Source organism: Nipponia nippon, unplaced genomic scaffold (assembly GCF_047370975.1).
Source record: "Nipponia nippon isolate SJK-2023a ecotype South Korea unplaced genomic scaffold, ASM4737097v1 scaffold_10, whole genome shotgun sequence".
NCBI lineage: Eukaryota > Metazoa > Chordata > Aves > Pelecaniformes > Threskiornithidae > Nipponia > Nipponia nippon.
Window position 1 is genome coordinate 26398289 of NW_028262291.1, and position 142951 is coordinate 26541239.

At 44.4% G+C, this 142951-nt stretch overlaps 4 protein-coding genes across 8 annotated transcripts; 3 read left to right on the forward strand and 1 right to left on the reverse strand.

Annotated features, from left to right (window-relative positions):
* Nucleotides 1–1975: 1975 nt before the first annotated feature.
* On the forward strand, nt 1976–49203 carry PRDM11 (PR/SET domain 11). 4 transcript variants are annotated; one of them, XM_087746036.1, is made up of 8 exons: nt 1976–2148; nt 19899–20017; nt 20592–20695; nt 21614–21876; nt 22867–22934; nt 38974–39161; nt 42270–42920; nt 43751–49203. In XM_087746036.1, the coding sequence occupies exons 2-8, from the start codon at nt 19902–19904 to the stop codon at nt 45913–45915; spliced, it is 3555 nt and encodes a 1184-aa protein (XP_087602162.1). In that variant the 5' UTR covers nt 1976–2148; nt 19899–19901; the 3' UTR covers nt 45916–49203. The 4 variants fall into 4 exon arrangements, with proteins under 4 accessions (XP_087602162.1, XP_087602161.1, XP_087602164.1 ...); XM_087746035.1 differs by lacking the exon at nt 1976–2148 and adding an exon at nt 2440–2652; XM_087746038.1 differs by lacking the exons at nt 1976–2148; nt 42270–42920 and adding an exon at nt 2440–2652.
* On the forward strand, nt 24899–35072 carry LOC148057132 (uncharacterized). The gene is made up of 2 exons (XM_087746039.1): nt 24899–30083; nt 31849–35072. Exons 1-2 carry the CDS (start codon nt 29657–29659, stop codon nt 32433–32435), a joined length of 1014 nt encoding a protein of 337 aa, XP_087602165.1. The 5' UTR covers nt 24899–29656; the 3' UTR covers nt 32436–35072.
* An 8453-nt stretch (nt 49204–57656) lies between the features above and the next one.
* On the reverse strand, nt 57657–77965 carry SYT13 (synaptotagmin 13). Of its 2 annotated transcripts, none has more exons than XM_009473831.2 (6): nt 77480–77965; nt 72168–72390; nt 70123–70257; nt 68196–68509; nt 63903–64032; nt 57657–63632 (listed from the first exon to the last, which is right to left on the reverse strand). In XM_009473831.2, the coding sequence occupies exons 1-6, from the start codon at nt 77660–77662 to the stop codon at nt 63328–63330; spliced, it is 1290 nt and encodes a 429-aa protein (XP_009472106.1). In that variant the 5' UTR covers nt 77663–77965; the 3' UTR covers nt 57657–63327. The 2 variants fall into 2 exon arrangements, with proteins under 2 accessions (XP_009472106.1, XP_087602166.1); XM_087746040.1 differs by having other exon boundaries at nt 70123–70263.
* A 19129-nt stretch (nt 77966–97094) lies between these two features.
* Nucleotides 97095–107993, forward strand: LOC104020398 (astacin-like metalloendopeptidase). The gene is made up of 13 exons (XM_009473829.2): nt 97095–97163; nt 97395–97419; nt 99742–99758; nt 100483–100507; nt 101473–101544; nt 102563–102697; nt 103332–103449; nt 104230–104408; nt 104535–104619; nt 105019–105146; nt 106185–106300; nt 106739–106964; nt 107959–107993. Exons 1-13 carry the CDS (start codon nt 97095–97097, stop codon nt 107991–107993), a joined length of 1230 nt encoding a protein of 409 aa, XP_009472104.1.
* The last annotated feature ends 34958 nt before the right edge of the window (nt 107994–142951 follow it).

Below are 142951 nucleotides of genomic sequence, written 5' to 3' on the forward strand. Positions count from 1 at the left end.
TTTGTAAAGTTTTTCCTGAGAGCTTGGCAGACAGAAGGGAATTGCTGTGGGTGATGGAGTGGGGGCTGAATGCAAGGAAAAAGTGCTGAAGCACTCATTAAAAAAAATTAATCCTATGTCTTAATAAGTGAGGGGGCAGTTTGCTGAGGAAGGGGGAGCCTTTGCAAGCCCCAAAGGCAAGATTTTTGCAGAGAGAGTACAAGTTTGCACTGTGTTCCTTCTGTAATTAGTTTCTAAATAGAAAAGATGCAAAATCTTCTTCATGGGGATTTTATTGCCTGGCTATTAAATGTATAGAGACAACAGGCACACATAAAGACAAGGCAACTCCCTCCCAATAAATTAGCATGCCTGTGTTTGCAAGGAGACATAATAGCTGTTATTTATATTGTACTTACATATTTAATTTTCTTTATAAATAAAAGCTTTATGCCTCCCTTTGAGCCTGCTCTTACAGCCTTAGACTACAACAGCTACAACAAAACTATTACTCCAAATTAGCATGGCATTCGGCGTGCATTTGTATTACTTCCATGATTTTTATTGGTTTTCTTAATTATTATTTTTTCTTTCGGTTCATTCATCAATCATATTTACAAGCCCATTGTCGTTCTTGCCGCCAGTTTAGTGTTCTCACACATTTCGGCACACAGACAGAAACTGCAAACTAGGGCAGCTCTATGAGATCTCCAATATTTCTGGGGAGTCTGAAGGTGCTGACAGCTTATGGTATGTCTTTCCCAGGCAAGTGCAAGTGCCTCAAAGTCCATCTATCTGCAATTACTGGAGGGGCTAAAATTACACAGCACGCTCACCCTCTGAGTAGGCATCTTCTCCCCTGAGGTTAGAAGTGGGGAGCAAAAAGCATACCACAGCTGGAGAGCTGACGAATGATACCCATTTGAACTTCCAAATAATCAACTGTGCCACGCTGGCTGCCTTTGCAAAGCAAGCTTGTTTTGAACCCGAGTTGATTACCTTCCTCGTTGTTTTGCCAGACAAATTATCTTTTGCTGACTTAAGTGATCCATCAAGACTTGATCCCGAAGTCCTGCCACCCTCCCAGCTCTCAGTGATGGCAGTGGAAGCGGCTCAAGGATGGCAGAAGTGGGCCTCTGTTTTGCTTGGGCTACATCCTTGTTTACTTAGTGCCCTCACTGATTTTTCTCCGCTCCACACCATCCTTTTATAGTAGGCACCTCAGGGTGGAGGATACTCGGAAAGCATTTTATTTCTTGGGGCTGCAGAAAAGGGTGTTTCTCGGGGCTGCGGAAAAAGGGAAGTAGTTCCAAGTATCCAAGCATGCACATTGTCACCACAGCCCTGTTTGCATACAAGCCCATTGTCAACCAAAGGAACTGGAAAATTATGGCTATTTATCCATCCCTCTCTTTACCCCCCCGCTGTGCCTCTTTTGGCAAAGCAGCTAAACAGTTTGCATTGTTTCAAATTTAATGCTTGCAGATGGTTTTATTTAGAATTTGTTTTATTGGTGAGACATGCTTCCTCTGTTTATTAAATTATGCCTACTTTTTGTCATCCGTCATGTTGCCTGTAATTTCTGCACGGAGCTCGAGGGTAGGGTTTGTTGTTGTTGCTGCTGCTGCTGCGGGGTGGGTTGCTTTTTGGGGGGGTAATTTGAAATACGATCGAGCCCTGCGCGCCGGGGAAACACCGTGTCTTCGCATCCACTTCTCGCTCGCAGAAGGGCATGAGGCTCCAACCGGGCGACAAGCGGCGCGCACCGGCGGGGTCCTGCCGCTGGGAGAGGGGCCGGCCCCGCCGCCGCTCAGACCCTTCCCCGGCCGGTGGAGGGGCCCCGGGGCACGGCCCCGGGCCGGGGGCAGGTCTCTCCGCCGTCCCCCCGCGGCGGGCGGCCCCGACGGCGCGGGCGGGCGGCTCGGTCCCGCTCCGCGGGGCGCCGCGGCGGCTGCCGGGCGGCGGCAGGTGGTGGCCGCGGCAGCGCCGGTGGGGGGGAGCCCAGCGGCTCCGCCGGGCCGGGCCCCCTGGGCCGACGGCTCCCCCCGCGCCCTGCCCGCGGGCCGCCCGGGCGGTTTTTGTCCTTAAGAGCCCCCCCGAGCCCCTGCCCGGCCGCGGGCGCAGATCGCCGCCGGCTCGGCGCGGAACTCGCAGGCTCCGGAGCAGGAGGTGGGAACCGGGGGCGGTTTGGGCTTGCTCGGCTTTTTCTGTTTTTTTCCTTCCCCCCCCCCCCCGCTTTGTGCGGCTTTTTGGGTTTGTTTTGTATGTTTTTTCCCCTCCTCGCCTTCCACCCCGGGTATTGGGAGGGAAGGCGGGAGCGCCGCGGCCCCGGGAGAGCCCTGGCGGGCCGGGCCGGGCCGGGCCGGGCGGGCCGGCGGCGCCTCCCCCCGGTTCGGGGGGTCCCCGGGCTCGGCCCCCGAACGCCCCTCTCTTCCGTTCTCCATGTCATTTCCTGTGCTAATAAGATGGTGGTCACGGCCGGGAGGGAGGGAGCCGCCGCCGCCGCCTCCGCCGAGCCCGGCCCGGCCCCGGGACCCGTCCTCGCCTGGGACTAGCCGGCGGGGCCGGCGGGGAGGGAGGGCGCAGCCAGCTGGGCTCTCCCCCCCCCTCCCCTCCCCGGGCGGAGCGGGCCCCCCGACGCCGAGGCGGGCCCCCCGCGCCCGCAGCGCCGAGGTGAGTCAGCCCCGCTGGTAGCCAAGGTGGCCACGAAAATGGCTGCGGAGCGCGGGGGCGGGGGGGGGGGGGAGAACCCGGCCCAGCCCGGACGGGGGCGGGGGGGATCCGGCTGAGGGGTGCCCGGCTGAGGGGTGCCCGCAGCGGGCGGGGCAGCGACCCGCAGGCACAGGTAGCGCCCCCCCCCCCCCCCAGCGGCGTTCCCTTACGGGGCGGGCGGCGCTGGACCCGGCCCGTCCCCGCCGCTCCCCGCCGCGCCGCTCCCGCCCTTCCCCTCGTCGTCCCCGTCGTCCCCCCCCTCCCCGCTCCCTCCCTCCTCTCCCCGCGGCCGTTAGCGGGGCCGGCGAGTGACGCGGCCGGCGGCCAATCGGCGGCGGGGGCGGGCGGGCGCGCGCCACATTGGAACGCGGGGGCGGGGCGGCGCGGGGCGCTCCCCGGGGGCGGCGGGAGCCGGCGGGACGCGGTGCTGCAGCCGGGCGCTTGTTCGGCCGGGGTGGGCGACTTCACCGCGGGGTTGCCGCCGCCACGGGCTTCGCCGCGACCCGCTCCGCCGCTGCAGCGGCGGAGCGGGTCGCGGCGAAGCCCGTGGCGGCGGCAACCCCGCGGTAGCTGCACCCCGCTTGCAGGCATCGTGCCCGCAACACCTCCCGGGGCCATTGCAGAGGGCAGCGGAAGAATTGCCCTCGCACCCCTTAGCCAGGATACTTTGTTGACTGGCGTGGCAAAACTTCACCAAATGCATATCTTCTGGCCTTTTTCCCTCTATTATTATTTTTTCTGTTAAGTTATTAAATCTTTGCGGCTTCTTTGCAAACGCTCCAGAAGAACATAACATATATACATTTCATTATAACCAAATTCCTTTATCCTTTGGCGTATTCCAGAGGGAAAAGGAAGATGCCTCCAGTGTCCCATTGCAGATCCCTGGGGAAAAAAAAAAAAAAAAGCTGGCCCATGGGCAAAACCGTTGGCTCGCTGTTGCTTCCTCTCTTTCCAGTGATTAATGCTTCTCCTTAACGGGAGGAGAACTGGCAGAACCAGCTTAAAAAAAAAAATACCGACCTGACCGTAAGAAAAGGTTGTTTTCCGGCACTGCAGGTGTGCGCGGTATTTTGTTGAGCAGCGAAGGAGCCCTAGCCCCAAATATCCAGCAGCCCCCTGGATCCACTCCTGCCAGCGAGGTTTGACTCCCAGTGAGACCGGCAGGGCACGAGCATGCTGCTTGGGTTGGGCTTCGTGTCCCCTAAATTTCCGTTTGTGCGATCACCGAGATTAAAAGCAATGCAAGTGGAAAGGGAAATGACTCTTTCAACTTTCTAATGTATTGTGTATAAACCCCACAATAGACGCGCATCCCCGATGAGGATGGTGCATTTTTGTTTTCAAGTGCAAGCTGCAATCGGAAATGAAAGTATTTGGATGATGTGTATTTCCTTCTTGCAAAGGGTGCTTTGACCAAAGGTGCTCTTGCTCCAAAAATAGTAGCTTACCCCAGGGCTGAGCGACATAGGGCTCTTGAATCACATGCAGCTTGCGAAGAGTTCAAGCATCAGGGCTGTTGGTGTGGCCGGTGGAAAGACTGTGGTAACGAAGCAAAGGCCTGTTAGCTGGAACTGCTCACCGGGGAGGATTTGAGGTAGCAGCGGGAGACGCTGAAGGTTGCCCTGGCTCTTGGCTGGATGCTGAGTTGACCGGAGTGGAGTAGCAGGACCGGGGAAGCTGCTGTTCCCTCCTGCCTGGGGGTCATGTCAAAAGCTGCTGCTCCTTCTGGCTGTCCGTGGGGCGTGAGGGAGGTCCTGCGCTCCCGCCTCGGTGCCGGCTTTGGTGCAGAGCTTGCTGGTTTTGGGAGAGCAGCGTGTTGCTCCTCCAGCATCTTTGTGGACCATGCATGAAGTACAATGCTTTCTGGGCCAGTTTATGGGGGATTCTCTCATTGTGAGCCTTTCTGGTCGCTGGTAGCAATTACTTATGCTTTTTTGACAGGCTAAGGGGGAGGATTATTGTGAGGGTCATATCTGGTTTTAAATAATAAGGACAAAAGCAAGGACTTGTCTGAAATCTTATTTCTGACATACTAAGGCAAGGTCGGTCTTACTGGGATGGGGTGGGGGCCTGTTGTTTGCTTGTAGGGCTTGCCGGAAAGTAATGGACCTGCTCAAAATGGGTAGGAGGGGGGTAAGGTTGTGTCCATGAACACTGCAAGAGGAGCCTGAAGCAGGAGGGCTGCTCCGCTGCAGCAGGCTGGTGTTGTGATCTGGGGACTGCAAGCATTGCAGTGAGTGGAAGTTGCCACCCTGAGCCAGGAATCGGAGTAAAGTATGTATACTGAAGAGAACAGTGACAAGCCCAGGCAAGAGAGGTCTTTGGTCTTTTTATAAAGAGTACCATGTATGCTTTATCCTTCTGTTTTTTTTTTTTTTTTTAATAGTCTTTTTTCGTTTTGTAACTTCTGTCTCGTGCTGGTTAATTCACAAGCAAAGCTTGTGGTTTTTGCAGTTTTTTTCCCCCCATGTCCGTTTATGTAAGAGAAGCATGTGCTTTTACCTATTTATTTAAAGTTGCTATTAGCAGGGCTTCTCTCTTGCTATAAGTCCTACTACCCATTTCCAAAACTCTTAAAATACTGCCTTGACCATCACAAAAAGCCTAAGATTCATAACATTTCAGAGTAGCATATTTAACATTGTTATTGCCAATCCAGTGTTGTTGGCATGTATGTGAAGATTTGCATGGAGAAACTAAACATGGTCTGAAAGACAAAACGCTTTGTTTTGTTTTGTTTGACGATCAAAGAATAATACCGTAGATTAACTGGGGGACCTCCAGAAGGAAGAAACGAGCTGCCAACACTTGCTCTGAAGATATGAGGCTGGGTAGCTGTAAGAAGTGATGACTCTTGTTCACACTGGCGTGAGCTCAGGTGGCAACTTTTGATGCCTACTTTGTGTTGGGAATGCGTAGCTGAGGCCTATGAACAACCAGTTTTCCTGAGAAAGCCAAAACAGCAAACACTGCTTTTTTTCTTCCTCAGTTTGGATTGCAGCTTTTTGACATTTTAAGAATCTGGAGTCAGTTGGACGTGCATCTGGGTAGGCTTCACACGTCTTCTTGTGTCAGCGTTGAGTTCTCTCATCTGGGCTCTCACCTGAGCACAGGTCCTTTGCCCCCCAGGGCTGAGAGCTGCTTGAGGCACAGGCAGCGCCTCAGTGACAGCGAAGGGGGGTGGGCACGTGCAACGTCCGCTGGCATCGAGCAAGTAGCAGAATTCCTCCCAGCCTGCCGCTGAGCAGCCCTGCCGTGGGGTGCTAGCTTTCCTGCTCCGTGTCTCGCCCCTTGTTGTCATGCTTGTGGTGTATTTCATTGCACGCGCTTCTGTACAGCACTCCTGCCTGAAGCTCTGTCGTACAGGGTGAGGTTTCTTGGACCAGAGCTCCTGTGCAGCTGCAGACAGTTTTAGTGCCTCCTCTTGCACTGACCTCTCTACAGTAGTGGAGTAAAAAGGGCTTTAATTTCACAGGCTCTTCTGTTCTCCCTGTGACCTCTTCTCTGCTGCTGGAGGTGTTTTTAAACAAAGCCTCTAGAGCAATGGTCCTCCTAAAGCTGCATAGTGAAATGTTGCTTTTCAGGAATCCCTGCTAGTTAAACTTGCCCATGCAAGCAGATTCCAGTAGCAAGTCCAGCCTCCTAAAGAAAAAGCAGAGAGGACAAGGTGAGAGACAGGTTTGTGTTGCCCTGCGTGGCATCTTCAGAAAGAAGGTGAGGGAAAAGTGCTTCAGAAAGGAAGGAAGTTTGCAGGTAAAAGAGGCCAAGCAAAGAGCGATGGAAAACACAGAGCAGTCCTGTGGCTTCTTTGGAAGGTGGGAGCAGCGAAGGTGGATGGAGAAGAAACCTGGCGAGGAGGGCAACACAGGCATCCCATGTTAGAGAAGTTTTTCTTTAAAACGCCCGTCGTGTGATAGGCACTACATTGCTAATAGAAAAGACGGGGAGGATTGAGAGCAAGGAGGGAAAAAAAGCAGAGGTGAAGGGTGTAAATTTTGACTTGGCATCTAGAATCACGTTTACAGTGTAGGTTTTTAGGGGTCTAGTCACTGTCCTCACCATGTAGGCTTTGGACTTCTGCCAGAGTCAGTGAAGGTGGTACTAGCACTGGCGTTTTTCCTCCTTCCATCCCAAACTCTGCACATAATTGCAAGAACCTATGTTTCTGCTGAGAGACAGTCAAGTAATTAAAAATACTGACACTTAAAGCTTTGCTATTGTGCTTCCTGGTCATTGGTCTGTTTGTGAGAGCAGGGTAGCTTGCATCCTTGATAGCTGTTCTTCAAAGGCCTCCTCTCTCTGGAAGGCAGGGAGGCAGCACTCCAGCGTTTCAGACTCAGAACAGTTTCTCTGCAGTCAGAAGGTAAAGACATTATACATATAATTTAAGGTTTAAGCTGCAGAAACTGGCAGCCTCCAGAGAGAGATCAGTAATGCGTACTGCAGAAGACCGTTTCAGTGCAGTCCCTCGGTCACGGACAGCCACCAATAAGGGGCCCATCAGAAGGGTATCGTAAGCTAAGTCGTCCAATTTGAGCACGCTCTGATAAATGGCTTCGTTTCTCTGTCCCCTTTTTTTCTCTCCTCCTTAGGCTTTGGCTTTTCAGCGAGGCTAGTTTTACTTTGACTGTAGTGACTTGTCCCGGAGGAGGGAGTGCTGTTCCAAAATAAGTGTCAGCGTCGAGCCCTGCTGGGGCCGGCAGTCCCGGCGGCTCAGCCTGTGCTGCTGTCAGCTGGGGGCTGGGTTTTGCCGGTGGAAGCTTGACCGTGGGTACTGGGGGTGATGCATAAGGACAGAGTGGTGAAAGTGCATGGGAGGTGACATGGGGGATTATCTCCTGTGGCAGCTTTAGAATTGCTTTAATTAGCTACCCCTGAGAGCCAGCAGTGCTCCCGCCTTGCACAGCGCCATGCAGCAGGGAGCCGATGCACTGAGCATCCTTTGCCAGTCCCCAAGCCAGGTCATCCCGGTGCGCTGGGGAGCGCTGGCTCCAGGTTCCTGAGTGCGGATCAGGGCGCTGTGGGCATTCAGCTCCCGTGGCTCCCCACCAACACCCTTTCAGAGTGTTGAAGGCCGGTAATTGGAGCTGGTGTTGGTCAGGGACATCAGCTGTTTCCAGGCTGATAACCGATGTGAAATATTGTCCAGCACATTCCTTTTCAGTACAATGAACCTTTATTTTGAAAATGTATCATATAAACTGTATCATAATATGCTGAATGGAATTAAATGTGGTCCTTCAACTGCAGACTCAAACAGCTGAGCAGACTAAGTGTACATAGCATCTTCCTTGAAAGACATTGTAAGTTTGGCTGGGATGACCTTCCCACTCCTAGCATGTTCCTCTTTACACTTTTCATTTGGATAAACGTTGACTTCCTCATGTCTGTGTATATCGGGGGATTTTGCTGTTGTTGGTTTTTTTAATTTCTTTTGTTCTGAGGCTGCTGGAGTACTTTGTGTGGTCTGCTGCTTTCTTTAAATTGGAGACCTTTTGCTTGGAAAGGCTAACGCAACTGTTAAATACGCCACAGTTTGCAGAGTCCAGTCCTTTTATCCCTTTGGAGGAAATTAATGAAAACACTTGGAAAGTGACTGAAGGAAAAATCAATACTGATGACACATCAACATACTTTTGTGAACAATAAAATACATTCTAGAGCTGTCATGTGTACACACCTAGGCGTGTGGATTATCTTTTTTGAGCTCAAATGAGATCAATCAGCTTTTGAAGAACAGAAGCTTTTTAATTACTGAATTTCTCTTCCCTTTGTGATTGGAAAGAGAATTTTCTTGTGTGTGGTATGTGTGTAAGTTGCTTTATTCCTTGAGAAATTTTTCCTAAGTCATGTAGCGAGGGACCACTGGATGGGTGCAGCAGTACCTGACCCTCAGTGCAGAATCCCACCGGCTAACGCTGCATTGCTGTTGCAAAGGCAGTACCTCCAGAAAGACGGATCCACTTACTGTGTCTCCTGGACGTGTTGAGAGCTAGCACCAACTAAATCAAATGCTAACATATCCTCTTTAGGTCTGATGAACTTAACTGTTGGTTGGTTGGGTGGTTTTTTTTACCTAGGCCTTGTTTTGTAGTCAGGTGTTGAAATGTTGCTTTTGAATTCTCTTGGGGTAGTCGGTGTACTTTTGTAGTCCCTCAGTGACTTGCATACATGAAGTCACTGTGACATGCTCCTTCTTTTTTTTGGACTGGAATTGAAGGAGTTCTTGGGTTATTTCCATGCTTCTGCTAATCAGCATTTTTAAAATGTCCATGGTGTAGAGGACCAGGTATTTCTATGCAACCCAATACCTTGATGTAGAAGATTCACTTGAGGAGCAGAGGATTAAAGGAATGGACCAGAAGTGCTTGGCCTCTGCTGGAAATTTTTTTGTAGTTAGTTGCATTAGGATATACAGGGTCTGAACATCCCTCTCTCTGTATGGAAGGGAATGTGCAGATCAAATGGTGGCGGTGGTGAATTCAGCACACGGATATCTGATTTCTTGGCAGATCTGTCACTGGGAGTATCTGGACTGCTGCCTACCCCAAGGAAAAGGGGGTCGGTGTGACCCATGCTCAGCCAGTACTCATCCAGGCGGTGTAACATGAGCCCCTAACCTGTAGACAGATTTACCAGCCCTGAATAATGTCTGTTGTACTGTGAGATCTTATCTCCCTAATGGCCTGCAAGAGGGTACAAATGAGGAGAAATAAATATGGCTCTTGCTTTTGCTTCCTCTGCATTTTGGGGAACAGTTGATTTGTTTTCATTCTGCCTGGTGTTCATTAGTGCTTTTAAAGGACTGAGCTACTTTGGTAGGATTTTAGGAACAAATGAAAATATGATTTGCTCCTACCTTCTCATTTCCCGCCCCCCAAATATTCTTTCCCTTTTTGCTGAACAAGTTAAAAGAAAGGAGCCACTTGCCATGTCCTGAAGCCCAAGTTAGAGTCAAACCACTGTAACAAACCCAGAGGAACTGTCACGTAACATCCTTCAACAGAAATGAACAGGCACGAACTGGACAAATGGTACAAAAGCAGGATTTTGTCTTTATTTTATGCCTGTACCCATAGGTTCCGATAGAATGGGGATCCCCCTGCGGCTGAGACTGCCTGCCTAGAGGTATTGGTGCTGCAGAGGCTTTGCAATGTGATGGTTGATTACTGAAACTTTTGAGTTGGGTGGTGGGAAGGGGCATTGCTCAATAACTAAGTGCCTACCTGAAGTCCAGAGGTCTCTAGGAGGGGTGGGGGTTTCTCATTTGACTTTGGGGTAAAGAGGTTTGGGTTGCAATTTGTAAGTAATACCATCTGTTCAAGAAACTTGCTGTCATGTGGCCGTATCAAGGGTGAAACTGTGTTTTGTGGTTCATGCTTTTTACGTGACAGAATTTAAGGGCAGTCTTACAAAAATCACCAGTGTGTATAAAGGCAGACCAGCGCTCAGTTGTCACTGTTGAGTGCATTGTTGGCTTTGTGCAGGAAAAGGGAGCTCTGGTGAAATGCGCTGAGCTTTCTGACTCGGTGGGGCAGTTTGAATTTCATGCATAGCTTGGCCATGGCTTACAGATGTGTGTGCAAGCCTGTCCGTCCTGTCAGTCCATCCCTTCTAACACCACTAAACATTCACCAGTGGAAGAAAAAGACAGAGTGCTGCAGGTAATTTTTTTTTTTTTTTTTTTAAAGAAAAAAGCTGGAACTTCTAGAAAAGTGTTGAGTGAAAGGCCGTCTTGTTAAAAGATGGATGTGCTCTCCAGAGGGGCTAATTTAGACACTAAGGAAATATATGTGGAGCTGATTGCTGGCCGGGTGCCAGTCACTGAAGGGCACCGGAGGCTGAAATGCCAGGCAGCGCTGGTAGTGCTGGCACTTCAGCCCATGACGGTTGGGTTGCATGAATTATCTCTCTGCCTTCCAGCTAATTTTATCCTGTTGATTTTTCATGAATCATTTCCCATCTCTGTGGGTTAGAAATTAAAGTGGAAGTTTGCTAGCCAGAATAGCCACATCTGCTATTTAGAAAGTAGTGTCTGGGGTTTGCTTCCTGCCCACCCCCACGCCTTCCCTTCCCTTTCCCTTTTTACCTCCGTCGATGTTCAAATACGTGAATCACTGGTGTCGCTCACCCACAGAAATTCTTAGGCTGGCCAGCCTGTGCAATGCAGGGGTCCTCTGGATTCACACGAGCTCGCGGTGGGCGGCTGGGCAACGCTGGCGGCGGGCAGCAGGTGGGTGCTGAGTGCTATGTGGCAGGGTCCCAGGGGCACGGTGAGGCTGGCAGGACCTGGCCAGGGTGTCTTGAATTTTCTGCGCGTGCCTTATAAAATGTTAAAGGCACTCCAGTAACTTTTCCCTTTCCTGGCACAGCAGAAGAGCAGGAGCACCTCGGTGGCCTAGCCTGCTGCATGCCTACCAAGCGATTCCTCACTCCAGCCTTTTTGTCTGTCCACGGATGGGAGTAGAAGGTCATGTAGGCGGTAAATTCGCATCTCTGCTTTCTATGAAAGCATCTGTGTGATGAAAAACTTAACTTTTCCAGACCCAAACATAACTTCCCTTTGTTGAGTTGTGTGCTCTTGATTGCCATCGAGGCTGCCATCTGGGCCAGCAGCAAGGAAAGGATAAGTTGATTATCCAAAAGTTGAGCCCTGTATGTGGGGATCCAGGGGCTTGCACATGAGTTGCATAGCATGGGTCCTGTGGGTAAGCAAAGCTTTGCTGGCAGCTGCGCTTAGGAAAAAACACGTTCCCTTGAAACAAAATGAGCACTAGATAAATGAGAGGAGGTCTCTAGCTTGCCGATGTTCATTTTTAATCAGTCTTGGCGGATCACAGCAAATCCAGGAGGCTGGAAGAGTGATTGCGTTGGGGTGGTTCTGAAAATGGCCAGGTGGATGTCCCCAGAAATTACAGGTTGTGTAGCATGACACCAATCCCGAGTAAATATAAAGTAATTCATGCGTGAAACTTGATGTTATGGAAAGTGTCTTGTACTTCTCGGACAGGTCTGATTTTGTTCTTTGAGAAGCTTACCATTGGTTTCAAGAAAGATCTGTAGATGTGATATACTTAGGTATATAAGGCAGTTAACTCAGTTCAGGAGAACCCAATTAATATCTAATACCAAAGAATATCAATAGAATACGAGTGGCTTAGGAAGTGAAGGTCATGATTGATAGGGAGTCAACATCCAATAAATAAACTGAAGTGGCAGTATAAACAGTAAGGACAATGAAGGATACTCTAAGCTAAAGGACAGTATTAGCACACTAATAAATCAACCGTTTGTGGATTAACTTTAAGATGAACGTAGAAAATGGTTTTTCAGCGTCAAAAGATCAAGGCTCCTGGCATTGCCACCTTAGACGAGGGGAGCTATAATCCAGCTATTTTAAGCTAGAGCTTGATCATTTTACAGAAGAGTCTCTGCAACATGATATGTGGAGACTACATTTTCAAAGAAGTAGACGCGATGACCCTTCCCTTCAAATGAGGGGAAAGGAGAAGCCAATTCTGCCTGACACTCAGTGATGCGGAAGAAAGCATGACTCACCACTGGTGAAATGTGTAAATGAAACAAATTTGGTGAATTATAGCTATTGATAGGGGCAGGATGGAGTAATGCAGTTTGTTTGGTAAATGGACCCATTGAAACAAAATCACTTTCATGCAGACAAGTGGAGAGTTATGAACCTGGAAAGGCATGTCCTGAACGTGATCTGCAACGGGGGCGGGGGGCTGTGTCCCGAGCAGTCCCGTGTAAAAACGTGGGGGTTGGAATGGGCAGGCGGCTCCAGGGAGCTTTCTGTGCCAGGTCCTCGCTGGAAAAGACAACTGTGATTTTGGACACACAAACGAGGAGGTAATAGATCAGGGTGATGAGGTAGTTTTATGTCTGTAACCCTTATGTTTACTTCGGAGTCAGTCTTGTGTCAGCATGGCTTTCTGGTGCCAGCATCTTAAAATAATGTAGAGAAAATTGGAAGAGTTACACAGAATGATGAAAACTGTTGGAAAGCTGAGAAGATACTGCATGGATACATACCCAGGGCTCTGCTATGTATGTGTATTTATTCAGTGCTTATCACTATTGCTATCCAAACACCTTTCGGTAGTGCCTTAAGGAACAAGGCTTACATCTCCCACTTGGTTGTACTCTTACTTTGTCCCTGGGGAGAAAAATATTGGTGGAATAGCATCTTGTTTTAGTACTGGGGTTTTGTGCCTGTTTGTTTTAACTTTATAAATGTAAGTATATATTTATGTTGAAGAAGCCAAAGGCAAAGAAGTGCAACTGGCAGTCCTGACCAAAGATGGTGAGGTTTGTTACAGCCATTAACCTGGGAAGCAATTCTTTCCATTTGCTCAAAGCAGCATCCCAACGTGCTGGGTATTTCAGCCTTTCCCACCGGGTTGCAGGGCCCTTTGAAAGAACTGCTAACTGCTGCTGCACTGGAGCAGCTAACTCCAGGCTGCACTGGAGCTTTACATTGTCAGCATCCCGCTGTGTTGAGTCCTTACTCAACACTTAATGTAGAGAAATTGCACCCAATAATAGCCAATTTGCAGAGGCTTGTGCTGATCCATGACACCAGCTTCCTACTCTGAGATCAGCAAAGGGCAAATGCTCCCAGCTGACCATAATACGGAATTTTGTCTCCAATCCTGTAAAGTCAGCAGCATTTTCCACCTTCTCTAGAAGCCACCATAAGACAAACTTAAGACTAGCTCAAGGATTATTTCAGAGGTTCTTTTCCTTCTTCCCCCTCTGAAATGCATCGGTCATAAAGTAGATCATGGCAGGTTTTGATGACATGTTTTGCCAATGAACCACATAAGAGTGACAGTGTGAAAGTATCTCACATCCACTTGAAATGACAGGAGGAATTCCAGGTTGGCAAATGGGAATTTCCCTGTCCCCAGCCTGTCTGCAGTCGGGATGGCACTGAGAACTTGGTGTCGTGGCACCCCAATACTGTTTGTCGTGTCAGTTGCTGGTCTTGAGCAAGTCGTTGAAGCCACTGGGAACTCTCAGCCCTCCCTGCTGTAAAACAGGTTTAAGTCTCGTGGTTTTGAAGCTTGCTCTCCAAGCTTCTTCAGAAAGCTGCAGCAAAACTGGTGGTGCTTCCAGGTATCTTTCTTGTAGTCCTGACCTTCTTCAGTGTTTTGAGAATTCAAAACTCAAATAAAATGTTTCATACTTCTCTTCTGGTGAATTTATGGCTACTGGCTGTAGTGGAGTAATTGGCAATGATTTAAACAAGTTCTAGTTGCAGCCCATGCTGCTCAAATCCTACATGGTCTATGCCCTATAATTTTCACTGATTAAGTTCGAACTTGTGACTGCCCCAGCTTGTCTCAAGCTGCGCAGGCTGCATTCAGCCCTGCTCTGTGGCTGTCGGGGAAGAGCCCTGGCCTTGCATCGAGATGGGAGGCAGGTCATCAAGTCTTGCTCTGCCACCAGCCTTCACCATGCTGGCATGCTACTGTGCTGCACCGCCGGGTGGAGGACAGCTTCGCCTACACGAACGTCTTACTTCAGGGGGGGAAAGTCAAGCCAGTGCTGTGGCAACTGTCAAGGCAAAAGCCATTTTCCCACTGGAGCATGGGGTTAGTGTCTGTCTGTGAACAGTGGTCCTCCTCTGAGCAAACTGGTTTTCCCTCTTATTTCGTGGGATCTCTCGGTGTTTGCATTGGCTGCGAGCATGAGCTGTGTAGCCAGCTGGTACTTCATAAAGTGGCCTGAAATGGTTGGCATGGCCGAGGACCTTGGTAAGGGAATTCACCTCGGGGAAAACAGTCAGCCTGGGTCTTTCGTGGCTGTTTAGGGGGGAGCTCGGAGCCTTGAATGCTGTGCTTTATTCCCCCTACTCGGCTCGTCAGTAGCTGACTGTTCTGGATTACTATTTCTGGTAATAATATGCAACTGTAGAAAAAGCATATGAATTCAAGTCCATCTTTCACCATGGGTCTGCACTTCAAAACTAAAATGGGGTACAAGCTACGCAAGATCTTTCTTAAAAGAAGAGGGGATGACCTCCAGAAGGCTGGCAGTGAGCAACTGAGTGAAGGAGCTGTGTGCTGAGGAGGGGATGGATTCCTATATGGCTGTTTCACATGCAAGAATGTCCCAATCTGGGAAACGTGCCAGTAAAATGTAAAATTAAAGCTCTGTTTTGGAGGCTGATCCACGCAGATAAGAGTCTGTGGCTGTTAACTACTAACTACAAGAGGGGGAGTGATAAAGGTGGCATACTTGAGGACAGGAATTCACAGGTTCGTTCATGCTTAACCCCATTTAGATGTTTTATTCCTGCATTAGAGATTAACAGCTCAGATGTTCTTGTGTTTTCTACTTCCCTGATTGTGAGCAACATGGTAAAGTCACTGGAGATCTTAACATGTGTCATGCAGAAACATGACAGATCCTTGCCTACTTTCGGGATATGTTATGTGGCACTGTGAACCCGGAGATGCCTCTTGGGATTTGTAGCAGTCACGCTGGTGTCCTGGGCCTGCTGAGGGGCATCGTGCCTCATACCACAACTGCCTTTGCTGTACAAAGGACTTGATGTTGTGTGCAGACAGCACCTGGATCTTCACAGCATCCATCTCACCTAGGGATTGTCCTCTCTGACATGCTGCTAGGACTTTGCAGTAGGCTGTGTGCAGACTGACATGGGGAAGACTGACTGTCCTGATGGCCAGAGGGACATGCACATGAGAGGCTGAGTACCCCCTGGGAATACCTTCAGCAGTAACCAAGGAGCCTGCTCTGCTTATGCTTACATGGTGCTTCTCCACATCATCTGAAATCTTCAGAGGATCTTCGTATTTAGGTGTTAGAACAAAGACAACTAGAAAAATTGCCAAAAAAAAGCCCTAATGAAGTGGAGGGAGCGAAAGGTGCTGAGTATGAACTAGACTCTTGTAGTTGTGGAAAACTAAAGGAGGAGGAGAAAGGGCAAGAAAGAGAAACTAATGGGCAATGAAATTAGGAAAAATTAAAAGCAGCTTTAAATACATCAGAAGCTAGAAGAGTCTTAAAAGCACAGTCACCTACTGATGCCTGGAACTGGAGAAATGTCGAATGTTTCTTTCTTGTAGCTGGCGGAAAAGCTAGATAATGGTACCAGTTACAGCAGCAGCGTAATGCGCTCTGTTGTAGCAGTAGCTTGGGAGGTGACCAAACAGCAGCTACTACAGCAGTGCATTTTTAAGTTTGCTGTTCTGGCTAACTTGCATCCAGGAATTTTAAAAGGGCTGGCTGAGCAACGTTCTCTGGGCCATAAATGCTAATTATTTGAAAATATCAAGTCTAACCTGGGCAAACTAGAATACTAGGCTACCTGCAGTCTGATGTTGGCTTCCAGTAAAATAACGTAATAGCTGATAGGGATTGGATTGGTCATGATTTAAGGGGGTGTTAATTGTAATAACCAGTCTGTACAGATTTTTTTGAAATAGGTCTTTTCTAATGTGGCATGATTTCCTGATGTTGCTGTAATTTTGCCTAATAAAGGTAAAAGTGTTAGTATGTCTTGCATGCTTAATGCACTGTAGTTGTGCCACAGGTCATCGACATAAGCAGCGAGAACGATTCAATGTGTCACGCACTGTTGGAGCGGGTCCAGAGGAGGGCCACAAAAATGATCAGAGGGCTGGAACACCTCTCCTATGAAGAAAGGCTGAGAGAGTTGGGGCTGTTCAGCCTGGAGAAGAGAAGACTCTGGGAGACCTTACTGCAGCCTTTTAGTACTTCAAGGGGGCTTATAAGAAAGATGGGGACAGACTTTCTAGTACGGCCTGTTGTGATAGGACAAGGGGTAGTGGTTTTGAACTGAAAGAGGGTAGATTCAGACTAGATATAAGGAAGAAATTTTGTTATGATGAGGGTGGCGAAACACTGGAACAGGTTGCCCGGAGAGGTGGTAGATGCCCCATCCCTGGAAATGTTCAAGGTCAGGTTGAATGGGGCTCTGAGCAACCTGATCTAGTTGAAGATGTCCCTGCTTATTGCAGGGGGCTTGGACTAGATGATATTTAAAGGTCCCTTCCAACCCAAACTATTCTGTGAATCTATGAATAAACAAAAACCTGACTAAATGAAAGAAAGGTCACAGTGTGACAGCAAAAGGAGAGCCATTGCTGATAGTGTGTTTCTAGTAGTGTCAGCTGGGAATTGTTTTTGGTTTTTTTTTGCTTGATCCTAATCAAAAGGTGTGTGTTGGTCTCTTCTCCCAAGTAACAAAGAGATAGGACGAGAGAAAACAGCCTCAAGTTGTACCAGGGGAAGTTTAGGTTGGATATTAGGAAAAATTTCTTCACTGAAAGGGTTATCAAGCATTGGAAGAGGCTGCCCAGAGAAGTGGTTGAGTCACCATCCCTGGAGGTATTTAAAAGACGGGTTAGGGACATGGTTTAGTGGTGGATTTGGCAGTGTTAGATTTACGGTTGGACTCTATGATCTTAAACATCTTTTGCAGCCTAAATGATTCTATAATTCTAAGTTTGTTGGTGTTCTGGAAGAAAACACAAAGTTAATTTGCATTATGTTTGTGGGCAACAAAAAGTCTGGGAGAGTCGCAAGTAATGAAAAGAGACAAGTTAGTGGTGGAGTTGTGCTCGCATGTATGCTGGGCGAGACAGCAAGGAGTTGTGTGAATGTCTTAAAAGCGGGCATCTAGTCGCAGAGCAGGTAGGAGAGCAGGCAGGGGGTGCACGGTGGCCTGGGGGCTGTTGCAGGAGCTATGGCTCTTAAGGCAGCACAGCGGTTCACCAAACGCAAAACCCCAGTTGGGCACAGTGGCTAGAAATTAAATGCGGTACTTGGACGGAAACATGGAAATCCTGAGCAGGGGCAGGGAGGGCGTTATCTCGGTGCAAGGTACTGCTCCCATCAGCGCAGGAGTGCTGCAGCCGGTGCTGCGCAGGAATGTTGCTGATAAGTTGGAAGGAGTTCAGGGAGGACCATGAGAGGGAAGGGCTGCAAAATGTGCCATACAGTAAAATGAGGAGCTCTGTGTGTAAAATAAACACTGGATTTCTTCTTTTTTTTTTTTTTTTTTTTCCTGTTGGAGGTACGCTGTAGTTTAACCAGGAGTTTACTGAAGGAAGTGCAGTGGCCTGCCTTGCGCGGGAGGTCAGACTGCGCCGTCACAGGTTCTCTCTCGCTCCGTAATGGAGGAGTCTCCATGAGGGAAGAGTGGGAAAGGAAAAGCCATTGTCTCTTCAGAGACAGATGTCTGCATCTCTTCCTACTGAAGCCTTGGGGGTTGTGGGTGTTAAAACTCCAGGTGCCTGTACGCCAGGCTTCCCAAACAAGCGGGTTTTCTGACCGAGAGCATCTGCCCCACAGCCAGCATCCGCCTCTCCTGCGCCAGCGCAGGCCCCACAGCTCTGGGGCAGCACCCGTCTCTTCTTGTTTTTTAATATTTCCCCCCCTGCCCCAGCTGCTGCTTTTTCCCTCCTGAGCTGCTTTACTGCAGACTTCAGGAAAGACCTTTCCTTCTCCTCTGGGAAGGGCAGGTAGCCTGGGCCTCCAGCACCAGCCGGTGCATGGGGAGAGCTTCCCTTTCACTCTGGAGAGCGCAGACCAGGGGCTCAGCCTGCCAAAATAATGAGCCCCTCCTAGCCCTTAATATCGCTTTCCTTCTGACTGGCTGTGGTAATTTTGAAAGAAAATGTGTCTTGTTTTGGGCGTCTTGTAAAGGCTTAATAGTGCGTGTGTTTGCATGTATCTAGTTGGACTTACGCTGAGGCTTTGCTTTCAGAGCACTATATGAATATTAACTAGTGCTTCCTTGATACAGGCTTGATAAAAGTCTTTCAGGCTGCACATTGGCATAAGAGAAGCTGGGCTGGAAAAATTAATCATTTGTCCCCTGACACAAAGAGGAGCCACAGAGGCTGGGAATAGCATTCCTTCTTGCTGTAAACAGGGCACAAATGCAGACCAGACTTACATGGTGCTCAGTCCTGCGCAAGCACATGTGAAATAAGAAAATTCCTGTCTTCAGGGGTTTGTGACCTCAGAACATGAATTTCGGGATGCCCAGAGCTGAGTCGCAATGGGGATGGGCTCTTCCATCAGCTCCCCTGACAGAAGGGGTCTGCTCAGCTGCTGAGGCCCCTCCGTCGGGCACTGCGAGTATGCAGCGTAACAGAGTGTGCCATCGGGCAGCGGACATGGGAAGTGGGATCACAGGTGACTTTTTGGGGAGCATCTGTGAAGTCTGTCCGATCTGCCTGAGAGCAGCCAGTTTGTGTGCCTTGGAGGAAGTCTCTTAAGACAAATGCAATGAAGAGATGAGCGGCGCTCTGCTTTATTCCTTGTCTCAAGCTGGAATGCTCTGAAGCTTAGTGGCCCTTCCAAAAATCTTAATATTAATTAAATTCAGTTCCAAATTATCATCACTTGCCTTATCAGTATTTTCTCTTCGGCACCGTCCCATGGTGGGGGGAGGAGGGAAGTGTTAGCGTTTTAGAGCTTGCTGTCCTTAGACATCATTAAGTGGTTCCTGGCTCTTGTGTTGAGCTGAGGGAGAAGCATTTTCACTATAGTGGCTTGCGTGCCAGAAGGGTGGTGGTAGGTCAGCTCTAGTCATCGCAAGGGACAGGAAGATGGAGAGCATGAGTTGTGCAATTTTGGTGGAGTCCTGCAGGGCACTGTAGGCACTTACCTGTTTGTCAGAGGTGTCAGGAGCACACGGAAAGTTGCGTCTGCTGGGGTGTAGTACACCACGCTCTGTTCCCAGGTAGAGACTGGCATATGTTATGTTTGTAGATGGATCCTGGTTCATGCCACGACCTGCGTTCCTTTTTCTTGTGATTCTGTCCCGAAAGACCTACTCTGAAGTAATGGTGCTCCGTGTTCCTATAACACATCCCACCCATCCGTGTTAAATTCCATGCGCAACATTTTTAATGGGTGCTGTGGAGCATACTTCAGATTCCCCGTGCCTCAGGTTTCTCCGTGGTATCTCACGCTCTTCACCTGACCTGCGACTGAACTGTTCTTTCCTCCCTGGCGCGGGAAGGGGTTTCCACCTACCTGTGCGCGTAGGTGCCCCGGCGCACGATGGTGGCTCTTGGTGCCGGGAGGGAGCCTGCTCTGCTGGCTGCATCGTGGCCTGGGGGAGGAAGGCTGTGATTTCCTGGCTGCTCATTCTTCTGCTCCCTCCCTTCATTTTTTTTCAGAACATGAGTGAAAACTTGAAGGACTGTTTGATCCAGACCCAGGCTTCCTTAGGGGAGATGGTGACAATAAAAACAGAGGCCTGCTCTCCACGCCGGGACCAGGAGTATGGACGGCCTTGGTATGTGGCTGAGCTTCGGTCCGATGTACTCTAACCCCCTTCTCTCCACTTCCCCCCACAGCTTAAAGTGGTTTTGAGGGATACACTTGAACCTCTCAAAGTTATTAAAACCCTCCCTTGCAAGGTCCGCCTTGCAGTGTATGACGGGGTGGTCACCTACTCATCTGCTAGGCACATGTCTGCTACACGTGCTAGTTCACATCAGGCCTTGCGGCACTGGCATGCATTGAGGGTTGTGCCTTGCTTTTGAGCAGCGCATTTCCCGGGCTGTAGCAGAGCTGCGCTGCCTCTCTGCTGGTGGGAGTCCCGTCTGCCACTCTTCTGCCCGGTGTGGGATGTGCCAGGTGTGTGCCGTGCATGGAGGTGCTCTAGCTGAAGCCACTACCTGCTGTAGGCTTTAGCCTTAAGCCATCTCAGGTACCAGCTTTTGGCAGGTTGGATGGCAGGTTGAACCATTTCTCTGCTGCAGTGGGGACTAAGAGAGTTGTTCAGACTCTGTTGCCTCTGCTCCTCTCTGTGTGCAGTCCCAACATCTTGGTAGGTTAATGTTGTCTGTCTGTTGTTCCCTCCCCAGCTCTGGAAGGCCTGACCCGCAGTCCATGGAGGTGGAGCCCAAGAAACTGAAAGGGAAACGGGACTTGATCATGACCAAGAGCTTTCAGCAAGTGGATTTCTGGTGTAAGTGTCTTGTGAGTGACGGAAAAGCAATGCCGCCGCTTGTATAGACTTCGGTCTTTCCTAGTCAGCACCCTGCTGGTTTGGGGCGGGAAGCAGGGAAGAAAAAAGCCAGGGACAAAATTGCGTGCTCTCCTGCAAAGCCCAACACATTTGATAGGGAAGCTGTTGCACAAAAGCAGCTTGTCTGTCATGGGGCTATGCAGTGGTAGGGAGATGGATGGAAGGCATGCTGGAAACATGAACATGCATATGGGAAAACCACAAGAGTCAAAGGCTTGAATTCAGAAACTGCGAAGGGAGTATTGCGCGGACGACAACTCTTTCCCTTCCCTAATATTCTGGGAAAGAAAACTGGTGCCAGTTATGTTGGCATACCTACAAAATATCAAATTGTAGTCCTGAGTCCCTGTCTGGCCACAGGGCAAGTGCCTGGCCATGCTATCTCTCTCCCAAGTACAGAATTAAAGCTGTATGACGAGGGTATTTATTTTCAGGGATATTTGTTTTAGTTTCTCTCTGGTGTGTGGGGAATCAAACCTTTGGCTAGAGGACAGCTCTGCTAACTGGTGATGTGCAAGGAGCCCCCAACCTCTGTCTCTACAAATGGTGACAGGGCCTTTCCCTGTGCATATAGCTGTCCGTGGCAAATCTGTAGGGCACCAGGGCTCACACAAGCACAGGCGTTGGTCAGGCAGGTGTGGGTTGGGGCAGAGCCCTTGTTGAGAGATGTGTGGCGAAACAAGTGCACAGCTGGTGAAGCATCTGCGTGTGAAGCTTTGGGGAAGGGGCTGGGCCGGGCGGGGAGAGGATGGGGAGCTGGGGCATGCTGTCCTGAGTGCTGTGCGTCCTATGAGCTGCATGAGCCTGTACAGGCATCAAATCTGCCCAACCTAACCCCTGCTCCCCTCGCACCCGCAGTCTGTGAGTCCTGCCAGGAGTACTTCGTGGATGAGTGCCCGAACCACGGCCCCCCAGTGTTTGTGTCTGACACCCCAGTGCCCGTTGGCATCCCTGACCGGGCAGCGCTGACCATCCCACCTGGAATGGAGGTGGTGAAAGAGCCCAACGGGGAGAACGACGTGCGCTGTATGAACGAGGTGATCCCCAAAGGTCACATCTTCGGGCCGTATGAGGGGCAGATCTCTAGCCAGGACAAGTCTGCAGGATTCTTCTCGTGGCTGGTGAGTGATGTGTCTCCCCAATGAAGTGATGTCCCAGCTGTGCAGCTCAGAGCTGGGGGACTCGCAGGCCTGTGGAGCCAGACCTTAGCCATCTTCCCCCTTCTCTGAAGATCTTCTGCTGACCCACACGGGCAGTAGGCAAACGTTGACCTGCCATAATTATTAGCAGCTTAAGGGTATAGATATGTGAAAGGGGACCAGGTGCCATGGCACCCGAATTCAGTTCACAGCTGTAGGAAGCAGAGCTTGCTTCTCCTCTCCCCCTTGCCATGTTCTTCCATCCCCACTCAACCTTGAGGGCTCCTCCAGTACCTTTCTCTGCTCTGGTCATCATTTTGAGGACAGAGCAATGATTGTCTCTAGAGATTGCAGAACTCTCTCCTGGGCCTGCAGCACTCCCTCCCAGCCCACTTGAGCAGAGCAGGTGGCCCAAGAGGCCAGGAAGGAGGAGATCCAGCCCATCAGGAACTGATGTACATGCGGACTCCAGTACCAAACCCCATATTTTTTTACCGTAGTACTACAGGCCTTGGTTAGCCTATGAGAGAGAGATGTCACTAGATCGACGGATATTATTATGAGAATTGAGATGTGGGACTTGAGTTATAGGTGGGGAAAAAAATTGAAAGCTGCTGATATGAAATGCTGCTCATGCTTTTCTGTCTGTAAAATAAATGTGTGTTTCAGCCCTGTCCTGAAAGGGAAGTTAATCTTTTATATCTCAGGACTGTTAACAATTTTGTCAACTGCATCCATAGTTCCGTGTTACGAATATTTGTACATAGGAAAAATGCCTCTTAGTCAGTTCAGAGTAGCCTCCACACACATATCCAGGGCAGCAGCCTGTAGTACTAGGAGAGCTGAGATTCATGGCGTAGAGTTTCGTGTCCTGACTTAAGGCTGGAACTGAAGCAGTGATTTGAAAGTCATAGATTTTCTCCCATCTGGACCAGCTAGTTGACATGCTGTGTCTGTTCTCTTGTTCCGCAGATCGTTGATAAGAACAACCGCTACAAATCTATCGATGGGACAGATGAAACCAAAGCAAACTGGATGAGGTGAGTCCAGTTCTCTTCTGCCTTCCCTTGTGGGGCCCTGTCTTCCAGAGAGAGGCCATCAAACACTCCTTGTTATTTTCTGTGACAGAAAAGCAAACCAAAATGCCACAACACCTTCTGTAAAGGGTGTGCTTGTGCTCTTTCAGTATTTATTATTATGAGAATCCTTTGGAGTCAGATTCAATGAAAGGGACTAAAACAAGGATGTGTGTATGGAGGATGGCTATTTTCTGGAATGAGGACAAATGATAAAGATGATCCTATTTATCCACTCTTAGAAATGCTGACAGGTCTCACTCCTTTTTTTTTTTTTTTTTTTTTTTTTACTTCAAATATTTGCAAAATGCTTTGCATTATCCCCAAGGTAACATTCTGTTTGGGGTTTTTTTGTCCTTTCCCGTTTGACGGATATTGAAAGAGGTACTTTTTGTTTTTTCTTTCTGGGCTTCATTTGAAACAGTTGTTTGTGGTGGCTGTCATTGGTAGTGTCAGCTTTTACTGTGTTAGGAGAAACATGGAGTGAGTTGCTGCAGCTCTGAATGCAGAAACCACGCATGTGCTTGCGCTCCCTCTGCCGGCCCCGGATCTCAACAGAGCAGAACCCAAATACCAGTCAGTACTGAACCAGGAGTGGAGCTGGCTCTGGTTTGTTAACTGCAGCAGTAAGGGAACATGTTTAACCATGACACAGTGCTTCAGGTATTGGCATATATCAGCAAAACGTAGGTCACTCTTGCAGCCTCCTGTGGCAGAGGCAAAGCACTGAAGTGCCTCGTGAGTTTGGTGAATCACCAGAACAGGACATCTCTGCATACTGTGGCCCATCCCATGTTAGGACCAATCCTGCTTTCAAGGGTGAATTTTGGACACGGTTGTTGTCAAGAAGGCATTTCATACAAGAGTAAAGCAGCATGGGAATTAACTAGTTCGTTGGCCTGGATGCCCAGGATTTTCAGTTGTTACTCACTAAGGGAAGAGAGAGTGTGAAGTACAGGTAGATGCAAGACTGACCTAGCTGGTCAAAGCTGGTTGCACCACTTTTGCGCCATTTGAGTCTTCACATGGATAGCAGCTGTTCTGACATGCTCGTAAAGTTCAGCAAAGGGTCTAATTTTTCTGTAAGAGTTTCAGCTGTTACACTTGTTCACTACTGGTTGAGAGAAAATGCTAGAGCTGGGCTGAGGCTGGAGTTGTCACTCCAAAAACAAGCAGTGGTACAGTGGACAGAGAGGTAGGGGTACATGTATCTTGAAGTAAAGACTGCAAAGTTCAAAAATCAGAGTGAGATTTTTCTGCTTAGATCTGGATCTTTATGTGATCTGGATGACAGTGAAACTGCAGAAAAACACAGTTTTGGAAAGCAAAAAATCCTATGATGAACTCTTCTTCCTAGTGCCATGAGCGTAAGCTTGACGTCTGGATTTAAATGGGCACTACCCATGGTCCCAGCACCAAAGAACAGAATGTTCTTGCCTAAACTTGTATTTGCAGTGGTTAAGTATCAAGACGAGTATGGTCTGGGCCATTCTGTACAGCCATGAAGGGCGAGGAGGTTACAAGTTTGTGGAAAGGTGATGTTTGCAACTCTTCTGGGGAAGGACGTATCAAAGGACCTGTGCAGGCTATACCAGTCTTACTGATCTTTCTGGTTTTACTCTTGAAAATTGCTTCTAATAGCAGTATTATGTAGAGTCTGACTGACAGTTTAAGTGGAGATAGTAGTCCTCAAAAAGCCTTGGTTTTGTTTGTTAGCAGCTTTCAAACAGAGGTGCACTTCGACATTGGACACACATCCTGTGCTAGGACATTACCTGTCATGGAGATTACCCACAGAAACCGTACTTCCAGGACGCTGTAGACAGCGCTCTTTTTGTTTTTCAGATGGTGCTCTTTGCCATCACTCACAGATGGAGTGCTTTGCAAAGCAGATCTACTCACCCTCTGGGTAGGTGGGTATGGCACGGGGAGGGCAGCTTGGGCTGACTCCTCTCTCTTCTTGTAGATCTGGCTATTGTTTTTGTTGTTTGACTACCACATCTGAGTCCATTTTCGTGTTCCCACTGAGGACTGTGTACACTGCAGCACTTGCTGGTTTAATTTCAAGTGGCTGTTTACCCAGGGCAGTGGATGACAGGGAGGAGTGAGTACGAAGAGTAGCAGATGGCATGGCAATGGTAACATCCCCTTGCTCTTTCCCTCTTCAGTCAGTCAGTCGAGACAAACTCCTGATGCTGGGAGCATGTGCTCCTAAGCTGGCCGCTGGCACATCATCTCTGTCCAGTGTAAAGCACGGTTGTTTCCAGTACTTTATGAAACTCCATGGCTTTGACCTGCAGGGTTGTGTGCAAACCTCTTCCTCTGCTTTTATTTTTTGGGGGCTCAGGGTGATCGATTACCATAGATTGCAACAAACCTCAAGCAAAATTGGTGCTTTCTCAGACACAAACCATAAACTGCTGCTGATGGGAGTTCTTGGGGCTTCTGAAGGATTGCACAGAACCAGCTGTTGTTCCTGGTTACTTCTGAGGAAATTGTCTTATTCCGTTGTTGGGGACCTTTAAGAAAAATGGATCTGACCAAAAAATGAAAATAATTCAGAAAGTCCAGGAAACATCTCTCTATAGGTATACCATTTGGCCCAGACTGAGATGCAGGATAGGAAGCACCAGCAAACTGGTGGTGCCTAACCGAATTGTTGAAGGGCTTCATGTGTGGGGTTTCCAGGCTAGTTTTGGCATTTATAGTCTGTATCCCTTCTTACATGTGAGTACCCGAGTTCTCAGGCTTTTGGCACAGTTCAAATTCATCCTTTCCCTCAGCCCATGTGAAAAGGCTGGTGCAAGACTTCCTCACTTCGTTCTCCTTTCCCTTCCTCTCTCCCCCCTTTCCCCTCCAATCACAGTAACAAAGAAGTCAGGGGGAGCAAGGCTGTTCTGTGTGTCTTTGTGTGTCTCCTTATAATGGAGATGTCCACGATTTGATCTTCATACAATGATAGAGCTTGGAAGGGAGCTCTGGTCAGGCACTCCAATGGCCTCCTCAAAGCAGATCTTTTAAGTACTGAGCTGCTGTTTTGACTTTACAGGACCTTTTAAAAATAAAAATTTTTAAAAATTCAGGGTTACCATGGCTGCCCGTGTGTTTAGGGGGAGGAAAAGCCACCAGCCTATGCACAAGTCATTTTGTTGAACTTCACAAACTGGTCTCTGTTACCTTGTAGCAAGTGGAGCAAAAGTTTTTATGCATTACAGACTGAAATTTATGCAGAGCAAAGGGATCCTAAAGTCCTGCAGGACTGTGATACCTGTAAAAAAAAATTTCCCCAGGGCTCTGAAGTGGTTGCTTCTTAGAGGCCCAGAAAAGTGGAGTCAGCTGATGTATTTGTGGGGTGATCATTAAGTGCCCACTGTTCACATAGTTTACAATGTCACATTTTGAGAAATAGCTGTACAGTCTTGCACTTTCAAATTGACCTGGGCTGAGGTGTGAATTTGCAGACCCACAGCTGGGGCTCCTCTGGAGCTTGCTAAAACCCACACAGCATCCCCAGAGAGGTACTTCCAAATATCAGTGACTGCTCCTAGAGGCATCCTGCATGCTGGAGGAAATGCGTGAGGGGAAGAAGACCTCTCTGACAGTAATACTGTCTGCATTTTTATAAGGAGGAAGTTAATGGGCCTGCTGGGAACCTAACATTAATTGAATTCGTGATTAAAACTGGCCAGAACTCATTACTCTTTGCATGGTGAGTTTGCTGTTGGAATACTTAAGTTATCTTAAATAGTTTTGACCCAAGTCATGCTGGAGCAAATGAGGGGAAACCCTGAAATCTGAATATCCAGGTCTACCACAGGTTGTCCTAAGTGCACTTGATGGGATACCCTGTCTGGGAAAAGCAAAAAGGGCTCCAGTTCCCCATTGGTGCAGCTTTGCTAGTGACAGGAGCCATGGGTTCAGCAGAGAAGAAGGGGCACAGGTTTTCTGACACTGCCAGCAGCTCCAAGCAGCTCCAGAGAGACTTGTGTTTTGCAAGCTCACCTCTACCCAGGGGCACTTTGCAAAATACTGTTACTGCTTTTCACCAGAGCAGCTTAGCAGTGGAGGTTTGTTTCTACCACGTGGAGGCACTGATGATACTGTTGCAGTCGTGGGTACCTGTGAAGAATATACATGAAGCCCAGTTTTGCTGAATGTGATAAAAATCAAACCATAAATGTTCCCTTGCTCAGTGTTCCACGTAGCCTTTTCCTTCTTTCCAGTGTTCAGCTGGGAGAGCTCCTTTTTCCTTTTGAGTTTGGTTTGGGTTTTTTTTTTCCCCCTCTTGATGTCAGTGTAGCAAGTGTTTTGCTGGCTCTCCATCATTTCATTACCATCTTCCCTAACGCTCCTTCTATCCCTCCATAAATGTAGCTCCACCAAAAGAGTATCTCAAGGATGCATTTACATTTGTCCCAGTGAAATGCATCTGTGCACTTAGCTCCCAGCTCTCCCTGTATGTGGCCTGGATTTGAGCAGCATTTCCTGCTGGCTTTCCAGCTTTAACCAAGGTTAACAGCTTCTGACACTTACCCCAATGGAGGGCAGCAGTGTCAGTGAGATTCATTAAACAGCACTGTAACAGCACTAAGGAGACCTAGAATGACATCTGACAAGGGTCACTCTGCCTTTCTGTAGGTTTTTCTTAGCCTGCAGCCCACAAGCACCTTTCACATGAGAGCACCCCAAACCACCTCTCTTCTGCTGGGCCACAGCAGCGCAGAAAGGCACCCACCTCTGAGGAGGTGCCAGCAGGGCAATCACAAACATGGGGCAAGTGGGAAAAATGCTGAGGCCTTTGCTTATACTGACTTTTCAGAAAGTATTTTGGGGTGGCTAAAGTCTGCCTGCGAGAGACAAAGCATTCAGCCAAGATTTTAGGATTAAATGTAGTTTTTTGAAAAAGGAGGGTCTGAGCTATCCCAGCCAGTTTATCCCCCTAACATTGCAAAGATACTAACAGTAGGTACTAAATTAAATTAAACCAAAGATGCTATCTAATAGTAATACTAGCTATTACTATTAGATAACATCTTTGGTTTCATTAAATTTGGGACCGTAAGCAGAAAGAAAACTAACACATGGGGAAGCCAGTAGATTTTCCCTCCCATGGTGTCACTTCAGAGTTACAGTTGTTAGGTGTCCTAACCATTAAGATGTTTTATTTCTTGTATGTTACATCTTAGTATCCTTTTCAAACATTAATTTTCTAGGCTTGTAGTGACAGATTTTTGGGGTGGTTTACGTTAACACTGAAGTCTTCTACCTCAGATGAGCGTTGTGCTCTCCACTGTAACTCCATGCTGATGTAGATTTCTATCCGAGAACTTCCTTTAAAAATATGAAGAACTGTATGACGAGCACCAAAAAGGTTGCCCTTTTGCAGAAAAGTTCCCGACATCCCTGCTTTTAATTGTTTGAAGATGTGTAAAAGCAGTCTTCTGTAATGTGTAGCACTAGAATAACCATTTTGGCATTTTACTTCACTCGCTATAATTCAAATCAAGGCATACACTACGTTTTCCCAGCAGTTCTGCTCCTCCATAGCTTCTAGTCTCATCCGTGCTGTTCTGTGTGCTTATACACAGGTGTCCATTGCCCAGGCTGCGGATTATTCCCCTGTCTGCAATCCCACCTTGTTTATGTGCAGAACTGCATGTTCACACAGTTTGTTTTCTCCTTCCCTATTGAATAGATCTGCTGCCTTCTTCCCCCCGCCCCCCCAAAGCCCGATTTAGGACTAATGTTTTGTTTATTTTTGAAGTTTCCTTTGACTGTGGCTGGAAAAATTAACACATACACACACACACACCTCTTTGGACAAAACTGCTCATTCTCAGGATGGCTGCCTCTTCTCAATGGGCTGAGGCTATGAGTTTTTCATTTGAAGCACCAGAAACTGGGAGCAGGCTCCTGTCAGTGGCAGGGACAGCAAAGCCTAGCCAGGAAAAGCAAGTGGGTGGCCTCATTCCTTTTGAGAACAATAGAAAACAGCAACTATTTCTGGGTGAAACAAGAGCTTGCTGTGAAGCAGACAAACACTGGATGTGCAGTACAACCAGTGCTGAAGAAGAGACTTTTCCTTAGGAAAAGTGAGTTGCAGAAATTGCCTGTGAGTCTAATCAAAATCTCCCTCCCGTGAAAAAAGCCCAATCTGGTGTAGCCCCTGTATGACATCCTGCAAGTTTTAACAGAAAGGGTGGTGTAAAAGTTTCCATTGCATGTTGTGCCAGACAGAACAATAAGATATGTTTCAGGCCTCTAAATTTCCTCAAGAACCCGTTTTTGAGCAATGTCACCTTAGAAGCTAGTTCATCAATGTGATTGTGAGTTCTCACACTTTTTTCTGTGCACAAACTGCGGCAAGTGATGCGAGGCTGTACTGAAATTCTCATACGTAAGTCAGGGCATCAGACGAAGTGTAAAATTTCGTTTCAACTGTAAAGCTGAGAAGGCTCCTTCACGCTAGTGTTGCTTGGTGGTTTTTTTCTTAAGCTTGAAAATTGCCTCTTAAAAACAAAGCGGCTGCCTTTTCCTGGTGCGATTGAGGAAAACTGAGAGGTTGTTGCGGGTGGGGGGAGCTGGATCCCACCGAACTCCTCTGCCCCAGTGCCACACTGGCCAAGTGGTTGGATGCAGGGGGATGCTTTGCGCTGATTTCCTTTTACCCAATTGTGCTTTGTGGGATGTTCAACCCAAGGAACATGGCTGAACGAAAGAGGAAGCCCAAGTTTTCCAAGGAAGAACTGGACATTCTGGTCACTGAGGTGACCCGAAATGAAGCCATGCTGTTTGGGAGGGAGACAATGCGTCTATCCCATGCTGACAGGGACAAGATCTGGGAAGGCATAGCCAGGCAGATCACATCAGTCAGCCAGGTCCCCAGGTCTGTAAAAGACATTAAACACAGATGGGACGACATGAAGAGAAGGACCAAGGACAAACTGGCATTCATGCAGAGGTCCCTCTCCAGCCCCGGCAGCACGGGGCGGCCCTCGGCCATCGTCCTGACCGCCCACGAGAGAGCCATCGAGTCGACGCTTCATTCGTCACGCCAGATGCACGGCTTCCGGAGAGCGGATCTGGACGTGGTTGACAGCCCGTCAACAAGCTGTAAGTATCACTGCCTTAACACCTCTTTGTCTTATGCTTGCATATCTCAGTTTGACACCAGAAGAGCATTGTGTGTTTTGTTAGATGCTGGGTTGCCTGTCAAGCCAGGTCCTACTGCCGTGTTTGGTTCCAAGACAGCCTACTCTGGTGATCATGGGGTGTTGAGATGGATTGAGGGAAAGCTGTTTCTAAGTTGAGATCATCATCTTTATCTGTTTATCTAGTCCTTTTCCATACTGTCTTCTAAGGGTAGACATTGTTCAGATTCCACTTTCTTAATGGGTCATAAGTCTGAACTAATCCTACAAGTGAGGGAACGTCTGTAGTTGAAGTGCAACTACCTCCAGTCTGTGAAAAAGTGTTTGTAAAGGATTAGTTCTTCATCTTGCATGCACCCCAATAAAAGAGCAATGCTGTCAAGCTGAGAACCATGTGCCAGTCACTAATGGATCACTACGTGGTAACCATCTTCCAAGAGGGCTGTTGAGGGGGCTCTGTGATCACTAGTATTTATGCTCTGAGGCCAGGCCACTAATGGTTTCTCACTAGTGGTCTGAAGGCTCAGTATAAGTGCTGTGAAAAAGGTAGATGATAACAACTCCCTTCTTCACTGTTTCTTAAGAAGCTACTGGACCTGCTTTCTAAGTTAATCTTCTTACACCACAACTCTCAGACAACTTCCAGTGCTGAACCACATGCTGCTTTTTGCAGGTTCTTTCCCCAGTTGCGTATATACAGTTTTCTTGTGTGGAGGTGCAACTTCTTGGTCTCTGAGCTTTTAGGGATACAAAGGAGAGAAAGAGGGGATAACATCTTGGGAAGTGAGCCAACTAACGTTTCATGGGTGGCACTGTCCTACCACATTAGGTCTTATCTCTTATCTGAAGTAATGTTGTTAGTGGGAAAGCAAGGACAAAAATCTGCAAGAACTGACAAAGTGGGACTTGATCACTCTTTGCATCTATCTTGGAAGCCAGCTGCGCTATTACAGAGGTAAAATGAATACAGCTCATGCAAGGAGATAGTAGGCAGTTGCAACAAGTGAAGTATCGTCTCTTTGTACACTTGATGTGCCTGTACCTGTGAACTGGCATATCACTAGATATTTATCAGACTAATGAGAACTTTCCCATGGTGTTTTGCTTTGGTTTTGCATCAAGTATACTTGCCTGATTAATATAAGGTCCTGCTGCTGCTACGCCTGACTGTCTGGTTCTCTTAGTGATGCCAAGCCACGCAGTGGCCTTGCAGTACAGACTTTGTGAGCAGCAAATACTATGTCTATGCTTTTCTCAGTGCTGAGGATGTAAGAAACGACATGGGAGCAGGGTTTTGGCACGAGGAACCAAATGTGTCAGGGTGTTCTGAGACTGGACCAAAGGCCAGGAGCCTTTGTCCCTCCAAAACACTGGAGTATTCTAGCTAGTTATGGTTTTGGGGAAGGCAGTCATTGCTACTTTCTGAAATGGATTGATCTTCTAGTAATGAACAATGCTGTATACAGGATACCATAGCAGCTTGGATTCCTCCTTGGTTGACTGGGTTCTCCTGCTCTTCAGGCGTCTTATGGCTAGGCTTGTCACCCAGATGCTAATGTTGCAGCACGTGCATGTTGAGTTATGCATCAGGAGCTACAGGCTTGTCTCAACTGGCAGACTGGGGGGAGGGGAAACCCTTTTTCCATGTGCTTTGAGATACCATGAAACAGAAGTCAGAGTTGTGAGGGATTTCACATTAATAATTCATGCCTCCTCTTCTGTTTAAGCTGATGAAGACGAAGAGATGCCAGGCACTTCTCGGGAACACCGCTTCTCATCGCTGCAGAGGGCCAGTGCAGGAGTCAGCCAGCTCTCCGGGCCCTCCTTCCTCCACACTTCTTCCTCATCAGAGCACTCAGAAGCTACCAGCCAAAGGCAGGAACTGCACCGTCCATCCCCGCGCACCACCTCGTCCTGCAGACCCCCACACCCCCGCACAAGGAGCCCGCCCCTCTCCAGCTTCGATCGCCAGCTTCTCCATTCCCACATGCAGCAAACAGACCTGTTCAGGCAGTTCTGCCAGGAGCTGGTGGCTATTCACAGAGACATGGCAGACAGCATGCATGTCATCAGTCAGAGGATGGCTGACCTCACCAGCCAGGTTGGCCAGATGTGCCAGACCCTGTCGGAAATCCGTGACGGGGTCCAGGCTTTCCATAGGATACAGGATCCTAGTGTCATGCAGGGGTCTCTTCTGCAAGCAGCTTGCTCAAAACAGCCCCCTGAGCCCAGTGCAGAGTCTAACCAAAACCCCCCAAAACAGACTCCTTCTGCACGGACTACCAGGTCACGAAAGAGAAAACACCATTTTTAGTCTGCTTCATATAAAGTAAAGAAGGGTGCCCCTTCCTGAACTGCTGCATGCTCACGTGGCCTCTCCATGTGTATCAGTACTCTGTGGGGAAGGTCAACAGCCACCCTAACCCATCCACCCCTGTGCTAGCTAACAGAGCAGTATAAATTGTGGGAGCTGAATAGTAGGGCTGACCCTCTGCAATGGCAAAGGGGAATCTCAAATCTTACAGAGCCTGGGATGTAGGACATCTTTCTGTTCATGGAGATTAGGAGTTTTCACTGGCTTCCCCGTGCTTTGCACGCTCTATAAGCTAAGAAATGTAATAGGAATCATTATCTTGATCTTTTCTTGTGCCTGTGAAACGTTATTTACTGAGACAGCATACTACAGATCTCCCTTTGCAATCAGCCCACAAATTTACCCTACTACTGCCTTCCCATCATCTTCCTGCAAATTAGTATATGCACTGTGCAGAGATACATCCTTATGGCTCTAAAGACTCTTATTGCTCATTATTTTTATCTTGCATTCAGCAATAATGGGCAATCCAGGGCTTACTGTGACTTACACACAGGTTTGGGGAGAGGGGTGTAAAAGCAGAGCTTATGCAGGGAAGGGAAAAAGGCACAATGCTGAGGACAAGAGGAAAGGTCTGAGCACTGTGTGGTTTTAGACTGCTGAGAAGGGCTGCTATGGCACGTGCCTGGATCCTGCAGTACCACATGCACTTATATCAAAGAGTGTAATCTTTGTCTGCTCCAGTCTGAAACCCCTATCTACCCTTTACAATTGCAGTTAAAATACAATTATTTCATAATGTGACAACATTTAAAGAGAATTGTATCGTATTATTTTCTTGCATGTTATAATCTTCAGTTTTGAACCACCTCACCCTCTTCAAAATGTGAGAGACTGCACAGAAATAAGGAAAGATACAGGGCCTGCTTCTGACCTCAGGAACAGTTTGGTTTTGTATCACTGTAATTCTGTCCATTTCAGTACAGTTACTTTGCACTTACTCAGTGTTCTTTAGGGTGGGATCTGTACTCTGTTCTCCTGTCGTGAAGAGTTTACAATCTAAATTCGCATCTGTATAGGTTAAAATCTTAGACATGTTGGTTTTGTACTTCTTTCTTTCCCCGTACAGACACAAGAAAGAACTGTGTTATAACATTTAAATTGCTTCAGTGCTGCATGAGGTTTCCATGTACAACCCTGATTCTGAAACTAGGCTTTAATAATGTCACCCCAGGTGGTGATAACATATATGCGGCAGCTATTTTACAACATGTCTGTCTTCTGCTTGATTTGCACATCTGTACCTACCATTCTGCTCCCATCTCTGGAAAAATATGGACCATTATCATGTCATGCTTCAGCAGGGAAAAGGGCCAAGGTGGTACCCACGCACAGTTAGCATGCTGCTGCTCTCTGGGCTGTCCTGTTGTATGTGGAGGTGGGTTGCAGGAAACTATTCAAGTTAATATGAATCCCCATCATCATGCCATGTCTGGGCTACAGACCTGGCCGAAAAGTTGTATAAACTTCAGTGGGAATTGAACATAGACAGCGAAGTATGGCAGAAGGATGGCTTGTTTTATGTGATCTTGAAGGATCTTTCTTAATCTGTCTGGTCTGTTCTTTGAAAGTATAGTGCACTAGCTTCTCTTCTGGAAAGCTCACTGTATGTCTGGTGTGTCAGGCATTCCTGACATGCCGTTCCTTTCTTCTTTTTCATTGTTCTGTAATTCTAATTTAAGTAATTTATTTTTAGTGGTGCTGTAAAAGGCCCTTGCTCAAGGAAGTAGAGGTCTGGCAAGGAGAAAAACCTCCTTTCCGAGGAATGACTGATGCTGGTTTCATGCAGAAAATGTTCCTCATAGTGCTGGTGCCAGACCAGGGCAGTACTCGCTCACCTGCCTCCGAGAATGTCGTTTTACTTCTGTGGTGACATTTATATTCTGCAAAAGTCGCAGTCTCTCTTCAGTTGAAGGGAAGATTGGGAAATCTGGTGGAAATGGATCTAATTTATGAATCACAGAGAACTGAAAAAATGGTGACATGTTTTAAAGGCTTTCTGAGTCAATACAGTGCTGCTGCTATATATTAGAAGTAGTATTTTATTTTTTTATGATATTTGGTCCCTGCTGATGTTCTCCCATGGGTATACTGATAGGATTAGCTCCTCTGATGTTGTCCAGGGGGATCCCTTCCGGGAACCCTTAGGTCTGCAGAGGAGACTCTCGCAGGTGCTGGGGGCACTGGGGGGAGTTGGCATCATTGCTGCCACCAGTTTGCCCACACAGACGCATTTAGAGAGAACCCTGTTGTCCTGGTGCAGGACACGTAGCCTTCAATGCAAACCCCCTCTGGTCAGGAGAAAGGACCTTGTGCTATAAACTGTGTGATGTCTCCCCCAGTTTCCTCTGTGGACTATTACAGATTGGCCCAGATCTGGGGACGTATCTCCTGCCCTGTGTAGACCCCTCGGTGGAGTGGCTTTTCTGTACTGGCTCGCAAAGGATACTTCCTCCTGCACCCATCATGTTAACTGGCTGTTGAAGTAAGTGCCCATGTCAAAGCAAACTGCTGTGCTCAACCCTAGTATCTCCATGTCTTGTACATGCTGAAAAAATTCTCTCTTTAAAAGTATTTTTGTTAAGAATGCAATAAATATATAACACTTTTAACACAGCTCTTGTTGAGTCATTTGTTTCTCTCCTACAATTTTTGCCTGAACTGGTAACAAGCCTGTCACAGGTGCTGGGTCTCCAGAAGGCACAGAGCTGAGGCAGGGTTTGCGGGTATGGCACCCCGTGGCGTCTCCCTGGGCTGCTGGCAGCTCTCTTGCATGGGATCTCCTGCCTTGGCTCTGCTCTAGGTTGATTTGGGAAAGGCCAGTGGTTTTTTCCGTGCAGTGCTCTGCCCTGGCAGGGCATCAGTGGAGCACGCCCCGGGGCCAGCCGGAGGGTGAGCAGCAGAGGGGCCAGCAGGCAGGGGAGAGGCATGAGGCAAATCCGGGGCGGGGGAGGCAGGAGGCAGAAGCCTGAGCCTCCCTCCAGCTGCAGGGCTCTCCTTCCTCCTCACTGTCTCTCCTGGTTGCTCCGTTCCCCACCTAGGGAGGAATGGTCCCAGCTGCCAAAAAATACCTTGATGTTTTTCTGGGCATGCTCACTGGGCCATCCCAAAACTTGGCAATTTGGTGTCCTGAGTGGGCTGTGGCTTAGAAAAAAGGGAGACGAGGATATTTTTTTGCTGCTAGCTAGAAATGCTGTGGGAAAAGTGGCCCTGCGGAGCAAGGAGCTGTGCCTCAGACAGCCACGGGATTGATCCAAGCCCCAATAGTTGCAAATGGGTCATAAGTGGTCTCCATTGGTGCAATGGCTGGTCCTGAGTAGCCTGGGCAGAATCTGTGGTGTTCTTGAGCCTGGCTTGTCCCAGGGACTGAGCAGGACGTGAAATGACCTATTTGCAGCTGCTGGCAATGCTTGTCGGCAGGAACAGGAGCAGCTCTGGGTGGCTGGGTCTGCCCCAACAGCAGTCCCAACCCTGCTCTTCCTCTGGGGATTGTGGTCCCTTGGGAAACCTGCTATGCAAGTGGGGCTGTGCCCGTCGGCGCACAGTACTTGTGTCAGCCTAGCCATGCATGTCCTGGGCATCTAAACCAAGGTAGCCGCCTTGCCTCGATTCAGCTTGAGAGTTTGGCATCAGGAGGGGGGCTGGCTGCTTTCCAGCCTTCACAGGTTGCTCAGGACGTGAGTGCTTCAGCCTCGGGAAGATGTGTCAGTGAAGGCAGACTGGTACAGTCTCTCCTCTCCTCCACAGGCAGTTTGTGCCCCTGTCTCGCCAAGCAGGCTGCTGTTCTGTGGAGTGGCTTACTTTGTCCTTGGGAAAGCACCTGCCCCTAACCTGTGGTGTGCAGCGGCATGAGGTGTCTTAGACCGACAGGTGGAATTTGGGTTTTATGCAGTCCTTTGTAACCTGTGTCATTTGTGCCCCTCGGGTAGCTGGAGCCGGGGCTGGGCAGTGCTGGTTCAAAAGCGGTTCATTTATGTGGATGATCTCATCCCCATTTACGTTACCCTCAGGGAAGTGTCACAGATGTAAAGCTTCCTCTCAGAGCATAAACCAGTTACTAGCTGCCAGCAGCTGTGAAGAAGCGTGTTTGTGACTGGATTATTCCACAACTGTCTGTTAAGGGCTTTCTTCATACCTCCTGGTGAAATCGGCAGCGCCGGTCGCTGCAGGACGCTGGGTGGGAGCAGGCGGCTGGGCGGCATGCTGCAGGGCTGCAGCAGTACTGCAGCTCACGCCTTCCAGCCTGCGCTCTCCTCCCAGCTCCCCACCACGCCGGGAAGCGGACGGAGCTGCAGGACGCAGGCAGAAGAGCTGAAGGACACTCTCAGGCAGAAACTTGTAGGGGTTTGCAGGCAGGAGGAAAGCGAACAGGAAAAGCATGCTTATGCTTAATAAAATGCTTCGTAATAAAAGTGAGCCCTGGTGGGAATAGTTAACCAGGCTCTTCCCTTTCCATGCGAAGTTGTGTTCTAGAGAATTTTCTAAATCTCGCTGTCAAATGCAGTTTGCTGGGAATGCACTGGACCGTCCTGCCACTGCCCCGTGAATTCCTCAGTGCCACTGGCTGTGGGGATGTGAGTCCTGTATGTTGTATTAAGGAGCTGTGAGTGACTTGGAGGTGATAAATCTCTGCAGTTAACTGGGCTCCTTTGCAGGGGCAGCCTGATCTTGTCATTGCTCCAGCTGATGTTTGGGCAGTGGGATGCAGAGTAGCCGCAGGGGCTCTCCGTAGCTGGTGCTATGAAGCATCCTGTCATTTTGCTTGGACTCTAGTATCTCCTGTGCTGCAAGGCATCAGACTGACCACAGCAGATTGCTTTATCTCAAGGGTTGTGTATCTCATGGCTGTCTGAATGCCTGATACACCTTTTGTGGAGTGATTGCTAACACCCAGAAGTGACAGTCTGGCAGCAACAGTGTGCCGTTGCAGGACCTCCTTCCCACCATGCTGGTCCAGGCCTCTGTTCCTTCTCAAATACACAAACTGGAGGTTTAAAATGTTCCGCTAATTTTGGCAGTGCCAGAGCCTGCTGTTTAAACAATTACTGAAGATTGCAGAGCATCCTGGGTAGCACACATTAGGAAAGATACAGCTGATTGCAGGCACATGCACAGTTGCTTAACATTAAAACCAGAATTGCTGGAGCCTTGGGCAGTCTGAGACACTGCAGACTTGTTTTCTGTGTTTTGCGGGAAGTTTCACCAAGTTTGTGACATTATGTATGTGGGTTGGTGTGATGGCATGCAGGTGGGCTTATGTCTTTATCTGTGCATGCACATGGCCAGAGAAGGGGAGAGCGTTCAAGGAAAAAATGATGGATTTCTTAAGCTGTGAGCTATAATGGAACGTTTGGGCAGCAGATGTCAGAGGAGCCATATGCTGCTTGCCTTCGTTAATGTTACTGTGGCAGGGAGTGCTGAATAATAGAGACAAATGGCATAAGAGAAGAAAAAGCTTTTAGCTGTGAACTGTTCAGATCTGCTCTCGGGTCTGTATGTACCATGACAGGGCCTCCTCCTGGTCCTGAGTGGGTGTTACGAGCTCATGTTGGTGGTAGCTGGAACCGGTATTACCAAGCCTTTTCTGTGTCCTCTAGCAAGAGCACAGGGAGTGTGAGAGCAAATAATACAATCCTAGCTATAGATCTCTGTCTTACCAAGTTGCACAGAGGGCCAGTTGTTTGGAGTGTGAACTAATACATTTCTGTTGAGCTGAAATTTAGCTGTTTTAAATCAGGAAAATAAACCCCATGCCCAGAAGGCGATCTTTCTGTCATCGCTGCCAGGAGATCCTCACAACATGGTGCTGGGCTTTCCTGAGACTTGCAGGGCTGTTTTTATTTTTATGTCACAACCTGCTGAACGCCCAAGTGCAAAACCTTCCAGTACTGGCATGTCCTTGGTTTCCATTTAGACAACCGGCGAATACCCCCATGCACATTAGATGTCCCTGTTTCTGCCCTGGGTATCTGAATTCTGCTTGTCCAAGGGGAGAGAAGCAAGGAAATCTGTTTCTGCTGAAAAGGAAGATGGTGGTTTTGGGAAAGAGACAGGCAGAGGGACCCTGCCATATTCCGGATGCTCCTGAGAACAAAGGAGGAGGCTCTGGGATGTGAAGTGATGGTGGGGAATCCAGAAGTCCTTGTTTCCATCACTAGGCAAAGAAATTTCTGCCCATGAGAGTCTGTGTCACCATTACTGGCAGAGATACTCCTTCAGATTGGATGTACATTGCTGTCATCCCTTCCACAGCAGAAATGGACGCACTGGCTTAGTATTCCCTGGGTGGCCATGCTCGTTGTCCTGTTTCTCTGGCAATTTGCACACCATTACTTATAACTCCATGCTTTCCAGTCTGGCTGTGTTGATGGCTCTCTCTGAAGGTCATTCTGGCTTCATCATGGTTGTCATTCTGCTGTGAGGGGGGGCACAGGAGAAAAGTTTGTGCTTCATGCCTGCCTTGTCACCTCACCCTCAGGTACGTGATCATCTCCCGGGAGGAGAGGGAGCAGAACTTGATGGCCTTCCAGCACAGTGAGAGGATTTACTTCCGTGCCTGCCGTGACATCCGCCCTGGGGAGAAGCTGCGGGTCTGGTACAGCGAGGATTACATGAAGCGGTTGCATAATATGTCCCAGGAGACCATCAACAGAAATCTCACAAGTGGTGAGTCCCCTGCCTTTCCACCCTCTCCCCCAGTCCCCTTGGGCTGCCACGCTTGTTGGACTGAGCACAGTGGGTGAAGTAGGTGATGCACAGGCTGTGCGAGGAGAGCTGCATTTCTAGGAGCAGAGCACCTCTGGGTGAGAGCCCTGCATGGCATGGATGGACGGGTGTACAAGAAGAATAATATAACCACTGTCGTGGAGATCATGAAAGAAAGATTTGTGCTGTGTCGTGTTGTGTCATGTGTCGTGTTGTGTCGTGTCGTGTGTGTGCTGCAAGGGCCTGATGCAAAGCCCAGGGATCACAGAACTCCTCTGTCACAAGACTCTCTGGCCTGAAGATTGCCAAGCTGGTGCTCCCACAGACAAACATTAGGTTTTTCTTCTGAACATGCTGCTTTCTCTGGCTCCTGTGTGCAGCCTGTTTGAGGGAGCTCTGGCTGGTTTTGTGTGCATATGAAAGAGAGATTTCCTTGGTGTGTTTGTATGTCCATTTTCCTCGCTTAATTTATCTCCTCTTTCTTCAGAAAGATAATTTGGGATCAGCGCGACATCAGCTAGAGACTCCTTAGTCTCACAACCTTAGAGTGCATGTACAACATATAGGAGGCTTTGTATTTGTCAGACTGATTCTTCCCTGGATAAAAATTGTTATCTTATCTTAAGAGTAGCCATGCTGGAACAAACCCAGCAGTCCTTTAGGTCAGTGTAGTGTCAGCAATACAGGAAGCTTTAGAGGAAGGCAAAAATTCTTACTGCATCTGTTCATCTATACAATGCTGAGACCTGAAGTTAATTAAGGGCATTTCTTTCCAAGCCTGGCCACAGAATGGCAGGGCCTCAGAGGGGCAGCCACACTAAATATAACTTTCTAATTAAGATTCCCGTGTATATTATTACACAGCTGCTGTTGCTGCCTTGACTTGGTAAAAGGTGTCTCCTCTTTAATCATGGGGTGGACAAGATGTCCTAAAAAAGCTGGTTATCCTCCATCACCTTGGAGTTATTATGCACTTGGAGTGTTACTCTTGGTGGCTGTACTTGGGCAATTGTCACTTCTGAATTAACATTGGTGTGAATGTGCTTTTTTATGTTAATAAACATCACTGAATGATTAGGTACAGGCTGCAGTGATTTTGCTGCATCCCATGCACACATTAGTTGTCCAGATGGCTTAGTACTTTCTGAAAATATGGCAAGAGAAAGACTATGCCCTTGGAGCAGCTGCTCTGGAGGGGCATCAAGGCTACGAACGACTGCCCTGCCATACAGACATGCCTTTAGTCATGGTTTGTCACGGTGTCATGGTTTGTGTGAGCTGAAATGGTGACTCACAGCCTGCTCTGTGCTACGGATGTGGTGAAGATCTGCCTCTGGGTTCCTCAGGACCTGCCAGAGCCTACCACACACTCAGGTAGAAACCCATGTGGCTGCAGAGACCGCTCTAGAAACCCCCTGGCGTCTCAGTGAGTTCCTCCTGCGCCAAGCTGGGCTCAGCCTGCGTTCGCAAAAGGAGCAGAGTCGCTGTTAAAACGGAGCATCACTTGGGCCATTGCTAGACTTGCGAGACATCACAGCCTCAGCTGGGAGGGCACTGGGAGGCGGTCAGGGAGCAGCACCAAAATCTGTTGAGTCACTTTCTATTTAAAAGGTTTCAAATCCCCTGCAGACGAGCCTGTCAAGTGAAGTGGCACGCTTTATTAACTCACAGAAAAATAACATGGTTCCCAGGTTTTGTTTCTGTTGGTAGTTTCTGACCCGCCTCATCAATGGAGTTGAGACCAATATTATGAGGGATCGTCTTGTGATTTCTAGCTTTTTGATAGGGCTGAACCACTTGGTTGGTTGGGGGAAAAAATCACCGAAAAGAAGAAGAAACCATTCTCTAAATCCCTACCTCTGCCAGTAGTCGTTATAGTCCGTAACAGGGGAAATACTAAGACAGAGACTCAAAGCTTTGCCCGTAGAAACTCTTGTCAATGTGTTGAAAATGAGATCTGTTGTTACGGATTCACTCAAGAAGTGGCTGGGTTTGCCAGCCAGCATCAAAACCCAGTGCAAAATCCCTGCCATTCGGGCCAGCCCTTTTTACGGTGCCTTACTCTAACTGTTTCGAGTCTTGCATCTTTTCTGCATTCTTAGCATTGCTCTCCTTAGAGAGGGAATGGTAGCTTTTGCTCCGTAACTCTTATGAAAGCATGAATACACTTTAAAAGCAAACAAAACCAAAAATCAGCATAAAGCAGCGTCTTGTTTGGGAAGCCATCAATGCTTGAAGTTATTTACAAGATAGAAGAATGATGGAAATTGAGCCAAACCTATCGTCTTTTGAATTTCCAGGTAAGGAAATCTGGCTATTCCCTTTATTTTAAGCAATTAATAATTTGTATGAGGTTGCTTTTATTATTGTTTTTTTTTTTAATCACTGAATGGCCACACTCTTAGACTCCACCGGGACAAGCTAGATGTCCCATCCTTGGAGGGCATTCACCCGTTGTAGCTCAGTTGACAATGAGTACCTTGGGGTTTAAGAGTGCAAGTTATTTTTACTTGGAGCAGCCTCCAAACTGAACGAGATTAAAGGGGCTTGCAAACTTTGTGCCGTGTTGTGCACAGACGCTGGGGTTGTCATGAAACGGTCCGAATCTCTCGCTGCACTGCTGTACACTTGATACCTTTTACCAAGTCAAAACAGGCACAGGTCTTCCAGCCAGCCAAAATGGCGCTTGGGCTCTGGGCGTTAGGTTCCACTGCGATCAGTCATTCACCTCGTAGTCATTCACCTCGTAGTCCTCTTCCAGCGCAGGTTGGTTATACCTTCAGGTTAAACAAGCTGCCTGTAGTTTCTCTTCTCTTTAAAGTGTGTGGGTCCTACTCTGCTGTGGCTACCCAGGACTGTCTCTGTTTTTGCAGATGTGCCCATTAGCAGGGCTCCTCCTCTCGCGAGCCTCGGTTTCCACTGAGTTGTGTCAGTTCCCTGGTTTGTAACGCAACGTGCAGACCTGCAGGGATTCAGCCTGCCTTTTTGTTCTTTTTTCGTTTGAGTTTTAGATTGAGGGATGTTGCTCGGTTCCCGGTGATAATCCCCACCCCTCATTTTCCTTTCCAGGAGACAAGAAGTTGCAGAGAGAGAAGTCAGAAAAGAATGTGGAAAATCAAGAGGACATGAGGGGGCCACTCCAGCTCACCACCTTAAAGCAAGGGAAGAGCCCCTACAAGCGCAGCTGTGACGAGGGGGAATCCCATCCGCAAACAAAGAAAAAAAAGATTGACCTCATCTTCAAAGATGTCCTGGAGGCTTCCTTGGAGTCTGCCAAATTTGAAGAGAACCAGTTAACAACAAGTACGCCACTTTCCATCAGAAAAGGATCTAAATACCAGGCTGAAGACATCTTCGAGAGGTGTAGCAGTGCCATGCAGCACGGCTCCCTGAACCTCAGCAGAAACCGGAGCGAGGGGGAATGGAAGGTCCCCCATAGTTCCTCTTTCAGCTCAGCCAAAGAGGTGGGCATCCTTGAAGATGAGGAAGAAGAGCCCCTGTCACTCAAAGCAGACAGCCCAACCGAGCTGTCACTGGCCTCTGCACAAGGGAACTCCCATGAAATCCCTACCACCTCCTTCTGCCCCAACTGCATCCGGCTGAAGAAGAAGATCCGGGAGCTGCAGGCCGAGTTAGACATGCTGAGATCTGGGAAGTTACCTGAGCCACCTGTGCTACCACCCCAGGTACCCGAGCTCCAAGAGTTCTCAGACCCCACAGGTAAGCCTTGCCGAGTAACAGCGTTCTCCAAACCCTGCCTAAGGAGAGCATTGAGATGCCTGTGTGCTATGTACCCATCTAAAGCGTTTTGCTCTGAGTATTCAGGTGAACACGTAGTTCCATGGAAGGTTTGTTGTCAGGTTTTGTGACCGGGTGGGCCAGGAGCTGACACAGCTGTGGGCACAGTGGAAAACACTGTCTGGGAAAGACTCTGTATGACAACTTGCTCTATTTGTTGCCTTTGTAATCGATAATGCACTGCCAATAAAAAAGACATTCCATTGCAGACAGTTTGTTTGCTGTATTTTTGATGCATTCTCTTTCAGCGGAAGCCTCTCCGCAGTGCCTCACATGCTACCAGGAAAGTCTGAATGACTCTGTGGTAACACTGAAATGTGTGCTCTTTGTGTATGAAATGATGTCCCACTGTGTCCCTTGTTGGAAAGCCCACTCTTTCCTCCACTGCCTTAACACAACCATGTGTCCCTTTCTGAAGATACATTTCATTTTCTGCAGGAACGTGCTGTCGAGCAGCCTTCACCAAAGGGAATATTTGGGTCACACCATGTATTGTGCAAGTGGCCAGGATGTAGTGTCCTTTCTTGCTGTCCATTGTGGCATGTTGGAGACAAAGTTCATATGCAAAAACATTGATTTATTTTCCCTTCAAAGCCATGATTCAATTTCTACCCATAGTGCATTGTAGGCAGGAGAGGGCAGGTTGTCGCCAGCTCTTCAGGCAATGCTGTACTGTCACCAGTAGGATGCTTCTCTAGCTCAGCAACTTTGTAAATGCCGTATTTTTTTCCCTTTTTTTTTTTTTCTTGCAGCTTCAGAAAGCATCATCTCTGTTCCCACCATCATGGAGGACGATGACCAAGAGGTGGATTCTGCTGATGAATCGGTTTCCAATGACATGATTGCTGCTACAGATGAGCCTTCCAAGATGTCTTCTGCGACGGGCCGGAGGATACGGCGGTTCAAGCAAGAGTGGCTTAAAAAGTTTTGGTTTCTGCGGTACTCCCCAACATTGAATGAAATGTGGTGCCACGTCTGTAGGCAGTACACAGTGCAATCCTCTCGGACTTCAGCCTTCATCATTGGCTCAAAGCAGTTCAAGATACATACAATAAAGCTTCACAGCCAGAGCAACCTCCACAAGAAGTGCCTGCAGCTTTACAAGCTCAGGATGCACCCAGAGAAGACAGAAGAGATGTGCCGAAATATGACCCTGCTCTTCAATACAGCCTACCACTTGGCCCTAGAGGGCAGGCCCTACTACGACTTTCGGCCTCTGGCAGAACTACTGAGAAAGTGTGAACTCAAGGTGGTGGATCAATACATGAATGAGGGAGACTGCCAAATCTTAATCCACCATATTGCCCGGGCTCTTCGAGAGGACCTGGTTGAACGTATCCGACAGTCTCCTTTCCTCAGCATCATTCTGGATGGGCAGAGCGATGACTTGCTTGCAGACACGGTTGCAGTTTATGTACAGTACACAAGCAGTGATGGACCTCCAGCAACCGAATTCCTCTCTCTTCAGGAACTGGGCTTCTCTACAACAGACAGTTACCTCCAAGCATTAGACAGGGCTTTTTCCAGCCTGGGAATACGATTGCAGGATGAGAAGCCAACTATTGGCTTGGGAGTCGATGGTGCTAACATTACCGCCAGCCTGAGAGCCAACTTGTTCATGACAATCAGAAAGACCTTGCCCTGGCTTCTCTGCCTGCCCTTTATGGTGCACAGGCCCCACTTGGAAATTTTGGATGCAATCAGTGGGAAGGAACTACCGTGCCTGGAGGAGCTAGAAAACAATTTGAAACAACTGCTCAGTTTCTATCGTTACTCTCCCCGACTCATGTGTGAGTTGCGGGTCACTGCTGCCACTCTATGTGAGGAGACCGAGTTCTTGGGGGACATTCGAGCAGTGAAGTGGATCATTGGAGAGCAGAATGTGCTCAACGCTCTAATCAAGGATTACCTTGAGGTTGTGGCCCATCTCAAAGATGTCAGCGGCCAGACCCAAAGGGCGGACGCTTCTGCCATTGCCTTGGCCCTCCTGCAGTTCCTGATGGACTACCAGTCGATTAAACTCATCTACTTCCTGCTGGACGTGATTGCTGTCCTTTCACGACTCGCCTATGTCTTCCAAGGGGAGTACCTTCTTGTGTCGCAGGTGGACGATAAAATAGAGGAGGCCATCCAGGAGATCAGCCGGCTAGCAGACTCACCTGGGGAGTACTTGCAAGAATTTGAAGAAAACTTCCGTGAAAGCTTTAATGGCATTGCTGTGAAAAACCTACGGGTGGCTGAAGCCAAATTCCAGTCGATCAGAGAAAAGATCTGCCAGAAGACCCAGGTGATCCTAGCCCAAAGGTTTGATTCCCGTAGCCGGACATTTGTGAAGGCCTGCCAGGTATTTGACCTTGCAGCTTGGCCCAGAAGCACTGATGAGCTCATGAGCTATGGGAAGGAGGATATGGTACAAATATTTGAACACCTGGAGACGGTCCCATCGTTTTCCAGAGAGGTGTGCAGAGAGGGGATGGACACCCGAGGGAGTCTGCTGATGGAGTGGCGAGAACTCAAGGTGGATTATTATACCAAAAACGGTTTTAAAGACTTGCTCAGTCACATTTGTAAATACAAACAGAGATTCCCCCTCCTAAATAAAATAGTTCAGATCCTCAAAGTCCTTCCCACCTCATCGGCCTGCTGTGAGAAGGGGCGCACTGCCCTGCAGAGAGTGCGCAAAAACAACCGCTCTCGGCTCACGCTGGAGCAGCTCAGTGATCTTTTGACGATTGCCGTTAATGGGCCGCCCATTGCCAACTTTGATTGCAAAAGGGCACTAGATAGCTGGTTCGAGGAGAAGTCGGGCAATAGTTACGCACTGTCAGCCGAAATGCTGAGCAGGATGTCGTCTCTTGATCAGAAGCCAATGTTGCAGAGCATGGACCATGGCTCTGAGTTTTACCCTGATATTTAGAAAGGAATGCCTCAGATCAGAAAGCTGTTGAATAATTTTTTTAATCTATACTCTAAACTTTGATATATTATATAAAATATATATATATTATATATATTAAGGAAAAACCCACACTGAAAATTTAAAAGTTAAGACGATGTGCGTCTGATAGAAGCTAAGCAGAATTTTAAAGGAAGATTGAGACAATGTTTAGACATTTAATGGTGTCTCCAACCATGGCAGCTGCAGTGTAGGTGGCAACATTTCATTCTTTAGAAGCATGTGCTGGGGCCATACTCTACATGTTCAAACCTAATGATCTATAAGCTAGACGACGGGTCTTTGTCAGCCTCATCCTCCCGGCGGTTTCCTTTGTATGTGTGTTGTCGGTTTATTGGGTTGTTTTTTGTGTTGTTCTGTTTTGGAGTTGGTTGTTTGTTTTTTTCCCCCACAGTTTTAATCTCTGCCTCTCTTTCCGTTGTTCAGTCCAGTTATTGAGCCATTTGAGCCTTTTCTTGATGACCGTCAGATTTCTGATTTCCGACAGAGCATCCTGTGCGTTTATGTTGCCCCTGGCTCTCCAGCTCCGCCCAGTTCTCTTCGCTCGAGTGGGAGCTTTCTTCACTCACAGAGATTACTGGCAGGAGGGAAAGTCTGGGGGCGTGATTTTGGGGTTTTCTTCTGATTTAGAAACAAATGCCTCCACTAAACTGTGATGCCCCTTTCTCAGTTCTCCCTACTTTTGGGCTGTAGAGTAATACTTGGCTTTCAGCTCCTTTTATGATAACCGTAGTACCAGTCTATCATACATATATTATAACATGATGTCATGTGCAGACTATAAAATAGCAAAATAGAGAAGGCAGGGGGAAATTTTTGCATTTATATTTTTATATTGTAGGAGATAAATATATATATATATACAACTATTCATTCAAAACCAGGGCTGCTGTGGAAGCTAGACAGCCAATGAGTCAAGAGCCATCTCTGGGCGGAGATTCAAAGGCTTAAAAAATTATATTCTAATTTACATTATTTATACTATGTCTTTATAATCCTAGATTGTTATGGGTTTTTTGTTTTGTTTTGTTTTGTTTTGTTTGGAATGACTGAAAGAAAAACCTGCTGCGGTTTGGTGGCAGGAGCTATCAATGCAAGATTATCTTGGATTATATTCATGTGATGATGTCCTACAAAGGTTCACGTATTCTCTTGTGACCAAGGTAACATGTTCCACAGCACAGCAGACTTATGACAGCAGGAAGAAGGGATGCTCTGCTTCTTTCTGCGAAATATTTCTTCCTTTCTTGAAGGGATGCGGAGTCCAGCTGAAATGTGAATAGGGGACTTGCACCTTCCATCACAAAGAGATTGTTCTGTGGGCTTGGGGTTCTTCTTTGTTTTATTCTTTTGAAGTAAATAATGAGCTCCAGGCATTCACACAATATCACTTCAGGTTAGAAAAGGAAAAAAAAAAAAAAAAAAAAGAAACCACAAATAAAAAAGGTGCAAAAACTCCACAGATGCTAGTGCCTTGCCCTGCTGATGTGGCATGGACAGCACCAACCTGACCAGACCATCGTGGGAGTGAGAACCTGTTGTCCAGAAGGTGTCCGAGCCAACATGTTCTCACTTCCCAGAGGGATGAGCTTTGTGCCAAGCTGTGTTGTTTGGAAACATGATGGTGGTATCAGCAACACTGAACCTTTCCTTTCTCCTGTTACACCCCTGCCCTTGGTCTTGGTGCTAAGATATCTCTAGAACCGTTGCTGCTAGTTGATAGCTTTTCATTTATATAAATATATATATATATAATATTATTTTATTTTTTAAACTTTTTTGTTTGTTTTCAATGGAGATGTAGCATGTTTGGAACCGATCTCTCTCAGAGTCACTTTCACTGCCAGGGTTCACGCACTGTCTTCCCCGGGAAAACACGCACTTCTACCTAGGTCTCGCTCACCTCCCGCTAATCCCTTTGCCCTCAGCAGAACTACGCAGCCAGCGCTGGGCAGAGGTGTGCAGCCAAGCCGCTACGTACTGGCGCAGCTTTCAGACCCCACAGGAACAGCTAGACTGGTGTTGGTCAGGGTTTTGGAAGTGTTTCCCCTCTGTCCCTATGGGACTGAGGAGGGACTGAGCCCGCCCGAAGCACTAGCGGTGGCCAATCCTTGTGTCCTGACTCTGCCCCCTTCACTGTAGAACGGGGCTCTTTGGCCAGACGGTCTGAGGGGAGTAGAGCGGACCCCGCGAATGTAGCGGCGAGGGCTGGGCAGGCGGCGTACCCTCCGTAGCACTTACTCCCTGTCCCCTCCTGCCTTACCTCAGATGGCACATGCAGCCCGCGGGCTGGCTTGGGCAGGAGGGGGCATCTGTGCCGGGCGCTTCTCCCTGCGGTCCTCACAGAAACAGCGTGAACTAGGTCAGGGCATTGTGCCGTCGCAGAGCAGGGGCATCGATATGCAATGCCTAGCAAGCAAAAAAATGGCTTTGTTTGCATTTTTTCCCGTCTTTCCCAATAAATGATGTGATCGAGTTGATCCATTTACCTAGAGGAGTAAAAATTAAACTGGAAACCCTCCGTCAGCTGTGCAGACTTGGGCAGTCGTTTGCCTGACCGTAAAACAGGGATCTCTCCACACGAGGTGTTTGTAGCCCTCCAGGCCTGGCAAGTCAGCTCTGCTCAAGGCGCTGCCATGAAGCTCACAGAGCTGCTCCCTGCCGGGGAGATGGCAGGCTCCCTCCTTAGTTAAAATTTGAGGAGATGTAAAGAGAAAAAAAAGATAAAAAAGACAGAAGAATTTCTGCTGTGTTAGTCTCTGACCTGGAGATGGGCAAGGTGAACGTAGATGTTGGGAGACAAGAAGTGAATTGACACACCGAAAGGGAATGGGCAGCTGGGGGAGAGTATTCCTTGTCAAGCGTGCATGCGGCAGCAGAAGGAAAAGTAACAAACGTATTTGATGCAAGCTGCTGTGGCTGTCAGAGAGGCGGTAAAGACTGTTTCCCTTCTCCCCTTTTTTTTCATTTTCTCTTTCCTTTGCTCAACTCCATAGCTCTTTTTGGGGGGAAAAAAAATCACCTGCCTTTCTGTTTGCAGCAGTGAAAGCTCCTCGGCACATGGCTCGCCATGTCACAGAGGCCCATCAAAGTGCCTGGCCTACGTGGAGGGAAGGGACACTTGCAGGCAGTCTCCAGACACCTTTGCAGACAGGAGCGCTCCCCCAGGGCTTGTGCTGAGCCACCTGAGAGGCCTGTTTACAACTCCTGCTCTAAGCCTCTTTACTTTTGCCACTGGGGAGAAAATGATGCCTTGCCTTCTCGGCGAGGTAAGAGCTGCCAGAGGCTTGTTCAGAAATGATTCCTCTAATTTGTCACTCCTTTCCTTTGGTTCCTTTGCAAATCCCGCTCTCCTCAGTGACATCTTTCACTGGCTGCTCTTATTCCTAATGGCAGAGCAAAACATGCAGTGAGTGATGTTTTTTTCTCCAGGCAGTCAGCTGGCAAAGGGAAAGCACTTCTTTCTTTTGCAAATACCTTTGCGTGCACCTGTGAGCAGTGTCAGTAGGAAGCATGATTCCCTGCCATGGGATGTTGCGGATACCCGCGATGAGAAAGGTCAGAGACCCCTTGCATTGGTGATGGGGGGAAACGAGTGCTTGGCGGATCAGCCGGCCCGGCCCAGCCCAGCTCCCCCAACACAAACAATTCCCCATTGCCCCCACATAAGAAAATAAACCCAGCCTTTGTCCTAGACAAATGCAGGTGCTTTGCAAGCTTTCCCTCTAGGTTTACCTGCCTATCTCAGATCTGTAGCTGTTACTCCCATGGATAGTCTGTGGATGGAAACGTGACTGCCGGCATGAGCAAGATAGGGAGGAGGGAAGAATACCAATGCAAAGTGCCCTGGCTTCCCAGTGCCCCGCCTGCCCAGCCTTTCCCGGGAGAAGGTGCGTTTCTAGGCCCTGTTTGCAAACCCCAGGGCCTGGCTGGGTGGCAGCAAGGCAGCGGCAGGCATGGGGAGGGCTCGGCGTGGCACAGAGGGAGGCTTCCTTGGCTCGGAGTTCGCCATGCATCGGGCTTAATCGATGCCTTTCCTGCTGCACTGAGTGAGTGAGAGGAGGTTGTTTTGAACGTGTTGCTCACAGCATCTTGAACTGCTTTGGCTGCAAAGAGAGAAGGGTTTAGTTTTTCTCAAGTGAGCTCTTTATTCTCTCCTTCTCCCCGCGTCTTAGCTATAGCATCTGACTGTGAATAATGCACACTTCTCCAGACTCTCGGGTTTGTATTTCTAGCCTGCGGGCTTTTTGGTTGCCAGTTTCCCCTCCCCACTTTTTGCTCAGGCTCCTTGCCTCTTTTACCCTGCTGTGAAGCAGAAATCCGTGAAGCACATGCAGACATGTCCTTCTGCAGGGCTCGCCAGTGGCTGCAGGGGTCTGGGCCCTCCAGCCACGAGACTGAACTCAGCAGGGATAATCCTCACAAGAGACCAAAGCTCTTCCCATACCAGCAAAAGCACTCGGGAGCCACGGGGGGCTTGTGAGGGGATGCGGTGGGCAGGGTCCTGGTGTGTCATCTGCCTTGGGTCTCAAGCTGACCGCAGCGATGTCCCCCGTGCTGGTTGCGCTTTTGCTGATACTACTCCTCAGATGTGATTCAGGCTCGGTCCATCTCTTTCTCACAGCACAAACTCAACCAGGTGGCCCATGGGGTCTTCGGAGTCCCCTTTCTTTCTTATCTCATGAGGATTGCTGTTTGTTTGACCAGTGGGTAAGACAACCTAGACAGCCGGCTTGCAAATAAGCAGCAACAGCCTCTGCTTTTGCAGATTCCCCTCTCAGCCCTGTCGAAAGAGGTCTTAAAAGCAGAGAAATGGTACGTTGCTCCCCCAGCCATTGTATTCAATGCAGTAATGCCTATGCAATTCCTGTCTCCCTTGGAGACACGTATGATGTGTGTGCATGTAAGCTAGTGTATGTATACAGTACATATGCGTATGGTCTATATATTGTATATACGCACATCCCAGTACATATACACACAGTACAAAAGATTAAAATCACATGCTTATATATCTATAAATAAAATCCTATATATTTATATATTTCTATGTTTTCGATAGATATAAAGATATAATACAGAGATGATAGACTCAACCACCCTTGTGTAAGGCTGGCCCTGTGTTCTGGCACAAGGCATGTAACACTGAAGACTTTGGGATAGTTTTAGCTATACACTGAGGCCTACATTTACGTGTATAGCACTCTATGGAGAGGGGCTTTGCTGTGGTTAGGGCAAGGGGTTTCCTTGCTGGCGTGTTAACCAAGTGCTAAATAAGGTTTGTGTAATAGGGGAATGTCTTGGTGGGGAAAAACGCTCGAGTGTCCTTGTCTTCTCCCGAGTAAGCCTCTGGCTGAGGTCCTCTGTGTTCACACTTGGACAGATACATATCCCACCCTCATATGCACTTTTCTCTCTCTGCATGGATGCGGTTAGCAACTGCAGGTACCGGTGCCATGAAAACATGGCTTTTTGCTGTTCTGCCCGGCGTTCCTTGGCAGTTGCCGGCATGCTGCCAGGGAGACCCTGCACCGGCAGGCGCTCGCGCAGCCCCCAGCAAGAGCGTGGGTTTGCTCGCGGGCATCAGTCAGCGACACAGCCATGGTGCTGGGATAAAGGCAGCAAGAGAGCAAAGGCTTTACTGAATGGAGGGAGGGTCACTGCCACACGGTCGGAGGTGGCAGGGATGGCATATGGAGCTGGAGCAGCACGAATGAGAAGGGACCACAAATTTGGAGTGATAAGGATGGGAGCGTGCAAGCCCCATTGGGGAGGCACGTGCAGCTCTGTCGGGTCAGGCTGGCTGCTGCTCTGCTGCAGGAGCCGCTTTGCTTCCTCAGGTCTTGCAGCCACTCTTTAGCTGGTGAGCAGCCTGCCTGACCGGGGGCTCGGGTGGTTTTTCTGGAGGAAAGGGAATGATGTGATTGCGTGGAAGATGTGGTTGGTGGCGCATGTGTGCCTTTGGGCCCCAACACATGGCATGCTGACCTTGCCAGACTGAAGCACCGAAGGGTGCAACCCTCTTACCCTGCCTGTGCAAAAGACACCTATTTTCGCGTGACAGGCATTTCTGTGCCGGAACTGGGGGTGGATCCGGGCAATGGATCAGCCTTCCCTAAGTGTCTGCCGATGCCTGCAGGATGGACAGCTACTTCATCCCTCCATTCCTCCCTTCACACAGCCACTCGTAGGACACTGACCCCGCTGCAGGGTGAAGCCCTTGGCTGGCACCTGGGAGGACCTGAGAGGCACCTCTGGCCGGGCTGGCAGTGGGTGGTGGGTCACCATGCTGCTTCCCCACGAGGGTCGAAGGGGAGGAATGGAGGTTTGGCTTTGCAGCTCCATGCCAGGCCTGGCAACCACTGCACTCCTCGCCGTTTCTTTTAATTGTTGGCTTTGGTTGGGAGGAGGGTGAGTTGTAATTCCGACGTCCGAATGACTCGTTACACTGGTATTGCATGAGCAGATGCTGTGCAAGCTTCCCCCAAGCCCTGTCACACACCTCAGTGCCCTCTCCCAGGCCTCTCTCCTCCACACAACTGGTAATCCACCTCAGCCGCAACCTGCCGTCGGCGGCTCCCCACTCCGCTGCAGCCCCTCGGCCGCGCAGCGCCGGCGGGGAGCTCCCCGGCACATGTTTCTCACAAACCTCAGAGACGGTTTCCTCGCTCCCAGCCCCCTCCTTCGGATGCCACTGACACTCGCGTAGGCTCAGCCCGTGTCCTCGCCGCCCGCCCACCCGTGCCGGTGGTGCTGCCGCCCGGCGAGGGGCTCCCATGCACTGCACCTCATGTCAAATAAGCTCGCTGGGCTACGTGGGGGAACCATGTCTCATATGCTGTAATGTCCGGAATGCTATAGGAGGGCTACAGAGTTTTCTGCCAGTCATGGCATCCTCATAGACTCACCCGACTGTTGGCAAAAATGCATTTCTACTTCCAGAAAACAAGAGGTTTTGTCTCAAACCTTTCCACGTTCACATCCAAGCACAGCCCTGCTGAACTGTTTCAAGCGATCTCTCACCCACCCACCCACCACACACACACACATAAAATGAGAGAAAAATATCTAGACGTCTATTACTACATATGTATTAATATGTTAATATCACTCTTTTGGAGAACATTAAAATGTTATTACTTTACAGACTATGCTTTATAGTACCTGTGTGAAAGGACCTAGGACACTGGATACGAATAGAGCTATGTTGATATATCATAGTATGTACACGAGAACCTTCCTTTTGTCATATTATCCTTGTAATGTAAAATGATTGTTAATAAAAAAACATTTAAATTTACCAAGTTGGGGTTGCTAATTCTTTACATCGTTCTTGGAGGTTAATGTCCTTTTCCCAGAGCAAGGGCATCAAGCTGATGCGCTCCCTCTTCCCCAGCCCATGACTGTAAGGAGCGGGTCCAGTGCTAATTTATCCGGAAGGGTCAGTTTCAGCCCCCTGAGGTGCTGGTAGCTCTCCCTCCTGGGTGACTCGCTCCCTCATGTGCTGGGTGTAACTGCAGCCTCTCAATGTCCTCACCTCAGTGCGCAGGTCCGGCATGATCTGTGATGGAGCTGCATCATTTCAGCATGGGCTGGGTTATACCGGTGCTGTGCCAAGGCTGCAGCGGCGCCGAGCAGGAGCTGCCGCCTCCCAGCAGCCCGCAGCTGCCCTGGGTCAGCACTGGCGCAGGAATGTCGGCACGTGCTGCGGTCGGGTAGGGGTGTGGAGTGGGTGCCCTTGCAGCCTCTGCGCTCCCTTTCGAGTTGGGTACAGCGGCGGTATCATTGGCTTCGCTGCAGTGAGCTGTGCTTGTAACGCACGTTGACAAAACCTTGCATGTGTGCCTGGTTTGGTTTGAAGGATGGAGAGTCTTTTCCTGAGCTCTACGTGCTCCAAAGCCAGGGGAAGCTGGACTTTTTCTACCCTTAAACGAAAGGGCTGGTTTAACTTTGGATTCTTCTTCTTTGACATGAAAGTTTTGGTTGAGGCTGGGTCCACAGTGGATTAACTAAAGGCGCAACTTTTAAAACAGTTCAATGAAATAAGAGTAATTATTTTGTACGCGGAGATTCTTACATCTGCTAAATCAGCGTGGGTGAGAGAGCCAACCTCTGAAACAGGTACAAGTGTCCATGGATTAGCACTGGGCTGTGAGATGTGTTTTCTGACCATACAGCTTTCAAATGTGCAAACATTGCCTCCTTGGGCTCAGCCTCGCTGCTGCTGGAGATACACCCCACAGCAAAGGCGCAGCAGGGACTACGGGCCGTCCCTCCTTCACTGCAGTTCAGCTTTGCACAGCAGTGCAAGCAGGTCGGATGTTGCAAAGGTTTAGGCCAACCCTGCTATAGGGTGCCAGCCGCAGCTAGAGAGAAACACAGGCAGAATAAAGCCCCTTCCAGCTCACACAGTTGCTAGCTCGGATGTAAATGTGTCTGTGTGTCAGTGGGGGGAACCAGAAAACACAGGATGAAGCTGTGCAGCCGACTGTATGGATGTTATATGTGGCACTGCATACTGCAAATGTTGATGCTGATAGTATTGCTGAGCTTCGGTATGTATAGGTGAAAGCTCTCATAAACAGGGCTGGCTTTGTAATTTAACCGGGTCTGAAGGGATCTCAGTTGTCCAATTGATCCTGGGTATGGATACCTGTGAATGGATACCACCAGATAAGCCGGTGTTACATGAAGTAGGCAAGTAGTTTAGCCCTCTAGCAAATGTTTAATGCAATGGATGCATATGGTGTAAAAAGGTTTTTGCCCCCTCTTTGAGGCTTCACTGTCATATGGATGCTCATAGCCTTGGACTTTAACCTGATGCCCAGCTGTGTCCCACTGGTGGCTGTTCTGGTTGCAGGGTGGCAGTGCTATGCAGCTTGCTGGTCCTCCTGAAGGAAAGGAAATTTTGGTGGAAATTCTGGCCTTGAGGGAGGTTTGGGCTTAGAGGGCTCTGGGTCTGGGGAAGGCGTGCATGCAGACGGGTCAGTCCCCGTGGGCTGTGCAGAAGCTTTGGTTTCAGAGCGAATGCCCCACAATTCTAACCAGGGAGAGTAGCCACCAGGGCTGGAAGTGAGAGGCAGTTTCCAGACTCAGAAGTGAAAATAGCCCAAAATTAGTGATCCAATAGAAAAGGTTGCTTTTAGTTACTTCTTTGAAGTCATCGAGCAGTCCAAGTGTTACAAACAATTTGCCATTTTCTGGCAGCTTTCACTGTAGTGATTTAAAATCGCTTATTTTTGAGCAGTAAGCAAGCCCAGCAAAATCCTGGTGGTTGTCAGGGCCTAGCTCCAACTTAGTGGGCTCCGGGTTTGTTGGGCACCCTGGCAGCCAGCAGTGGAAACCTCATCTCTGGAGTTTTGCCTTTGCTAGTCGATTAGCAGCACACAAAGCAGGACAATGCTTCACTTTCAGCAGCTCAACCATGTGTAAAGAGTAAGAGTGGCATGTGAAATGCATTGCTGATTAGTAATTAATTTTCTAGAAGTGGTTTTGTGCTGTGGACACTTGACCACTGCCGTTGGCAGCAATCAGCCTCCTTGCTGATAACTTCAAACCAAGGACTTAAAAGCAAGATCCCTTCAAGCAAAATGCATGATCTGAGCCGGTGTCAGGAAGGGAAGCTTGCACAAATTTATCTGATCTAGGGCTAAGGGTGCCCTTCATTTTTAGGACCACTGATTCTCATGTCGATATGAGTGAAAAGGAAATTGAAAAATTCCTCCGTGATGGTTGTCTTAGCATTAAAGCCTGGTGTGCTTTTCCCTAGCTCTGCTGGTGTCCTGGACATGCTCTACAGAGGTGGCTGTTGTTTGCAGCTGGCACTTAAAACCTGATTTAGCAAAAAAACCCAATGTGTTGTTTCTTCCTGGAGACAGGAGGACTGTGGTGCCTGCGATGCTGAGGGCTTGCAGGCATAACCAGAGAAGGTGTGTAGTGCTTCCTGGTGGCTGTCTTCCCTGCCTGCCTCTCCTGAGGCAGGAGGGAAAACGTGGGCAGCTGAGCACATCAGTGGGTTTAAGCGGGTGCCCCGCCAGGGTGTTTAAATTGGGGGGCCGGGACAGGCGTCAGGGTGGTGCCGGGTGCGGCCCTGCGGTGGCATGGAGAAGTAGGCACAGGGGACCAGAAGCTGCTTCTTGCACAGCTGTTGACAGACGAATGGAGCCACAGCTCATTTACAAGGGGCTCTAAAAATATCTGAAGGATAATCAAAGGCTCCTGCAGAACAGCGTATGTGCTAACTAGACTTTTCAGCTCTCTGAAGTCCCCCGTTTGAAGTTGTTTTGATCCAAGGGGAAAAATAAGTGTGCTGTCTGCGCTGCTGTCAGCCACCCTATTTCTGGGGAGACTGGTGGTGCCTCCAGAGGCACGCAGTGGTGGGAGAGCAGGATGGAGCTGCTGGGGCCGGGATGGGGAGCCATGTGTGGCGTGGGGATGGGTTTGCAGAGCTGCACTCCGAGCTGCTGCCGCACCCCATGATGCTTGGGAGACCTGTCCTGGAAAACTGGGTAGCTGGTAGGTTTCAAGTCTGAGCTGTCTTCTCAGGGGCATCTTGGAGCCCCTTCCTTGCTGGGTTTATTCCACGTTCAGCGGTCACTAAGAGTTCAGGGAAGCGGAGGAACCAGCTGCAAATCTCCAGGGGTAGCACTGGTAATGGGTGCAACACAGCTGCGGGATTAGGTGCCACTCTCTCCTGGCAGACAGAGGATTACGGGCCAGTCCCATCTTAATTTTTAAATACCGTGGGGGTAAAAAAAGCTTCTAATAAATCCGAAGTGACAATGAACAGCAGGGTTAAGAGAAGAATGGTTCTGTGGTGGCTATTGCTGCTGTTCAATACGCTGGGCTGGGAATTACTGAGTAACCCCATGCTAATCCCCGAGGCGGGAAGGATTATCCCTGGCAAATGCACCACCGGTGTTCAACTCCCTGTGCGGCAAAAATACAGCTCCTTTCCCTCCACCTCTGCGCAAATGCTTCAGTAGCATCAGCCTCACTGTGCAGCTGACAGGTTGGTTGCAACCCCCTTTGCGAAGCCAGCAGCAGCCTGGGGCTCCGGCAGGCTCACTTTGTTGTTTCTCCTTGTGCTTTAACACTGACTGTGATGGGTGAGAGTGCTCCCAAACTGTCAATGCGGTAAATACTTCCCACCCCTGCCCCAAAAATCTGTTTTCTTTTACTTTTATGTGCAGTTTTTGATCTCTGTGTCTTGTTAGGAGCCAGCTAATACCAGTGATGGTATTAGGTCAGCTAAGTAGGTATTCTTCCTTACAGATGCACAGTTTACAGAGTATCATCAGCACCGCCTTGAAAGTACTGAGGCTGGCAAAAAGGCTGAATCCAAATTCACTTCTTAGTTTTGTTTTGGAGATGGAGCCAGTATCTGGGAGGAACCTGATTCCCAAATCCTATTCCCTAACCTCCTCGCAGCTGCAGGAAAGCCTTTACAGCTTTGTTTAGCTGTCACCTTGCTGAAAAAGCCAATAGATTTCCTATGCTTGGCCAGGATAGGACTCCATTGCTGACTGCTCCCTTTCTCATCGTACACCCATCCCTTGATGACACCCTTCAGAGGACCTTCTGTTGACTCACCCCAGTACTTTGTACCCCTGACATGAGCTGCAAGCAGAGGGGACTTACACTAGAGTAAACAACGCAGACACACTGTTGATACAGTTTGGAATTATTTACTTGTGGTGATTTACATGTTGTGCTGTAACATTAGACACAATGGCTGAGCCTCATGCTCTGTTTTTGTGCTTTGGACTGTGCGAACAATATAAAGTCTTGACAAACAATATCTGGCTCTGTACGATAAACACACTGGGACACTAAAGGACCAAGTAAGCAGAAAAGCCTTCTCATGCTGGAAGGCCACGAAGAACTATTTCACTTTGCTACTGTTCTTGCGCAATTTGATCACTACCAACAGAAGAAACAATATAAAGTGTCAAGTATTAGTATTTACTCATCATGCTTATCTTTCAGCAAATGAACCAAACACATTTTGAGACTTAGTTAAATTCTGAAACACATAAAAAATGCTGTCAAAGCTCTGCCCTTCAATTCAATCAAACTTCAAACTGACCTTCAAAAGAGTGCAAGAAGCGTGGTCCAAGCTACCTTAGCTCCCAGCTCTTACTAAACGTCATCATGCTCAGCTCATCTTAGACATCAGGAAAATTTGGGCAAACCTGGGGCTTTATTTCTAGAACCCAAATTACAACCTCCTGCATTCTGGGGAAAAAAAAAAAAAAAAGGCTGTCTTTGGACACTACTGCCAGATAATACTGATGAGAGATGTCAGCAAAATGCAAAGTAGTTTTATTCAAGATGTTGAAAGCACAGTAATGCCTAGGAGAATAGTTGAGCCTAAAAGTTTTCCCAGCCCTGTTGAAGGGAATTTTCCATTAATTTCTGATGTATTACCTCTTTGCAAAGCAAACATTGTTCCTGTCACCATGGAAGGATATTTGGGACAAGAAGTGAGGGGAAAACTGCACTGGAAAAGTGTTACCCTTACAGGAGACCAGCTGCAACCACTCCGCCTTACAACTGGGGAAGGGGGCTGAGGGTAGTAATGAGTCTAAAACATCCCAGAGATGTTTTAGTGACTGTCAATGATCTGTGTTTTTTAATCTCTTCTACTGTAGCACAAATTGCCTAAAATTGAATGGGATAATTTCTCTGGGAAAATCTAACTCTGACGGCAGGTCAAGGCAAAGCAACATATGGCTACAATCTATATTTTAACCAAGCAACTCCTTAATGTGGTCACAAGTTATTATTTCCTCTGGCCTTTCAGTCCCTTCCTCTGAACAGAGGCCACGGCAGGAGATCACCTCTCCCACGCGATGCTGGATGCAATATGGGAGCTGCATTTCTCATCGTTTTACAGTAGTCGTGTTGTTTGGTTTCTGTCGCTGGACGAGGGACTGTGAATCCCTGTTCTTAAACTCCCAGCTCTCTGGCCCTTTGTGAAAAGGATTGTTCATTCCGACCAGGTAGACTGCTCCCCCCCCTTTTTTTCCTTCCTCCCTACAGTCTCTTTGCTTCCAGCTTCTTCATGATAATGGGTTATAGAAGGAAAAATAATCAGTGCAACCACTGAATAGCCACTGGGGAATCTAATGGCTATTTTTGATCACACATGTAGCTTAAGAACATTAATTGCCATAACTGTTTTTTTGCTTCTTGTCTTATGATGCGGTTTATAAGAAGCACCTTTTAATTTAAGATATGTTTGTGGTGCTCGCTGATGGTCCTGTATTTACTTCAGCTTCAGGAGCTGAAAACCGTGGGACTGCCTGGCTCTGTTCCCTGGCCATGTTGCACTTAAGTGCTTCTTTTACAGCTCATGTTGCTGAAGCCGCTTGATATGATGGCACTGAGCATTTCCAAATACTTTGCTTTTATATTCACGACGTTGTTGTCTACCACAACTCCCCGCAGTTTGTCTGCTTTAGCACCTCGGGCCCTTGGGGTGCTGGGGCTCAGGGACATACAAGCATTGCTAAACAGGTGATACAGGAGGTTCAGAGGGATAAGGACAGGGCCCTGGGCAGGAGCTGGAATGCGATGACAAACAGCTCCTATTAACAGAGTTCAAAAGGGCCCGGGCTGAGCGTCCCTGCCCCTCCGGTACCACACGTACGCAGCATTCCTCCTGCTCAGGCCAGCCAGCACCCTTAACTGCGCTTGCTTTCAGCCCCAGTACAGCAAATGGCTGCCTCGTTAAAAAAACACCTGGCAGTCTTTGTTCAGGCTGTGCTGAACGTGAGAAACATTCTTTCCAGGCTAAAATGCCAGACAACAAAAATGATCCAGCCGGGAAAGATGCGCGCATTCTCACTCTTCCTCTCTTTCCCATTTAAATCCCATTGTAGCAAAGGGGGGAACAACACCCTACTTGAACACTGATGGCATCGCTCTGCTCCTAAGACAGATTTGTGGTTAAGTAGTGTGTATACACATATTTTTCTGCTGTAAAAGAGGACATTATTTTGTCACAGCAAAATCAGATTGGAAGGGGCTATTCCTTTAGATGCTATAGGATTGCTATCTAATTACAGGGTGTGCCAAAATCACCAGGGGCAGAGGCAGATAATGCTGTTTACAATCAGTCACCAAGATCTTATAAAAGACTCATTAAAATAAGCAGGAGGCAGAACTAGAGAAATCTCTTGGCAGAAAAGCAAATATTTGGCCCTTCAGGCTTTCTGGTGCCAGCCAAATAGCATCATACCATGAAGTTATGCTTCTTATCATTACCCTAAAAAGAAGTAAGAATCACAGCACTGCCAGGAACCTATATGTAGAATAGGCCAACATCACAATGAATTTTACACTTAAATGGAAATAATGATTCCAAATCTATAGGAATATCTACAGGCAAATCATGAACACAGAAACTATTAAGAATTCACTATCAACTATAACCCTGTGTCTATTTTATTCACAGTATCCTACAGCTTTTTGTTAATAAACAAAAACCCATAGAGCAAAACAAGAAGTCAGTTTTCTTTTTGTTTAAATCCCCTCTAGCCAGTGGAGCAATATCAGAGATTAAAGCATTGGGTATAAGATTCATTGGCATACTTTGCTTTTCTCTTTGTTTGTTTGTTTGGTCAAAACTGTTTTTATCACTCTCTTCAAAATGATCCTGTAACTCCTGGCTGCACCACCTAGAAAGCGAATAGCAGTGTCAAGATAACAGAGTTATCAGTGTGCATCAACCTTGTTGGTCTCTTCACAGCATCACAGCATCGCTGAGGATGGAAAGGACCTCTGGAGATCATCTTGTCCAAACCCATCCCTGCTAAAAGCAGGGTAACCTAGATCAGGTTGTTCAGTGCTGTCTCCCATCGGATTTTGAGTGGCTGCAAGGATGGAGACTCTCAACGACCTCTCTTGGCAACTCATTCCAGTGTTTGACCATCCTCACAGTAAAAAAGGGTTTTTTTATTTGGTTTTTTTTTCATGTGTTCAAATGGAATTTCCTGTATTGCAATTTGTGCCCTTTCCTCTTGTCCTGTCACTGGACACCACTGAGAAGAGTCTGGCTCCATCTTCTTTTCTCCTCTCCCAGATCAGGTATTTATATATATCGATAAGTTCCCCCTGACCCTTCTCTTGACCAGGCTGAACAGTCCCAGCTGTCTCAGCCTCTCCTCCTACAGAAGATGCTCCAGTCCCTTAGTCATCTTCATGGCAATTTGCTGCACTCTCTCCAGGAAGTCGATATCTTTCTTGCACTGGGGAGCCCTGAACTAGACATGACACTCCAGATGTGCCCTCACCAGTGCTGAGTAGAGAGGAAGGATCACACTCCTTGACCTGCTGGCAGTGCTTTTCCTAATGCAGCCCAAGACATTGTTGGCCTTCTTTGCTGCAAGAGCACATTGGTGGCTCATGGTCAACTAGGTGCCCACCAGGACACCCAGGTCCGTTTCTGGAAAGCTGCTTTCCAGATGGTCAGCCCCCAGCCCTGCAATGGTGCATGGGGATGTTCCTCCCCAGGTACAGGACTTTGCACTGCTTCTTGTTGAACTTCAGGATGTTCCTGTCAGCCCATTTCTCCAGCCTCTCCACATCCCTCTGAGCAGCAGCACAACCGCCTGGTGTATCAACCACTACTCCCAGTTTTGTATCATCTGCAAACTTGCTGGGGCCACGCTCTGCTCCATTGTCCAGGTCATTTATGAAAACATTAAAAAATGTCAGTGCCACTACCAGCCCCAGTCGCCACTAGTGACTGGCCTCCAGGAGAGCTTCATTCCCCTGTTCATAGCCTTCTGTGCCTGGCGCTTCAGCCAGTTTTCAGATACTGCTTCTGGTGGTTTCCCTTTGCCAACAGGATGACAGCCTTCACTTGACAGTCTGCTAGACTTGTTTGGCTAAGTCATCAAAATGGGATGGATACTAGATAAAGCCTGGCTCAATATTTTGAATTAAACAGAGGATCAAGCTGACCCTGCAAAAATGAAGTTCTCTTGAGTTTTTCAGTGCTGCAAACTATATGGTTTTGTTTTTAGATTTTTGGATGCCTTGTCCCCATGCAAGTCCCTTAAAGCTGTGTCTACTACTTGAAATAAAGCGGTAGGACAAGCAGTGTGCTTATGGGGGCATAATATCATCGCTGCCAATGCCAGACTTTCAGTCCATCTAGACACAAAAAAAGGATAGTAAACAATAACATTTAAGCCACGTCGAATCTTGAAAGTGCACACAAAAACCCAAGCCCTGGAGGGTCTGTCTGGTCAGTGAATTCCTTCTGTCTGGAAGTGATGAAATACATGGCAGTTCTTAAGGGTTGTCTTCGAGTAACACTGGTATGAGGATTTGAGTATGATAGTTAACTGTCAAGCAAAAACCATCAATCAACTGCTAAGGTATGAAATGATCCCACTTCTTTTGTCTAGTCTTAGATGTTGCCTGGAATATAATTAGAGTATTTGAAACTTTCTAGCTCAGAAAAACCCAAACAGAAAAGATGGCAGTAAGCAGAAAGATTTGGTCCAAGTTTTTGGAGGTAACATCAACAATAACTTTTTGTCCATGTTTCAGGTCTTCCTGGGTGACACATGTAGAAAGATAGAAAATACAGGTATTCTGCTGCAGGATCCTGAAACATTCATATTTTCAGTAGTTTTCATGAATCCTAAATACAAGGTATCAAACACTCCAGGAAACAAAAGTGAAGGAAGGTATTTGACTTCTTGTTTGGCAGTGTTTGCTTCAAAGGCTACACAGGATGATAGCGCTGACTGTCTCACTCTCTCTTCTTCCTCTGTTCTCTCTCTTAGTTTTGTGTCTTTTTCTAGGTATCCATCTACTGCACATTGGCTTCACTCTCTCTTTCATACTGATACTTTGGGTCTGCAGTGAAAGTTAGTGTTGTGATCTTCATTTCTCACAGTCTTGTAAAGTATTATGAAAAATAGTGATTGGTAAAACATCTGCCACGTGTTTGTGATTATGGAGCCAGCGCTCACCAAGCGCCTTGGGTTGACAGTGCTAGGTGCCAAGGAGTGGCTTACATTTCCATGATACCTTTGGTCCCCTCTGCTCCTCTGCAGAAACAGGGACCTCACAGAAATGACAACAGACAGGCTAATAAAATTAATTCAAATCATCCAGGCAGCCAAATCCCTTGTTTGAGAGAACCACTTGATTAGCTGAGAGATTGGCCTTTAAATACATTTTCCAGACAGTTTCCTGGGCTAGGAAGAGGCAGGAAAATCAGAGAAGGTGGTGTAAGAAGAATGCTGTGCTGACCAACTTTGTGGAGGAGAAGGTGGAAGGTGAAATGCAGCTTATTCCCCCAGGCTCAGAGGCCTGGTGGAAATCTGTTTGGCAGTAATCATGATGAGCCTACATGTGGAGCTGGTGCCACATGGCTATCTGTCTCCTGGGGTTCCTCAGCATTTCTTCCCAGTGGTTCCTCTCCGTGCCTGTGACGTGCAAGCCCAGGCTGCACTTGCCGAGCACGTGGCTCTGCCCAGCACCATCCTGGCTCAGCATTTCCAGCTCCACACTGGAGGCACGCAGGAGCTCATGAGGCACCTCAAACATGATCATCTCATTCCACACAGGGTTGATCTTGTGTTTTGCACGTTTGGTCTGCTTCTTCTTCAGCTTCAAGGACTGATGCCTCAGTGTCACCTTGACAGAAACATCTGTATCGGAAGTGGAGACACCATATTAATGAGCATGCAACAAAAGGAATGCAAGAGAATTTTAACTGGTAACATCAGACTGAGAGAGGGAACATAAGAAACATTGATCTTGGTGGGGTTGGTTTTCACTTTTTAGAAATTATTCAAATCTCTTTGGCTTTCTAAGCCAAATATCTATTTTTTTCTGCCAAACACCACCCTTCCCACTTTCTTTCTAGATTTACATAATGGCAGAAACAACAGTCTCTGTTTTCTTGCTACTCTACTCACCATTGCCAAGTAGATCTTTCAGCTGCTTGGAATGGAGATTTTTAGCCTTAATAATCACCACCAGCAGGCGGTTAGCTGCTGGCAGGTAGCTGATAGAGAGCAGAACCTCCCCATGGCCTGTCGATGGCTCCTGGAAACGGAGACATAGGAAGGGTTAATTTTTTATACGATCTTGGCCATAACATTAGGAAAACTAAATGGTACAAGGTGATGGGTGGAAGGTCGTGGACCGACCAAGTTACCTCCCTGTCTTTGTACAGGAGATCTTTCTAGTTACACTGGATGAGAGTAAACCTGGCAAAGATGTCTGCTCCTCCACTTATAAGGCCCTCATCATGTGAATTACTGATTTCTTTCTTTGCTGGAAAGTAAATGCTTCCTAACACCTACTTTTAGTGGAATATTTAGTCAGAAGAAGAGGATTTGGGGCTGAACTACATGCAGGTATTCAGATACTCCTTTTTTGAGAGATTATCTAGCTGCCCTTTGTTTATGCCCGCTACTTCCATTACTGCTTTTCATAATTCACTCTTCATTTCAGCTGCTCTTTTTGTGAGGAGGCTCTGACCAGACGTGGACCCCGGTCCACACTGCCTAGCAGGAGTGTAGGGCTCCCTGGGAAAGAGTAGGTGACATCTGGGTCTGTGCCACACAGCCAGACCCTGGAGCTGGAGTTGAACCTTCTCTGACACCCTTACTTGGTATGGGAAAAACCCAGCCAACCTGAAATCCTCCATGAGCTCAGCACAGTACTTTACTTTTCCTTCCCAGCCTGTCTTCCCTCAGGCCTGTGAGCAGGTCTCCCTGCAGTCCCTGCAGGATTTCCTCCAGGGAAAACGCTCTGAACCATCAGGCATTCACTTCAGAGGGCCACACTTTTTTTTTCTTTTCTTTTCTTATTCCTTTCTTCCCATTAGTGGTTGGCCTCTTAGCCTCCTGACCTTTCTCCCCTTCCTTCCCACTTGCCCTGGACAAGCACCCCCGGAGGGGGAAGCAGAGGGACATAACCACACCGCCCATGGCTCTCCCTGGGAGAGCAGTGCCGTTTCCTCCTCGGGAGCTGGCGAGGAAGAAGAGAAAGCCCACACCAGTTTGTGCAGAGCTGCCAGCCTGCGACGAGGGGCAAAAGGGGAGCAGTTATTCTCTCAGTGAGTAGGAGCTTGTGACAGAAATCTGGTTTAGTGTGAGGTTAATGACCCAGAAGAGTCCCAGAAAGCCAATGTCAATTCAATAGACTCCCTTTGGACTCTTTAGCATGATTTACACGCTTTAGGACAGACAGCCCTTCTCCAGGCCATTTCTGTGCTCTGCACTCTCACTTCTAAGTGAGCCATAAATATTTCAAATTAAGTTTTCACCCAGTTACTCGCAACAGGCAAGGACAGGCCCCTGTATGCTCCACATGAGCTGATTGACTCTCCAGAAAACATGGCTGTCATCGCTGTCTGGTTTGAATGACTTATTTGTCGTGCACAAATCAGGTGGGAGGCCATTAGCAAGGAAGCCTGAAATTCAATCCCAAATCAGCCTAAGTAAATCTTTTTTTCATGCATTCAGGTAGCAACGAAGGGCTCATATGCATCGCACTTATAAATCCTGTCCTAAATGTAAGTGGATCTTAAAAAATCCCACACGTAAAAACAAACAGAGGCAGATTCAAATGGCTGTATGTTCACTACAAAAGAAGAGGTGTTTGTACATGGAGAGACAAATACAAATACCACCTCAATACAAAACCACTGTTTAGGCAAGTCACAAGCTGCTTTTGTTTATTTATCCCCTCTACATCTCACCAGATCCCACTCTATAGCTCTTGGCTAGAATTTGGTTCCTGTAGCTCCAGGCACAGAGAGATACAGTGGAGATTGGGGGGGGGGTAAGGGGTGGCAGGGCTCTGTAAATGTGCACACACACACGCACGCACGCACACAGCAACACACACATTGTACACACATGTCACATCTTGTGCTTATGGCTTTCTAGCTCCTAATATTCTGATCAAGCTTTTGACCAGCCTGTATCCACATGAAACCAAAACCTACAATGGTTGGTGTCTGTTGGAGTTTTGCGTGAAGAAACCAAGCCAGAGGTACTTTTCCTTCCCCCTCCTTCTGGGTTTTGTTTTTTTTTTTTCTTTTTCCTATTAAATCCATAACCTGCACTTTGTGCTGCAACCTTGCAAATTCACACAACCACCCGAGCTTCAGTCTTCCTTTCTGTGCAATAAGGATAAGAAGCATCAGGGGGTCATCAATGAATTATGTGTGCAGGGCACCATGAAATGACAAAAGGGAAGGTGCTATGCAAGGAGCCACTATCATCGCTGTCATTAGCAAAGCACTGGGAGGGAAGGAAGACAAGATAAGGATATCAGTCTGCAATATCTACGCTTTGCATTGCTCACAGCAGTCCATGAATTCCTGAATGCTAATTACATTACCTGGTTAATTACTTTACTAATTACATTACCTGGTAACTGTAAGCTCCCCTCTGAGCTCCTTCCCTTGTGTGTGGGAGAATTACTGGGAAGGTAGGAATGAAATTTCTGCAGCTCATGGTTTTCAAGGAAATACCAGGCTTTAAACAAAGCCCAGTAACTTTGTTCCTGGATGGATGCTGTCAAAAATAGCTCCTCTTTTTTGATCAGCTCTTCCTCACTCCCTCCCGCTCTGGTTCTTGATGAATGATTCAGGATCTGTATATAAGCTATCTGTGCACTGGCTGGTTTTCTCAGGTCCCAGATGACGCAAATTCAGCTTTCACTGCACATCCTCAGCTCAAACTGGGGCACTGTTCAGCAGTACTGTTAGTGTTAACCTTGTGCTGTCAGCCTGGAGAAGAAATGAATGCTGCCCTGTTTCTATGCATAGTTGTGAAGCTGGACCAAGGCAGAGTACCCAGTATGTCAGGACTCCATCAGGCGTACCTGAGTGACAACTGACCATTGCTGTGAACAGGCTGTTCCTTGGGTATTGCTTACAAAGCAGAAATTACAGTAGATTGGGGGGTGGGGGGCTTCATCTGTCTCAGGTTAGGAATTTAAAGCATAATATTGGAATAATTTCTTTTGGACATCTCTTTTTACAGCAGCAGACTGGGAACTCATTTCCATTTACAGCTATTAGGCAAATATTTTGCCTTGTGCTTGAAGTTTATTAAACTAATTCAGACCACTCATTTGTTTCTGTTGCCTCTCTCTCTGCCAGAGGTTTTTTAGAATGGCCAGCCCTATGAGCGTTCAAGTGGCGACCAGATAAATTAGCATTATTGGAAATCAGAAATGCTAACTCTGTACTCTGTGTCAGTGGCCAACTCAGTGGAGAGCCCTCACCCCTGATGGTGACAGGCAATAATTTATTTCAGCATGCTTAGTGACAATGCTGGTGGTGTTTTGCATTGCTCACCCCGTACCATACCAGAGTACAATACGCACCTGTTTGTAGTGACATACTAGTAGCAACAACAGCAGCACCCTGCTGCCGTGTTGTTAAGTGTATTGCTGCTGCTAGAAAAATAACCTAGTTCATGGCAGAGAAAAGACTCCTGAGGAAATGTGCAAGAAGTTAGTGCACATGAAGCATCCCCTGTACCTCCTTCGAATACTGTTGGAATCCTTCCCTCCATTTTCCCTGTCTGCACAGCTGGGAAGGTGTGGATAAGGAAGGAAAAGGAGGTTTTGATGTTAAGAAAACCAACATGATGCAATGGTGATATTTTGACATGTCCCAGAATGAATAGCACTGCTGGATTGATCCCAGTAAGGATAAGTCGTCTTCAGTCAAACATTTCATTCCCAACAATGTATTTCACTGCTAGCTTGAAGCTCCCTGGGGTGCCACCGTATGCCCTACCTGCACCCAGCTCTGCAGAGTCCCTCTGTCCTGCTCTGTAGGCACTCTGGTATTTCAGCTCTTGCCACCATGGTCCCACATCGCTAATTCACAGAAACTCATGTAACTTTTTCTAGACATAGGCTTTGAATTACTGATATCAGTGTCAGACTGTCATGTAATTGGGGGAGGAGGAGAGGGAGTTCTGACACATCTTAACTGACAGGAGCCGTAGATGGAAGAGCTGGGTTGATGGGTCTTTGATTGCTTTCTGAAATGGTTAGCTACAGACCAACACAGAGCAGTGCTGAGTGACCTCTGCAGTCACACACCACCCCTCTAAACCTGGCTCCAAACAAATAAAGCCACCCACTGACATGCAGCCGTCTTGGAAGAGGGATTCTCTTGTCCGAACAATTAATCATTAGAGTTTCTGGACTACTGACACAGACCGAGTCCATACCTTCTCTGGGGTCTTTAGCCTTTCCCACTGGGCCATCCCAAAGGACTCCTCCACGTTAGCAAGGCTGAGTTTGAGTTCCCCCACAATGCTGTGTCTGGAGAACTTGTCGCAGTTTCTTAGGGTGAGAGTCAGTGTCCCCTCTGGCATCTCCTCCTCCATTAATGGGAATCGCAGGACCTCCTCCCAGAGGGTGTGAAGCACCTTCTTCTTCAGCTCTGTCTGGGCCTCAGCAATACCAGACTTGCTCACCAGTGTGCCCAATATGTAGCAATGGCAGCCAGTGTCTTGGTCCCCACTCATTCTGCCATGCATAGCTGGAAAAGAAAGATTGATTGTAAGAACCTCTCACAAAAGACAGCCCTGAAATATCTGTGGCTAAATTGCTTATTTCACGAGAGCCATAAAACAGCTGCATAGACATTGACCCCTGTTCCTGCTTGCACGGGGCAGACTAAGCTTGAACTTGGTGTTTTCCTCATGCTGCACAATGTCCTTGTCCTTCTGCCACTGCAGAAGGATTCTGTTAGTGTTTGGGAGAGCAACAGCTGAGTTCAAGGAAACATTCTCTGTTGAGAGATGCAGAGCAGTGATGAGATGAGAAACAGCGTGGCACAGGGATGGGCAGCTCTCATTTACTTTTACCTTGGCACACAAAGAAAGCTTCTTACAAAGGCTTTAAAAGCAAGATGGTCAGTCACAGATATCAGAGATGGGACAAACCTTCCTCTTGGTGCACATCCACTCCTGCAGGCCAGTGTGGGATACGTCTAAGGGTTATTACATTCTGTTTGTCCAACCTCTGGTAAATGACTTTCAGAAGCCATCTCACAGCCCCAAAGATATGTGGCAATAGACATTCATACCTAATTTTATACCCCTTTTATGTTGAAAAGCCTAGAGTGAGAATGGCATTTCACATTCCTCTTCAGTTGCATCAACAGAATTGTGCTGCCTTCTCTGTAGCAAGAGGAGCATGCCTTCCTCCAAGGGGTCATGAAACAGTATGGCTTTGTGGGCAAAACTGAAGTCCTTGCTGCAGCCAGTTCAAGGACAGCTGTTCCTGAGCTTCCAGGTCCCATGGTTCACAGGGGTCTCCTGGTTTCTCAGGGGAGCGGAGTTGGGAAGCAGAGCCGGATCCTGCCCGAGTGGCAGTGGGGCACCCAGGGAGGAGCACACATGCAGGACAGCCAGGGTGGCAGCCCACAGGCATGGGTGTCCACCCTGGAGGGAAGCTGTGGGCTTGCTGCTGGCAGGTGACCCACAGCAGCAGCTGCCATTTAGCACCCTTTCGATTCTCGCTTCAGAGGGTGTGATTTGATTAGGTTTCCACAGAGATCTGCACTGTGCATGAATTATTCAGTCAGTTTATTTTACTTTCCCAGAGGAACTGATGATGCTTCAGCCCTGAGTGGAGAAACTGTTATAGTTGTCAGTTCCTACTTCAGAGAGTGACACAAAGCCTGGCTGCTTGGCCAGGCATAGCCAGAGGGACCTTCCTCAGTGGTCTACAAGTTAAGTCTGGTATCTCCAGCTCAGCCTTTGACTTGACTTGAGGAAGAGGCAGTAGGGAGTGGGTCAAGTTGAAGAATTAAAGTTATAGAGAGAAAGGAGATAGCAACCCCCTCCCCCCTGCCCCCAAAGGAAAAAAATAAAAAGAAGAAGTTGCTTTGTACCATGTCTGGGACTGGGTCCTGACTTCTGCTTCTGAGCTGTGCAAACAATTGTTCCCAAGCCATACCCTGCACACTCTCCTCAAGCAGTGACATTGCCAGGTATTTCTATTCTGCAAGCCCAGAATCAGCGAAACATCCAGTGGTCCTGGGGACACATGCTGTTTTTAAGGCTGGAGGGCAAGTCTATATAAAAGCAACATGTGTCTTGTACCCTCCAGATGGAGAATCACCAGTGGAAGATCTCTGCCCCTTACCTTCCAGAAGGGCCACACGCAGCTCGGCTTTCTGTTGATCATACGCAAGTGAGTAGCGCAGCTCAGGGGCCTGGTTACAGCTGGCTGCCCTCTCAGGGTTCAAGTGCTCTGTGACACACATGTCCTTTACTACACCTGGAACTGAAATAACCCCTTTAGCAAGCAGGTCTTCACCTTCCAAGGAGAACAAACCCACCCTGTCTTGACTTGACTTTTCTAAATGTCTTTCTATTCCTGCACCTTGTATGCAGGAATATCATTTATGTTCCATCACCATATTTCCTTTTTTTGCTCTGTTTTCTCACTCTTCCAGCTCTTTCTACAGCACTTGGACAAGCCTACTCTCTACCACCTTGTGCTCTAAGATGGTTCACACACTTGCTCTTTCACCTTGTGCCTAGGCCAAGGTGTCTAAACTACACTCATTACTTGTTATATTGTTTTAAATTGTTTTTAACTCGCATTGGTGGATTAAATCTTATGTTCTTTGGAATGAAAACTTGAGTCTGCTTTTGAGCTGCCATGCAACTCTGCATTAGTTCAGACCTCTCTAAATATTTTTTAATTTTAACAATACAGTCTTTGTCATGCAGAAGATATCTGTTTCCATAGCGCTTGACCAAGTTGAAGACAATGAGCTTGGGAAGCTGTGAGGCAGTTTCTCCACGTGTGATTTTGAAGCTGAGTACATATTTCATATTGAAATAAAGCAAGTTGCAAGACTAAAAGGGAAGCCGCAGCTTTTTGTCATCAAAAGCTGTTATCTGCAAGGTCAGTTCTGATTCACATAGAGAACAATAGTGGGACCAGCACATTTCCTCCTAAAAATCTCAGCCACAGTCCTGACTAGTTCAATGTGGCACCAAAAGGAGAACGCAACAATTCTTGCTTTATTTCAGCAATACTTGAGCTATGAAATCAGGCACGGCAGGAAGCAAACTTGCTTGTGCCATTAGCAGTGCAGAGAGGCTCTTACACCAACACGATTATGTAAAGCTTTAGCCTACATGCAGCCATCATCCTTTAGCCTCTCCACCCTATAATCTTCTCCCTGACACCTAAGGATGTGGCTCAGACAGTCTCTTCCTCCAATGCAGCTGCTTCTCATGGTACTTTCTTTTCCATACTCACAAGTCTCAGGGTGGAGGGGTGAATGTAGCAATCGTCCTCCCAGAAGGATAAAAACATAATCTCAAGTAATTTTTAAAAACTAAAAAGAGTTCTCTTAAAAAAAATCATGACAGATGGCACTGTGTCTCTGGCAAATCTTCAGGAAGGTTCTATTAATGTGATAACCATAAGAGTCAATTATCCTGTTAAAAGACAGCTGTGAAGGTAAAAATCAGTATGGAAGCAACCCAGACATAGTGCCAGATGTATATAATTAGCATTGCATTTTCTCTCAGGCTCCAGGAATCTTATGTTCCAACCTTTGGCATGTTACCCTTTGGGCTGGCTGGAAAACAAGAATTCTGTTTGGCAAAAATGTCTGAGGTGTCAGCCTTTGGTTTCGCTGCATATTACAACAAGCCAAGACCATCTCACCAAACCGGTGGAAAAAAAACAGCAGACAAAAAGTAGAAGCTTGAACCCATGCTGCCGATGTCCCTGACAAAGACAGTTGCTGGACAGCTGGCATTTGTCCTGGAGGAGATACTCTGCCTACTTTTGGCCAGATATTTCGCCCATACTGTAGCAACTGCTCTCAGTAAATCTACACTAAATACATGTTTTTCTACAAAATGTTTGCTTTGAGTGAGCCAAATTCTTCAACAGAAAAAGATGTTTAGTTAAAAAAAAAATTACAACCAGACAAAACTACAGCTTTGTTATCTGAATGTCCTGATGAACTCCGTGACTACTTTCTATTAAACACATTAATTGAAGACAGAACTCACCTACAATGCTCATGATAAGAGAGCAAAAAGTGCCCTATGTCTTCATTTTCATGTTTACTTCTCTCACTACTATCACCTTATGCTCAAAAGTATTACAGATCTACACCCAGAAAAGCAATTGTTAGTCTGAAGACCAAATGCTCCTACCGTTTTGAGGGAGAACAAACAACTCTTCATTGACTTGTATCTTCATCCTGTTCTCATCCAAACCAGCACGCTTTCCAGTAGCTGGTTCTTCTGTTGTCTTCAGTGAGTACTGCGTGTAGTTAACAATTTCAGGTGAAGTTACTACTGGTTTGGGGCCATAAATGTTGGGAAACTTCAGGAGTGCTCGAGGCTGGACTGGCTCTGCAGTTTTCTTAACGTTGAACTGAAAATTAAAACCTTGTTTATTACGTTGCACTAATTAGACTAATTCTTCTGATTCTCTCAATGTGAGAGAATGACCTGAGACAAAGGGATAAAAGACAGTGCCTCTGGTCATTCTTACCGTCATTGTTTCTTATGTTATAGAAACCACTGCCTGTATGTCCAGAGATTTTCTTGCCAAGGCCGATACCCTTCTACTTGTTGCATGTCTTTTCAAATTTACTCCTTTACAGATGTTTGGTTGCAACAAGAAAAAGATATGTTCTTACTGTTTGATTATTCCTCTGTTCCTGTACCAGTTAATCCTTCTTTCATAAGACTGTTTTCTCTTAGCACAGAAATCAACCATGAAGTTCATTTTGCTATGATTGAGGTATGGTATTTTTTACCCTGATGTTTGAAGTCAAATCCAAGATCAAGAGGCTATAGCCACCCACAGATTTCAGACCTTTTTACGTGAGTATGTAGTAAGCATTAGAAAGGCAAAGGCATGGATCATACCATCACTTGGAGCAAGTATGACCATGGTGTAGTAAGACAAAGGAGAACTGGTTGAACAAATGAGCCCTGCAATGGCATACCAAGAGTAGTTGATTCAGTGGTCGTCTCAGCCTCTTGGACTATCTCTTGGCTCTGTGGACCAGAGCTCTACCTGACCCTCAGACACACATTTCCTCTTTATTATACTGAGATTGAAATTTGGATTTATGTCCGAGTTTGTTCTTAGCATTTCAATTCCCTGCTGAATCATGAACATGGAATGAGCAGAAGAACCTGAAAGATGGTGTAATGCTCAGGCAGCCCAAGCAAAGGTTGTCACAAAGACCATACTGTTCTCCCAAAACAATGAAAAATATTTTCTTTTCCTTATGTCCCAAGAAAGAATCCTGTCTGCTCACAAATGAAATCATTCCTGATTCATTTATATTTGGATTCATCAACAGGAAAGAACAAAAGCTGACTAGCAAATGACCCTGACCCTTGCAACAGATTTTATTAATGTTTCCAAAACACGAAAGACAAAAAGCAGAAGTAAAACTGCCATTTTGGTTGGATATTTCGCAGTGGGATTCTCTCCAACCCCACTGCCTGCCAACTTACTCTTTGTTAAGTTTACATTGAGGGTGAGCCAGAAAATGGTCATAATTGTAATTAAAGTTTTTCATTAGTCTCATCGTTTCCTATTAATAATGAATGTAGATGATGCCCTGAAGCACTTGGCTGTGTTGGGACTTTGTGGTCCCAGTTTACATGTCCTGAGGGAGCATACCTATTCCTCAAGAAATAATGCTGAAGAAAGAGAGCAGTCTTGGACTTTAGCTCTTTAGTCATACTCTGCTTATGGAAATCATAGCACTATGGTTACGTACACTTGGCAGTGGTAAAGACTAATTAGGTCAGCAACTCCCATCTTCTCAAGGCAGCCAGTGCATCAGTGTTTAGGAAGTCCACTATGTAACACAGCATTTTGTCTTGTCTAATTTTAAGGGCCCTGAAAGAGAAGCGGGTTGAGAAAGAAAGACGTCACCATGTGCAGTCCCCACCTAGCATTCAGCTGATTTTAGGTATTATGTAAGTCATACGGTGCTGGTCTGTAAGTGAGATCCCACTTTTAGAGATGTGAGCCTCATCAGTCCTAAAATACATAGGAAATTTGAAGTTACTCATCCAAACCTTAAATGCAATTTTCCATTCTTCTAAAATTAAAGCAGACCAACCAAGCAAAATATGTTAAGAATCACTAGACAACAGCTTGAAAAACTAGGTCGCTTTTGTTCTGCAAAGGTATTAATTCTAACACGCATACAGTGCCTGCCATGGTGGTCAGTTCTTTCTCTCTTGAAGCCGCTGTATAAGGCTGCTGTCGTACCAGTCGCTGACCATCACACCAGAGCAGTATGCCTGCATTGCTGTGTGCTGCTAGCACATGAAGCACTTTGGGATCCTTTGGGATGAAAAACACCCTACGAATGTGAGGTATTGTTAGCACAGTCTTTTCTTCCACTTGCTAAAAGCTAGACATTTAGTCAGGAAATCCATCAGCACACAGCAACTAAGAGCTCCACTGGGTCTAAATATTCCTCTTGTCTGTCTGCTCTGCAGAATTAGAGATGAGAGACATATGCAAGCACAGTGGGACTAGCCCACCCCCTCTTCCAACTGCATCTGCCTCTGTTTATTATTTTTGCTGCCAGCTCTGTTCCCAAGTGCTGTCTGCTAATCTAGTTACATAGCAGTGCCCTATGGAAGTTTCCTTTGCAGATCAGCAGCAGTATCTTAAATAAAGAGATGAGCAGAAGAGTTCAGATAGTTTTGCATGAAATGCATGAAAGCAAAGGAACCAAAAGTAGCAAGGAGGCTGCAACTGACCCTTCTGGGTCCCTGCCCAGTGTCACTTAATGCACCAGATTGTTGCCATTGCTGGATGTGTTTAGGAGTCTTCATTCTGCACGCTTTGTTGAGACTGCAAATCTACAGCAGTTTTTAATTGTTCTGTAGATGTATCTTTGTGTTCAAACTCTTCATCCTCACGTATGCAGGGCATGTCTATGGGGAGACTCTGTCTATAGCAAATACAAGCATCACTGTCATGGGAGACATCCCAAGTGAATAAAATGCAGTCTTGCTTCATCTTTCTTTTGTCATCTCTGTTTATCAGAGTCAGTGGCCCTGACAGGCTTCAATAATTAAGTATGCCAAGCACTGACTAGGACATACAGTGTACTAATGTAGTTGGAAAAAAGTCCTGACAGGACAATTTATAAACGTAGACACAGATGATAAAACTTCACAAGCTCAGAACTCAGTTTGAGATTCATTCCTTCAAGGTATATAGACTGCTTCTGAATCAGTGACAGCATAGGAGAATGCATGTTCCTGACAAGAAAACTATTTTAATTGGAAAGAATTGTTAAACATACGGAATATGCAAACTAAGAACATTTTGCACTTTCTGTGACAGAATGTTCATTCGGCTGCTATAATTTGGCCAGATTTCTCAAAAAAAAACCCCAAAATAGTAACATTGGAAATAATACTTCTAATTAGAAAGTCTACAATGCTAAAAGAATACAGTCACTCAGGTAATAGTGATACACTGGGGGCAGGTTGAATAATTTGATCCCCTGTTGGTCAAATACCAGATTAATTTATGGCAAAACTTGATGAATGTGGAAATATTGTGAGGACCATAACCTAATAGCTGCTGGGTATTGGAGGCTTAATTGGACTTCATGGTGACTTAGTGCTTATTTCAGTCATGCAAGCAGGATGACACCCCGGAGGACAAGCTCCAGGATGGATTAACACTTTCCCAAGATGTTTCCCAAAAGGCTGTATAAAAGAAAAATGTCCAGTCCAAGGATGGAGTCAAAGTAAAGATTTGAGATTTTCTGGGCTAGAAGATTACAACAACAAAAAATCTCTTGTAGAAAGAGACTGATGGTAAAGTTATCTGTGGGTAGTGTTGTTCCAGACAACAGCTAAAAAAATACTATGCAAAGTGATATGACTGTCAAAGTTACACATTTCTCATTCATTTTAACAGTAAACTTGGAAAATCTCAGCATTATTGTACATCCTTATATACAGGAGTTGGCAAATCCCCTGTATGGATTAAAAAAGACAAGAAAGGAGCCTGGAAAGGACATGACAAAACTATCAAACAGAATAGCAAGTGAAATTCATGATAGGAGAATACAAACAGGTCCTAGGAGATATTCACTGTGCTCATGGATGAATGCTCAGAATTAGCAGCAATCTCTTGAGAAGTCCTAAGCTCAGTGCAGATGTTCATCTGTGGTCAGTGGAGCCATCCTCCCACCCCCCCCCAGCAACCAGAAGCTCTGGTAATGAGATTCTGTGTATCTGCACCAGATCTTACAATACAATTAGTAGATTTGGTCAGCTTTTCTCAGAACAAACTGCAACAGGAGCATGAGGATGCCAGGGCTCTTTCTACTAAGAGCCTAAGAGTGGTAGCCAGAGACTGAATATGTAATTACAAACATTACAGAGAAGTTCAATTAGGACTCCTGTTACACTCTTTAAGAATACAAAAATAATGGGCAGCTCAGAGAATTAAAAGACAAAAAAACCCTGCTATACAATGGATCACTAGCCTTTGGAATTAGCTGCTATGGCATAACATTTGGTTGAATGGCTAGATGAAAGTGAAAAGGACATAGGCATGTACAAACATCAAGAGCAACAGCCAACAGGTAATACTTTCAGAGAATGACCAGTGCTGTAGCTCATGCTGAAGACCATAGTCAACCAAGGAAATCAGTCAAACATTTCCCTCTGAAGGAGCGCTTTCCATTAATAAGTATATTAGAAGGGTCCTATAATTCCCCTTGCTCTCTCTTGCACTGAGCTCATGATTAAATCAGGGGTTTTGGATTCTAACAAGAAAGACCACACAGGGATGCCTGACATTTTCCGTACTCCACATTGCTCTTATAGTAAGTGAAAAAGCAATTCGAGTGTGATGAGGTTGTCCAGTCATCACACTCTAAATTCTCACTTGCATTTTATTATCATTTTAATGCCTTGTTTTAACTTCACACATAATTAATCCCGTCAGTTAGAGGGGCAGAGGGAGGAGGAGGGATGGTTTTCACAGGAAATCAGCTGCTGACAGGGAACTATCCTGCAGGAACTGTAAGATATCATGAACAGAGTTAGAGAAATAGCTGCTATAGGAGATCCCAGCAGGAGTCATCTCCTCTTTACAATGCTGCATGCCACCTGGTAGAACCCAGTCTTCTCTCCTCAGGAAATTATTTCCCTTGTGATCTACCTTGAGAGCTAAGCAGCATTTCCACTCCTACTCCCTTATTTTTGCCATTAGCAGCTTTCTCTTTGGCACTGTGGCAGCTGTCTCCTGCTCCCGTAATTCTGTGGGTCATCCAGCCCATCTCTGTTTTTCCCTCACTCCTACTCCCATTAACATGTTGTTACATCCTGAACACAGTAAGCAGATAAATAGGCAGCATAAATCACATGCTGCGTAGCCTAACAGAGAACTTGCATTCCCACCCTCTGCATTTAAAGAAAAATCACAGAGTAAATTAGAGACTGTGTCTTACTTGCTGGACTGGCTGAAGCACACTGGGCTTAGTATTTTCCGTGTCCTCCTCTTGGTCCTTTTCTGAGAGTCCTTTCCCAGGTTGCTTGCATTTGCAGAGGCAGGTGAGACCGCAGAGGGCAAGGATGCTAGTTGCAGTCCCTAAGGTAGCCCCCAGGGCTATAACTGGGGCAGATAAAACCATTGTCCTGCGCTGCACAGGAACAAAAAGCACAGAAACCCTGTTATTCCTTCTCCTCCCTGGGAGAGCAGCTCTCGCACATCCACTCCGATTTCTAGCCTGGCTTCATTCTCCTTGGAAGTCTGAAAACAATTCTCTTGTGCAGCAAAGAAAAGGGACCAATCTAGAGACAGAGATTAATCATCCCACCTTTGCTAGGCAACAAGGCTACCTTTCTATCCTGGTGATGGAGTTTCTGCTCCAGGTCAGGTAGAGGAAATAGTGATTGTGGTGTCTGCAATCTCCAGATAGCTGCAAACAGGCAGTTTTCATTGAAGCCTGTTCTCCAGCTCCACTGGGAAAAGTCTGATGTGTGATAGAGAGGAAAGACGTCAGCAGAAGGGGCTGGGCCTTGCTAGCTAACTCACAGAAAGTGCATCCAAATGTTTGATCAGCTCCCTAGCAATATTTCTGAGGGCTAGCTTGCTAATTTGCTCAAGAGGTTGATATTTTCTGTCTTAAGGCAAAGATAGTGATTGCCAAAAGGTGCTGGCCTGAGAAGCCCTGTTATGATAGCATTGCACGACAGTACTATAGTCAGAGTAAAGCCTGTGTGTAAGTCAGGAAAAACTTTGTCATTCTTCAGAGGCTGGGGAACAAACACATGCAAGAATTAAGCACTGTCCCACACCTCACCAGCTTCCCCTCAAAGCGCAGGGTCTGAACCTTTTGGAGCTGCTTTCTGTAGCATCAGTGCAGAGCAGGACTTCTATTTAAAAAGACAGCAGAAAATCCTACCAAACAAAACACACTGGCGCATATGCTGCTTCCTCTGGAGAGGATGAGAGAGCAAACAACATATGCTAGGTATTAGTCATACTGCTTACTACACCGGTGTCAGGTGGTGGGCTGGTGAGCGCAGTAGAAGAACCTACATGAAGAGACCTGGAGGGCTACATGTCCGTCTCAGTTTTCTCTTGAGGTGATGGAGTGATTAACTTTCTCTGACTCATTTATTTTTGTCTTATTTCTCAGACTGCCTAACTTGGGGAAGAGGAGAATAAATGCCATCTTTTGATGTGTTTATTGTGACATGTACAACCATTTTCTGGGTACTTCACGAGGAGTTCCTAGTGCCCAGAAGATGATTATAATTCTGGGTCACTATATAGCTGGGCCAGAGTGGAACTAGTAAGCAAAAAGCAAAATATTCCTTACAAAGCTCTGGAAAAAACACCCAGTTCTACTGGGAGTTTATTTGTCTTTCTGTTTTGGAATACAGTTGATGCCTGGGGATCAGGAAAAAAATGAAGTATGTACACAGAAATGTTCAGAAATTCGGTTTTTTTGATCTTTCTGCAGCTCAAGTTTTGCCATGGATTTTTCTTGACTTTTTTTTGATGTTTCACATCTTATTCATGACAACTCACTCAGCCTTTGTTCCATTACAGATGACATGTTCACCTTCCTGGCAAAAAGCTTTCCCGACTCTCACTTTAATTGTTAAAGATTCCTCTTTAACACTGCAGCATCCTTATGGATGCAGTGCACATTCTGTCATCTTGCCTTCTCCTCACCCTACCAGGCTTGCCAGACACACGCCTCAGCCCCCAATTCCAATCCTCCCAACCCCCCAAGAAGACAATCATGATAGACTCCTTAAGCAGAGGCAAGCCCCCAAAACCCCGCTGAGCCCATGGAAACTGGCCTTTCAGCTCAGCCCACAGAAGGAAAACCTTGAGCTTTGTCTTCTGTCTATAGAAGAACATAAAAGTGGCCACACCAGACTGGACCACTGGCACATCTCTTGCTGTGCTCAGTAGTGGGAAGAACATTACATAGAGGGATTGAGAAATCTGACTAAACGCTCCCTTTGCTTCTTGCTCTTTGTGGCTCGGGAGCTTCCAAGGCCTTGAGCAGAATCCTTGTGCTTACCTCTGCTGATCTGAAATTTCTCTGCCACAGGCAGATTGTTGCAACCATTTACTGACTTACCTAACAACTACTTCATTCAGCCTGTAGTTGAACAGGTAACATCATAATCACAGGGCCACAAGGTCTTATCTTGAATTTGAAGAATGTACCTTATTATTATGGACTTCCACCACCACTCAAGAGAAGCAGAAGACAGGAGAGTCTGAAAAAGGACAAAAAGGATGGGCACACTGTTTAGATGCCTTTGGTTTTCTCCACAGGACGGGTTCTTCCTCAAGGTGCTAATGAAATGTAACACAGCTAGATCAGAGGCCCCTGGGATTTGGAAACCATATGAAAACGAAGAAGGTGCTGTTAAGGGTTGACAGAGATTTGGAGTGGAGATGGCATTCAGTCCATCCATGAGATGCAACCTTCATGTTTTCTACAAGCTGTTCTGAGAATTATATAAAGACTGCTTGCAACAGGCTGTGGAAGGAAGGCCACATCAAAATCTCTCTGCAAGACAGTAATTTAGTAGTATAGCTCTCCAAGATGTTTTCTAGCTACTCATATATGAAGTTTTCCTTGCCAGACATTGTATATGCTGTGAAATATAAGATGTGCAGAATCATCATCAGATATCATATTTTAATAATAATAGCCATGCAGCAGCCTTTTGCTGCTATTGCTAGGAAAACAAAACAGCTCTCGCTAAACATTGAATATTAGCAGTATGTGAGCTTCTGCAAGCGACAGGCCAAAGATTGCAGAATTTTCTGTGTGCACTGATGCATATAACTGGTACAGATACATAATTTAACTGTAGCTTTGGCCCATACTGTCACTGCATCTATCTATCATGGTTGCTTATTTATAACACATCCTGTTCTAAAAAAAATTGGACCAAAAATGTATTTCAAAGTTAGCTTTACACTTGCTTGTTTTAACACCCAATAATAAAATTGCTTTTTTTTCTTTTAAAGCAGTAGTAGGCTAAGATGGGTCTAGGCTAATGCCCTTTCTCGCTGGCCATTCACACTGATACTGTCCAGAATCACATAGCTTTTTTATCTGTCACATCTGCCATTGGAAAGACACTTGCCAAGGCAGAAAGATGAAAGTCTGTTTTTGCAAGTTAAACTTTACGGGCAGGTTCAGGCCTGACAACATATTTTACAGTCACTCTATCCACATATTTTCTCCAGATTCTGATACAAGACATGTATAAGAATGACAAAAGCATATTCGTGGTTTTCAGCTCCTGATACTTCAGACATGAATATTCTGTGACGACAAAATATAAGGCACTGGACAACCTTTGGTGCTTATAGATTCTTTGTTCCTCCTGTGAGCTTTTCCACTGATATTTTGGGCCTTTCTGTCCATTGGCTATATGAAGGAGGCTTTCTCTGAATGAAGAATTGGTAGTACAAGTCACGTGCAGAATTACAAGAGCTTTTGTATTGCCTGGTTGTAGTTCATGCCTTACCAGAAAAAAAGCCCTTTAATTGCCAACCACTTGAATAATCAGGTCAGGGATTTGCAATTTTTATTCTGGTATTAGAAGACAAAAAATAAAGTTCCAGAATCCCTCACTATCACAAGAAAAAGCTGACACACATCTGAATGAAAGATGAGTGCAGACTACTTTCTCTGACTCAGCCCATTCCGTCAGGGGCTGGTGTTTTTCAGAGATACTCTGATTCTCACTGAGCCATTTCACCAGGCAGAAGTGTGAGTTAACAGACGGAAATGGGAGAGTTTTTTTGCAGGGAAATCCTTGTAACAGTCAGATTTAGCCTGAAGGTGTAAGCTCATGTTTTCACTTGTATTGACTTGTTAGGAGATTCTGAGATTCTGTGCTACAGAAATGGGACAGTTTGAACAGGATGATGGTCTAAAATAGCTTGCTAGATCATAGCAAGGTGTTTACACCACCCAACTCTGGGCACTGAAATAGCCAGTTAATGACAGAAGACCACATATGGCTGTCATGCATTTCTTCAACAAGAAAATGAAGCACGATGAAAACAAGTGAAGGTAAAAGGTTTGTGTTTACAATGACTACATCTACCTCCTTATGCTTTTGTATGCTGTTGCTTCAGGTTGTAAATGCTTTAAGAAAGGGATTTTGTCTTCTTCCAAGTGGTAAAGTATTCCTCCACCAGAGACTGAATTATTACAGACCACTGAAATAATCTTTTGCAGTGCTATTAAGACATAGCAGTTGTCTCTACATATTTATATGCAAAAAAAAAAGAAGGAAGATTTGTGAGAGGAATGTGGGCTTGGCCCCTCCATCACTGTCACTGAAACAGACCTATAGATACAAATCAAGTAAATGAAGTAATTAAGAGAAGAACAAAGAATCATTTTCTAAAACGGAGATATACAATGATCAGCCTCAAGAAAATGAGCTTCAGGCTGTGATGCTTCAGCTGGTGTTAATGGATATAGAGCTCCTGAAACCTCCAGACTTGCAGGAATACCTGCCAGCTGTGTATGTAGCCTTTTGTCACTCTGCTACCTTCAGGATGACGATAAGGATTTAGCAGGCAAAAGAGTACAGCTAGGTGCGTGCATGCAGTGTAGGGTTCATGGTAAACGATTCTGTACTAGGACGCTACACTGTCCTGAGACCAAGATCTGTGGGATTCAGGAGATCTATGGAAGAATTCTGGCTGTGTATCTATTTCAGGAGGCTGCCATGTACCCCCTGTCACCAGCAACCACTGCAAACCTGGCTGTGGTACAGCTCTTACATCCCTCGCGGCCACAGTGGATGAATGCTCCCAGAGGGTGGGAGGCTCAACACTAGGAAGCAGGGAGAAGGCGCCAAAAAGCAAAAGTGGTCAGGAAAGGCAGAGTGATCCACAGGAGGGCAAGAGGAAAAACATTGGACAGGAATAGGCAGGGTCTGTAACATGTGAATTGGGCATTGGTATGACTGCTGTAGAAGAATGCTGCACTCTGCTCTGCCAGGCAGAGCACCAACTCGCTGGGCAAATTAGAGAGAGTTCAGGAAAGAACCACATGAATGAATAAAGGACTGGAAGGCAATGGATCGGAATGTGACTCAAGGAGGCCACTCTGTTTATCAATGAAAAGGCTAAGGGGTTACTCGGTCAAAATCCCTAAGTACCCAGCTGGGGAATAAATCTTTGATAACAGAGGTCCTCTTCTGTCGAGCAAACAATACCTTACGAGGAGCTAATGGCCAGAAGCTGATGCCAGACAAACTCAAGAGTAGAAACATGTTGCAGATTTCCAACAATGGGCATAATTTTGGTGGGAACAATTTCTGAGGGATTGTGGAGGGTTCTCCATCACGGGTAGTTTTGAAATCAAGACTAGTGTTGTGCAGCCTGTTTTTATGGGATCTGTTTTCATTCAGTTACAAGTTAAACATGTTTAACCACCAATGTTGTGTCCTCTGTTGTTTCACGTTTACATAGGGCCCGCTTGGGATGTTAAAAGAATATTAATGTGTGAGGCAGTTTTCCAAAAAAATCACAATTCCTTTGAGAGCACCAAAGGGTCATTTGCAGAGAGAAAGGCAGCTGTGCTTTAGAAAGTCACATCACACCACAAAGCCTAGCAGAAAAACAACGTATGTGCTTCACCAGGTGAACTGCTTTAGTGTGAGGTCTTAGCACCTCAGTAATGGAGATTCAGAAAGAAAATGTCAGCTCCAGCTCAGGACAGACATGGGTGAAAGAAAGAAAAATAAATCACTACAAATGCAACTGAAAGCAAAGTTTTGTTCAGTAAAATGGCAAGCGCAAGGTTAAGTATGTTCCAATTAGCAGGTGAAGTTAAGCAAATGAGCAAATGTTTTCCTAAATGGGGGAGGGCAACCCAGGTATTCTGCTTTTCCATCGAACTCTGCTAACTTGCTATTGAAAACCCAGGAAAACAGGGCACATTTTGTGTCTGACTATCTCCATTTCATCTGAGAATTGGCTCTTGTTAGATGGCGAAGCAGAACTTATTTTTGCACAGGTAGTTCCACTGCAAGTGTATGTTTATTTCTTTTCTACTTTTTTTTTTTTTTCTTTTTTTGTTATAATCACAGGAGATTTGGGAAGCCTCAAAATCTTCTGAAGTGTCAGACACCAAATTATACATTGTGTATTTGCAATAAAATGCTGCCTCCTAGAGGTTACAATGTTTTTCTTACAGCTTTTAAGAGTTGGTTAACATACTAGAGTTTCAATTTTTTTACAACACCAATGCTGTAAAGTATATTTTGCAGAGAAAAGCATTGGGATCTCATACTTTTAGCTAAAATTATATCTCTAGCTATGTTAAGGCTGCAAAGCCAGGAAATTCAAGAATTATGGTTGCCTATAAAGCCTTAGTTCTATCCACTTCCATGTCAACCTTGTCTTTAAATCTTTAAGTAGAGGATGACATACCATTTTATTCCCAAATGAACTTTGAATAGTTTTCTGATAAGATGCACTCTTTTGGGGAATGAATCAGGGTTATATACTGAAAGCAGCTGGTTTTTATATGTGTCCCCCTCCAATGAAGGAGCAGATAAAGAAAAATAAGATTACAGATTCCTGGCTGATCTTATGGGTTAAGCAGCTGGAAATATACACAATAATTACATGTTTCTTTCTCATTTTCTGTACATCCAACCTGGTACCTTGTGGTCTGATTTATACAAGAGCTGAATGCTCACATCTGCAGCAAAATTCCATGGGAGCCATGCTGGAGCACGTACAGCACTGTGTGGTATTAAGCATTCTGAAAAAATATAACAGGTCTTTAGGAGGTAGCATTGTGGGAGAAAGCCCAAGGAGGCAAGCAGTCCTTCTGGATTTGCAGCAGGGCTTAGAGGCTGTGTCTTCTACCTTGCTGCGTTCCTCATCCCACTGCCTCTCAGACCACAGATACCGCTGTTACTGCAAAATAAACTTTCAGAGAAAGAAAGGGAAGACTCATAAAAAAGGCTGTTGTCTTTTTCACTACCATGCAAGAAGCAAACTTGCAACATAATGGCCAAAGCAGCATCTGCTTTTGTGTGAGTTAATTCTGTTTTGGGAGCAGATTGCCTTTCCCTTAAATGTTATGTGCAGTTCTTGCCTCTCCGGTCTAAAAAAGGATGTCACCAAATTGAGAAAAAGTTCATACATGGATCAGAAAGGATGATTCTGCATAAGGAATGAATGAGCAAGCTACAACTCCTCAGCCTGGAAAAGAGGTAGTGCAAGGGGAGAAGAAAGAAGGCTCTGAAATCCTGAGTGTACTGGGGAAACTGGCTAGGGATCAACTTCCCAATTCCCATATAAGAACTACAGGGAAGATTCAAGCAGGATCCAAGTTCAAAACAAACAAAGGGGAAATATATATGTTTGCCCTGTTCTCATGTGCTTTTCTAGGCAGCCACTTTTGGCCTCTGTCAGAGAGACGACACAGGGTCAGAGAGGCCTGTGGTCCAATCCTGGGTGGCTATTCTAGCAGACATCACATGCTGTACAAATTTTGTTTCCTACATCTTTTAGATAAAACCCTGAGAATCAGCTTCTTTTTTTGGAAATGTTATTTTGAGTCACTGACTCATGTAAAGTAGCAGTTTGGCAGCAGCTGTTGGCCTCTTATTCTTTCTTTCCACCTGTCCTTTGAGTCGCCGTCAGAGTTTTCATGCATTCCCTCCCTCTGTCAAAGAGGCATAGGTAGGAAATCACAGTGGACAGCCTGCAAGCCGATCTGCTTCGTCTAGTAGCTCACTGTGTTTATTGGGGTCTTTTCCTAGGTACCCCCATCAGCAGAAGCTGCAAGTACCTCAGCAGTGGTAATTCTTAGTGCCAAATGGTGAAGCACTTTTTGCAGTGATTTTTGTACTGTTATGAATATCAAGAACACCACAGGAACAGTTTTCCCTAGGACAACATTGCTTGATCATGTTCCTTGACATAGAGACAGAGAAAAGAGCAGAGGAAATCATTACAGATAAGAGAGACTCACAGTCTCTAGTTCTGGAGTTGAGAAATTATGTTTCTGTTCATGTTCACCTCTAGCAATTGCTTGTGACCCACAAGATTTTGTCTGGTTTTGGAACTGGTATTATACAAATTTCAGCCAGCACTCCGATGAAAAGAGTTGGTTCGTATGATTGTGTACCCAGACATTCCAGTCAAGAGACAAAGAGACCTTACAAACACCAACTACAAAAACAGCCTTTTCAGAAAACAGCCTCCAGCTACCAGGATAGATGCCTTCCATCGAGTTTATCGGCAATGAGTTAAGTGCAAAGGGTGGTATGGGTCCATGCTTATGATATCCTTACTGCTCCATTGCCATGGCCTGCCTGACCTCCATGCCTTCCTTTGAAACAGTTGAGACTGGGAATTGGTTTTGCCATCTGCAGAAATATATGCTATTTTTAGCTTTTCAGATTGAGATAATAGTGAGATCTGACCTCATCCTGGTCAAGTTTGACAGGTAATTGCTACTCAGAATCAATGTTGTCCAGTGTGAAACAGAGCAATAAGTATTTCACACTTCACACTCCAGCCAGAACTGTTATTGACAGCCTTGCAGTCAGGCCTAATCTAAATGATCTTGAGATAGCCACCAACTTCAAGATTTAGGCACTTCTGTGGTGGAAAGCACAGGGGTATCACCCGTGATGAGGGCTGTACTTGTTTTGTACACAGCTTTCAATCTCCAAAGTAGTCATTGTAGAAACTTCCTCTAACACGAGAATGAAAAAGTTACATCCAAATTTGAAAGGAGGCCTCCCATGTGTGCTCCTTTCAGTAGCTCTACGGAATTGTTTCCTTCATTTTCGCAATTGCCCAAAATTATACTTCAGAGATGACTCTCTGCAGTGGGCTCCCTGACTTGAAGCCCTGTATCCTCAGCTGTTCCCTAGCCCCTCTCAAAACTCCTGAGTAAGTTGTTTTCCAGCTGCAAAACTGAAAAGTGGGTCAGAGGCTCTTCCCTGGGTAAAGTAGGAGGAAATCTGATAGTTACAGTGAAGAGTAAAACCCTTATTGCAAATTCCCTTACTTGACTCAGTTTTTTCCACTCTGGGTTCCACAGTCTCTACTCCACTGCTGCGCTTACACTGGCCAGCTCACTCTGTCCTTTTTTCCTGCACACATTTGTGACTTTTGAAACTCAGTTATATCTTCCCCCTACTTTCATGAACCTTTCCCTCTGCTGTCTCCTCTTACGTCTTCTATCTGTTCATTTTGTAGGTCATCTTCTCTTGCCCTCACCATATGAGAACCTATTATCTATTGAGACAATTGATAATTCTTCTTCCTCTACACCTTATCTCCACCTGATCTTTTCCTGATCCATTCTCACTGTCATATTTCATAAATAGTTTACGAGCCCATACCAACATCTGATCTGCCTTCTTGCAGTGTGAAATCTCAGGTTGACACTGATGTCTTCTCCCAAGAGACTTCACATGAGCTTAAGTCTAACATAGTCATATTAAAACTCATGATTTTCCCATCCAAGTTGCCTTCACCATCCAACATCTGTCACACTACTAGTTACATATCAAAAGCCCTCATCACTCAAGCCCGTGCATCTTGGATGTCCCCAGCATGACATATACATATCCTATCATCAGCAGTTTGCATCTTCTTGGTCAGTGCCAGGCTATTCTTGCTGTTCGTACAGCCTAACTCCTCTAAAGTTCACTGAAGATGTTTCATGGCATTATCAGACAAAAATATGTGATTAAGATCAAATGACCCCAAAGCTATGACTTAGGAGAGAAACACTTTTTGTTCCAACAAAGTTTAAATTTTGCATTTCACCTGAATTACGGCAAAATAAATGAATCTTGTGTCAAAATTTCTGTTCAAAGTTGAGACACACTTGGTACCAGACAGTAGGAGGGAAAGGTTGGCTCCTCTCTCTAGAACAGGAACAGTTGTGTAATCTTCAACAGTTGCATGGCAAGGTGTGTAGGAGAGACAGCTGCCTACAACTTCTTTTCCCAGTTTGGCTAGCTTTGCACAGATCAGGACACAGAAACGATGGGACACAGAAACCACATTATGATTAGATTCAGAGGCTACTTCTTTATTTAAAACAACAACGTAGGTAGTCTAAACATCCTGAAAATCCACTGTTCCAGCCACAGTGGAATACACAGTGCCTCTGGGTCTTACTAATGGACCCTGGGAGGAATCTCCCAAACCCCCTTCTTCTCATGTCACAGGCAGAGAAAAGACAAGGCAAAAATACACCAGTCTCTGCAAGGTGTGGTGCCACACACACACCTTATAATGCTGTACTCAGCAGCAATGCCAAAGTAGTCTACTAGGTGAGAAGGAGCTCAGATAGACGCTCTTCACCCAAAGCTGCAAAATTTGTAGCTTGATCTTCTAAACCAGATCTCAGGCATGTCATGAGAAAGGAGAAAAACCTTTTGCCTCTGTTGTCACAGAACGAGATCACTTCCAAACACAGCAGTGATCTTTGGCAAAATCAGAAATTCAGCTACTAGAGTGATCATGAGGCTAAATGAGGCTACAGCTACCAGGCAGCAAATATTGCCAGCCCTTTCTCATGCTGCATTACCAGCACATGACAGCCTGTCACCACTGCCTCTGTCCAGCGGCATTCGTAGGACACAGTGCAGAGATCAGACCCCAGTTAGGAGTAGGCCTCCTTCCCCATGCCCTGCAACATAAGGAAGGGTGAGGGGCAAGGAAGGCAGATGAGAAGAAGCTACTCCCAAGCTGAAGGTAAAGAGATGGCAGCATCCAATTTTCTCCCCAGCTTTTCTGTCAGTCCCCTCCAGACCTGTCCAGGTGAGCACATTTAGACACGAGTGGAGGGCTGCAAACCCAGAGAGTTATTCAGTATAAGGATCAGCCTGGTGTTCCCCCCACCTCCCCAGTTTTACTTAATAGAGGGACACACAACCAACATGTGGGCTCCAAATGTACTCAGACCTTCATTGCCAGCTGCAGTTCCTGGCACCAGGAAAAAGAGCTGCAAGTCCTTGGCAGCTTCAACAGCATAGGGCAGAAGAAGCCCTGGAGAGAGGTGAGGGAGCCCCTTGACCACCAGCAGAAACCTGGGCTGGGACAGAAGAGTTGCCTGGGGGGAATGACCCATTCTGATGTGATCCAAGGGGAAATGCACTCAAAGTGTGACAGTGCCTGTCTATCACTCTGGAGAAACACCACTGCTTCCCTTTTCTAAGGCTTGGTTTGTTACCCCTAGCAAGTGGCTGATAGCAAAGATGTATGTGTAAGCAGCAGAGTGTGAGGAATTTAAGTGAAAATACTGCTTAATAAAAGGCTACTCTAAATCAGCCTAAGATAGCAGTCAAAACATCTGCTACAGTAACTATACACTGGAGTGTGGAAAAGATATCATTGTCTGATAACTGCTCATAATTTGGGCCAACTGTCTTCACCAACTGCAAAGAGCATTCCCATTAGTTTCAGTCTGTGAGTGCTTTAATCAAGCACACTCATCAGCAGAGATGCACGTGGTCCTGCTCCTGTGAGGACTGGTAGGTCATCAAGACTGCTGCCCAGTTAGTTGCACGATTAGGCAAAAAATGACAAAATTTTCCTGGTTAATTGGGTAAAAAGGATGACTTGATCATTTGATACAGATACATTTTTTTTCTATTTGCATTGAACTTTTTTTTTTTTAGTTATGTCATCACATAAACCAGCACCTTAGTGCTTGTTTCATTGTCAGACCTCAAGATACTGGAATTACAATTGTCCAAGGGTAGAGCCGTAATTCGTCTAATGGCAGGCCACAGAGACTGTCTCTATGGCCCTCATAAATTCTTGGAGAGATGAACTCTGCATTCTTTTCTCGTTTTTATGATGGTCCAAAATGAGTAACACATGGGCTTCTCTCTCTTCTAGATCAGAAAAGATTATCAGAATAAAGACAGTGATAAATACTCCACCCTTCTCTCCTTTGCAGAAACCAACCACTTTGAATATTCCACATCAGCCACTTCTTCAATTTCCTACAAAAAGAATTTACTTATTTAAAGGAGGAATACAAATATTCTCACAGATCCTGTTTATGACATTCCTTATCAGAGACAGAAGGCAGAAACCTATGTAAAGGATGGGAGTCGACCTCTAAGTAGAAGCTTTCTCAGAGTGCCTTGACCTTGATTTGTTGCTGAACTCACACTGTATCATTTGCAGATCCACAACAGAACCATCTCTGTAAGAAACCAGAGCTGCAGTTCAAATGTTCCAGTACAAATAAATGGTTTTCCTGCATACAAGCCTGTGAACTGAGAGCCAAAGCTGAGTCCACGGAGAAGAATTGAAACTACAGCAAAGACGAATCTGAAGCCAAAAGGCTAGACTTGAAAGCCCTGAGAGTAAAGTTTGACCATGTATGCTTCTATCAGATAATTATATAAATCTAAAATAAATGCAATATGAAAACATAGCTAGGCTTTTCTCTCCAACAGAAGACCTCAAGGCAGCCTCTCTAATTTATTTCAACTGAAAGTTCCCTAAGGAGAGGGATGTGTTCATCGAGCAACAGAGAGAACACTGGTAAGTGCTTGAAAAATGGTAATAATAGGTAATGTGGCAATGTCCCTTTAATGTGTTCAATAACTAATGGCAGAGTCACTGCAGATGAGTGGAAAAGAGAGGCCCCCTTGGAAGCTTTTTCTTTAATGTAATCACAGCTGTAAGCCAAGGTTAATGTAGCCACAGTTCCCCTGGGAAGCATCACAGATAGATTGGTCACGGTTCGGGTAGCAGCCATCCTCTGTTCCCTGTTAGATCCCCTCTTCCCCAAGGGAATGGTGAAGGCACTGGACTGGCACGCACCTCCTCCGGGATCCTTCCAGGCCCCGTGGTGGAAAATCCTGCAATTTCTGGGTGATCTGGAGCAAATCAGTAGTGGGAGGGGGAGAGGGGTGCACGCATGTGTGTACACATTCAGCTCCTCCTGCTGTGAAATGGGGGAAAAATCTTATTTCTTTTCCAGATGGGAGTGCTGGAAGGGTAAATCCATTACGATTTATGGTGCATTTGTACGTGCTGACAGCAGGTGCCCTAGCATGGCACAAAGAAAAAGGTAGTCTGCTCCTTGAGGAACAGGCAACCCTCAGAAACTGAAAAAGGACGAAGGGGGGTTTTCCTGTGACAGATGACACAGTTAATTCTTGAGTTGTAGTTGTAGATTTCAAAATGAGAATTATTTCCTTGTAAAAGCTAAACAACAGCAAGGAGAGGCAACAGGGATAGTTAGCCCAGGCCGACACTGTGCTGCGCAAACGACCTCAGGGACTTTCTGCCAGCAAGGGGCAGAGAAGCCTTCGGCCTCCCACCCTTCTTCCCCTACCTGCTGCAGCTCTGCCAGCACTCCTCCAGCCTCCCTTGCAGCAAACCTGCTAGTCCAGTCACTCGCCCTGTTGTCCCCAGCTCTGCTGCAGCACCTCTGTCCGACCCGACAGTCTGGCTGTCTAAGACCCACCAGGATTTGCTAACGTGCTCACAACAGACAACGAGCAAAACAAACTTGCTGGCTGTCCTGCCGTGTCCGGGAACTCATGCTGCATCGGCTATGGTGGTCAAAGCTGTCAAAGATCAATGGTTTCTCCTTTGGAGGCAAATGTTCTCTTTGGCAAAAGGCTCTGGGAGCAACAAGCAGATTCTTTGTTATTTAATAGTTTCAAGTTTATTATCAGGCAATCTTTCCAATGTCAATATTTCGTCACTACTGTCTGCCCGGATAGCAGCTCTCTTCAAACAAGACAGGGGCTGCAAGGGCTATGCTTTAACTTTTCCGAAAGTACTTTTCTGTGGATCCAGATAAAGTCAGAAGTAGCAGGGGAAGGTGTCCAAACTCACCTGCCCAGGAGGCATGAAAGGAACTGCAAATTATCCTCCCAGAAGAGGAAGCGAAGCCATACGCTAACCTGGTAAACGGGCGTAATTCACGGCGAGGGTCACATTGCGCAGGGAACCGGCATTCAGAAAAACACAGTAAGACTGAAACTATCTTCTCAAGACTCCCATTGAAATATTCAAAAATTCTGCAGAGAGGACGGCTGGGAAGCCAGTAAGTGAATAACAAGCAAAAGTATTGAGATAGGCAGTAAAGGCAGCCTTTCTGATGAGGTATAAAGGAAAAAAAAAAAGTCAGTGCAGTGCAGCTAGCTGATGGTGATGATAGTGTATGAGAGCATATTTGTTCTAGGGCGAGAGACAATGACTAGGATTACCAATGGACTCTTTATCAGACAGATCTGTGTACTGTAAAGGCAGAGATGTGGTGCTTTTCACTTACAGCACACACAGTCAGCTCCCATGCATTCATGTGAGAAGCAGACATGAGACAATGTTTTTATTCCCTTAGTTAAATTGCCAAACAAGTGTTCACAAAGGTAATTTTCATGGCACAGTTAATGTGACCAAAAGCTACCCGTTGGTAAGAGGAGACCCTTTCTCACAGAAGAAGAAACCAAGCAGGGGAGCTGGCTGGCGTTGCACAATCTGTCACAAGGAGACGCAGACAGGAGACCTCCCCAGTGCTATACGTGTGCAGCTGGGGCAGCACCGTGTGATGGCATGTCTCCCTTCAGAGGGCAGAGAGACCAAAGATAACCCCAGGCACCGCTCCAACAGCTCGCACCTTACCCCATCACATGGATTCCTTTGCAATCAGCATAACATTGTTCTGCAGGCTGGAAACATCATGTAAAACCTTTGATCAGTGGGGTTCTTCACCTAAGGGCAGCAGACAAATCAGATGGCTTCTCCTGATAAACGAAAGGAATTTGTTGTTTTTTTCAAGACGATCAGAAGTTCATTACTAGAGTTGTCCAAATTAAAGTTCCAGTTTCATCACCTCCATTCCCCTCCCTCAGCCCAAATAATCATTGGATCGTATGTCATTACAAATGATAGTTTAATTGCTAAATTATGTTTCTCTAAATTTGTCCTTGAAATCTAATTTTGAAATGAAAATAAATTTGGTTTCAGCATTTATTTTAGAAGTTACAATGTTTGACTTTTCCGATTTGTTTCTTTACTAGTTTGTTTTCTTTTTTTTTTTTTTTTTGCTAACTGCATATTTTTCTTTTGTAAAGAACAATCCATCACAAAAAAAAAATCTTTTTCTTCACTGTCCCTCTTCTTCTGATGATAGACTGACGATCAAAGTTTCTAGGTTTGGCTCTTTGAACAGAAAAATGACTAACCAATAGCAAGCCAATATGTTCATCATTTAGGTTTGAGTTCTCTCACAGAAACACTGCCAGGGCTAGGACTATGGCTGGAGCTTGTCATTAATATCATGGAGGATGTGTAAATGCTCTGTTAAGGAATCTGCAGATCATGGAGATTCATTGCTACAGATGGTGTTAGTAAAGACATGAGAATCCCTCAGGAGCCCCTCACAAATTGGAAGCACAACAGAAAACGGAATAGGAATCATGTTGAACAACTCCAGGTCTTCTCTGGGAGGTAGGGTTCAAAGCAGAAGTGTGGAGAGGGACATGAAGGACAATTAAATCTATTGATTCAACAAGTATGCTCTCGGGTGTGGGAAAACAGCTTCTAACTGCCCTTTGCCTTATCTAGAGTTGTCTTTTATGACACATGTCAGTCTTCTATACAGGGACTTGAAGTCTATGCTAGTTACCTATGAAACCCTCAGAAGCTGCCAGCGCTTCAATAATAGTCTCAACCAGCAAAGTGCCGTACTGGCTGATATGAGTTCAACTGAAATGATCCACTCCTAATCACTGCATTACCAAAAGGTATGGGCAATTTGGAAGGAATTAAAATGCGATTGTAGAATCAAGAAGAGTTGAATTATACGAAAGACTAAAGGGCTGAAAGTCCTTTAAGCCAGCCTAGAAAAAGCTTGTTTGAGGACTGATTTATATCTGGAAAATATCTGATAATAAAGACACCACAGAAAAGGAAGCGAACTCTGTGTGACAGGGTGTTACGACACCTGGAATTAGTGAGAGGGAGGCTGAAAAGCACTGAGCTGGAAGCAGTGCACAGGAGCAGACCTCCTGGCCAGAGGGCTGAGGATCAGAATGAATGAGCCCAGAGCTGAGCTGAAACCAGAATTCCTCTTTCAAATAAATAAGCCGAAATACTGACATGCCTCACAAAGCAGACATTCCTGAGAAATTATATTGAGCAGTTCTGTCTAAAATAATATATTCCTAGTTCAGACTTGTCATTAACCCCAGACTGTAAATGTAATTGTGTGGTGTTTATTTATGCGATGCCAATCCACAGCAATTTCAGTTATGCGTTGCGGACTATACCATTGCTTCAATGGCTGGCTTTGGTAAAGCCAGGTGATTTTAAATCTTTAAGATTTGTTAATATCTTACCATGAATTGGGTATGGTAGCTACCACATAACTTCCATAAGCAGTTCAACATAAGTATGTCTATTTTCTTATTTCCTGGAGTTATTTTTTCCTGCATTTTACTACACAGAAATTAGTAGCTAGTAGTAATAGAGGTTAGTAGTTAGCCATAATAGACAATTTATTTCTTTTTTGTAACTAGGTCCTGATGGTTTACATTATATTTTGGGAGCTGCTTACAATGAAACACTCCAAAGAGAATAATAATTGTATAACACATATGACTAAATGACACATGACTGAACAAAATCTGAAAGATGTCTACAGAAGTGTTGTAACTTCTATACATCTGCTGGTTTGATTTTGGCTATGTATGCTTTACAGTAAACTCCTATATGCAACAGAAGAGAAAATACATTTTTTCATTGGTATGTCTGTAAAGTCTTTTCTTGGTTATGCATACAGGTCTCTGCAAATAAGCGTTTATCCTCAGGCATAAGTTTTGTAGTGGTCTTTCAGGAGCAATGCTCTTTTTGCTGACAGACTCCTTGCAGACTGTCCAATTAATTCTTGACATTTTGTTGTTGGTTTTGGACACCTGCCAATCATTGTTCACATCTGCAAAATCTGTGTGGTCCCTACTGTCCAGTAGAAATTGGGATATAAAAACAGGAGAACTCGGGTCTGACAAAATTTCCCGCATGCTTTTCTTCTATACATGCAAAGACAACTTCTCTTTGCTAAGCCCAAGTTTGGTTCCTAAAGGTTCAAGACAATTTCTGTGGCACTTTTTCTGCTAGAGGTACCAGCTTTACTGCATCTGGTAAAACCATGTCCTACTTCTGCAATATCTCAAAAACTTAGGTAATTTTTTGATTAGTGAAAACAGGACTGCTGACTATTCCTCCCCCATGAATACCACACTTAGGAAAACAACCAAATATTGAATCTAAATATCAGGCACAAACCAAAGCTGATAGGATCCTCGGGACAGGCAGCAGGTATGAGTGTCAGCACTCCCCCTCGCTCTGTTGTGTGTACTTTGCCAGCTGTAGCATTTACAGCCACATTCTTGATTATAACCGCAATCTTCCCCGTCATCACTAGTGTTAGCATATGGAAAAGGTGGCATGCAGCAATCTGTCTGATGAACTGCTTAATATGTCAGCATATTAGCATGTCCAGCATAAAATGTGCAGAATCCTTTTCACCAGCCCAGTTCCCTCATTCTTTCCTGAGCACAAGCATTTAATCAGTCACTCACGAGGCTGCAGCATTTTCCCAATAACATGCTACAAAGATGCTAAGGTTACCAACCTTCCTAACTTGCTTTTTAACTTTGTTTTATTCCTTCACTACCTCTGATCCCTCCTTTTGCTCCTAGACTGGTTTTTCCTGAGACCAGTCTGACCTTTCCTTGTTTACCCTAAACTCTAATGGAAGCAGATTTGTCTTTTTGGTATGGTTTTGGCATACGAAGGCATCTGGCATCATGGACATTTGTTTTGCCCTTGTATTGAGTGAGAAACCTGGAGTACCATTCTAGGACTGCAGACCGGAGCTGCACAACTTTGCTTCAGCACAAGGAAAATTTTTATCCCTATGAAACACAAACATGAAGAAAGGCACTTAGCATTGCTTAGTACAAACATTTATGCACATAGAGGACACACAAACTGCCTGTGTCAGCAGGATTAGCATGCTGACAATGCCTGCTTGATCTTTGTTCTTTCATGATCACAAGGACTGTGTGCTACCCTGCTTTTTACTATCTGGTGCCTAGGGCATACCTTACTTCAACCAGAGGGCAGGGACAGAAAGGGAAAAGTAGTATTCCCCTATGCTGCCTCCCTGTGGGGGCAATGAAAGTTTATCCCTGGACTTCATCAGTCCAGACTTTCCTAAAATAGTCAACAGTGTGTGACTGTGAACTTTCCTCCACTAAAATGAAGAGTAATCCCCACCAATGCAATTCAGATTACATTTCCGTGTAACTCTTAGCCTTGACTGAGTATGATTTGGAGACAAATAGGTGGAAAGCCGTCTGCTGCTTCGTGATTCATTCACCAACATGGATAACTTCTAGAACATCTTATTCAGTACAGAAAGAAGGAATAACAGTGTGAGTGGGTTTAAAACTTACTCTGAGGGTAGCTGAGCACTGGCATGGTTTAGAGATAGAATCTGTACATTCTAGAATTCCGTTTCCTTCTCCATGCATGGAAAATGTGCTCTGACACAAAACAAGTGTGTATCAGAGACCAGACAGTTCCCCAGCTACAGCACTTTCAGCAAAGCGTTCATCAAGCAGAGCTTTCCTGCGAGAAGAGGTTGTGATAAGAGGTTGCTGCGACAAGAGGTTCAGTGGTTGCTGGTTTACCTCTTACAAGCATTTCTTGCTAGGTCTGCTCACTGCTTCCTCCATCCACTTCTGCACAAGTGCACTCCAGCAAGCAGCAGATCCGTTAATCATTCTCAAAATGAGTAAGTGCTGCTTATGCTGCTGCTGTCTTTTTTCCCCTCTCTGACTGCTGGTCACAAAGCTCGTGTGGGCACCTACAACTGTCAGACTGCCAGAAATTATGGAACACAGGATATGCTCCTGATGTTATGAAACATGAGAAAACACAGAGGAGGAAACAAAAATTCTATGTATAGAACCATAAACTGAGAAGATGAAGGATATCTTCTCAGGGAAAACACAGACATGACCTCACTGAGTAGTGATGTGTTGTATGTTCCAAAGCAACACGATACCGTCATGGCCTTCTGTGCTTTCTGTAACAAAGAAAAAAGCCACCTACCATCTGAAATCCCAACAATACAGTACTCTGGAAAGTTATCCAGGAACAAGGCCTTCCTAAGTGGTCTCAGTCAAACTGAACACTTAAGGAAAGATCCTCCAAGAAACAGAGGAAGTGCATGGCAGCACAAGCATGAGGCTGATCCAGCTCCAGAGAGCGGCATGAATGACAGTTTGAAGACAAGGGATGCTATAGATCACAGTGACAGCAATAGCCCAGCACTGGGAGATGCCCAGAGGCTAAACTGGCTGTTGAGGCTGCAAAAGAAGTTTGCTTCCTGCTAGGATCCCCATTGGCTGGTGCAGTTTTTTTCAGCCCTGGCAGAGCAGGCTCTGCTGGTATATCTAGCGGCAGGGCTCCTGAACGGGCAGAGATAAGGACACGCACAGGTGGTCTGTCAGGACTGGAGAATGGATCTGAAGATGTTCCTAGTCTTCACTGCATTTCTGCTTCATGCTACCCTGGGCTTCCCTATTCAGGTGAGAGCAGTTCCATGCAACCTTGCTCCGTCTTCTAATTGACCTGTTCTTCCTGGAGTGAAGCTGTGGAGACCTATTTTGATAAATGTCCTGCGAGATTATATTAGCAAAATAATAATATATAAAGCCAATCTAATAATTTAGTCCCTTCCTTTGGCCTGATTTTGATGCTATTGTTTCTGCATTTATGGGCTATGCAAGAATAATGCCTTTTACCTATTGGTTTTGCAGGAGAGCTATGGAAACAGCACAACAAGTAAGTAGGATTTATACTGTATTTTAAAGAAAACTGTTAATTCTTGACTGTGTAGCAACACTTTGTTGGTGTGTGAGTGACTTGGCATTAGAGCATGTGAAAGCACTGACTTTCAGGCCTTTTGAATAAGGCCATGTTTCCTAATTTGTTATTGGGCTGAGTGCAGATGTGTTTTCACACAGATGTGCTTTCACAGAGATGTGCTTTACACATACTTTTGGGGTATGGTTTGTTAGGCTAATTTAGATGTGCTTTCACAGGCTTGAAAATAAAATTTTAATAAGACATTTTGATACCTTTCCATTAAGTTGAGTGTTACAAAAAGACTTCTATTCATTTGCCTCCTTGCCTGCCTTGGTGCAGCAGTCAGAGAAAGGGATGTCAGGCATCAGAGAAAGCTTTGCTTTGTGCTGGGATAGAAAACAAATAGTACAGGCTTAGCTGAGCAGCTTTTGTCAACTCACAAAATAGAAGGAGGTCATTGCAGATCTCCAGAGAAAGTCAATGGAAATAAATCTGTAGATAGATTTTAACTACAGCAAGAAACTGCCAGGTTCAGGGTGATGTGTTGTGAGAGGAAGAGGCCTTGGAAAAATTTGCTTGACATAGTCAGAGCAAGTAAGTGGCTAATGAAAACTGACCTGTTCTTCTTTTGAGCTATCATTTATGGCATGGAAGCAAAGGGATGTTGTAAAATTACTGCTCAGTATATTTGGAACTGGCCGAGGGACATACTTGCTCGAGTTCAAAGTAGTCAGTTGCTGGGACTCAAAGTTGCAGGGTTACTGGGACAAATGCATACAATGAGTTTTAATTTACCATTCTTACTGCTTCTTGTGCCTTTTTAGACATCTTTCAGTATTTACAGTGCAGGGAAAATGTGAACTGTATAATTTTGAAAGCTGTGTCACACCAGATGTTCATTTGATCAAGGACATGGCAGACGCCTTCTGTGATGTCTCATTTGGGTTTTAAAAAGGGGTTGCAGGCTTTATGTGCCTAGGAATCTGGAGCCTAATTTCCACTGACTTTGACTAGTCAATTCATCCAGTGCCTCTTGGGTGCATGAATTCTGAATCCAGTCAACCCACCTCAAAAATGAGCTTCCCTGCAGAATTTTTTTAGATGCCATGGACCTCTCTGATGCAACTTGTAGGAACTGATTGAACTTTTCTATAATAAACCACTATCATTACAGTGGACTTCCATTGCCGTGTAACTGAAGTAGCAACCTGGGAAGGCAAACTGAAGCCTTTTTGACTCAATAAAAGCAATCCTGTTGCAGGTTCTAGGTAGATTCTGAGTAGGAGGAAGACCCCTCAGTACATTTGGGCAACAATCACTGTGAAAATGGAAAGATGCTGCAAGGTGTGACAGAGTTTGGCACATCTTCTATTGAAAAAAACACGGTCAAAAAGATAAAGAACATGGATAGGCTTGGAAATAAGAACTATCTGCATAAGTATTCTCTGTGTCACTGTTGGATAGGAAAAAAAATAATGGCTTTATATTTTGTCAAGGAAGAGTGCAATTATTGGTAAACTGGAAGAGGTTGCCAGAAAGGCTTGCAGCATATCCATCATACTTAAGAACAGGTCAAACAAACTGTGGTCAGGAATAACTTAGATAAAACTGTTTCTGCCTTAGGGAAAGCAGACAAACTGGATGACCTCTGGAGGTCCTTGCAATTTCTAAACTTTTATGATATTATAACCTTGAAGTTTCTGCTCAGAAATTTATATATCATATCAGATTTTCACTTCCATGTTTGTATGTAGAAACTGACATTTGGTAGAAATCAAAAGACGTCACACTAGAAAGACACCTTAGGACTCAGAATGGTTCTAAGCTGCTGTCAGGTATATACTGAAACTGAGATTATTTGCCCCATGCTAAATTATAGCCTTCATCCCATTTTATAACTTTACTCTTTGACACTGTGAAACCAGAGGGGATTGTTGAGCTGGTTAGCTTGCACCTGTTGCAGTGAAATCTAGGGATAAAGCATATTTTTGTCCCTAGTTTCATTTGTCATTTTCCACACTGAAGCTGATGAAATGCTTTGCTGATTCTTAGATGGTAAATGACCAGGATTCTGTCCCTTAGCATGATCTACTAGGTGTTTTCATAGCTGTTTGTCTAAACATCAATTTAATTTCTGTGCCTATGCATTGGTTAGTGCACCCCATTCCCCTCCAAGCAAAGGGACCTGCCAAAGGCATTCCCATGGCTGAGGAGGCCCGTGCTATTGAACACTGTTAAATTGCATTCAGAATCTAATTTGCCCCTTTTGCTTATCTTTTTCTTCCTTGCCCTTTGCAGCAACAGAACCTACTGAGGTAAGGACAGCTAAATCAGCTCTTTTGATCACTTTGGGGCTCAGCATTGTGGAAAGTGAGGTCAAGACTCATATACTCCACCCGTATCTCCATCTGTGCAAGAAAGTCTTCTCAGATCAACAGTGTAACAGAGTGAGCAGTTTCCATCCCTATTCCATTTATTCCTCCACAATGCCCAGATATAGCCCACATCCCAGGAAGCTTTTGCCTCCTCTGGGGTCATAGAGAAAACTCAAACTCACTTTTTGTTTATACAAGGCAAGGGAAGTATGGCAATCTGTTTTGCTACAGACATGACCCACACAGCTGGGTACCAACCCCACAGTTCCCAAAAGCAGTATGTACCATGGCCTTTCACCGCTGTGTTGTGAGGTGATACTGGGAGGACTACATTGGTGATTTCATCAACCTTGCACTCCTAATATCAGGGACATAAATAAAGCTGGAAGATCTGAAACTTACTCCACACTTCAAATTACATTTCCCAAGTCTCCTATGCTGATTCCCTTTATGATATACGTATTTGCCAAGATATCAAAGAATAATATCTAGCACACCCTGGTACTTCTTTACACATGGCATAGTGTATAAAAGCTCAAGACTGCACTGGTGAAAGATATTTTCAGTGGTAGCCTGGACACTTTTGATCCTTTGCATGTTATATTATTTAATATTTATGTTATAATATAAAATGTGAGATAATACTAATGCATCATTCTTGCAGGTTACTACACAAGAGGATATATATGGTATGTATTATTCCATGTATATGTAAGTATTTGATAGGATATACTGATTATTAGCTATCCAGTTACTCCAGAAAATAACACATGGTTAACACAAATTAATCTTAAGGAAGAAATTTTAAATGAATGTACTTACCATAACACTTCATGCAAAGCAGAGTCTCTTGGTTTTGACCAATTGCTTGGCCTTGCTAAAAACCTCAGATGTCACTTTTTCTAAAAATAGCTCTGCTTAGATAATGTCCTGACTTAAGTCACTTCCAAAGGTTACAGAAAGTGCAGAGGCCATGTGCTTGTGCTTTTTATTGATGTCAAGACTTACTGCATAATGCTCAGAGTTGGCTGATTCTGCTTGTAAGGCCTAGGAGTGTCCCTGATGCTGGGCTTCACTGGGGACATCAGTCCAACCCATGGAATAGGAATGCAGTTCCGATTTCATTGATTTAAAGGGTTTTTCAAGAGGTCAGCAAGTCCAGCAGCAAGCAGCAGGACTGCTCTCCATCCTTTTTTGCTCCTGGTGTCTTATGTTGGGGATTTGAGTATGAACTGTGCATGCAGAAGGAAAACTGTGCTGTCTGAGTGCACAGAGGGAGCCATGCAGCCAGCTGGCCACTTGAGCAGGACAATACAGACTTACAAGAGCCAAAGGTCCAGGCCTTAAATCGCGATGGCTGGGGGCGGGGGGGGGGGGGGGGAAGGGAGAGAGGGAAAGATTGAAAGAGAATGGCTCTTTGGGACTGGATTAATGCCAAAATAAGCACAGCTGGGAGGTTCACAAGGTTGTGTCACCGAGCAAATATCTACATGACTGAACACCACGCCAGTCCCTAATAGGCTCTGTAAGTTATACGTATATCACTGTAATTGGGACCCGATCTAATTGAGCTCCTGGAAACTCATCAGATTAGAAATCAGAATTCATATTTTCCCTGGGAATGAGAAAGTAATAGTTTTGTATTTTTGTGCAGAATCTCCATCGCCTACAGAGACTGACTACGAAGATGAAGTTATTTTTAACAGAATTCTGAAAATTAACAAAGGTGATGCCACCAAAGCTGTGCTTATAATGGGTCTCTCTGTTGCTTTTTGGGAGTGATGTGGGAGGCACAATATTTTACCACAATCTGTGCAAATATTTTTCCCATCTTACACACCATCATGTAATAGACACCCAGAGACAGGCCAATGGGACTAGTGTGTGGACTGCTGAAGCCCCATGGCATCTCAAATCTATAGTGTAAGTACTGAACATGGTACCAGGTGTGGAGGCAACAGAACTATCCAGACAGCTTCTTCAGCTTTAGCTCTTGACATCTTTGTCATTCTTTGGACATAAAAAGAGAACTTGGATATTTGGATGCTTTATTATTTAACTGCCTTTTCCTTGAATGCAAGCATCACTTGCATTCAGTCATCATATGGCTTTGTAGTACAGACTTCTAGATAAGCTATGGTAAGTTTCATGCTCCCTGCTCCAGACTTCCTGCTCCTTGATTCTTCCAAACATTCCCCATTCTATCAGCTTGTCTTTCTCACATTTTCCCCTTCAGCAGTCATTCAAGAAGCTTTACTACTGTCTGTAGAAATGGACACCAAACATCCCTACAGTTTTCTCTAGACCTCACTCACTTCTCTTTTTGGTTTGCTTGTCCTCCTGGGTTTCCTTATTGGTACCTCCTGCCTTTGCCCAGCACCCTTCTTGGGCAGATATTTGGTGCCATTCATTCAGTGTCACATGATGAATGATAAAATAGTACCAAAGTACAGCATCCCTCTCACTATTGCAACTGCTTTCAGTCATTCCTTGTCTTGTCTCAACCTCACCCAACAGAGTTGGAGCTTCCACTTCTCCTCTTAGCTAAGGACACAGCAGCAAAGGTAGGGAAGCAGATAATGTCCATCTAGCCCAATAGTCTGTTTCTCATGCTAGCCAGGAGCAGATGCTTAGGGAAAAATAGAAAAGGAAGAAGAGTAGAGAGCTACACTTTTCCAAGTGTGCTTCGCAAGCGTCCAGCAATCTTTGGCTTAGATACTTCTACCCTTTCTCTCTCACCACAGACAGCTCTCAGTACTTGCAAGAAGGTGACATAGTTCCACAAAGGAGACGCAGTGCCATCAACTGTCGCTATTGCAATTGGCCCCAGTCCAGTGATGGGATTGTTCGTGTTCCCTATGTCTTGGATCCTACTTATGGTGGGTGTAAACTCTGATAATTTTTTTTTAAAATGGATTTTATGCAATAAGCTTCAGGTAGAAATGTACTTCTAGTGGCCACACAAACAGTTGATTAAATCAGTTCTAAGGATTTACTTGTGCTGTGCAGGCACAGATGAATTGTATATTACAAAGACCTGAACAGAAAAAAGAAAAGAGATCAAATTTCCTTGAGAATTTTGCATCCATAATGTTTTGGAGACAAGAATGATCATTCCCTCTAATGGTACCTGCCAGAATAACTGCCTTTATAAGGTTCATGCCTATTGTGCTGTGGTTTCAATGGCCTACTTTTCATTAACAAAATAGCTTCCCATAGCTGGCTCCAAGTGTCCAATCAGAAGATACATCAACAATCATCACTATAATTTAAAACAAGTAGTTGAGAAAAAAAGGCTCCCACCTGAATCCATTTGGACAAATATCTGGATAAAGAGGATCTTGTGCCAGGCTATTAATATATTAAAAGAAATCCATTACTGAGCAAAAAGCAAGAAAGATCTTAGCTAATGTTTCTGTCCCTCATTTACCCTGTTTTTGAGCACATGTGAGATTTTAATGGCACCTGCCATTGTCCTGTTTTTAACCCCCAAATTAACCCTTTCTTCTCCAGAGGAGAGCCATATAAAGGGGATTCATGAAGCCATGGCAGAATTTGAAACATTGACTTGTGTTAATTTTGTGAAGCGCAAGACAGAACGTGACTACCTCAGCATTAGATCTGCCGATGGGTGAGTTGAATAATAAATAGACAAATTATTTCTACGTTGTTTTTCAATTCTTCACTACACTCGTTCTGTGTGACCTTAGAGAGGAAAGAAGAACAGATTTAGAAAAGAAACTTTATGTTCTATCACAGTGCCAAGGTATCCTCCTTGGATACCTTGCTAGTGCAAGGACTCAGCAGTTACATCAGGCACTCACCAAAGACACTGAAGTGATGTAGATCATGGGAAAGCACCATTAAGGGCGAAAGAATATCTAAGCTTATGTTTTGTGGGTGGTATAATGCACACTTGAGCACAACATCTAACAGATTACTGTAGGTCTTATTTGCACAGGCAAAAACAATTTCAGCTTATGAAATAAACAGTTCTCTGAACAGTTGGCTGTCAAGGTCAGAATTAGAGCCTATGAGATAATTAATTGTTCAACACCCATTAGCTTGAAAGTGCTATTCATCTTAGCTCCAGCTCTGATATAGTGTTCAGTATTTTGGAAAAAAATTGTTATTTCTAGGGAGTTAAAGTCACTGTGTACAGAAAGCCAAAACGCAGGAGCCTCCATGCTAATGAAGGTCTTCCAGGAAGCTTTAGTGATGATCATACTGCTGCTTGTTTTCTATGCCATGGTCAGTTTTGCCCGTCTGTAGACTCTGACTATCACAGTGGACAGGAAGGAATCCTTCCCCTCCCATAAGACGTGTGTGAAGCAAGGTTCTCTGTACTGTCCTTTTGCCTGCCTGACAATAAAAATCCCATAAATCTGTTCGTGTTCGATGCCTCTCTCAGCTGCTGGTCCAACTATGGGAAAGTAGGAGGTGGACAGACTGTCTCTGTGATGAAAGGAGGCTGCATGTGGAAAGGAATAATTCAACATGAACTGAACCATGCTCTGGGCTTTTTGCATGAACATTCTCGAAGTGACAGGGATAAACATGTAAAGATCATGTGGGAGTACATCAGTCCGGGTAAGTACCTTTGAACTCCTCAGTGTATAAAGTGGTGTAGATACATCCTACTGTTCTCAGCTCTTCCTTCTTCCCTGAAGGGAGTACAGAGGAAGCAGACTCTAAGTACAATATAATATATTACAGCTGACAGACCAGACTTCAAGAAATTTGAAAACTCCAATAACCTGGGTCTTCCATATGACTACTCCTCAGTAATGCACTACGGCCCGTAAGTAGCAGCATGACATTGCTTTTGTTGGAACTCAAATCTTACATTAGCATTAGTTTCTATAATAACTCTCTCCTAACTACCAGTTTCCCCATTTCCCTTTCTGAGAAAAACACTAAGTCAGTTCAGACAAGCCACTCCCTAAGATTAATTCATTATCCTTTAGCTTTCCATTAAGGAGCCATTCACAGCTGGGCTTGGGAGCAAAGGAGGGCATCTTGAGACTGACTCTGTGTACTGATGGACATCTTAACCAAACCTATTTGAACAGCACTGTTAGTCACAACAACAACTTGTGTACAATTCTTATTCTCCCTCCAAAGCATGCCATTAAATCCCGAAAGAAGTAATTGTACTTAAAGAACATAATTTTTCTTTTTTTTTTTTTTTTTTCTTCAGGTACACATTCACTAATACCACTGGGAAAGCAACTATTGTACCAGTTCCTGATGGATCAGTACATATTGGACAGAGGCAGGGACTGAGCAACTTGGACGTGGCCAAAATCAACAAACTTTACAACTGCAGTAAGTATCTCAAAGCCACGCTTTCATCGTCTACTCAGATCCTTCAGAGAGGTGTTTGGGCACACTGCAGAGGCAGCAGTTTCTCATCAAAGACTGTGAGACTATTCTCCTAAATTCATGGTACCCATTAGGGTGACTCTGGAAGAGAATGCAAAGGTGAAGTTGGAGGCACATTGTGATTAGCGAGAAAATGCTTTCTGCTTCCAAATTAAATCAAGCACATTCACTATTGGCATAAGTGGCTGCTGTGCAACCAACCTAACTGCATATCACTTTGTATACTTCACAGGAGTAATTTGGTTTCTTACAGCTCAGAAGACAACTATAAACCCCACAAAGAGCCAGATATCTCTGTTCCTCATTGCAGCTTGTATTTAAGACCTGAGCCAAACCAAAACAGTTGTAGGCTCCTCCAAACTGGAACAGTTTCATGATGTCTTGTCCAGTTTTTGAATATTTAAGCTGTCATTCTAGATTTGTATGTATTTTTAACTCTTTAATTTTAACCTCTGCTAGAAGAAATTCTCCCATACAATCAGAGAAATTTATTCAGTCAAAGGGAAAAAACATGATGAATCAAGTATTACCCCTTACACAGAGGAAAGCCCAAGTCCTCCTCCTCAGCTTAGAATTTAAGCATTGCAGAGACATCATATTTGCACTTGAGTCTTCTGACATCACTTGACTTCCCCATCTCAGTGGAAAGGAAAACGATGTCACCGATTGCAGTGAGTTGAAACCTCTCACACTCTCTAAAGAGGTGAGAAAGAGAGCCCTTGCTAAACTATGGAGCTAATCAATAAAAGCTAGTGCTTTTTCCAAGCACTGCTTTACTTTCCATTTTGATACAGACACTTATGCATTATGTGAAAATTAGGACAATATGATTCTTCATTTTAATCAAGACGTACCAGTACTCTGAAACGAATGCTGGCAGATCAGAAAATTGAGACCTGTCCATTCTGAAGAGGTTGTAACTGTAAATGAGTGCAAGCTTCTGCAAGCCTGGTGCTGAAGCAAACATTGTTTCTTTCTCAGGTCGCTGCAGCACTATTCTCGATGCAGCGTTTGGGTCACTGAGATCTGCCAACCACCCAAGAAATTACTCAGATAACACCAACTGTGTCTGGCTCATCCGAACCCGATCCAGAAAGGTAATCACAAGTTAATAGTAGTCCTGGAATATGGCTGAACTGACTTCTTTCTATGCTAAGCTTTTTGCGCTTTTTCTGCATACCAGTTGCCAGATAAGATCTTTTCCATGAGAGAGATTTCAGACTAGTCTCTGCTTCTTCGTCATGTCCTTAAGCCAGGTATGGGCAAAGACAACTGCAGAGTTGCGATTTTGAAAAACCTCCATATGCTGGGCTTCTGGTTTGCAAAATCAAGACAAAGCAGTCTGAGCATGGGAGCATTCAGTCACAGGCCCATTAGATCTGAACCCTGCAGCTTCAGGGGATGAGAGGCAAGGCTGGGCAAGCAGTTCCAGTTCGGGCTTGGCTACAGCTTAGATTCTGTCTATTTTAAAGGATACTCCACGAAAGAAGTCAGACACATGTATATTAAAGGCTGGTTTTTCTCTTCCCTTCTAGATTTCTCTGCACTTTGAAGCCTTTGAGTTGCAGACAACCAGAGGCTGTCAGGGTGATTATGTTAAAGTTTATGATGGATCCAGCAAGTCTTCTGCAGTTCTAATGGACAAGACCTGTGGATCAAGAATACCCTATGATGTAGTTGCTTCGAGTAATCTTATGCTTGTAGAGTTCATCACAGATGGTGCTGTTACAGCTTCTGGTTTCCAAGCCACCTTTACTTCTGGTAGGTCTGAGAACAAGGAAAATGTCAAAGAAAAACAATCTGTGTCAAATCAACCTTCCTCTTCACAGAGGAAAAACATTGTTTGAGGAACTACTCTCTACAAGAGCCATCATTTCCTACCTGGCTTTTGATGTAATGGATCAGTCCTGCACTGATATCATTTATTCATTCAGGCAGATGGGGCCATGCTCAGGACAAGTGGTGTTAGCCAGGTGATTCACTGTTTGCCTTGCCTCTCAGATATATGCCATTACAAAGCATGTGCCATTAAGGGTAACATCAAATTAATGTTATTACTAGTGTTACTAGCACAGTAGAAAGAGAATAAATCATAATGCAGTATTTAAATATATTGCTCCTCTGAAAAAGATGCAGTTTTTAATCACACAGTTCAGAGGGTGAGACAGATCTATGGTGAACCAGGTCACCCAGCCCCATGGCAAGGAGAGGCAGTATTTACATGGTCAGGATCCTTGGAATGTATGCACCTAAAACACATTTTCTTCAGTCCCATTTAATTAAGAACTAAGGCCACAACTATACAATTAAGTTACCAGAGGCTTCCAAGTTAACATGTATCAGTTGGAATAAAGAAATGCCTGTGTGCATATCTGTAGCCTACAGCAACTGTACAGTAGTGCAGCTTGCCTTAGTATGAAAGAAAGCTCAGCTATGTCATATGACTTTGCATTTGCCCTGGGATAAGAGCAAGCACACAGAGTTTGCATAAATCCACTGAAATGTAGTAACTTAATTGCACACCCAAACCAAAACAGTAATTTTGCATTGTGTCTGTGTAGTATCTATTTCTGTCCATTGTAGCTACAGAAGGAAAGAAGAATAAGAAAACTACCCATGCCACTTTGATGTGTCAACAACTATAAAACAATCCTAGCTGTCAGATAAAATGCGATTTAACATTTACATATTTTAGAGATACTACAGTTTGTTGAGAGAGCTCTGAAATCTAAATATTCTCTCATTTCACTTCCAGTGAGGACTGAAAGAAAACCTAGCATCCACAACTGACTTAATGAAGAAGAACCTATTCTGTGAATATTGAAATTATGTTTCCTACTTTGCTCCTATCCTGGCTTGGATCAGTGTGAAATTTAATTCTATTAAGAATCGAAGTTTTCATCTTCCTGAGAAAGTTTATTCCCCAAGCCATATAAATGTATGAATTCTATGCACCCGGCGTGTTCCTCCTTTTACCTGCACAGTTAAGTTATTACCTCTTTCTATTTAACAATTGAATAAAAAGCTTCATAAAAAAAGAGTTTCCATTTCTATTTTCCAGTAGTCCCTTCCAGCCATATACACTATCAATGTGGTCTTACTTCTTTCCATTTCTATTTTCCAGTAGTCTCTTACAGCCATACACACTATCATTGTGGTCTTACTTCTTAGCCCCCTTTATTCAGCCACAGGGGTGTCTCTTAACTATACCACTGACATTATCATAGGTTTATTTAGTTGGCTGAAGAGACCAGCTCCAAACTTTACAAATTCATTTTATGGTCTTCACGGTCTTGAGCATGAAAAGATCTTAGATACAGACTCTTTTCCCAGTCTAACATTCAAGTTTCCAAAAATGACATGTCCCTTAACAATCTGTTATATCCTTACATTGCAAGAAATAAGGACAAGACAAAACTGTTGCCAGGAAAGGACTGGCACTTCCTATTGCAGTTTTCCTTGTACAGTTCTGGTAGGCAGGGGACAGCTAATGGTGTGCTTTTTTATCCACAAGCCATTTTTAACCCACAGGTACGGTTAAGCCTATGGCAGGACAAGAGGTGGACTAGATAATGCTGCCAGAGTTCACGCACATCTTCAGTTCTTCAGGGAAGAAATTTTTTGCCAGGCAAGAAGCTAAACTCTCCTCTTCTAATCTCATAAGGAGGACAGAGAGCTGTAAGAGTGGCAGAGCTCCTGGAGAGTTCATTTCATAGCTTTGCCTGCAATCACACTTTTAAAATGACATCCTCTTGACCAAGACAAGCCTGTAACAGATCTGAGAACAAAATAGGCTGCTATTTCACTCTTGTAGCATAGACAGATAGTTAATCATATGACTAACCTGGGTATTTAACACTTGTATGTTTAGGTCTGAAAAAAGCAAATACTTTTCCTGTTCTTACCCTGTAACACTAAGAACCTTGGAATTTTTCTCATAGAAATACATTTCTAGAAAAGAACAGTGGGAAATGAATTTGAATCTCAGAGTAAAATTTATACAGCAAATGACAAATTATTAATTTATTTTCTTTTGTTAAAGGAGGCACCAGAAAGACTTAATTTGCAAGAATTTGCTCAAAGTCCTGTCTCTATTTATACTATTTGATGAAGAATCAGTCACTCCTTGATGGTAGAGAAACTTCAATTCCATTGAAGATTGCTTCTTTATCCACAGTGGCTGTGCAAATGCCTCTGAACACAGCAATTTTGAGTCTGCTTTAGAAGAGACATTTCTCCTATTCTTCAGGCACTGCAAGACAGGTTCAACTTCTGATACGTTGTTCTAGTTACTCTCAGCAGTCAAGTGTTGCTATCAACATATCATAAAAGGAGTAGTCCTTCTGAAATATTGTTAAAAATGCAGTTCTAGAGAAAAGTATTTGACAGTTGTCATTCCTGAGCCCCTACAAAACAAAATGGAGGAAATAATACTGCAAAGCCAGAATCTACTGGTGGATTAGTGAGGACCAACATCCTAGCTCTTTTTTTTCAGGGAGGAATTTCGGGTGGGATTAAGGTATTCCACAGGGTGATGAAAAGGCTGTTTCAGGTGATTTAGGTTCTTACAATTGAAGAAGGGATAGTCATTTCAGTAGATGAGCTTTGTGGAAAAGAGCTCTGAAATACTGTTGGCCACAATGGAGAATTTAATAAAGCTGTGATCATCTGTGTATTGCTAAAATAATTAAGAGGTTTTTCTTTTTAAGGTAAATTAATTTGTGTTAAGAAAAAACAAACCGGTGGACATTAAGACCCTGTGGTTTCCCCTTCTAATTCCATTGGCAGAGGAGCCACTTCCCTGCCAAGAGGCAGCCAGCAGAGTCCGGGCCCTCATGGGGTTGGTCTGATCCCTGTTGCACAGGGCAGGGGTGAAGCTGGTCATAAAGACTGAGCCAAGGTTCGACCTAAGCATGTGACCACTCACTTGCCCCAGAGCAACTCTGCACAGATATCAGCAGCTCAGGATGTTGTGAGCAGCCCAGGACAGTCACTGATTCCACCTAGCCTGGGTTCCCAGCCATCAGTTGGGTGTACAGGGACAGCAGTACCAGGCAGCCTGTCTGTCTGTGTCTGGAAACGCTTTCTAGCCTAAGGAGTTTCACATCCCCTTGCTGTGACCATAAATGTCCCTCACCACAATTTCAACCTGAGGGTAGAAGCCACCCTGTTCAGAGGGATCATATCTTCACCTATTGCCCTGTAGCACAAGCGTCACCTTTCTCTCGTGTAGGTGGGAGTTTCTCTCCAGCTCTAGGGACATGTACTAGGCTACAGACAGGGCAGCAGGACTACCAGTGAATGTCTCAGCCTAGGAATGGCTTCATGAGGCTACTGCTGAGTGGGTCCAGTTGTGGTTCCAAACACTCATTGTCAGACACACACATGGCCATGTCTGCATCTTATTCCTCATCCTTGATTATCTCCAGACGAAACATAAGATAATGCAGCAACATCATTTTCAGAGACACCATCTTGCTGGAGAAAATGCCTGCTGGGCAAGTGAGTACTTCAGCAGGGAGTGCAGTGTCATAAATCACAGCTGGGATTGTCCCAGACCAGGCGTGTGCACAATTTCCTCTGGGACAGCAGTGAGCATCTCCCTCAAGCAGTCCTAGTCCGGAAGCTATTTCAGCAGGACAGAGTACCAGGCATATTGTGAGGCTCCCCTGCAGGTTTCTGTTTCTGGGGTGATGCCCCAGAGGGGTGAAGCTGGGACTTCTGCTTCTAGTGCTGGATCAAATCCACTGTGGGCATATGGAAACCTTCAAATATACAAAGCCAGGGATGTGACAGAACATCTTTTTTAGGACACAGGCTCTTCCCCCAAACATAGCAATCAAGCCAGGCCAGTCCTTGTGGAGATTCTTAACAGAAATACGAAGATTGGCAGGAATGCTGTAGGGATGGAAATGTGCACGTGTGAGAAAGCACTGGAAGAAGCAGCCAAACAAGGGTTACAAGAACAGCCTGTATTGATAACAAGGGACATCATTCCCATGACACTGCTCCCATGACACTGCACCCAGGAGGATCATTGAGGAATGCATTGTTTATGGCACGACCACAGGGTCTATCCTCCATTCAGGCAACAGCACAGGTGACTTGTCAGTGGAAGATCCTGCACTCACATGCCAGCAAGTCTGCAGCTAATAAATGGCCATTCCTCTTTCCTGTTACCCCAGCAGGAAAACAGGCATATCCTTCCAGCAATGACAAACAGGGTGTTTGAACATGAGAGGTTCTTCTATGGGGAGGCACAAGGTTGTAATTCCCATGCTCATTTCAGTGGTGGTTCCCCCTCATGATCTGAATTCTTCTTCACTAGGCACTATGCAGACATGGGACAATTATACTGTCACCTTGAACCCTAGGCCCCCATTGGGGTCTTTGTGTTCAGAGTCCTGAAGCACATGCAGACTGCCTGGGCTGTGCACCATCCTGCCACACTGCCCACACTGGCAGTGACCACCCAGAGAGTGTGGGATCCCTTACCTACACCCTCCACTCCTTCGTGTCCTGGAGCTCTTTGCCCACCCCACTGTCTGTCCTTGTTCACCCCCCACCCTCCCTCCCACTGAGATCACCATGGGGTCTCCACAGAGTGGGGAGATGCATGCAGAGAGGTTCTGTCTCCCCTGTGCTATGTGCAGGAAGCGCAGACACCGATAGGCATTCAGGCAGGGGAGCTAATGCCCCAAGGGAGCTCACAGACACAGGTGGGGCAGGTCAAGATGCAGGCTAGCCTGGGTGCAAGGCCGGACTGGAGCAGAAAAGGTTTGCTTGAGCTCCGCTGGCCACGGGACACAGAGCTGTGTTCAGATCAGGCCTTGACCACATGCAGGACTCCCCAAAGCAGAGGCATCAGCCTCAACCAGATTCCCCCTGCCCTCTCCCCAGTGGCAGGTGGGCCAAGCCAAGCCCTCTCTGCAACAGCAGCAGGGGAATATCACCAGCACTATTTGCAATTTCATTTTCCATTCAGTTGTTTAAGTTAATGTCTTCACTAAATGATTAAGCTTTTTTTTTTTTTTCAGGCAACTAGTTTCTGTGGAAAGTGTTACCTTATTGAAAGCCAATCTTTCTTAACCAGCTGCTACTTGGGTTAAGACACTGTTCTTGAAGGGGGAGACTGAAATACTGCTTTATGGAAATGTAGTGCAGTGCTCTATACCTTAGCATCAATATGCAGACTGTTTCTACAAAAAAAAAAAAGTTCTGTATTGTAGATCAAACGCTAACCTTTCAATAAACCTTTTAAACCTAACTGAACTAGGAAAGAACAAACACTATTCTAAATCTATCTAACTGCCCAAGGGATAAAAAAGTTCTGTAAAAAGCTCTGGCATGGAGCACTAAATAAAAAGAGAACTGGAACAATGTGGATTTCATAGCAAAAATGAAAATCAGTTCTACATATATAGATTGTATTTTCATTCAGGTTATACTCCACTTTCTCTGTAATCTTCCTCTTGAATTTTTCTCATTGGTACATACTGATGCATACACTGGTGATACATCTGAAAGAATTTTAGCTTGGTCATTGAGGGGAAGTTATTCTATTGACTCGCAGGCTTCCTGTGTTGAGAAGGAAAATTTCTTTACAAATATTTTTCACATTATTGTTTTATATGAAGGATAACTTTTTTTTTTTTTTTTTGCTTTATAGAAAGGTGGTAACTTTTAGTCTGCCTTTTCCACTACTTTGAATGATCAAAAAAAAAAAAAAAGTGCAAACAAGCACAACCTTCCCCCTCCCCCTCCAATTCTAGCACATAAAGTCATTCATAGCAGCTAGTCTGTATCTCATTCTAGCTTCAAAGCAATTGGTATCATCCACTACCAGGACAATCTAGGGAAACAGTTACAGCTCAAAGCACATTCAGAAGTTCATTAAACAATAATGTCACTCTATATCTTTAATGAGTACCTGTCCTTTTCAATGAAGTGATGGACATAAGAGTGACAGACCTGCCAATGGAAATGAAAATAAAACATTTTTATTTGGCATTAATGGGCAAATTAGTTGTTGCCTGAATTTGCCTGTTTTATATCTCTTTCAGGAAAATGGTAAAACCAGTATGAGAAGGAATACTCTTCTATTTTTTTTTTTTCATTTTAATTATGCTTTCTTTGCTTATACTTAAAGAAATCCCAAACATTTTATTCCTCTTATTCTTAATTCATTTCAGCTTTGATAATGTGAGACAGAACCATTTAATTTGCAATAATATATTGCAGATTATATATTAGTCACAATTTTTGAGTGACTATTTTTCCTGAATTCTCATATAGTAAGGAAGCTTTGCCTCTATGCCTAGCATCTGGAAACATTGACAACTAGTACTATCTGACCAGCAAGTGCTCTAATTCACAAGCGATCCATGAATTACAGCTGAGAAGTATTATATTAGGGTAAGCTTCATATTTATTTATAAACTCCTGGAGCAAGCATGCAGAAAATCATACATTTTAAAGTTACTGACCTAATTCCATTGTATTTATCATATATTACATCTACTATTTAGTCAAGGTACTCTAATTATACAGTATCTTGACTAAACTGTGGCCCAGTACTCAAAAGGCAATTCCAGTGAAACGAACAATGACAATAATTAGAATCCTTTTCCTTCAAATGGGTTCTCAAAAAGCTGTAAATATGAAACACCATTCTGCATAGAAAAGATTGTTCTGGAGAAGTGTTTATTCTCTTGTAATAACTTGAAAATTTGGCTTCCTGGATATTAGCAGACCAGTGGAGAAAATGTAAAATCCTTTTTCTGTCTTTTTAGGGGGGTATGTGGACATGATAACAGGAGAAATATGCACTAATACACACACGGTGTCACCTTAAACAATAAAATTGTATAAAGTATTACTTATAGAGAGAAACACTATATATAAATAGATAGCTACTTGCCTAAAAAGATAGAAGCAAAAATTAACGAAGTATAGGCATGCCAATCAATAAGCAAACAAGACTTCCACACTGATGGCCACTTATGCAAAAAGCCAAAACCCATTTAACTGGGCTTTAGGATAGATCTAAGAATAGTCATCATCTTTGTCACCTTTTTCCATTTACACCAGCCTGATGATATACTGGATGCCACTTCTCCTTCTGCAGGTTTCTGTTCTTTACAAGCAATGCTTTCCTCTGTAGCAGTCTGCTTTTTCTAACTGACCCTCCTGCGCCTAAGCAGCTGACAGCTTCTCTTTTCCCCCTACATGTTGCAGTTGCAAGGTAAAACCTATCTTGAGATCAATATAATTTCACTTCTGACACAAGTTTCTGATTCATAATTGCTGTGATATTAATCATATGGTATCCAGTTTTAACCCGATATCTAAATAAGTCATATAAAAAATTACATAACCTTATGAAAACATTAACTGACTTTTTTTTAGGCAGGTTTAAATCCTTTTCCAGATGGAGATCTCCGTCTCTCATGGCTCCCGACAGCAGTTGCATGACAGTCTCTCATGGCTCCTGTGTTGACACTGTGTACGTTGCAGGTGTTACTGAACCTACCTTCACTTGCTGCCCTCACACCACTCTTCCCCTATCAGTCCTAACCCAAAATCTTCCAGTCCATTTCATGCTCTCCTCCTTCTTCTTTCTTCACATCTCCCATGCCCATCACTCCAGACTTCATATCAGCTCTCTGTTGATGATGTCTGCCAGCAAGACCGAAAGGAGCAAAAAAAAAAACCCCAAAATACCCCCAACCAACACAAACCAGATGGGTTTTAGGTGCTGCTGTCCTGTGGCCATTTCCTCACACACCAAGAGGCTGCATGCTGACCATCCCTTCACACGCAGTGCTGCTGGCTGCTGCCCACCTCAGGCAGCCCTGCTCACACACCCAAACCCTGGGCCGAGCCACGGGAGGAGGCAGCTGGGACAACCGGCTGCCTCCTCCCGTGGCTCGGCCCCTGTGGTGGACCCACCACCGTCCCCCACCATTAATTGTGAGGACAGCTCTGCACGCTTGCTGCCCACAGTTCATTAAATCCTCTCCCTCTCCCGGTGCCAACTTGGCAGGAGGGATGAGCGGCATGAGAGGCAGGAGGGCAAGTGAGGGAGAGCCCTTGCAAGTTTGGGGAGCCAAAGTTTCAAGGTAAAATGATGGATTTTTAGAAATTTATTTATTTCAGTGAGAGTTTCAGTCTAAGAGCCAGGTTTTTGACTAGTCTCTCTCAGCTGGATTGCCTGATGTGTACTGCAGGTCTTCAAGTGAGGTGGTCATATTTCACTGTGGTACCCCGTTCTTGAGTTACTACTCCTAGTTCTTAGCAAACCTGTATTTCCATTTATGGGATTCAGACTTTGAAATACAAATGTGGATCACTTTGATGGTTATTACCAGAGACAGCAGACTTGGTTATTTCCTCTCTCCAAGTATGCCAGTTATGCACCGATCAGAATTTTCATATTCGAAGAGAATATAGAAAAAGCAGTATCAATGAGAATTTTTAAAGCCACTTTGGAAATCCTGGCTGAAAAATGTCTGTCTTGGTTAGTTCCATAGAAACTTCTTTCAGGAAATGTCCAACTCTGCTGAAAAATCCTGTTGTGGTTTTCCAACTATCTTGTCCAAGGTCCACTATGAAGATAATACAAACAAGTCTATATATGCTAGTAGGTTTTAACTCGTCTTTCACATTTAACTACTAAATGTGTTTATTTGAAGCTATAGTATCTGAGATGACACTTAAGGCTCATTTTTTGCTCTAGCTTTTTTTTTTTTTTTTATTAAACATAACTTTTGCATTCCTTAAGGTTCTGATTCAGCATCTACACAGAGATAGAAACTTTTACACTGGATCAGCTCCCTGAGCTGGTTGTGAAGGCAGCAACCTTGTGCTGCTGAAAGGCAGGGATGGGTGTCAGGAAGCAGCAAGGGGCTGGCAGTCAGCAGTGATAATAAGACTGGCTGGACAGGGGCCTCACCTGACACATCCACAGTACCTGGATGAGACACGCAGGACAGACCCAGAAATCATGGCCAAGCTCAACCAAGAGCCCATGGCACCAGGCAGGGTCATGGTGATGAGGCAGATCCATGGTCAAGCCAGGAATGCAAGTCAGCAAATCAGGATCGAATATGGTAGCATAACCAGGGTCAGACACAGCCCAGTGATCACCAGGCAAGTTTATACTGACAAGGTAGGTCCAAGGTCAAGCCAGGAAGTCAGTCCCCAGGTCAGGATAAATAGGGTCCATGGCCAAGCAGAGGCACAGTTGTGACAGTACTGGAGGTGAATACACCTACCATGTAGCTTAACCAGAGACCGGAGGTGTTGGTCTGACCTTAATTGAGGCTCCTGGGCCCATAAGCAGAAGGTTTGGAGGGAGGTCCCAGGTCAGGCTGATCAGGGCAATTAAAGCTTATTAGTGCACTCAGGGACCTGAGAGCAGGAAATAAATGGTGTTGGGGATAGTGCTATTCCTTAGGTAGCAGGGTGGTTTAGGACAGGCTTCGGATGGTTCTGCAGCTGGGTCCCAAGGTAACCAGACAGCAAGTACCACAGAGATTCATGAACATAGAACTGCTAAACCATCTGCAAAATAAAAGCTCTTAAAAGGAGCTCTTAAATTAGGAGAATGCTTAGGTAGCTGTTTGATTAATTATAATGCTTTCCATTTCTCTCAAACCTCAGTCTGAATTACAGGCCAGAGCTGTAAGGTTTTGTTTTATGCAGTAACTATCTGATAAGAGTTATTTTTTATGACAGCTGAGTGCTGTACCTGTATTGAGAGTTAACATGTGAACATCAACAGGCCATGCCTGTTTCTTCCATGATTTTGCTGCTGCCTTGTCCTGCTGGCATTTTGTGCACCTATCAATCTTACTTGTTTTGACTCTTGTATGTCAAGCCACTTGACAGAAGAAAATTTTGCTTTTCTTTCCAGTCCTTTGCTTTGATGTATCTGCATGATGTCTACTTCTATTATACAGTTGTCTTCTAGAGCATCTTTTCTGATGCTTCTAAGCTATAGCTATTTCCTTTTACATCATTGTGTTATGGGATTGTAATGATTGAATCCAGTCATACTTGCTTGTACATAATCTATTTAAAATGAAAGAAATATAATTGGAGAGAACATGCACACAGGGAGATTCATGTTTATAATTATTTTCTGTTGACTTTTAAGCTTCCATTTGCAATATACTTAATTGTTCTTCTTGCATATGGCAATCTTGGAGAAGCTTCTTTATTGGGTTTAGCCAAAAGGAGTCATGAATCTTGCGCATTTTAGGAAGATGAATGATCATCTTATTATGGAAATTCAGACATAATTTGCTAGCAGAAAACAGTGCAAAACTGTCTGAAAACCCTCAGCTTCTAAATCTCAATAGTTCTTCATTGTCTTATATTTTACCTTCACCAGCTTGTATAGATCCACCTGTCAAATGTACATATGAATGCTGCTAATTAGATTTCCTAACATATTTAGATGTAACTTATCACATTTGTAAATTGCTACTTAAAGTAAAATGGGATGAGGGTGTAGGCCTGTGGAGTAGAAGTATTAAGTTGGGGGTAGCTGATGGACTGGGCTTGTGGAAATGCACATTCAACACTGCATTTTGACTGCAAACTCAGGATTATATTATGTAAGAGGAATAAAAGGAGAAGCTGTTTACATGAACGCGCAAAGCTGTGTGAATCCTGAATCCTGTAAGGTATTACAGGTTAGGCTTGGGATACATTATTAGAATCTGAAATATGACTCATTCACAGGAAGTGCAATGTAGAATGCCCCAACGTGAGAAAGAATGGATGCTGTGGTTACATTTAAACTTCCAAATGTAATCCTTTCAAGCTCTTGGAACTAAAATAGCTGTTAGTAGGAATGCAGATGTGCAAGAGGGCTTAAAACATTCCTTTCTGAATGAAACCTAGTTTTAGTTTTCACTGGCAGTAAAATCATCGATATATTTTAAAAACAAAATAAGTATCCCATTAAATTTGATCTGTTTTTAATCCTGCCTCTTTTCACAGTAGTTGGCAAGATATTTTGACAGATGTAACACTAAGTGGGTTTGATACAATAAGATTCAGGTTCCTCTTTGACTTGATTCCAGAAAAAGACATTATTATTATTTTTAGCCACAATATGTGCAATTTCTAACACAAATCTGGAATTGTTTTTTGTACCTAAGCAATACACAGATCTCAGCTGATGGGCAACACTCCAGTTCAAAGTGTTCCAGAGACTGTAACTGCTGCTAATATTTCTTTCTGGCATCTGTGTGTTGGATATGTGCATGATACACTAGATATCCTTGGGAAATGGATACATAGCATTGTTTGGTTTGAGGGGAAATGTTTATAAAATATAATGTAAATGAAAAAGGAGTAACAGTCTATTTAAACTCACCAGTATTACCCTGAAATCTTTTATGTTATGCTCTGCATATTAAAATATAACTACCAATAAATACCTCTGCAAAACTAAACATATTCTTAGTTGGCTTAGGTCTGAAGTTTGTACCTGATTCTGTTTCTACCAATTTCTGTTAGGGTGGCCTACACCTAGATTTCACACAATAAATGATCTTTCCCCAACTATCTTGTGAGAAAATCTATTTCAGTTGTGATAATAGTGTTCAAGTGGTTTTCAAAACAGAAAAACCAGCCCCTTCCTTGCAGGATACACAATTCTTCCCTCCCTAGAATAGTATTTAGGACAGGGCTATCCCAGTGTGGTAGTAATGTGTCCTAGTCAACTGTGCAAAATAAGATACAAGTCACAGCAATTTTAAAATCTGCACGTTTCCATTTAAATCAATTTTACAATGTAATGATGATACTCAATTCCATGAGCTTTTTGTTACTTTTGATAATCTAGCCAGTAATCACAAAATAAGAGGCTATTTCTGATGTATAATTTATTCAGTACATTATTTTCTTTCTTCTGTTCACAAAATGCTCAGAAAATTCTCACATAACTTTATTGCCTGAATTTGTAAATTTATTTGGAAAATGTTTTCTCTGTGTGAATATTTTATGAACAATTTGTTGTGGATATTCATTATTCAAATTATAGCATTAATTCAGTGCCTAAGTAGTACGGTGCCTAAGTAGTATGGTTTCTGCATTGTAATTGTGACTTGTGCAGCTTACCCACACATTTCCCATTTAGAATACAAAGTGTGAATAATCACATTCAAACATATATTTTGGGACTATTTAAGCTTTCACATTTCAATTTATTTTTGCAAGCTTAAGTAAGGCTTGCTTTTTTTTTTTTTTAATTCTAATTAATGTTAGTGGATTTTTTTCCATTGCTTACTCAGCTCTAGTAATTGCATTTTATTGACCTAGATTTTTCCTGCAGTTTCAGCAGTTTCAGTTGAGTACAATCTTCTCCCTTCACTTCATCTTCTAGACTGTTTTGAAAAGTTCCTATGGGCTGGGAAGGATTTGTCACAGTACACTGCAGGTATCTTCATTCCAGTGAAATCTGTTTATCCAGTGAAGGCCTTTGGGATACTTTGATGAAAGGTACCCCAAGGTGTAAGATTTTTTCCATATACTTTCTAAAGATGACAGTCAAACTCTCTTTAACCTAGGAATGTATTGCTTAAAATTAGACATTTATGTATGTATTTATATGGTTGAATAGAAATACTTTTTTAAAGCTCTAGATTGTCTTCTGGTTCCTTTAAGGTCAGTGACAGTTACATACATACTTAATACTTAGTAAAATAAATGCAAATTTAAGTTGTGATATTTAGGCCTTTAGTTCAGCATGACTGTGTCTTTTTTTCCCTTGCTGTAGACTCTACATTTCCTTCATTACAAGGTGCTGTGAGGCTTAAGTAGCTGTTCATAAAGTGCTTTGAGATAATCAAGACAAAGGTAGCCACACGAGTGCAAAGCAGATTCTGTAAATATTGACCATGGACAGAAGCTGTATTATCTACAATAATAAATTTTCGCAGTTTTTTAATAAGCTTCAGTTAAATCTACAGATTGCTAGTGTCTGAAAACGTATTTGTTCTTGGTGGTTACAGGTGGAAAATACAGATTATCAGGGAAGGTTTTCCACTGAAGATGTCGCTTCCTAGGTGATTGATTTCTTCATTGCTGACCAGCGTTGCTAGTTTAATCTGTTTCTGTGCAATTCAGAAACCCAAATCTTTAGAGTGGGAATCCAATATTAGCAATGTCTTGAAGTTCTCATGGCAGTGGCAAACGAATCACTAGGGAAGGCAGAGGAAAGAATTTGGGGTTACTCAGTAACTCATTTTCTGTGAAGATGACTGAGCGCTGGCACAGTTGCCCAAAGAGGTTGTGGAGTCACTATACTTGGAGATATTAAAGAACTGTCTGCACATAGTTCTAGGCTGTAGGTGACCCTGCTTGAGCAGGTGGACTGGACCAGATGATCCCCAGAGGTCCCTTCCAACCTCAACCATTTTGTGATTCTGTGGGTGTTAGGGGAGGGAACAGCATGCTGAAACAGGGAAAGAATCTGGTGGTTGTACTTTAAATGGAAGGTGTAGTAAAAGCATAATTGGGAGGGAGAAAGAGTTTGGGAGTTGAGGAAGGCCTAAAGTATCTCGGAACACAGAATAGTGTCCAGGAACTGAAAATGAATTTTCTTCCTGTATAATATGATTTGGAGTTATTGATTACTTCACATCGGAAATTTTGGCAGCAAAAGCATCACAGCCTATCAGCACTGCTGCAGAGTACCTAAACCCTTTTTTTATCCTTGATCAAAATCTCCTCTTCCTTTAATGTTCTCAATTGACATATTAACTGTCTCTTCTTGTCATTTGTAAGGATTATGTCATTTTGATGAAAGAGCTGTTTATGAATCTCACATATCTACAGGAGAGCAGAGCATGTTGCCAAGCTTTTTTTTTTCTCCAGACAAATGCATGATTTCACTTCTTCCAGTTAGCTTATTATTTATTCCATGACTGCGGTAGCAATGTCTCTCTGTAATGTATTCTGTAAGTACAGAAGTGGTGTATTCTTCTCCTGGACATGTAGGAATATGCCAGCTTTTTGCTGATGAGATCCACCTCTTCCTTTTCCAGAGACAGAACCAGTCTTACTGCAAGGATTCCACAATGTCTGAAAAGGATCAGTTCCGGAGGAAGAGCAGCTATCTCAAATTCAGCTTAGGCTGAAGTGGCACTATACAACATACCCATTTTCTCCAGGAAACCTTTTCCTTTCCTCTTAGTCCAAAAGCCTAACCCCTGAGAATTTTCCTACACAACAGCCAACTTTAAAGGGCAGAATATTGGCATATTGACTGAATTACAAAATTCATCATGAGTCTGCCATCTATATCCAGAAGAGGAACTATGGAAGCCACCACAGAAAACTATGCTCTAATAGACAGAGTGTTTTTTGGTGAGGATATCCATAGCCTTTTTAAGAAGTTATTTAGGTGGCTAGTTTAATTTGGTATACACAGAATGATATGGCAGAACTTTTTACTGGCATTTTTGAGGGTTGGGATTTTCAGTATGAGTCGTTCTGTGACCCTCGCAAACATTTACATGCAGCTTCTCCTCAGACGTTTGCCAAAATCCCTGACTAAGTTTCATACTCTTTATAGGATTATTATAAGGAAGTTAAAGCAATAGTCTATGAAGAACTGACATCCAAGAACTGATTCTCCTGATACTACAGATTAACCCATAATGCTCATTACACCTGTAACTCATTTATTCAGCTCTTTTACCATAGTTTATGCAACATTAGTCCCGGGTTAGTGTTCTCCAGCGCTCACCAAATCTGTTTTTGCATTCCACAGTTCTAGACACTTCACTACCTTTAAGGATTAATTCCACAATGTAGTAGCTTTCAATATATGGGGGTTGTTTTGTTGTTGTTGCACATTTGTGATTTCCCTTTTGTAATTTCATTTCATTTTTATGCATGTCAGACTTCTCCTGCCTTTTTGTTTCTCTCTGTGCAAAACCCACAAAGATGGAAATGAGAACTCCAGCAGTTTCCTAGGTCATTTTGTCCAGAGGCAATCTCATCCAAATATTGATTTCACTGGGCGGTTTTGGTTTGCTCTTTGGGAGAGCAATTCTTACCTTTCTTCAGGGCATGAGAGGATATTCCAGACATTTCCATCACATTCTGTATGAGAGACAAACCAAGGTCAGAAAGAGAGAAGCTGGCAGCTGTATTGCAAGTGTCATATTAATGGTTATACTGTTGGAATTGGTAAATGCCACCTGGTGAATAAAGACAAACTACCCAATAAGTTAAATTTACAAAAGAAAGCAACTAAAACATAAGGAGGTATTTAATTAGTTATGTTTAACCTCTTAACTCTGCCATTTCTTTTCTCAGTGCAGTGTATTCTGGACAAAGCTCTGCAGTTTGTTGGTTGTTTGGTTTTTTATTTATTTTTTGGTTTTGATAATGTTTCCATTGACTGAACAGATTATTAAGTCAAGAAAAAAATCACTAAGATTAAAAGAAACAATACAAAAAGCTGCACGTAGCAGAAGCAATACAAACAGTAAAAGGTGGAAGGAGAAACCTAAAAGACAAGTGAAAATTAAAATAACAAGATACACATGCTACTTACCTCTTTGCATCTATGTTGTATAACTTTCCTTGTTCTTCTAGTTTTGCCTGTAGAATACCAGTCCATCTGGCAGAGTTATATCTTCTTTTTTAGTGACTTATATAATATAAAAAAGCCACTCAAAAAAAATCAGTATTTTACAAAGCTTAAGACAGCTCTTGTTTCCACAACTTACAGCTTAAACTCTCAACCTTTTTATCAAGATCCATGTAGGTTATTTTACAGTATTTTACTGCCAGTAACTCTTTTTTGAATGGCAGCTTATACAGTTACGATCTTTAGAGAATTTGTGGGAATTTTGCATGTTCATGGAAGAAAAGGATAACACACCAAGTGTTGGCAATGAAGCAAAACCAAAAAGTTCTTTTTAGGTTATTGACTTTACAGATTGCACACATTCACTTGCTGTACCTTAATTCTGTCCCCTGGGCCCACAGCAACACGTGTCCAGCAAAGGGCAAAACCACCTTCATTTCATCCTCTGGAAATTGTATAGTTCAGTGCTCCATGGAAGGAGAAGTAAAGGCTATATATACATGTGCACAGGTGCTGCACACAATGCTAATCAGCCAAATAAAGCTGCTGTATCAGTGAATAGGTGAGTCAGCAAAGCATCCGCAGAGAGAAAAGCAGGAACAACGGTTGCTAAGATACCCTGGTTGCAACACAGAAAGTAATACAAATTGAGTTTCTTTATTAATAACTTACTGCAGCATATGTATAGTAATCATGACATGTAGAAAAAATAATGGACATCCTACATGTACAGCAAGTTAAGTCGGTGAAGTGAAGCAGGGCTGTAAGTGGAAGCTCTGAGGCCCATCAGGATGGAAAAAATAGACAGCAGTGACAGATTAAGAAAGAGCTGCTACGTGTTCATTTTGGTTTTGCTGTGAATGCAGCTGATGGAATTGGCTTGAGTTTTGCTGAAAAATCATGGGTTGTATCAAGCACAAGTATCTGAATGTTAGTATCCGAGTACTGGAAACCATCCTAAACCCATTAATCCAAGGCCACTTGCATGAATAGTTGGATTTACTGAAAAGCATGCTTGTTTTAGTTGACTGGAAAGTGGTAAATTATTTCAGAGCTGGAACCACTTTTCAGCTGGAGACATTGTCATTTGCATTTGAAAATAATGTTGTAAATAACACTGTACTTTATGAGCCAATATGTGATATTATTTCAGTAACTGAACATTTGGGAAATCTGTCTAACATCCTCAAGCAAGCTACTCCTGCTTAAAATAGAGAGGGTTTTTTTCCAGTTCCAGAGATTGGAGAGTGATCTGTTTTTCCTTGGACAGCTAGTTTAGACTATATGGATAGTAAAAATGACTTGCTTTTTTAGACGAAAATGATTACTAAATAGTCTGAGGTCTGGAAAAACAGAACTAAGATTCTCCAGGTGTTTGGATGCTATGACCTGACTTACATTGTGTTCATATGGGTTTTGGTATAAAGCTTTAATGCCAAGCATAGAAGAAGTGTTTTTATTTAAACAAACCATTCAACATTTTGAAGTTTCTGACTTGTAAAATGGACAATGGTTTAATTGTGTTACAGTTTTTAAAGAACATAATGGAAGCCTTAAGCAAATTCTCCAGAGCAAGAGTGAGATACCTAACCCTGAACTTTAAATTCACAATCTTGTTTAAGAGGTGTGCAAGAAGTTGAACAAGTAGCTCTTAGTTGCCGATTTATATATGGAAGTAGAAAATACAGAGTCAAGGCGGGGCAGGGGTGGTGGTGCAGCAGAGAGAGCACAGAAAAATGAAGGTTCTGGGAAAAGGCACACAGATATGGGAACAAGCTGACCATCCTTGGACTAGAAGTGCAGTTGTTAATTACGTATGGATGATTTATCTGGGTTGCAGGTTAACAATGCTGTGGATTCAGAGATACTACTTCAAACTCCATGAGGAGCCAGCTCAGGTCTATGGAGTTTGTTAGCTTTGATGCAGCGTAGTGCAAACAGAGCTGTGGAGTGGCCAGCTCAGCAGGGCCGGCACTTTTAGGCTGAGCTAAAAAGCCCAGATAGAGCTCTGCTAGCAATTAGTCTGAGTTCAATCTGTGTAAATCATCTCAGGAAAGTATATGAGCAGAAGTTAATTTCATGTCATTTATGTCACTTTATATTGGGTGTAGGTGGCAAGGTTTTGGTAGCAGGGCAGAGGGAGGCTGCAGGGTTGGCCTCTGTGGGAAGACGTCAGGGGCTGCCCTGTGCTGGACACAGCCAATTGGAGCCAGCTCCATAACAGACCAACCACAGGACACAGCTGAGCCTATCAGCCAAGTTGGTGGCACCTCTGTCAAAACATGTTTAAGAAAGGGTACACAACGTTGAATGGCGAGAGGAGAAGAGAATAAAAAGAGTGAGGAACAACAGAGGGGACACCAAGGTCAGAGGAGGAAGAGGTGTTCTATGGCAGAGCAGGATATTCACTGTCGTCCACGGAGGACCCACACCAGAGCAGATACCTGCTGCGGCCTGTGGAGGACCTATGCCAGAGCAGGTACTTTCTGCAGCCCAGGGAGGACCCACACCAGAGCAGATGGATATTCCTGAAGGAACTGCAGCCTGTGGAGGTCCCATGTCAGAGCACATGCTCAGTTTTAACTAGCAGAAAAAAAATGACACAGCTTTGCTTTGGTCCCAGGTAACAGTTTATGGAGGAATCATGCATTCTTAGGGATGAGGGTTTCAGAGCTTACCAATCACACTTTTAGGCTTATTTCAGTCACTTAGGAGCTCTATAGCCCATATTACCAGTAAAGTGGAAAGATCCTGAGGTTTATTATGATTCCAGTTTTTTGACAGCAGGTTGAAGGCTGCAGTGTCTAATGATCGTATCACAAAAACATAAAGCTGGAAATACAGTTTCAGCACTAGCTTCTAAGTTTTTTTAACCTCAAATACTTTCAAAACTAAAGTTTGTCAGTCACAAGCTGCTGTTGCTGTTGTTCATGAAATTAGGCTTTTTGAGAAGCAAAACCGTTACCAAATAAAACAAATTTGAAGGTGAGGATTGCTTTTTAACCTTACCTCCAGTTCACACAAAGGAAAATCTTTTCTGTCTATCCTAAATATTTAATTATCTATCTCTGTTGTGAAAATGATCTTGTGTTGAATGTAGGGTAGAGAACCCTGTCAAAAAAATCAAGGAAAGTCAGAAATTGACCTGAAACTGAACTCTCCAAGTGAGAAACAAATAAATCTCTTAGGTGCCAAAGATAAGTCAGAACTTTGATGGAATCAGAAGCAAATCTATTTGTCTTCAGTGTTGTTGTTTAGGCTAGGAAAAATGGGACCTCAGCAGACAGTACTTTCACATGAAAAGAAAGCTAGAAATTTTCTTAGTCTCTGCAAAAGCAGGGGTGTGCTTGCTCTATCTCATTTACTTTGCTCTTAGAACTGAGATGTAGAGGAATCACGTCTGAAACTCATACTCATCCTTGTATTTGAACTCATTATTTTTCTTTTCAGTAATAAATCCCTAGAACATGTGGTTCAAAGCTGTGGTTTGTATATGCAGGGAGAAGACACAAAAGGCCAAAGCTCAGTTAGAGTTGAAACTGGCCAGTGTTGTGTCAGATAACAAGAAGGGCTTTTTTAAGTACGTTAATAGCAAGAGGAGGTCTAAAGAAAACATTGGACTGATACTTGTTCAAGATGGTCATCTGACTAATAGGGATGAAGAAGAAGTGGAGGCATTCAGTGCTTTTTTTGTCTCAATCTTTAATAATACTGGGAGACCTTGGGCTGCCCGGTCCCCTGAGTCAGAGAACCACGAGTGTGGGAACAGTGACTTTCCATTTGTGGGCACTGAAATTGTAAGGGACGAGCTGTATCAGCTGAATGTTCACAAGTCCATGGGGCCTGATGGGATTCATCCCAGAGTACTGAAGGAGCCCTCAGTCACCTGCCTGGAGTCTGGGATGGCCTCGCTGACTGGAACATAGCCAATGTTATTTCAGTTTACAAGAAGGGCATGAGGGAAGACCCAGGGAACTACAGACCTGTTAGTCTAACCTCAGTTCCTGGAAAAATTATGGAAAAGATTATACTGGGTACTATTGAAAGGCATTTAAAGAATAATGCAACCATCAGGCACAGACAACATGAGTTCACAAAAGGAAAGTCCTGTTTAACTAATTTGACATCCTTCTATGAAAAGATCACCCACCTACTGGATGAAGGGAAGGCGGTGGATGTAGTTTCTCCGGATTTTAGTAAGGCTTTTTGTACTGTCCCTCACAGCATCCTTCCAGACAAGTTGTCCAACTGTGGCATGAGCTGGTTCACGGTGTGCTAGGTGAAGAACTGCCTGAAGGGCAGAGCTGAAAGGGTAGTAGTGAATGGGGCTACATCTTGCTGGTGACCAGTCACCAGCAGTGTTCCGCAGGGTTCAATTCTAGGGCCAGTTCTGTTCAATATATTTATCAACGATCTGGATGCAGGAGTTGAATGCACCATTAGCAAGTCTGCTGATGATACCAAACTGGGAAGTGCTGTTGACTCTCTTGAGGGACAAGAGGCTTTGCAGAGGAACCTAGATTGGAGCATTGGGCTATGATTAATGGGATGAAATGTAGCAAGTCGAAATGCCGGATTCTGCACCTAGGACAGAGTAATGCCAGGCATAAATATAAATTGGGAGAAGAGTGGCTGGAGAGCAGCCCTGCAGAAAGGGATGTGGGGGTGCTGGTCGACAGCAGGCTCAATATGAGTCAGCAGTGTGCCCTGGCAGCCAAGAGGGCAAACCGCATCCTGGGGTGCATCAAACACCGTATAACCAGCCGGCCAAAAGAGGTGATTTTCCCACTGTATTCGGTGTTGGTGCAGCTTCACCTTGAATACTGTGCACAGTTCTGGGTGCCACAATTTAAGAAGGATGTGAAGGTCCTTGAATGCGTCCAGAGGAGGACAACAAAGCTGGTGAAAGGGCTGGAAGGAATGTCCTATGAGGAGCGGCTAAGGACTTTGGGCTTGTCTAGTTTGGAGAAAAGGAGGCTGAGGGGCAACCTCATTGCTCTCTACAGCTTCCTGAGGAGGGGAAATGGAAAGGGAGGTGCTGATCTCTTCTCCCTGGGATCCAGTGATAGGACGCATAGGAATGGCTCAAAGCTGCGCCAGGGGAGGTTTAGATTGGACATTAGGAAGCATTTCTTTTCCAAAAGTGTGGTCAAACACTGGAACAGGCTTCCTAGAGAGGCAGTCGATGCCCCAAGCCTGTCAGTGTTTAAGAGGCATTTGGACAATGCCCTTAATAGCATGCTTTAGCTTTTGGTCAGCCCTGAATTGGTCAAGCAGTTGGACTAGATGATCATTGTAGGTCCTTCCCAACTGAAATATTCTATTCTATTCTATTCTATTCTATTCTATTCTATTCTATTCTATTCTATTCTATTCTATTCTATTCTATTCTATTCTGTTCCGTTCCGTTCCGTTCCGTTCCGTTCCGTTCCGTTCCGTTCCATTCTATTCCGTTCCGTTCCGTTCCGTTCCATTCCATTCCATTCCATTCCATTCCATTCCATTCCATTTTATTCTTAACACCTCTGCCAAACAAACTGTACAGATCCCTGTAATCCCAGGGCCTGAAAAACTTCATGACTCTTCATCCAGTGTCTTTAGCTCACAGTACTATATCTTATATTCCTGAGTTTGCTAACTGGTCAGGCCTAGTGGCCTGTATGTGTGTCACCAGAACAGTTCATCTTGTTCTAGTATTCTAAGGGTTTACATGTAACTTCATGATTAATTTACACATAACACCAGCACTAAATACTCCCATTTTCTCCCATTTACTGCCCTACTGCTCAGTCCCATATATCGTTCTAGCTGTATCCATTTCTGTCCTTCTGTCTCCACATGATCACATCCCTAACTCTTTCTAGCCAACATTGCCCATGTCTTTTGGTGCAGACAGTCTAAATTGCAGATAGTCCCATGCATCACCACTAACAGCTGAACTGAGATTGGCTCCTTTAGCCTCTGTCTGCACCAAATACTAAGTTGTCTATTCCAGGAAATTTTTGTTCCTTCCCTAACCTGGATTCCTCTTTTATTCATTATTATATAATGTGTTTTCTTTAAAATATACAGGTAGGATATAAGTACATGAGCACATATAAGACTAGCATCGAGCTGAGGGCAGGATTGTGTCATGTTAAGAGGCAATCACACCTCTCTTCATAGAGCAGAAGTTCAAATAAATTTATTTTCTGATCAGGTTTGCAACATTTCAAAATAGGCTAATAGTATATTTTGCAGTACTAAAAATAAGCTCCCAGGAAGGGCATAGTCTAAAAAAGGGCAATTGTAATGAAATTGCCAAGTATAGACCAAATTTACCTTTGACTTGTTTGAAGTTTAACCTTCGATGTATTTGGCCTTTTTGGATCCAAGTGAGGGTAATATAAACAAAAGAGCAATTGTGACGGAGTCAGACATACTGACCACAGTGTGATGCTGGATGGAGAAGTTTCTGGAGAGTATTTAGATTCCCACAAGTTCACCAAGTTTGAAATGACATCAAGGATAAACCCCTGCAGATGGCAGCAGTGCTTTAAACTTCAGCACGGCAGCACAGTGCTTGGTATATCTGAGCCAGAACCCCCTACTGAAGACTTACTGATTTCCATAGACTATTACAGTGACATGTTTTGCTAGTAGTCAGCATGTTACTGATGCTTTTTTTTTTCAGTTTAAAGAGGAAAGTTTTAATACTTGTCAAGTAGCAGAAGGATGTTTTTGAGCCTTGTGGAATCTCTCCAAGTTCCCAATGCAGACATCTCCTACCCCTCTGTTTCAAATATTGCAGGTGGGGTTTTTTTACCAAAATATTTTGCATCCTTCAGGCTTGCAGCAAGAATTTGACCTAGCTGACTTGGAGTAGCACAGCGTACTAATACTTCTATAATAGCCAGTTCAGCTGTAGCAAAATTTAAGTGACTGTTAAAGAAAATCCTTCAGGTGGCAAATACCTAGTTCTAAAGACACCACATCAGAAATAAAATAAACAGATGGGTCCAAATACCTGAAAAGATATGCCCGCTAATCTACTTGGATATGAAATATTGTTTCCCTTCCTTTTACTAGCTCTGTTGACCTAAGCTGATTTCTTGAGCCTGACATGCTGCATAGGCTTTTTCTTCCTTGCTCTAATGCCTTTATCTCCTTTTTCTCTTTTTCTCACTAATGCTAATCCATCTTCTAACTTGTATTACCCATCTTTACATCTTCATCATCTCTTTGCAGTTGCTAACATTCAGTTTTACTAAGATAGAAACAATTCAGAAGAATAACGATCAAATGGAACCTTATGCATGTAAACCCATCTTTATAAGGTCTTTATTTTGTGGTAGTCCCTCTACACTTAAGGAAGAGTTTCGTACCCATTACATTTGTGCTACACTTAAATGTTTTGGCTGTTCCTCCTCTATCTTCAAGGAAGAAGCTACTGTTTTCACTAGCATTGCTTTATCTCTGTACTCATATTGTAATTTATTCAGGACAATGACAGTGCCTTCTTACTTTATGTGCAAAGTCTCTGCATATCATGCTTGATTGAATGACTGATTGTCAGCAAGTGGCTGCCTATTTTGACACAGTTTCCTGGCTGAGTTCATCAAAAAGATGCAGTATGAAATAGTTTACTGGCAGCCTAAGTAAACATAGTCTATGAAGCTTGAACAAGTTTTTGATTCCAAGATGTAGATGTCTCAAGAGCAATTTTGAAGCACATGGATAGGACAGGTCTGTTGGGTTGTTCAGAAGATTTATTTCTCCAAGACAGTAAACTTTTCCCCTCTGCTAAAATCTGCTCGGTATATAGCTAAATACCTTCAAACTTAGTCTGGGCATGGGATTTTTGTTAGTGTTCCATTTCCTGTCCTGTAATTTTGTGTAGTGTTACTGAGTGTTAAAGATTATTGTGTTTTAACAGTAGGGAAAATGATCCCTGTAAAGCTTTTGAGATGCTTCAAGATGAAAGGTGTTATGTAAATTGTTACCAGTTTTAGTATTTCATATACTGTGAACTGATGAAAGACAGCAAGGGAATGGCAGTTACCTCTCAATATAATATAGAACTTGCCTTAGGTAGGACCGTTCTGTTTACTGAACATTTTATTCACTCCCAGTGGAAAACCAATGGTGGCATTTGCTGTTTTCATGACAACCCAAAGAGGATGCTGTGTCTCTGACTGGCTGGCTGATGGCAAAATAGCAAAGAAGTAATGTGAGAAACAACTCTGCTGAAAATAACTTCAGCTATCATCACTGAAGCACGTGGATTCATTTCTACTATAGGTCTGTTTTCCCTACAGCAAATACCTTCTCCCATAGTGGTAGATTGCTGCCATGACTCTCTTGGGCATTCCCATTTTCTTTCTTTTACTGCATAAGCAACATAAGAGGACAGGATAAAGGGGAAGGGAGAAGATGTTGAAAGAAATCTGCCATTATGTGACTAAATTACTGAGCAAATAGGATATTAATGAAAAAAAAAAAGGAGCTCAGCTGCTTAAAATACTGGAATCCTGGGATTCAGACACTTAGAAAATTGTTTCCAGTTTGTTTCTGTTCATGTCAGTGAGAGACTGAGAGAGAGACAGAGAGAATATAACACTGCACTGTATCATAGCCACTTTGTTGGAAAGTTAGCTGTCAGAATGGCCAGGAAGAAATGAATAAAAGCAGGAGTAACAGCAGCTGTGCTTGGAAGTCTACACAGGCCTAGCAGTGTGACCCAACAGAAGACATCACTAATACCTCTGAGCAACAGTTTATGTGTAGGCAAACCTGAATATTCTCCCACTAATCAGTTTATTAGTACAAAGTTAGATGAACCATAGAATCTGAGACCCCTGCAAAACAAAAACATGCTGTGATCAAGAAATCAAACAACAGCTACCAGAGTTGAAAACTGATCACAGGCTGCAGTAACAGTAAAAACCCTTTTCAACTGACAAGGATGGCAATAGAGACAAGGAGTCTAGTTAGATTGGGTAGTTCTACACTATGGAGTTGAGTAGACCAGTGCAAAGAGTAAAAAAAAATTCATGATGCATCAAGGCAACAACAGCAGTCATTCAAGAGAAAACACAATTAGCTTCCACTGCCTCTGAACAAAGAGTTTCACTTAATTCTGAGGAAACAAAAAACCTTGCAAGTGTACCCAGTAGCAATGCAAGATCTGAAGATATTAATTTGAAACCACCTGTCAGTGTGGGCAAGAGTGATTAACCACAGAAAGATCTGAAACAGCCTTTGAAAAGCCTTAGCAGTCAAATTTTGCAGCCAGGTGTTTGTGTACAGATGTATACTTATATACATATATATATTTGTGTGGATATACTTACACATAAATATATAGAGAGGTTTTATCCTCACTGGGTATTTTGCAGAATAACTGGGAGCAGCCTCAAAAGGCATCACACAGAAAGCTGAGATCAAGAACTAAAGAAGCAGAATAGGAGTATAATATCAGGGTGTAGATTTTTACCTGTCATTTTCAAAATTATTAAAAGGGCCTCCTGGATTGCAATGGTGACTGACTCAGACAGGTGCACCAACTCAGAAGCACAAATTAATGTGCACAGCAACAGATATTTTGAATATTATTTGTGGGCAAGGAAACAACACTATTGGTAGCTTGGTGGTTTGGGGCTTCTTTTAAATGACTCTGAGTATTTAGAATTTATTCTTGCGGAACTGTGTGGCAAATTATTTTTTGTTTGGTGAGGCAGTCAAGAAACTGGTTTCACAGCCAGGGGATAGTCTGTCTTAATAATAAGAAAGAAAATCCATTGAGGATGTTGTTTTCAGTGTACATTTCCAAGCCAAGAGACACAGGTGATGCTGATAGGGGCCATATAGAACTCTACAAAAGCTGTAATCTAAATATTGTTAAATGGAATGGTGTGTCCGGGGGACAGTTAAACTTTCTGAAAGGGCATATGGCTTCTCACTAAGTACAGAATTACAAAGAAATTACTGGACAGTTGGCCTGATGTGCACTTATATCTTCTCAAAGTTTATAAGTGTGTGTTTCCAGAATTTTGATGAATACACTACTGCGATAGAAGCAGCTGGATCCAAAGAAAAGCCTGTATCCAAATGCTGTCCAAGTTTGTTAATGTTCACACTTAGAAATCTGAAGCAGACCCAAACTTATGTTTTGGAAGCTGTTATCTGTCAAGTCAAAGAGAGCAAGGTTTGTCTGAACCACATAGTTGAACTGCTGCTCTGGTACAGCACTGAGCACTCGTATGGCCTACATCTTCCTTGACTTGCATTAACATTGCTAGGATACTTAAATACTTAATGGAAAGCACTTATTATGCCACACTTTCTGAAGAATAACAACATTTGCCTAAAAGAAAAAGTGGACAGGCTGAGAAACAATTTCAATAAAATGAATGACTGTGAGCAGAAATAAATTTTGAAAAAAAGTGTTCAGCATGCCAAAGTGACAGTTAACACCAGGTTAAACTGAAAGTTATTTAAAAGAAATCTGGTGGGAGGAAAACTGCTCCAGGTCTTGGAATGCAAAGTCTGACACAGAAATGAGCTGCTACTGGGGATTCTTCAGGAACAAGCTACTTTATAACTGGTGGACTGATGCACTTCTGCCATGTATATTCAGATTTACTGCTGCAGGCAGGTGCAGAAGGTTTCCAAATATTAAAAGATCGCATCTTCCATCAGCACTTTGCAAAAAAGGAAAAATTGATAATATGGCCTGGTGCAGGAAAGGCATAGGCATGAAGTTACAGAGCCATTGAGAAAGAAGTGGGGAACAAGGTCCTGTAAACAAGCAGATGTAAAACATGGTATTTTTTCTTCCTAAAATGCATCCCCAGTGGAGTCTAATACATTGGGCTATGCTTGATCATTCACAAGCAACAGAGACACAGGCTGTCCACCTCCTTCCTTCTCCACTGATCAATCAAAAGAAATGAAAGCAGGGAAAGAGGGCAGGTCTATCTCAAACACTTCTGGAGACTGACAGGATGCATTGTAGCTTTCTCGATGGAGTTAATATCGATGCTTTAGTGAATGAGATTTTAGCGAAGAGCTTCACATAAAGTTTTTCTTGCACAGAGCAAACCCTGAGATTTAGGTTTGGTGAAAGCTTGGGTATTTCTGTGTGGAACTGAGAAATATTGACATCTTGTCACCTATCTGAAGTGAGTTTGACTATCCTGGAGGCAGAAAATAATTTTAATTAAAATGTTATATTGTCTTATAATAGATACTATGTTGAACCCTTATACAAACCTGTCTGTTTCCTTGCTGACCTATCACGTTCTCACTGACATATTCTTACAGTTATGATCCCAGTCAGAAAGACACTCAGACTCCGTAAAGTATCTCTTAAAATGCCATTTATTTGAGCTGACATTGTAAAGCAAGAGATGATAGTATAGACAATTTTACACCCCTTCAGATGCTGGGAACCCTGAGTTGCATAGCATCAACAGGTCTCCGATCATGCAGTAGCACACTGTGCAGATGCCATCCATGGAAAGGTTATCCAGCATTTTGGTCTTTTGAGATCTTACAGGGTTTTCTTAAAAGAAAACAACTCTATTCATCATTTTTACTGTCAAACAAAAAGTTCACATGATAACTTCTTGCTGCACTTTTAGATAAAGGCAAGGACACGCAGGTGGTGTAGTCACTGTTACCGAGTGGGAGCTGCCTACAGGTCCCTCTGTTACCTTCAGCTGGCTGAGTCTTTCCTGTGGCCCAGGAACATGCACAGCACGACACCATCCTGAAGGTCAAGCTATAAGTGCAACATAGCACAACACAGGCCTGCGCCAAGTTGGGTTAGCTGTGAAGTGGTGTACAATGATCTTCTGGTTCTGATCATTCTGCTTAGGATAATTTAGAGAAGAGCTAATTACATACTTCCCTTCCTCTCTAATACATTTCATCCTTTTCTTTCATTTTCAGGGATTTAGCTATCATTTGGAACATGCACATTTCTTTCTCCTTTGTTAAACAAGGCTTTAGAACAATTGCAGTAGGCAGGCTCTTGAAGAATTAATTTCGGGTTTTACAGTATATGTGGTGCAAGTCTGGACAAAATGTTCAGAATTTTAGTCAGTCTAGGAAAGCTTCTAGTACAGCTGAATTCTAAAACTTTGCAGATTTAGCTTAATACTGAACTTTAGGAATTAATCTTAGTTAAGGGTGTGGTATGGACCTCAAACAAACTGGTACCCAATACTGTTTCATCCAGGTGCTATAGAAATTTTTTTTTCTGATCACCTTTCTAGGTTTGCTTCAGCTTGTTTATAATATATTAGAATGTATTAAACTGCAAAGATTCCTTTCAGTTTCTGCTACCTCAGGCTCAATTATACCTAATGAAATGAAAACAGTGCTGAAGTAAAATATGAAAATATATCACTTACAGTTCAGTTCAGATTTAGGGTCAAAATAGTAACTGTGTTAGAAACCAAGTGGCCCAGAAAAGGTGATTAGTCCCTTTTCGCTCGTATGGAATGCCCAAACACTGCTAGAGGTTAATCACAAAGTCTAGGCCTAAGATGAATTTTACTGTTCCCAATGTGCAGTACTGATTACAATAGCTGCTCTTCTTCCCACCCAAAAATTATCATGCATACAATGAAATTGTCCATAAGTAATAAAAGAAGAATGTAAAATGTTCAGAAATCCCAGTCTCTTGCCTTCTTGTTTCCTCCCTGGTCTTTTACCTGTTACTTTTCTTTAAATCTGACTTCTTTAACTTTGCAAAGACAAGTAAATCCTTTGTTCTTCTTTGACAGTATCTACACATTTCTGTTTCTGGCTTCCAAGCTTTGCATCTTTGATATTTGTTTTTATCTTTCTGATCACCTGTCTCAATGAAAACTAAGCTGTTCCTCTTCTTTTCCACAGAGTTTTGGTGTCCTCTTCCTTACCAGATGGCAAAGATTTTCCTGTGCCTTTTCACTGCCCAGATGCACTAGATGAGCCTTCCATATTGTTCTCCTAATTCTGTCTTTTTTTCTTTCTACTCTTTCTGCAGTAAATTTTTCTTCCTTCGTTCCTTCAAATTTTTTCAAGAAACAGTAGATACATAGACTTTGAGGAATTGTTGTCCAGGTTTATACTACTCTCCATTTCCTATCAGCATCTCATTTACTTAAATACTTGATATATTTTATTGCAGCTATCAGATGGTGAGTTGTTGGTGTCAAGGAATTGAATATGATTTAATGTGAAAATTGACAGGATAAGACAAGTAGATATGCAATTAAAAGGGACATTTCTAAAACTCAGCTTTACTTAGGTTTTGGGTTTTTTTTACCTTCACAGGTTTTAACAGAAAAGGTGAAGATGTAACAAAAACACAAAACCAATCCTAAAACATTCAATTTCTTACAGTCCAGCCTCTAAACACAAGGTTCAAAGCCATGCTGCCACTAAGACCTCTTTCTCCCCTCTAATTACGAGTTTCTGGGCTATCTTATTTATTAAGCTTCTGAGATCCTAACGGTGTGTTTAATCTTCAGCCATATCTTATTATTTCAGTCAATTCCTCTTCCACAGCAGTGCAGGAATGAGTTGTTTGCTGAAAACTAGGTACACCTTTGTATCCTATTGCAGTTCTGTGTTACAGCAGTACATATAAAATAAACGGTCAATACATACGTAATGGTTCTTAGTTTTTTTAGGTTATTTGCTTTCTTCAGAGGTAAATCAGCAGTGTTCATCTTTCTTGTTTAACCAAATCTTCCTCAGTGAGAAGATTCCAAGAAATGAGAACACTAGAGAGACTGTGTCTCCATCAAAAATTGCTTGCTAAAATTTCCTAACCATGCTAGAAGCTTGTCTACAAGCTTCAGCTTATCATACAGACATTCCGGAATAACTCCTGGTAGGAATCTGAGCATGCAATAGCTCTTGGCTCATACTGGAACAATTATTCAGTAATGCCCATTTTAATAATTTTAAGTATAGGCAAACCAGTACAGTAGCTCAGCTGGAAACATCAGAGGTAAAAGTGATAGAATAAACAGAGTGCTGACAGTTGCTGATGTTTTACACAGGGGGTCACTTAGCCCTACATTCAGCTACTTCGCTTTAAACATTAGTTACTTCCTGCAGCACTGCTTACAGTAATACTTTCTTCTTTAAGGTTAACTGCTGTTAGCAAAAATGGAAAATTCTGGCTGAAAAAAATATCATTAGAGACAGAAAGAAGAAAAGCAGTTTAAAGGAATTACAGTAATACTTCCTACTTCCCTGGAAATGCCATAATTTGGCAGTCAGGTTTCTACAGAGTAGCAAGTATTTAAATTCACAGTTCCCGTGTAACCTGAGCTTCTGTTTAAAAGGAAAGAGAACGATCCTCTGAGTCCAGCCAGTCTATTAGATATTTTCAATATAAATATTTGATGCAAATGATATTCCCCCTAAATGGCTTCTGGACACTCTGACGTGTAGAAAAATTTCTTCCTAAACCTCAGTTTGAGGAGGAGTTTAACCTCAAGTTTGTGAGCTAAACATCAAAAATCTGAAAAACTACTACTAGTAGGAACATCAGTTTAGAATTGCCACTGGTTGAGGAAAAAGTAAAAAAGACTCTGCTTCAAGGAGCTGGATTATCCAGCCCGCCAGAAAATGGCCATCCTGGGGCTATCCATCCAGGGCCATAAGAATGATCGAGGCACTGGAGCATCTCTCATATGAGGAAGGGAGCTGGGATTGTTTAGCCTGGAGAAGAGAAGGCTCAAGGAACATCTTATCAAAATGTATAAATATCTGATGGGATGGTGTAAAAAGGATGGACCCAGATTCTTCTTAGTGGTGCCCAGTGACAAGAAACAATGAGCACAAACTATAAGACAGGAAAAGAAAACCTTTTTTTACTGTGGTTGAAGATTGGAATAGGTTGCCCAGAGACGCTGTGCAGTCTCCATCCTTGGAGATATTCAAAACTCAACTGAATGCGGTCTTGGGCAACTTTCTGTAGCTCACCCTGCTTGAGCAGGGGGATTGGACTAGACAATCCCCAGAGGTCTCTTCCAACCTCAGTTATTCTGTGATTCTGTGAAAAATAATCCTTACTGACCCTTTAGGCAAGCAACAGAGATCCAGAAACTTGAACAAACATTTTGCTGATGGGGTGGAAACAAGCATAATCAACAAAGAGCAATCAACTCTTTAAACAGCACCTCTGATGGATGAAGAGGTTTTATGGCTTTATGCCTAGAAGATAAATTCTTCTGAACTCTGTTCTCTTTTTGGACATGTCTGTTCCCCCTGTATCTTCAACTGAAGAAAAATTCCCCACAACCTTTTAAATGGCATCCACTTGCTTCCATTATCTGTCAGCTTCATGTATTCCAAAAGCTCTGCCAAATAACTATTTCTCAGTTAAACACTGAGACATCAACTTCCATCCTCCTGCCTGATCCTGCATGCTGTTGCGTGAATGTTTCTTGGTTCTTAGAGTGCTTCCTACCAGCTTGCATTCTGAGTCTAGAACCTGCTGTGCCATTCCCTGTATTATACATACGTCAGTGATCCTTAACCACTGAAACTACCCAGAGACTTATGTAGAATTTGGCAAGGGGAAGTACCACACATTCGTCACTGGCATGACAAAAGAGCTGCCTGTTTTCCTTGAGTGCTGTGTCTCCAAGTGACACAGACTTCTGCAGACTGTTAGCAGAGATAGATAGCTTTTGGAAGGGTATTGTTAATGCAAGAGGATAGGCTTACTGGGCATTTCTGTTAGTTTTGCCCCCTTTCTAGCTTGATAGCTTTCTGCCAAGAGATTTTCAGCCTTCTTAGGAGCATGCGGCTGCTATCCTGAAGATGAAATTCTATGATGTTCTTGAAATCTTGTCACTGTACCTTCCCATCTCCCTGAACTCTTCCAGTTCAGCAAATGTAGACTCAAGGGACAATAATTTGTCACTGAGGCCCTCAAGCTGTCTGTGCTGTGTGCATGTTTATGCCACTTGCCAATGGGGCAGGTTATGATGTATGCAGCATTTAGGGATTTTGTAATTTTCTCAGGGGGTGAGCACTGAGAATCCCGTAACTTTCTCCATCCACAGAGGAACTTGCACTCCAGCTGAACTCCTTTTTGTCTTTTCATACCTAACTTTGTTCCGGTCCTCACACTAGACAGCAGTTCTTCTTGCTCAACACTTCCCAAATGATTGTTGTGGCTGATACTGTGCTGTGATGATGAACACTGCTGTGAATGAATACTTGTCAAAAATGCAGTGCAGCAAGTCTATCTTGATCACGATTAGGATTAACAAGTATTTAATTTCAAAACCTCACCATTTCAGTTAGGCATTGAATAGTTTACTTAAAGTAAACTTAAGAGAATAGGTACAAAAGGAGAATGTTTTTAGTACCAATAAAGATGGGAGCATAGTGAAAGCTGTGAATAGGAAGGAAGGCTGGTTTTTTTTAGAGGTCCACGAAGCAAGCTCAAGGATTCCCTAGAAGAATGTGTCCCATGTGAAGCATTTCTGAATTGCATTCTGATACAGCTGGAGAGCCATTAAAACCCCTAAGGGACAGGAGGAACTGACTGTGCTACTCTGTGTACACAAGTGACTTCATGATGAAGCTTACTTCCCTAAATCCTTTACCACTAGGTAGCAGTAGGACAAATTTGTCAAGAGACATTAGTCCCTGCCTAAAAAATAGCCCGTTACTCGAAATAGTGTCAGCTGGAAAGTCCGTACTCATGATAACTTTACTAAAAGTTTTAATGGCTCTTGTACCAATAATGAGCTTATAAAGTATATGACTTGTACCTTGTAATGTAATGTGTTACCCAAGTGCATTGATTTCCTTTCAGTTTCAAGGTGTCAAGAATTTTTAATGTAATGGGATTGTTTGCAGGCTGTGCAAGTCTTCTGAGAGAGGAAAAGGTTGTGGCTGCACCAAACGTGAATTAATCAGTGTAAAAACACTTTTGCACAAAGGAAACCTAAGTAGTCACTCTGCCACTTGGTGTTTTCTTCTTTTTGTAGCAGAGATTCACTGATGCCTGCATTTTAAGTCTCTGTAAAGGATAACACTTACCTGCTTTGTTATTGCCTGTTAATGATGCTAAGGTTATTCTAGAAGACACAAGCAATAAGGACTTTAATTGCTTGCTCAGACAGCTGTCTCACATTTCCATCCCACTCAAGGAGAGATACCTTTTTAGCAACTTGTGTGAATATTCTACCATTTCAAAATATCCAGCACATAGCCCAATAGCTGGACAATCTGATTTAATGAGACTCCTGACAGGAAGTAATTTATCCCCATACAGGTTTTTCTCTGACTTTTTTTTTTTACCTCTCTGCACAAGAGGATTCTCCATTTAATTATCGGGGTTTGTCATGTTTCTACTTGTTCTCCTACACAGCATGGTGGGATGCAGTAACAGCTGCTGGAGGAACAATTTAAGAAGTCCATTATGTTGTTCTTTGCTCAGCAGCTCACTGTTACACTATTGTTTCAGATCTCATAATTCTAAGGTCTGAGATGAAGAGGGAGAGAGAAAGGGAAAGAGAGAAAACAGATCATGAAAGGGAAAGAACAAGCTGGGGAAAGATCTTGATCTTCCCCAGCCTGCATTCAAGGAGAAAGACAATCACTGTAAAACAAGCCCTTCTGTACCATAGGAAACTTCACTGAGAGGAATCACAGGGACAGCCAGAAGAAAAGAGTCAAAATCTCTAAACTCCAGGAGTTGGAGAATGCAAAGTATCTCTGTGCAGTCTCCAGGTGATGTCCTCAGATGATCTTTGTGGAGATATTCTGTCCCCAGGGTATCTCCAAAGTTCAGTACAAAGTGCAATCTTTATCATAGAAACCAGGGAAAAGTGAGACCTAGCTAATTAACCAGTTTTGTCTATTCTTAATGAAGGATTATTCTCTATCATAATTTCCACCTTTTTTTGTCTCATTGTGCATTTTGAATGATTCCCAAATTCCTCTCTATTTCTGAAGGAATATTCCATTTTCACTAATTAAAACATGAAGAAGTTTCTCCAAAGAGTAAACCTAAATTTTCCTGCTGTTAATTTTATTTTGATACCTCTCAATACTCAAAAATATTAGACACAAATTCTAGAACATAAGACCTGATAACTGCAGAATTCATTGCTAATTTCTATAGAGTCACCCATTTCTGGACACAGCTCAAGTAAATTCAAGGACAGAACTGTATACTAACACCAAGAAAAATTGAGCAATAGATAAATTCAGTATTCCCCACATTTATATGGATGATAAATGCCATACATCTTCACTTAAGAGTGTTTCTTATTTTTACATAGTGTTGCAAAAAGTTCAGTCAGCAATATAGATTAGCTCTATAGAAACCAAATGTGAAGCTGGAATATTCACAGTTGAGCAGGAGACATTCCTACTGCCACATAAAGGATGGGCTGAAGTACAGGTAGCCTCCACATTGCTCAAGCTTTGGCACAGAAGGGATGCTAGCATCTTTTTTGCCATTGAATTACAAAAGTGTGGAAATAACATTTCTGTGGCAGCATAAAATCTGAAGTTGTTCATTAATGCTTGATCCGTACACAACTGCTGAGCTATCTGGCAGTATGTATTTGACCTTGGTTTGGCTAGAGAACACAACAGTGCTTGTGCCAGCTTTATATCTTATGATGGCTTTATCTTGTTAAAATAAAGAAGACAAGCAAATCTAAACTAGCAGAATGCAATGGAGTAACCTAGCTGCAGTGAACCAAGGTGGGAGTGATAAGTTGAGGTAGTTACAGTTGAGGCTGCTGTAGCCTGCTGTTGCCTGCAGCTCCCTTTTCCCGTGCTATACAGGAGCCTACCATCCCTTCAGATTTGTGACCAAAGCTACATGTGTATTTGACCCTAACCTAGTTCAATTTGAGGGATACAATGTTAAACATGTTTATGCTAGCCTGGATCATCATAACAGAAGTAGGTCAGGGAAGTGGTAATACTGGTAGTTCTCAAAGGATGGCAATCTAAACAAGAATATATTTAAAACAGTGTAGTATTTACTTTTAACAGAGACCTAACTGGATGTCATGTAGAAAAGGAAGTGTTGCAAAAGAGTAAGAAAGAATAGGAACTGAAGAAATCACCATATTAAATCACAGTGCCTCAGTAAGTTGTGTTGCACTGTGGCAGAGGAAGGTTTATTTAATAAAACTAATTTCTATCTACTTTTGTTTTTTAAATTGATAGATTCTTTGCATCTTAGCTATGGAGGTCCTAGGATAAAAGTAGAAATACAAGTCACTGCTATGGAAGATTACAGATGACAGAAAAAGATTGTGACATACTAAGTTATAGGGACAGGGGAATTCTACAGTTTTCTGAATATCTTGATAAACAGGGTCCTCTTGAGCCCAGGATTTAACACAGCAGAATAGGAGACAGTAAGTCTTGGAGCCAAGAACGCAGGACAGACTACTAGAATAAGAAGCGCTGTTTTGGAAAGCAGTGAATGACATGATTAAGGATTATGCAGTGTAACCCTAAGGAGGCAAAAATCCATTGTGTAATGTATCTACAGTGGAATATCCAACCTAAGTAGGGTGTTGTTAGTATCACAAAAAGTGACAAAAGAAAATGAATGCATTGGAGGTGGCTTGCCTGCATTGTATATGTATGATCTTAGGGTAAGAGGGCTCTTCAATCTACCAGACAAAGCTATACTGAAGACAGAAATTAGATTCACATTTTTACTGAAGAGCTTCATTAACTGCTGGAACAACTTCTTTATGAATGCGCTAAATTAATCTCCTTGAAGTCTTTAAATAAAGACAAGATCTGTTCACAGAAGATACATCTAGCTCTGCTGGAGGGTATATGTTTTATAAAGGAATCAGTTCATAAAATTCAGTGGTCCATGCTAGGCAAAGTCTGGTAAGATTATTGCAAGAGTCTTCTGGCCTGAAAAGCTACAGAACTTCTTGAAGGATTTTAAATTAACTACAGAGCCATGGAAAATCCATGTTTGTGTGAAGAATTCTGAATGACACAACTATATGGATTTCATTTTCTGTGATGCATGCACATAAGATAGACAAGTTATTGACACTCATCTCTGAAACAGAACTAAATGTGCTGATTGAATTGGTGTTTACACAATGCTTGCTTAACTTTCAATCAA

Bases quoted from the DNA above. Each gene is read 5' to 3' on its own strand.
- PRDM11 (XM_087746036.1), top strand. From the start codon at position 19,902: ATGAGTGAAAACTTGAAGGACTGTTTGATCCAGACCCAGGCTTCCTTA. The intron at 21,877-22,866 runs GTGAGTGATGTG...CTTGTTCCGCAG, and splicing joins CAGGATTCTTCTCGTGGCTG to ATCGTTGATAAGAACAACCG. The intron at 39,162-42,269 runs GTGAGTCCCCTG...TTTCCTTTCCAG, and splicing joins CAACAGAAATCTCACAAGTG to GAGACAAGAAGTTGCAGAGA.
- LOC148057132 (XM_087746039.1), top strand. From the start codon at position 29,657: ATGTTCAACCCAAGGAACATGGCTGAACGAAAGAGGAAGCCCAAGTTT. The intron at 30,084-31,848 runs GTAAGTATCACT...CTTCTGTTTAAG, and splicing joins TGACAGCCCGTCAACAAGCT to CTGATGAAGACGAAGAGATG.
- SYT13 (XM_087746040.1), bottom strand. From the start codon at position 77,662: ATGGTTTTATCTGCCCCAGTTATAGCCCTGGGGGCTACCTTAGGGACT. The intron at 70,264-72,167 runs GTAGGAGCATTT...GGGTTATTTCAG, and splicing joins GTTTGTTCTCCCTCAAAACG to TTCCAGGTGTAGTAAAGGAC. The intron at 63,633-63,902 runs GTGAGTAGAGTA...CTTCCGATACAG, and splicing joins GAAAGATCTACTTGGCAATG to ATGTTTCTGTCAAGGTGACA.
- LOC104020398 (XM_009473829.2), top strand. From the start codon at position 97,095: ATGGATCTGAAGATGTTCCTAGTCTTCACTGCATTTCTGCTTCATGCT. The intron at 101,545-102,562 runs GTGATGCCACCA...CTCTCACCACAG, and splicing joins AATTCTGAAAATTAACAAAG to ACAGCTCTCAGTACTTGCAA. The intron at 104,409-104,534 runs GTAAGTACCTTT...AATATATTACAG, and splicing joins GTGGGAGTACATCAGTCCGG to CTGACAGACCAGACTTCAAG.